The sequence below is a fragment of the Phyllostomus hastatus genome, unplaced genomic scaffold (assembly GCF_019186645.2).
Source record: "Phyllostomus hastatus isolate PE091 unplaced genomic scaffold, TTU_PhHast_1.1 phas_contig_118, whole genome shotgun sequence".
NCBI lineage: Eukaryota > Metazoa > Chordata > Mammalia > Chiroptera > Phyllostomidae > Phyllostomus > Phyllostomus hastatus.
Window position 1 is genome coordinate 6,206,797 of NW_025333543.1, and position 110,879 is coordinate 6,317,675.

General features: G+C 36.1%; 1 protein-coding gene across 1 annotated transcript; it reads left to right on the forward strand.

Moving 5' to 3' along the window:
• Nucleotides 1-12,031: 12,031 nt before the first annotated feature.
• ASZ1 (ankyrin repeat, SAM and basic leucine zipper domain containing 1) lies at nucleotides 12,032-86,158 on the forward strand. The gene is made up of 13 exons (XM_045847819.1): nucleotides 12,032-12,154; nucleotides 12,573-12,672; nucleotides 17,477-17,599; nucleotides 19,940-20,051; nucleotides 57,673-57,784; nucleotides 58,314-58,448; nucleotides 61,665-61,789; nucleotides 62,504-62,579; nucleotides 63,612-63,668; nucleotides 64,620-64,729; nucleotides 76,334-76,439; nucleotides 79,967-80,080; nucleotides 85,626-86,158. The coding sequence occupies exons 1-13, from the start codon at nucleotides 12,050-12,052 to the stop codon at nucleotides 85,776-85,778; spliced, it is 1,428 nt and encodes a 475-aa protein (XP_045703775.1). The 5' UTR covers nucleotides 12,032-12,049; the 3' UTR covers nucleotides 85,779-86,158.
• The last annotated feature ends 24,721 nt before the right edge of the window (nucleotides 86,159-110,879 follow it).

Below are 110,879 nucleotides of genomic sequence, written 5' to 3' on the forward strand. Positions count from 1 at the left end.
TGTCCCATTTCAGAGTTTATTAACACTCTCTACATGAAGTGTAAGCCAATACTCTTGCTTTCAATACACCCACACAGCTACACCTCTGCTCTTCTACCTATTTTCCCCCACTATAGTAAATCAGCCACCATTCACTTAATATGTGAACCCTAAACTTTGGATGTTATCCCTGAGCTCCTCTTTCATTTCATCCCACTTCCCATCTATCTGTGCTGTCTCGACAAAACATTATGTATATATATTCTCCTGAATCTGGTACCCAGCCAGCTCCAAAGATAACTGCTCTAGACGTGGTTTCCCATATCCTTCTTTTACAATGATTTTGAAATCTGGGCTACATATTAGAATACCTGAAGAAATAAACATAACACAAACAAATGTTTGATTAACCATTACTTCCTGGCATTTTATTGGTTAAAGCTTTTTAACTGATAACCATTTGCATCATTTCCTGATGATTATTTTTTCTCAAGATTTTTCTTCTCTGATCCAACCACATTCCTTAAAGAAGATTACAAGTCCAGATAAGAATATATGTTTGTTTAGTAGCTTAATCTCAACATTCAGGTTCTTTATTCACCTACCAGATATACTGGGTTAGCCAAAAAGTTTGTGTGTTGTTTTTTCTAGAAAATAAAAGACACATTTTTCACTTTCACCCATAACTTTATTGATTTGGATATATTTAGCAGGTCAGCTATCTCCTGCATGGTATAACACTGATTGTTCTCAATTAATGTCTTGATTTGATTGCTATCAACTTTAACTTGTCTACCTGACTGTGGAGCGTCATCCAGTGAGAAATCTCTAGCATGAAACTTCACAAACCAATTTTGACATTTTCAATCAGTCATAGCACCTTCTCCATACAATGCACAAATCTTTTTTTGTGTTTCAGTTGTGTTTTTAACTTTCCTTGAAATAATAAAGCATCATAGCCAAAAATGTTGCTTATTTTCTTCCATCTTCAATATTAAAATAGTTACAAAAAATTCACCAATTTTATAAGTTTTTCTTTAAACGCACACTGATATGACAGCTGTCACAATACAACCTAACAAAATTATTTTGAATGAAGTTGAAGACAACTACGTTCTACTAGAGCCATGTATGGAAAACAAACAAACAAACGAAATTTTTGGCCAACTCAACAGATAACTGCCTAGACATGACCCCAACATCTTTCTTCCACAACCTTTTCCAACCCTGGATACATATTAAAATCATCAGAGAAGTCTTGAAAACTATCAGCTCCTAGACTCTAGTCCCTGAAGTTTTGATATAATTGATTTAATTTGGGGCTAGCTAGAATCATCTCCAGAGGATTCTAATATACAGGCAGCGTTGAGAATCCAGATTATTATAGTATTAGATGCTTAGCTTGTCTTCCTGACTCTACTCCTGCTCTTGTAAAGCATTTTATTTTTGTAGCCAGAATGATCTTTTAAAATAGAGAATCAAATCTTTTTAATTTCTATCACACTAAGAATAACACTTCAGAAAAGCTTTCTCTGAAATTCCTATTTCAAATTCCCATTTTCCTCCCATTACCCTCTATCCCCTTCACCTGGTTAATTTCTCCTTACAGAACTTATCCTTATCTGATATTAATTATATATTTATTTGTTTGTTTCTCCAGCTAGACAATAAATGTTCTGATATCAAGAATCTTACATGTCTTCTTTACAACTTCATCCTTCATGCCTAGAAAACATAGTTGGAGAACAGTACAGTATTTGTGTAATCAATTAATGCTAGATAATAAAAAAATTGCTTGACTCCCCCATTGACTGTTTTGTGCACATGAGTTTTAAGTATTGAAAAAAATTTGTTTACTAATTTTATGCCTACAAAATTATCTTTTAAAGAGTCAGTTAACCCAACTGAATCCCAGACAGAATTAAGAATCTCAACAGAATTTGTTCAAACTACTAAAAGTACTACCACACTTATGATAGAAAATAAGAATTATAAAAATGTGATTAATGTTAAATTTAAAACAAGTTCCCCACAAAATACAGCATTATCATGTGTAATGGCAAAATGAACTGTGTTAGGTAGTCATAACGAATGTCTGAGACAAAGTTTAAAAATTAAAAAGAAATCCAGGAAATAGGGGCTGCCTAAATTCAAGTAATGTTTATTTCTCATGTCCATCTGGTTTCTTGCCCTGTTTGTTTTACCAGTCTCCTGTCATCAGTGAACCAAGCAGAACACTGTAGTCATTAAAAAAGTGTGTGGGTGACTTTCTGATCTATTACTCCAGGAAATCACACTGGGGGAATTCCCAAATCTCTTCAGACAAACCCAAATTACCGATTTCTTATCTGGTCAGGAATGAAGCTTGTGATTAACCTATAAATGAGTCAAGGTTTATTTTAAGTCTGGTTTACTGGTTAGAAGATGATATCTGCTTTGTAAAAGAGTGCTTCAGAGACAATGCTATAGTGAGAGTGAAATACATAGGAGAAACAAGTATTCTTCGAACAGGGAGCATGCTTTCATGAGCATCACACTTTCTGAGTTAAACCCGAGACCCACTCCAGAATCAGAAATCCTGTAGTGAGTTGTGACCATCCCATTTAGCAACTATATTATCTTGGGTGTTTATACTTCAGTTTCCTCATTTGTAAAATGGAGATAATAATTTTAACAATTACCTCAAAAAGTTACAGTGAAGATTTTGTGAATTAATGGATGTAAGGTGATTATGGAAATGCTACATAAGTGTTAGATATTAATGACTAAGAGCATGGACTACAGGGCTGTTTCCTGCCTTTGAACTTTAGCCCTGCCAGGTAGGTGACCTTGGGCAGGTCAGGTGACTTTACTTTTCTGTGTCACCATTTTCCCTTCTGTAAAATTGAGATAGTATTTACCTCAATGGGGTTGTGTGAGTATTAAATGACTTAATAAAGGATAAGTCCTTAGAACAGTGGCTGTAATGGAGGAAATACTATAAAATGAGTTTACTATCTTTATTATTGCTAGTATTATTACCTTAGGTTACAATTCAGTGCAAGATTTTTGAGATATTGATCTGTTCCAGGTCTCCTGCTTCTTTAATCTCTACTTCTTCAGTCCCTTTGTTGCTTCCTTTCCTTTGCTGGCTTTGTAAAACAATAGTCATTCCCTAAGGATACATTCCTGACCCTCTGATCTCCTCATCCTATCCTTTCTCCCTTGGCAATATCATTGTTTTAATATATTCTTTATTAACTCTTAGAAAGACGATTTCCCAAGATGAATCCACAGCCCAGGGCTCTCTAGGAGCTCCATACCTTATCTGAACATGGATGTTCCTCAGGCATTTCAGACTGTCTCTGTGCAGAACAAAGCTTATCTCTGTTTCCTCAAAATGTTTTCCTTTTCTGGTGTTCTTGTCACATTACTTTTGACACCTCTTCCCTTTATCCTTCATACACTGTAACCAAATACTATTGATTCTAATTCGTGAGAAATTTTGAATGCATGCTCTCCTCTTCATTTTTCCTCCTATGTCTCCAATTCACAATTACATTAGCCCTTCAATGGGTACTGCCACCTCCTGAAACCCCCTTCTAAAATCAATACAACACATCATTTAGCATAAAAAGAAATTAAATATTCTACAATGTGGATTTTGAAAACATTATGCTAAGATACATGTATGATATACTGGGTTGAACAATATCCCCACAAAATTTTTGTCCACCCAGAACCTGTGATTATAACCTAGTTTGGAAACAGGGTTTTGGCAGACAAGTTTAGATGAGCTCATACTGAATTAGGGTGAGCCCTAAATAGAAAGACAAAGATTAAAGTGATACCTTTATGACCACAGAATGCCAAGGATTTTTGGCAATCAACAGAAGCTATGAAAAGGCAAGGAAGTATACTCCCCTAGAGTTTTCAGAGGGTACATGGTGCTGTTGACATCCTCATTTCAGACTTCAAGCCTCCAGAATGATGAGAAAATAAATTTGTATGGTTAAAAGCCACATACTTTGTAGTAATTCTTATAGAAGTCATAGGAAACTAATATAAATGATATGGATATACCACATTTTGTTTATCTGTTCATCAGTTGATGAACGTTTGGGTTACTTCCACTTTTTGGCTAATAACTCTGCTGTGAGCATTTGTTTACATCTGTGATCCATTTTCAGTTAATTTTTGAAAAGACATGAAGGTTTGATAGGTTCTTTTTTTTAATCTATGGACATTCAGTTGATGCAGCATCATTAGTTTTTTTTTAAGATTTCATTTATTTTTAGAGAGAGGAGAAGGGAGAAAGAGGGAGAGAAACATCAATGTGAGTGAGAAACATCTATTGGTTGCCTCTTGCACATTTCCGACTGAGGACTTGGACTACAACCCAAGCATGTCCCCTGACTGGGAATGGAACCAGTGACCTTTCAGTTTGCATGATGATGCCCAATCCACTGAACCACTCCAGTAAGGGCTGATTCAGCATCATTTGTTGCCGATTACCCAACCTCCATTGAATTGCTCTGGAATTTTTGTCAAAATCATTTGGATTTACTTGTATGTGTCTATTTCTAGGCTCTCTCTCCTGTTCCCTTCACATATCTATTCCTTCTCCAATACAACTCAGTCCTGATTACTATAGATAAACAATAAGTCTCTAAATCAAGTAGAGGAATTTCTCCTACTTGATTCTTCTTTCTCAAAATTGTTTTAGCTATCTAGGTTTTATTTTTTTGGTTTTCCACATAAATCTTAGAATAATCTATTGTCATAATCTGTTGGGGCTGCTTATAAGATAATATAATAGATTGGATGGTTTATAAATAACAAAAATTTCTCTTAGTTCTGGAGTATGGGAAGTCCAAGATCAAGGTGCTGGCAGACTTGGTGTCTGGTGAGAGCTCACTTCCTGGTTCACAGGGTATCTTCTTGTTATGTCCTAACATAGTGGAAGGGACAAGGGAGCTCTCTGGAGTCTCTTTCATGAGAACACTAATTCCATTCAGGAGGAAGCCCTGGAACCTAACAAAGGTTCCACCTCCAAATACCATCATTTTGGGGATTAGGTTTCAAGATAGGAAATATTTTTTTTGGTGGGAACATAGACATTCAGTCTATAGCATCTGTATTTACAAAAATATCTTTCTGGGTAAATTCCAAAGTCTTAAAAATCAATTATGTATGTGTAACTCCCATATTTATATCTCCAAGATCAGCCTTTCTCCTAAGATTCATTCTTGAACACCTAACTAACCACTTGACAGCTATACTTGAGTATTTTGTTTTGAATATGCTAATTCTGAGATGCTCATTTTACCTTCAAGTTTATCATCTAGTCTTCCTCCATTTTAGTAAATGGCACAACTATTTTACCCAGATGTTCAAAAGAAAACCTCATCTGCTCTTAAAGAAAGTGTGAGTGTCTTTAAATACACACACACACAGCTGAACATATCTTTCATGGGTTTAAAAACATTGCAAAGTTTCAGTCAAGTTGGCAGAGCAGGTAAATGCAGTACTTGTAACCTCCCACAAGCACATAAAAATAATAACTAAACTCTGGAACAATTATCATTCAGAAGTGCCTAAAATATAGATGAACAGAAGTCTTATACTAAGGAGATACAGAATAAGGCACATCAACACTGCTAGGAGGGGGCACAGAAGCAAAGCATGCTGGTCCCACACCCATGTGTGGTGGTAAAAACTGGGAGGGATATTTCAGTGTTGGAGGTCCCCCATGGGTAGTTGAGGAGTGAAGGGTCCCAAACCTACACCAGCTCCCCCAGCCCAGGGTTCCACTGCCAGGAAAAAAAAGTGCCCATAACATCGGGCTGTGAAAACCAGCAGGAATTGTGGATGAGTAAGATGGAAGGCTTCTAGAGTCCCAGGTATTCCTCTTAAATGCCCATGACTAGATTTACTCAGACTTACTTGTTCTGAGCTCCAGTGTGTGGGGCAGTAGCAGCTCAAGAGGTTTTGGGGCAATGGTTGGAGGGGCAGTTTTCTCCCAGAAAAAAAGTGCTGGCAGAGGCCATTGTTCCTTTGCTAACCCCTCACCTCACAGAATAGGTGCCAAATCTGAGTCTTCATCAATTTGGCTAACACTGTTTGCCCCACCCTAGTGCTACCCTGAGACCCTGCTCCAACCAATATTTCAGCCCACCCAAGCCATTTCCAGTGGATATTACATACAAACTTTTCTAAAATTTTCTGAAGGTTCACAAACCCCAAACAAATGGCATCTGGCCTTGGCATGCCATATCTCCTGCTAAGTGGTCCCAGTCCCATTACCTGGGACAGCTGGTCTTGTTTTACAGCTTGGAATCTCCCCAGTACCTCCAATCCCAGAACAAGTAGCATCCATCTGCAGATTGCTCTGCATCTCATGCTGAATGGGGCACAAGTGGTAGCCGATCTTGGTCTATACTTACTGGAAGGTCACAGGGCCAGCACAATTGTAGACAGCTTCAGATCACACCAGAGCACCAGCCAACCACCTCTGTGAATGACACACTCAAGGGGTAAACTCACTGGGCACTAGAGCACCTCTGTAGTGAGACCGATTCCATGGAGTTGGTCCTTAAACACCAGTTCTTCTGTTGCAGTCTTGGCTACTTCCCAAATCCAATTGATCTGAGGGTAGATACCTTCCACTGACTTTCCAACAGCAATCAAGGCTCAACTACAACAAGAAGGTGCACACAGCCTACACAGGGTGTACACCTGAACACCTAGTTTAGGTGACTAGGGAAGCTGCATGTGCTACAGGACACCTACTACATATGGCCATTATACCAAGACTAGAAGATATAGCAGCTCTACCTAATACATAGAAACATGCACAGGGAGGTAACCAAAGTGAGACAAAGAAACATACCCCAAATAATAGAATAGAACAAAAAATCTAAATGAAATAGAAACAAGCACTCTACCAGATGAAGAATTCAAAACAATAGTCAGGAATGCTCAGTAAATTAGAAGAATATATGAACTTAATAATAACTTCAACAAAGAGATAGGAAATATAAAAATGGAGATAAAAACATAAAAAAGAAATAGCAAGAGATAAAGAATACATTAAAATAAATGAAGACTACATTACAGGGAATCAACAGTAGAATAGATGAAGCAGATGATCAAATCAGTGATTTATAAGATAAGGAAGCAAAAACACCTAATCAGAAGAAAAAGAGAGACTTCCAGCCAAGATGGATGCATAGGAAGATATGCTTCGCCTCCTCGCACAACCATAAAAGGAATTACAACCAGATCTTAAAACAAAAAACACCCAGAACTGTCAGAAAATTGAGCTGTATGGAAATCCAGCAACCAAGAATTTAGAGAAGCCACATTCATCCCGATGGGTAAAAGGGGTCAGAGTCACAGAGACGGGTGGAGATGTAGTGTGGCATGGAGAGGCAGCAGTGGTGGCACTGGTGGAATTGACAGTCTCAAATTCATGTGTGATGCATAAAGATCAGGAGGGATACTTTGGGAGCAAGCAATCCCAGTCCCAGACCAGACCACACAACCTAGGATACCAGCACCAGGAAAATAAATATCTATTACCTCTGGATATAAAAACCATGGGGGCAGGAGTTGGGGTGGTAGAAGAAACTGCCAGATATTCATTGCTTAGAGGGCCTGCATGGACTTAGAATGTACACAAACCCACCCACTCTGGGTTTTACCTACAGCGTAACAGCTGGAAGGGTACCAGTTGCCTACGTTAAGTGGATGAAGTGACTGCAAATAGGGTGAGTGCCGATCAAACCTCCAGGAACCAGGAAGCAGCACTGTGTCCTATCCAAGCCCTCCCCATACACAGAACCACAAAGTGGTGAAGTGGGTCACCCCACCCTGGTGAATGCTAAGGCTCTGCCTCATAAAACTTAACAGGTGCACTAAGTAGAGAGTCAAAGAAGCTCTACCTAATACACAGAAACAAACAAAGGGAGGCTCCCAAATACAGAAGACAAAGAAGTATGGCCCAAATGGAAGAAAAGAACAGAACCCCAGAAAAAGAACTAAATGAAACAGAGATAGTCAACCTATTAGATGCAGAGTTCAAAACATTGCTGATCAGGAAATTCAGAGAACTCATTGAGTATGGAAAAAACAAAAACAAAAAAAAGAAATGAAGATTATACTATGTGAAATAAAGAAAAATCTACATGGAACCAACAGTGAAGGGAAGGAAGCCAGGGTTCAAATCAATGATTTGGAACACAAGGAAGAAATAAATATTTAACCAGAACAGAAAGAATAAACAAGAATTCAAAAAGCTGAGGAGAGACTTAAGAACCTCTAGGATAACTTTATCATACCAACATCTGAATCATAGGGGTGCCAGAAGAAGAGGAAGCGCAAGAAATTGAAAACTTATTGGAAAAAATAATGAAAGAAAACTTCCCTAATCTGACAAAGGAAACAGACATACAAGTCCAGGAGGCACACAGAGTCCCAAACAAGATGGACACAAAGAGGACCACACTAAAACACATCATAACTAAAATGCCGAAGGTTAAAGATAAAGTGAGAGTCTTAAAAACAGCAAGAAAAAAAAACAGTTACCTACAAAGGAGTTCCCATAAGACTGTCAGCTGATTTCTCAAAAGAAATTTTGCAGACTAGAAGGGACTGGCAAGAAGTATTCAGATTGATGAAAAGCAAGGACCTACAACCAAGATTACTCTACCCAGCAAAGCTATCATTTAGAATGGAAGAGCAGATAAAGTGTGTCCCAGATAAGATAAAGCTAAAGGAGTTCATCATCACGAAGGCTTTATTGCATGAAATGTTAATGGGATTTATTTAAGAAAAAGAAGATAAAAACCATGAACATAAAAAAGGCAACAAATTCACAACTATCAACTGAATAAATAAACAAACAAACAAACAACTAAGCAAACAACCAGAACAGTAACAGAATCACAGGTATGGAGATCATCTGGAGGATTATCAGCTGGGAGGGGGAAAACGGAGAATGGCTGCAGGGATTAAGAAGCATAATTGGCAGGAACAAAATAGGGAGATGTTAAAAACAGTATAGGAAATGGAGAACCCAAAGAACTTACACGTACAACCCATGGACATGAACTAAGTAGGTGGATTGCTGGAAGGAAGGTGGGCACTGGAAGAGAGGGGTAAAGGAGGAAAATTGGGATAACTGCAATAGCATGACCAATAAAATATACTTTCAAAAAAGAGAAGAAGAAAGCAGATTCTGTCCCCAGGCCCTCAAGAAGGAATCGGCTCCGCTGACACCTCGACTTCAGGATATCAGGTCTCCTGAGCTGTAAAATATTAAATTTGTATTTATTAAGACCAAAAAAAAGAAAAGAAAAAAGAATTTTAAAAATGAGGATGGTTTAAGGAACCTCTGGTGTTGGGAACCGCCCTGACTGGTATCAGAAACTGAAACCCCCGCCTAGGCTAGGCTAAGGGAACGCCCTTGGAACCGTGAGCCGGCAAGGAGACAAAAGCTTATCTCCCTGGCAGTAATGCTGCTTCTGCTGCTGAACCCCAAAAAGCTTGGTCGGTTAGCCAAAGACGGATAAGATTCCCCACGGGGGAACAACCCAAGCCAGGCACGATCACTTTGGGAGGCCCCCCCCAAAAGAAGGACTTGGGGGGCTGCAGCAAAAGGGGGGGTGATGGACCCTCACTCCTCGGCTTTGACAAAGTCTGAGTTCTCAGCGTCCGGAAGAAAATCTCCTTATCTCTCGGTGGCCTTAGTTCCCGCGCTCCACCTAAGCCTGAAACAATGCCGGGAAGTACAGCTCGGTACTGGGAAGTGCGGATTTCCCGGGGTGATCAGGCCTAAGAAAGAACATGTAAATTACTGTGAAACCTTCTTTGTTCGAGAATGCTCTCAGTTGAATGAGGAGGGTCTTAGGAGGAAGCTAGTTTGTTCCTCAGCCTTACAGCTCTTTGACCCCCAACTCAATAGACCGGCAGAGTTCTTTGTTTTCTATATTCCTTACTTCCCCTAATGAGTATTGTACGTTACCTGAGTTATTATGCAAAATGAGCCTAATAAAAGCAGGTATGGACGGTAAATCAGCGCGCTCCCCACTAGGGGGGGTGGCCATTCTGTCCCTACTTCCCCACAGAAACTAGTTTGTCTCTGTGCATGTGTGTTTTTTCTCGCGTGTTTATTGTCGAGCCATCCACAGTGTTCCGTGGTCACTGCTGGCCGGTGACCCACGCGCAACACTCTGGGAAAACTTGAATCATATCAATATTTGCATTATGGGGGTACTAGAAGGAGAAGAGAGAGAGCAAAGAATTGAAAACCTATTTGAAAAAAAATAATGACTGAAAACTTCACTAACCTGTTGAAGGAAACAGACCTATAAGTCCAGGAAGTGCAGACAGTCTTATACAAGATGAGCCCAAAGAGGCCCACACCAAGACACATCATAATTAAAATGCAAAAAAAAAATTAGCCCTGGCCAGTGTGGCTCAGTTGGTTGGAACACTGTTCCATAAACCAAGAAGCTGAGGGTTGGATTCTAGGTCAGGGCACATGCTTAGGTTGCTGGTTCAGTTCCCAGTTGGAGGGTATGCTAAAGGCAACTGATCAGTGTTCTCTCACATGAATGTTTCTCTCTCTCTCAAAAATCAATGAACATTTCCTCAGGAGAGGATATTTTAAAAAAAGGACAATGAACACTTGCTTATTTCCTTTCAGTTATCTATGATCTGCAATAGTCTTATTTGTTTACTTGTTTATTGTCTTTCTTCATTAAAATGTTGAACTCTATAAGGCAGCTTGGTTTGTCTTTGAGGTTGTCTCCCCAAACCTAGTTGTGCTTGGCTGTGTTCAATGATCCATAACATTTTAAAAATAATTTCATTTATTTATTTTTACAGAGGAGGGGAGGGAAAGAGAGAAAAACATCAATGTGTCAGAGAAACATCCATGGGTTGCCCCTCACATACCCTCAACCTGGGGACCTGGCCCATAACCCAGGCATGTGCCCTGACTGGGAATCAGACCAGTGACTTTTCAGTTTGTGGGATAACACCCAACGCACTGAGCCACACCAATGGGGGAGATGATCGATAACATTTATTGAATAAATGCATTTAGAAAGACATGCATGGCCCCAACATAACCAAACTACCTAAAAATAGTTATCTCTGAAAATCTCTGAATAACTCCAAACTCTTATATGAGTCATTCCTTAAGAAAAAAAAAGTATTGAAAAACTTTCAAAGAACAGAGCATGGCTACATTCTTTTTAAATCAGCTTGTGATACATAATGTTCACCATTCCTTGATGGATCTACATTTCTTTGGTGGCAAAGATAATCACTGAATCACCAACATTTCACATAGACATCAGATGTAGAAAAGTGAATTTGGACTGCTTTCACCTGGAGTTGTTTGTATTACTTGCTCTCTGAAAATTTAATTTCTTCTTCCCAGCTCTTTTGCTCCACTCTCTCCCCTTCCTTTTCTTGACTGATTTTTCTTCTAGTGCGTCTACCCAATACAGCTGGGAAAGTGTTTAGATGCTCTTAAGTTTCTGAATCTACAACATCTGAGATGACGTGAAATTTTAAGGAAGAATTGTTTGGGCTCCTTTGTGAACTCCCTCCCATTTGTCTGATGCCTTCTTGAACATATGGGTGGTGCTCCTTAGGGATTCAGTAGTCCCTTTCACACCACAGGGTACCCGTTTGACAGTGGATTTTGTGGGGGTTGGAGGGCAGTTAAAGGAAATGGGGGAAAAGCTTAGTCTTAGTAGGCAGAAAATCCCCATTTTACTCCTGGTTCAAGTGGGGCAATCCTTAAAGAGCAAGAACTCCATGAAACACACAGGCTGTCAGTTCCACCAGCTTTGCCAAACGCGCAGGTCTCCATTTCCCACACGCTTGGGGCTGTGGGGAGGTATAAGTAAGGGCCTCGGCGCCACCCCACGCGCCTGCGCCTGGCGACCCAACACTCAGGCCTGCACAAAGCGCCTTCCCGCGCCACCCTCGATGCAGCCACAATGCGCAGGCGCAGGCGCGGGGGAGAGGGGCGGGCGCACTGAGCCCTGTAGATTTGGAGAAGCCGGCAGTCATGGCGGCGGGCAGGCTACGTGGCCTGGCAGTGGCTGGTGGAGGCGAGAGTAGCGAGAGTGACGACGATGGCTGGGAGATTGGGTATCTCGATCGGGCATCGCAGGTAGCAGAGGAGGTTTTTTTCTTCACGCGCCCAAATCTACCTCCTGGCTCTCAAAGGCCCGGCTACGTGAAACTTCTTCCTCACTCCTTCCCCTAACTCGTTTTTCCAGTGAAAATACAGGCTTTTGGATTTCAAACAAACCCGCAAAGTTTTCGTCTTTCCTTACTGTGCTTTACATCGACAGAACTTCTTTAAGTTGTTAGTGTAGTAGTTCTTCACTTGGTTTGGACCCTTCCTTACCTGTTCCCTTTTAAAGATCATTTTAGACATGAATTCTTTACGAACTTTGTATGTTGCCCAACCCATCTCCGTCAAAAAAAAAAAAAAAAAGATTTTACCTAAGACCAAACGTTATTTACTGCTGAAGTGGAAATGCAAATATGTAAAACTACTTTTTAAAAACTTTTTGCTTTTTTAGAAGTTAAAAGGACTGTTACCCACTGAAGAAAAGAATGACACATTTAAGAAAGCGTTGACCACAGGAGATATTTCATTGGTCCAAGAGCTCCTAAATTCTGGTGAGAAATAAGGGATAGTTTCAAGCCAACCCAACTGTCTAAGTTAACAACTGTTTCTAATTTTAAAAGTTTTGAATTGCCTTCCTAATGGAATCACAGTGCGTGTTAGTATAGGTAGTGCCTTACATGTCTTTTTTGACTGAGTTCTCTTTGCCTTTTCTTCCTTTAATTTGGAATGCCACCCTGTTACCTTCCATAGTTCTTCCACATTTTCAAAAACCTTATTCTGACTAATCCTACTCCACCATGATAATTCTTACTCATTTTTCTCAGCATTTTCTTGGTCTATTATATGTTCCTCAAATGTTCTAGTTTTGTACATTTCAGTTACGTTCTTTTCCCGTGCTGGGTGTGTGTATGTGTGTGTGTGTGTGTGTAAAATAAGGCCTGAGTTTAGAATCAGAATACCTGGGTATGTGTTCCCTTGGCTAGTCAGTATGGTTCCCTGGAAAAGTCATTTAAACTTGCAGAACCTCAGTTTCTTCACGTAAAGCATCTTAATTCTGGCCTGGGTCCCACAACATTTTTTTCTGTGGATCAAATTAAATATATGACTTTTAAAAATTATCTTGACATAGAAATGTCAAGGTAACATTGTTGATAATAATGTTGAAATTATCCAAATGAGTAACAGTCATTTGCCATCTACTTGTAGATACAAAACATACACATATAAAATAGTTAAATGATATTGTATATAGAAAAATGTTTGTCTTTTATGCTAGAGATGCTTCATGGTTTAGCAGACAGTAAATCATTTTAGAAACAGCATAGTTCTGGGTTTGCGTACTAGTCCTGCCATAGATGGCTCTGTAATCCTGACCAATTGCTAAAGCTTCAATTTCCCCCATTTTTTAAATGGGATGCATTATATCAAAGGTATTTGGGCAGGGACTAAAATGAGATATACATTAATAAAGTTCTTAGACCATATAGGCATTATGTAAATATTAGCTGTTCAACAAAAGAAGAATCTGTATGACTGTGGACAGTAGAACTTGAGTTTGTAATTAAAGATGAAATTGGATAAAATTTGAATAATAGAGGCTTAAAACCTAATATAAACACCTGCAGGAGTGTGCATAGTGTTGAATGTAGTAGAATAGGCAGAAATTTGTTTAGGAAAGAAACTTTGTCTTAGGAGTAGTGGGACTAGGTGCAATGAGGTGAAGGAGGTTCCCGAAGGGTGAAGACTTGGAAAGAGCCTACCGATAAAGTAAGAATTTAGTCAACCTTTTATAATTGTTTAATTACAAAATTTTCAAAAGTTCATTTTAAAAGGTCAATAATAATAATATATAATTATGAATAGAAAGATACCTTTCACCCCCATTCCTCTGAAGTCTCTCACAAGTCATTCCAGTTTTAGTATTTCCTGGTTTCCTTCCAGATGTCGTTACTTAACACTTCTTAAAATATTTTCAAATATTGCCCTTCATAATCATTCCTGTTGATACATATTTCTGCACCAATTGAGAAGTTTAATTAAAAAAATGAAAGCTTCCTTTGAGTCAGCCACTCCATTTTTAACAGTTCAATCAACCATGTCTTAGTTTTTGTTATTCTGCTATATACTATTTTCAGTTCTTTTTAAATTATTAAGTATTTCAGACATTCAGAAAGGTATGGAGATATCTCTTCTTCCCCCTGGAGATAACCATTTGCCTATAGTTGGTATTTATGTTTCCTTTGCATATCTTTAGATTTTTACTTTACATGTATATATCCCAAAACAATATAGTGTTATTTTGAATGTTTTTGACACATAAATTTGTTGTGTTGCCCTGGCTGGTGTGGCTTAGTTGGTTGAAGCATTGTCCTGTGCACTGAAAGGCTGGGGGTTTGATTGCTGGTCAGGGCACATATCTAGGTTGACGTTGGATTCATGGGAGGCAACCAACTGATGGTTCTGCCTCACATCAGTGTTCCATTCTTTCTTTATCACCCCCTCCTCCCCTTCTTCTCCTCTCTCAAATCAATGCACACATGTTTAAAACTATTTAAAAATATATTAGGCTGGTCAAAAAATTTTTTTTTCTGTAAGACTGTTCTAGTAGCGCTTAGTTGTCTCTAACTTCATTTAAAACAATTTTGTTAGATTGTATTGTGACAGCTGTTATATCAGCATTCATTTAAAAAACTTAAAATTGGTAAACCATTGTGTAGCCATTTTAATACTGAAGATGGAAGAAAATATGCAACATTTTCAGCATATTATGCTTTAGTATATCAAAAAGGTAAAAACACAACTAAAATGCAAAAAAAAAAAGATTTGTGTAGTGTATGGAGAAGGTGCTGTGACCTATTGAGCATGTCAAAAGTGGTTTGCAGTTTCATGCTGGAGATTTCTCACTGGATGATGCTCCATGGTCAGGTAGACCCGTTGAAGTTGATAGTGATCAAATCAAGACATTAATTGAGAACAATCAACATTATACCATGGGGGAGATAGCCAACATACTTAAAATATCCAAATCAATAAAGTTACTGATGAAAATGAAAAGTGTGTCTTTCACAGAAAAAATATGAACAGATTTTTTTGGCCAAGTCAGTATATCTATTGTGTCAATCTTCTTAAACTTCAAGTTTTAATACTATGCCTTCTGGCCCAGTGGCTCAGTTGTTTGGAGTGCTGTGCTGTACGCCAAAAGGCTACAGTTGATCTCTGGTGAAGGCACATATCTAGGTTGCAGGTTCAGTCCCTGGTTGGGGGTGTACAGAAACCAACTAATTGGTATTTCTCACGTGAGTGTCTTTCTCCTCCCTCTTTCATCTCTCTAAATTCAGTAAATATCTCCTCAGCTGATGATTAAAAAGTAAATAAAGTAAACTATGTCTAGAGCATAATAGATGCCTTTTTAAATATTAGAGATGATGATTAAGAATTTTTATACTAACATGCTGATTTGCTTATCTTTTTCTTTACATTGATTCCTTTTTATGGTTTGAGCAGTAATGTCATTAAAGAAACAATAATGAGAAAAAGTTGTTTGTCTGATCTTATTCATATGCTTTCAGTTGTAGCCGTTTAAAGAGAAAAATTTGTTAGAGAAGACAAGTTGCACCAACAGTGTATGCATGTACTAAGAAGGTTTTATGTTGTTTTCTCTCAGTAATTAACATCCTTTTATGTCAATTAAAGTTAGACAGTCAGGAGTAATATTTCAGCAACTTAGTATAGATATTCTCTTCCTCTGTGTGGATGGAACCCTTGATAACCAGAGACTATAAAACTGTAAATTAAAAGGTGTTAAGGTCAGGCTTATATTCAGTGGTTTTCACATACAGGTGTTCCTTCTTTGAAACAGAAAAACATTCTATTTTTATTCTTACTATTAGCAAATATTTATTAGCTTGGGGAGAGAGATTGCTACTTAAATCCTGATCTCTTTATAGAAAAGACTTTACTTAATTTTAATAGATTGCATTCACTGCCTCTTTGTATCTTTGTTCTTGTATCACATCTCCTATACTCTTCCCCAGTCCTACATCCAAACCTAGCTCAGAGATCAACCATTTTTTTCTTTTTTAATATGATCAAATCAGTCAGTGATCTGGGATAAAATCAGGTGATTCCAAGGGTTTTTACCACTGATGGCTTGAGGATGTTAAGGTTAGCTGCCTCTGCTGGCTCTTGTTCTTTCTAGTTTTTATCTATTCCTTTCTGTCCCATTCTGGATAGTGGCTTTAAAACTTCACCCTGCTCCTCAGGCCTGATTATCTCATCTAGGCCTTCTCTTGTTCTAGTACACTGCTTGTCATTCATTTGTTTAGGGCTGAACATGATGGTCATTTTGACTTGTTCTTTTCTATCACTTCTCCTCTTCAAGGATATTTTAAATTCTGATGATCCCACCTTTGAAATGTTCTTTTGTATTACATCCTCTTTCTCCCCACTGCCTTGCTGTGACTTAATTACATAGGATTCTAGTCTCATAACTACTCTTCCTGTCTCCTGTCCACTCTTAATAGTGGTACCTTTGTTGTCTTTATAATACAAATATAATGGTGTCAATTCCTGGATCCCATATACAGTTAACATTTCTTAATAGAGCTTTTATAATCTAACCCTAACCTACCTTTTTAGCCTCATATTTGGCAAGGTCCCCATGGATAAATCTTGTGTTAGAAAGGAAGTTAAGGAAATTTTAAGAATATACATGGAGCTTACCATCTTAAGAATGTATAATATTCTTTCCTTCTTTATTTATTTTATTTTTTTTTTTAGAAAGAGGGGAAGAGAGGGAGAAATAGAGGGAGAGAAACACCAATGTGAAAGAGAAACATTGACTGGTTGCCTCCAGTATGTGCCCCTACTGGGGACTGAACGTGCAACTTAGGCATGTGCCCTGACCAGGGTCGAACTGGCCACCTTTTGCTTTGTGATATGATGCCCAACCAACTGAGCCACACTGGTCAGTGCAGAAATGTATAATATTCTAATTAAAAAGACAATTTACCTCTATGAAACCTTTACCAACTCTCCTAGAGAGATAATGATTGCATGTAAACTTGTTATACTATGTGTATAACAGTTTTATATATGATAAAACATGTCAGATAAGGTCTCTTGGAACATAGCATCTACAAGTGAAAATGAAGTTAGCTAAATTATTGAAGTCTAGATTTAATCATTTTGCATTTTTTAAAGACATTATTACCATAAAATTCCTTCCTATTATAAAGTATACATGGTCATGTCACATGCCCAGTACTTTAAGCATATTAAGGTGATAGTGTGTGTGTGTGTGTGTGTGTGTGTGTTGTGGTGGAGGCTTTAAAAAGTTTGTTTTTATTTTGACAGGCATTAGTGTAGATTCAAGCTTTCGGTATGGATGGACTCCCCTTATGTATGCTGCTAGCGTTTCCAATGTAGAGCTGGTTCGGGTCCTTTTGGACAGAGGTGCTAATGCAAACTTTGATAAGGGTAAGATGTTTTGAGTATTTAACATATGTGAAAATTTATTTTGTATACTTCCTTGTTTAGAAGCCTAATCATATTGTGTTAAGGGATGGTAAAATATACTTTTCATGCTCTGTTTTCATATATTTACTTTAAAATAAAACTTTGTCCATGAAAAAAAAAGTAAGAGTAAGATGTTTGAGATAATGTAACTGATTATGTTTACTGTGATTTTCTTGATTCCCAAGCAGCTTTACGCAAAGTGAAAAAAAGTTAAACCAGTTTTAAAAACCTCTTTTTATAGTTACGTTAGGTGAATAACATACAATATCATATTAGAACCCATTGAAATTTTGAAAAACCTCCTTCCCAAAGAGATTCCACTTATATTATTTTTATAACTGGTTGTGTTATTATATATCTTTAGCTTCTTTGCTAAAGGATTTGGGTTATTTTTACAAAGGAAAAATTCATTGAAAGAAAACATTGAAAAGCTGATAATTTTGTGGAAAATTACTTGAAAATCAGTGCTTGAAATTTAAAACTTAACTCTAACTTATTCTAAAGTTGTTTCAAAGATAGTTTATTAAATCCATATATTTCTTCCTTGGTTACTAAATGATTTCTACAGAGAAATCAGTACTACTCAGTACTTCTTTGAGAGCTTTTGAAAAATAAGAGTATATGTGCAAGTCCAGTTTAATTATTATATTGAAAAACTGATTTTTGTTTTTAATGTGTTTCAAATGAGCAGTTAAATTCATTTCATAATTCAGGTATAGGTTTTATTTTCAAATTAATTTTCAATTAAGTTTGTACCAATATTAGATATTTATAAAACCATTTATATTTAGTTTTCTTTTATATAGTTTGTATAAATTCCCATCTTAACAGTTTTATGTTTAACCAGCTGTGATGAGTTTTTCTTTTTATTGCATTATTTTAAAATATCACCCATGAAAGCTAAATTTAGGAATGAGATTTTTGAAACTATATAAAATATTCTGCTCAAAATAGAATCATTTTCTTCCTCCTCTTCTTGTAATCAGAGGAATACCTTACAGTTAGAAAGAGTTTTATATTTTTCATAAAATGTTCACATAAATTCTCTTATGTATTCAACAACAGCTTCATCATGCAGAGGGCAAATATTAGCTCCTATCTACAGGTTAGATCTACTGAGATATTAAGGTATTACTGTAGTCACAGTTTATTGGTGGCAGAACTGAGACTAGAGTCTGTATCTTTATCTTGGTCAATATTGAACCACTAATGTAAACCATGGCTGCCATGACCTATTTGAATTTCCCAATTTTTACTTAAGAAGTGTTTTGGTTTTTACATCTACCCTGATCTCTGCTGATGTCGTAGGAGCCAAGGAAAGAAGTATTTTAGTAAATTGGGTGAGCTCAGAGAGATCAGATAGAAGAGGACTGAAAAGATCATTTTCAGTAGGACAGTTGGGGCATAAGCCAGATTTCAGTGAGTTGTCTAATGAGTGGGAAGTAGGAGTGAAATCCAAGAATATCAATCATTGTTTTTCAACATGAGTGCAGCAAGGCAAATTTTAATCAACCAAAAAGTGTTCAACTCTGGGCAATATCTCTACACATAATCCATGCTCTTACTTACTTTCATAGTCTCTTTTTTTGTATATGTGAAAATTAAGATTTTATTGAAAAATGTATTTGCATACTTCTCTCTGCTGTTTAAAATGTCGTTTTTTTAATTCCACACTTTACTGTCATATGTAAGATTTTCAAAGATGGCTGAGGTATCCTTTTTTTTAATTGTTCAAGTACAGTTGTCTCTATTTTCATCCCACCATGCCCCCCCACCCCACCCATCCCTTCCTCCCACCCTCAAACCTACCCCCTTTGGCTTTAAGAAATAGGAATAGGGCCTTGGCTGGTGTAGCTCAGTGAATTAAGTGCAGACCTGTGAACCAAAGGGTTGCCAGTTCAGTTCCAAGCCAGGGCATATGCCAGGGTTGCAGGCCAGGTCCCAAGATAGGGGCGTGTGAGAGGCAATCACACATTGATGTTTCTCTCCTTCTCTTTCTCCTTCCCTCCCCGTCTCTCTAAAAATAAATAAATAAAATCTTTTAAAAAAAGAAATAGGAATAGGGAAAGGAAGTTAAGAAGTGGATTATAGATATAATTTAGAGATTAAAGCAGTTCATCCTTTATCTCATTTTTTGATGAAGGAAGACATAAAGTTGTCTACTAAAGAGATAAAGAGAACTAGGAATAGGTTGTAGACCTATTTAAGAGTGCAGTAATTTTTATTATCTTTTGCATGGTAAAAGAAGTCAGTTAGATACTTACTGATGGAGGGGGTTTCTCATTTTTTTATTGATTATAGATAAGCAGACTATTTTGATAACCACATGTTCAGCTCGTGGCTCAGAGGAACAGATCGTGAAGTGTGTAGAACTACTACTTTCAAGAAATGCTGATCCAAATGTTGCTTGTAGGTAAGAGCCTTACTATCTGTTCCGAAATTATGGATACTTTAATTTGATTATCAGACTTAATAATTTGATAACATGATTTTTTAAAAATTATAAATAATGTGTATTTACTTGGCCATATAGGTGACGAATGAAAATAGGTCTTAAGGTCATGGTTCCTATTGTATAAGTTTATCAAAGGAAGAAGGGTGTATTATGGAGGTCATCTTTTAATTTTTAATTTTTAGAACAATGTCCTAAGAATTTGCAATGAAAGGGAAAGGAAGACAGTATACTGTATCATTTTCTAAGAATCACATACTCAAAAGAATATGTTTGAGCTGTAGTAGTAAGCCTCTTAACTTAGTGTTCTAATGCTTAAACCCACTAAACAATTTTATATAAATGCTAAAGCATATATCCAAAATAATAAATCAAAATATTTTCATTTTCCTACAACTTTTCCAATTATTATTTTATCATGTATTTAATAGTGCCTAGATGCAAAGAAAACAAATAGTAAATATACCTTGCATCTTTTGAAATGTCAGTGATTTTTAAAAAATAAACCAGATTACTTAAAATTTCTATCATTAACTTTCTTCATCTCTGGCTCCATTTCCTGGTTAAATCTCTGTTTTATTTAATAATCAAAGTGAAGAGAGGGAAGTAGCCCATCTAACAGAAGTATGTCTAGCATGAATAGAATAATTATTCATAATTCATTAATTCAAATATAATGATATATTAATATTACTATTAATAATACAAATAAATATTTCTGAATATAGAAATAACTATGCTTCACTAGAAGTATTTTTTCTTTTTTTCTTTTTAAAAATTTAATCTTTATTTTTTCCATTAGCATTTAGTTCCCTTATACCTCCCTCCCCCCAGCAATCATCACACTGTTGTCCATGAGTCCTTTTTCTTTTTTCTTCAATCCCTCATCCCCCTACTACCTCCCTAGCTGTTATCCTACTCTCCATCTATGAGTCTGTGCCCATTTTCCTTGTTAGTTCAGTTTGTTCATTAGATTCCACATATGAGTGAAATCATATAGCCTTGTCTTTCTCTGACTGGCTTACTTCACTTAGCATAATGTTCCCCAGCTCCATCCATACTGTTGCAAAGGGTAAAATTTTCTTCTTTTTTATTGCTGAGTAGTATTCCATTGTGTAAATGTTTCATATTTGTTTTATCTATTCATTTGTTGATGGACATTTGGGCTGTTTCCATATCTTGGTAATTATAAATAATGCTGCAGTGAACATAGGGGTGCTTATGTTCTTCCAAATTAGTATTTTGGGTTCCTTCAGATATATCCAGAAGTGGGTTTACTGGGTCAGGAAGCAGATCCATTTTTAACTTTTTGAGGTACCTCCATACCATTTTCCACAGTGGCTGCACCAATTTGCATTCCAGCCAACAGTGCACGATAATTCCCTTTTCTCCGCATCCTCACCAGCACTTGTGGTTTGTTGATTTATTGATAATAGCCATTCTGACCAGTGTGGCATGACTGTGGCTTTAATTTGCATTTCTCGGATAATTAGTGATATCAAGCATCTTTTCATGTCTATTTGCCATCTGTATGTCCTTTTTGGAGAATTGTCTATTCAGGCGTTTTTCCCATTTTTTAATTGGGTTGTTTGTTTTTTTGGTGTTGAGTTTTTTAAGTTCTTTATAAATTTTGGATATTAACTTCTTATCAGATATATTGGCAAATATGTTCTCCCATTCTGTGGGTTGTGTTTTTATTCTGTTGATGGTTTGCTTTGCTGTGCAAAACTTTTTAGTCTGATGTAGTCCCATTTGTTTATTTTTTTTCTTTTGTTTCCCTTGCCTGGGGAGTTATATCTAAAAAATATTTGTATGAGCTATGTCCAAGATTTTGCTGCCTATGTTTTCTTCTATCATTTTTTATGTTTTAGACTCTAACATTTATGTCTTTGATAGATTTTTAATTTATTCTTGTGTGTGGTGTAAAAAACTGGTCTAGTTACATTTTTCTGCATATATCTGTCCAATTTTCCCAACACCATTTATTAAATAAACTATCTTTAGCCCATTGAATGTGTTTGCTTCCTTTGTCAAATATTAATTGACTGTAAAAGTGTGGATTTGTTTCTGGGCTCTCTCTTCTGTTCCATTGAACTAATGTGTTTGTTTTTATGCCAGTACCATGCTGTTTTTATTACTATGGCTTTATAGTATAGCTTGATATTAGGCAGCATGATTCTTCCAGCTTTGTTCTTCTTTTAGCAAGCTGTTGCTATGCAGGGTCTTCTATGGTTCATATATTTTTGAAATATTTGTTCTACTTCTGTGAAATACCTCATTAGAATCTTGATAGGAATTGCATTGAACCATATGATGATATCAATAGATGCAGAAAAAGCATTTGATAAAATCCAGCACCCATTTATGATAAAAAAAAAACTCTCAGCAAAGTGGGATTAGAGGGAACATACCTAAACATAATAAAGGCCATATGTGACAAACCTACTACCAGCATCATACTCAATTGGTAAAAACTATAAGTGTTCCCCTTAAGACTGGGAACAGGACCGGGATATCCACTTTTACCTCTCTTATTCAACATAGTACTGAAAGTTCTAGCCACAGCAATCAGAGAACAAATAAAAGACATCCAGATTGGAAAGGAAGAAGTAAAAACTGCCTTTATTTGCAGATCACATGATAATGTACATAGAGAACTCCAAAAATTCCACCAGGAAACTACTAGAACTGATAAATTAATTCAGCAAAGTAGCAGGATACAAAATTAGTATCCATAAATCACTTGCATTTTTATATGCCAATAAGAAACTAACAGCAAGGGAAATTAAGAAAACAATCCCATTCACAATTGCTACAAAAAGAATTAAAACCAGGAATAAACCTAACCAAGGATGTAAAAGACCTGTGCTCAAGAGAATTTTAGGGCACTGAAGAAAGAAATGGAGCAAGATACAAATAAGTGGAAGCATATACTGTTTTCATGGATAGGAAGAATTAACATCATTAAAATGTTCACACTGCCTAGAAGTATTTTTTTCTAATTAAGTTCTGGTTCTACAGCACTTGGACAGCAGCTTTGGAAGGTACCATACAGCTTTAGTTAATCCCCAGATCTTACCTGAGATACATGGATTTTTATTTAGTGAAGTTGTTTTAAGCCAGGTCTACTTTATCTCCCAGTGGACATGGGCAATGTCTGGAGAAATTTTTGATTGTCACACCTGGGAGAAGCTACTGGCATCTAATGGCTAGAGGCTGGGGTTGCTGCTAAACATCCTACAAATACATAGAATAACCCCTCAAAACAAAGAATTACTCATCCCAAACAGTAGTGCCAAGATTGAGAGACTGAGTGTGAGGAAGGTCAAGGCTTGTAGAGTGGATAATCAGTGTTTAACAAAAATAAAGACTTATTATAGGAAAGGAACTTCCTTCAAATTTTTAGCAAATTAATTCACAGGAACTGTTTCCATGCCATATATTGTATAATCTGTAGTTAGGATTTGATTGTACCTTGGAATTTTGAACTCTGGGACCCCTAGCTGAAGTAAACTTTAATGGGTGCTATAAATTTTGTACCTTTAGAAGTGGTTTATGGTAAGATTTACCTCTCTGGATTTAATGGAATTTTTTTTTCTAGTGCTCTTCAAAAAAATGTTTCTTTTCATTACTTCTACAAGGTATCATAGATAGCAAAGTCTTTACCCTCCCAATCACTTACTTTCTTGTGAACACACTGAAGAAGTCAAACAAGCCAGTGTCATAGGTTCTAGATTATTCTGCTTTAATAACTAGAAGGGGTCTTTTAGATGCATAGGGTATATCTGAAACAGACATATTTCATTTAAATTAAAATAATACAAGGTTACCATCTTAAGCTAAACTATTAAGGCAACCACACAATTTCAAAACTGAAACCCAGAAAACTGTTGAATTTGAAAGAGCATAAGATTTAGATTAGTATGTACTCAACTCAAAGAAGTAGAGAATTCTATAGCATGGTTCCAGAGCAATCTACATCTAATTAACACATGTGAGAAATACCTGAAAAACTATTCACCTGCTTTTATGTCTATGGTCAAAGCATAAAGCAATAAAATGATTGAATTTCCTTTTCTTTTAGAAAGTAAGGATCTTGGTAGAGCTGAAAAGAGAATAAGTTATGACAAATAGTGCTTTTAGGTTGCATATTTTATAAATTGGATGGCATTAGTGGGCATAAGAGGATACCATGCTGCCAATGTAAAAGAAAAAAATCTCAGGACACAAGGAGAGTGCAATGAAATTGGGGGAATTTTATAGGTAATTCATTAGCAGTGACCAAATTCGAAACCTATTAGAAGATTTTAAGTTTTAATTTCTTTTGCAAAGCACCAGAACAGAAGAAACCAAGGATTCAGAGATAGATGAGGAAACTACTATTCAGATGTAAAGGAGAGAAACATATTTAGAGGAATTTATTTTCAACTTGTCATGGCCTCTTTTGTTGAATAGTTCTTCTGCTTAGAAAAATTACCTCTCAAGAATAAGAGCGCAAGGGAAGAGTTGGCCATAAAACTCATAAGTGGCTAGGTTTTGTGAAAGCTAAATGGTCATATATTTGCCAGTTGCAAAGGAAGTTAACCTATGACTTTTTTTTATAACTAAAATGGTATCAGTAGTCTTGTTTCATGAAGCAAAAGTTACAGAAAAGTCTTGGAGATCAACCTCTAAACTAGAGACTGAAGTCTCAGTTTTAGTATACTCTTCTAGTTTTTATAGACTTAATTCAAGAGAGAGGTTCTTAGTTTATATATAAAATGGAAAAGGAAAAGGAGGGTTTTACCTGTATCAGAAGCAGGCAGATTATTCTAGATCTTATAATAGAAGTGAATCAGTTAATCAAATGTATGATTTGGTTCTGTTTGCAGAAAAACTAAAGAGAGGAAAAATTCTGAGATCCCTGTACCTACTTCTGAATTCCCTGTACCTAGAGATCTTGCTGAATGATACTGAGGGAATTCTGTAATAGTTTAGTTTTTTTTCTGAACAACCCAATAATCCTTTATTTTTCAATTACAGTTGACGTTCAGTATTATTTTATGTTTGCTTCAGGTGTACAGCAGTGTTTAGACAATCATATGAAGTGATCCCTCTGATATTTCAAGTGACCATCTGACACTGTACATAGTTAATACAATATTATTAGCTGTACACCCTATGCTGTATTTTACATCCTGTGACTATTTTGTAACTGACAATTTCTACTTCTTATTTTATTTTTAAATATATTTTATTGATTATGCTGTTACAGTTTCCCCATTTTCCTCCTTTTATTCCCTCCACCCTGAACACCCTTCCACCTACATCCCACCCCCCCCAGTTCATGTCCATGGGTTGTACATATAAGTTCTTTGGATTCTCCATTTCCTGTGCTATTCTTAACCTGTCTGTTTTGTACATACCAGTTATGCTTCTTACTCCCTGTACCTTTTTTCCCATTCTCCTCCCTTCCCCTCCCAGCTGATAACCCTCCAGTGATCTCCATTTCTGTGATTCTGTTCCTGTCCTGGTTGTTTGCTTAGTTTATTTTAGTTTTGGTGTTTTATTTTTAACTTCAGTTGTTGATAGTTGTGAGTTTGTTGTCATTATACTGTTCACATTTTGATAATCTTCTTTTTCTTAAATAAGTCCCATTAACCTTTCATATAATAAGGGATTAGTGATGATGAACTCCTTTAACTTGACCTTATCTGGGAAGTACTTTATCTGCCCTCTCATTCTAAATGATAGCTTTGCTGGGTAGAGTAATCTTGGATGTAAGTCCTTGCTTTCCATGACTTTGAATATTTCTTTCCAGCCCCTTCTTACCTGTAAGGTTTCTTTTGAGAAATCAGCTGATGGTCTTATAGGAACTCCTTTGTAAGTAACTGTTTCCTTTTCTCTTGCTGCTTTTAAGATTCTGTTCTTATCTTTAATCTTGGGTAATGTAATTATGATGTGCTTTGGTGTGTTCTTCCTTGGGTCCAACCTCTTTGGGACTCTGAGCTTCCTGGACTTCCTGGAAGTCTATTTCCTTTGCCAGATTGAGGAAGTTCTTCATTATTTTTTTTGTAATAAGTTTTCAATTTCTTGCTCTTCCTCTTTTCCTTAAGGTATCCTTATGATTTGGATGTTGGAATGTTTAAAGTTGTCCTAAGCCTCTCCTCATTTTTTTTTTTTGAATTCTTATTCCTTCTTTCTGTTCTGGTTGAATGTTTATTTCTTCCTTCTTCTCCAAACCATTGATTTCAGTCCCGGTTTCCTTCCTGTCACTGTTGGTTCCTGTATATTTTCCTTTATTCCACTTTTCATAGCCTTCACTCTTTCCTCTATTTTACAACCATACTCAATCATTTCTGTGAGCATCCTAATTACCAGTGTTTTGAACTCTGCATCTGATAGGATGGCTATCTCTTCATCACTTAGTTGTACTTTTTCTGGAGTTTTGATCTGTCCTTTCATTTGGGCCACTTTTTGTGTGTATCTGGGCATGCCTGTTAGTAGTAAGGGGTGGAGCCTTAGGTACTCACCAGGGTGGGGCAACCCACCCTTGCTGCATTGTGGTGCTATGTGTGGGGGATAGGTCCGAGAGGGAACAATGCCACTTGCTCAGTTCTCTTCAGCTTTCAGTCATTTCCCCCACTTCCCACAAGCAAATTGGGCCTTTCTGGTGCTGATTCCCAGATGGGTGGGTTTGTGTGCATTCTAGGACCCTGTGGGTCTCTCCAGCGAACTCTCCTGTGAAGCCGGGAGTTTCTTCCACTGCCTCAACCCCCACAGGTTTTTTTCAGTCAGAGGTTTTGAGACTTTATTTCCCATGGCTTTCACCCTGGGTTGCTGGTCTGTCTTGCTCCCAGTTGTTCCTTCTGGTTTATCCACATAAAAATGTGAGACCTCCCAGTCCACCAGCTTTGGCCACCCACCCCTGTCCTCCAGACGCTTCCTTGCCACAAGTCCTCTCCACCCTGGCTGCCTATCTCTGTCCCTCCTACTGGTCTAGATGAATGTTTCTTCTTTAACTCCTTGGTTGTCGGACTTCCATGCAGTTTGGTTTTCTGACATTTCTAGTCATTTTTGTTTTTAAATTTCTTGTCCTTCTTTTGGTTTGTGGGAGCAGGCACAGTGCATCTGCCTACACCTCTATCTTGGCTGGAAATCTAATTTAAAATTTTTTATTGGGTATAATTGACATACAGTAGAATATTCCATTATTCAGTTTACAGTGAGATTGTTTTTCACAAATGCATACATTTGTGTAACTCATAACCAAATTAGAATATTTCTGTCATCCCAGAAAGTTCCTTCATTCCCCTTTCCAGTGCTCTGGACCTTATTTCTACCACTATAAATTAGTTTTTGATATTATAAACTGTCTAAATAGACTTATACAGTATTTTTGTGTTATGTAATTTCTTGCACTCAGGGTAATATTTTAAAGATTCATCCATGTTTGTATCGGTAGTTCGTTACTTTTAGTGCTGAGTTCTATTCTACTGTATGTTTATTACATAATAAATTTAAGAGATGTGAAGAAGTCTTTATGACCTCAGTAAAAGAGCTGACTGGCTTGGTAATTGATTGGCTTGGGACTTGAAAGCCAATTCAATAACACAGAAAAACAAAATAATATATAAAAGGCTATAAAATTGTTGAAATACTTCAATAGGAATAATTGAAAGCATGTTAAGGTTCTGTGCTAAGGCAGTGTGAGTACCAGCAACATCGTACATGTTTCTCTCTCCCTAGCAGTTCTGATTATTAGGTCCAAGTGCCTGTAGCCAGCCAGTCCTTTGGTTTGGCTTCCCCAGAAACATCACTCCTTTCTCACACCCTCCCCAGATTCCTTGTGTCATTTCCCCCAAAGTTTCCATAAAACTATTAAGTTCTGCCTGTCCTTTCCTCTCCCTCCCCTAACTCTCTTTCCTTCCTCTCTTTTTTGAATTTGTTTATTGTGGTAATATACACATAACATAAAATTTGCCATTTTATCCATTATTAAGTGTATGATTTAGTGTATTTTTTATTGTAAATTTCTACCAGGCATCTGAGGCTTGCAGTTTTTTTTGAGCAATGTCTACTTTTCCAGCTTGAGTTCCCGGTTAAGCTAAATAGAGACAAGAGCCTTGTGTCAGTTTTACATATAGGTATAACTATCTGCTTCTTTGTTTCACATACTGACTTGTTTTGGGGAATGACATTTGGTATTGTTTGTTTTGCTTCAGCAAGACATATGTGTTGAACATCAGAATCACTAAGTGCTCTTACATTATTTTCAGCTTTCATTTACTTCTTTAGCCATTATAGCTCATTATTATAGTAAACATTTATAGAGCAACTGTCATTTGCTTGAAGATTTATTTTGCCCTCAAATTTTGTATGTAAGTAGACTTTTCAGTCTGCTAATACCATTAGATTCTTAGGTGTCATGGTTTTTTGCAAACCTGTTTTTTTCCTACATTACTTCTGTTTCATCTTGAAAACAGCTAGTGTAAAAACATCAGTTTAATGTGGTATCATTACAGCATCTCTGTGCCATGTCAAACATCATTATGACAAGTGTCTTCTGAATTTTGGATTGGGGCCTCAGTTCTGGAGAAGTCTCATTCATTATCTCTTCAAATATTAACTCTGTTCTATTCTTTCCTCCATTTCCTGGGTCTCTGATTGTATATCTGTTAGACCATCTCATTGTGTCCTCATTCTCTTTGTTCTTTTATATCTCTTGGTTTTACTATGTAACATTCTGGATAATAGTTTCTAATCTCCCTTCTAGGTCATTGAATCTCACTTCACCTACTTCTGATTTATCATTAAAGTAATCAATTGAGCTTATAATTTCAGTTACTATTTTTATTTCTAGAATTTCTGTTAGATTCTTTTAAAAGTTGGTGGGTTCACTTTTTATATAGGTTTTGTTCCCTGAAAATATTTACAAGCTCTAAATTAAAACTTCTTTAATATTCTAACCATATAGTCTAGAAGTAACATTTACAATCTGAAATCTTTGTAGGTTTGTTTTTGTTACCAGTAGGTTCTCATACTTCTCACTTATGACTGGGTGCTAGTCATTAGATTTTAAAACTTTCTTGTAGGAATAATATGAGGCCTAGGTTGCTCCATCAGGAAGGATTTTGTGTATTTCTAAAAGGTGCTTGGGGCACCTTAATACTGCATTAATGGTATTAGTCCAGTACTCAATGTAATCTGTGCTCAGGGTTGAAGTTCCCTGGACCATTCTGGTGATATAAACCTAAAGAGCTGGTTTATCTCTGATTTATCCTACCTCTGATGGGGTAGCCTTAGAGTCTGACTTAATGTGTCTTGCATCTGATTTAGTTAACTCTCCACTTTGTATAGGCCCAGAGCTTTGAATTTTGTTCCTCTTGAGGTTCAGCACCACCAAAGCCGTGGCTTATTTTTCTGCTGGGATCCTCAGGACTGAAAAATACCCTCAAGGCAAAAGCAACTGAGAATGCTGAGGGGTTTTTTTTACCACTTTAGGATTTTGCCATCTAGATTTTGGTTAAGTAGCTCCTCAGTATACTAATGTTATTAGTTTTTCAGTTTTTAAGAAATGAACAATTTTTTTTATTTAGCTGATTTAGATGCCTTCACAGATTTAGTACAAATTATCCAGTTTGTGATTACTGGAAGTAAAAATCAGCATCATCTAAATTTTTAAAATAATTTTGTATTGTTCAATTATAGTTAACATAACATTATGTTAGTTTCAGGTGTATAACATAGTGATTAGACATTTATATAACTTAGAAAAGTGACCAATAAGTCTAGTACCCATCTGAGACCATACATAATTATTACAATATTACTGTTACGTAACTATCATTTGTACATCTTAATCCCTTCCCCTTTTTCATCCATCCCTCCAGCCTTCATCCTATATGGCAACCATCAAAATGTTCTCTGTCTATGAATTTGTTTCTGTTTTGTTTGTTCATTTATTTTGTTTTTTATTTGTATTGTTCTCCAACCATAATATTTCCTTTTATTAACATTTTAAATTAAAATTTTATTTACACTCAGTATTATTCTGTATTAGTTTTAGGTGTGCAATGTAGGGATTAGATAATCATATACTTTACAAAGTGTTCCACCTGATATTTACAGTACCCACCTGTGACCATATGTAGTTATTACAATATTATTGACCATATTTCCTATGCATTACATTACAACCCTATAACTATTTTATAACTACAAGCTTGTACTTCTTTATCCCTTCACCTTTTCACTCAGTCCCCCAGTCCCCCTCTCATCTGGCAACCATCAGTCTGTTCTCTGTATCTATGAGTTTGTTTCTATTTTGTTTGTTTGTTTATTTTGTTTTTTAGAGTCCATTTATATATAAGTGAAATCATATGGCAGTTTTCTTTCTCTGACTGACTTATTTCATTTAGCATAATACCCTTTAGGGCCATCCATGTTGTCTCAAATTGTAATATTTCATTCTTTTTTATGGCCAACTAATATTTTGTTGTATATATGTACCACTGCCTTTTTATCTACTCGTCCATTGATGAGCACTTGCATTGCTCCGGTATCTTGGCTGTTGTAAATAATGCTGCAATGAACATAGTGTTACTAAACCCAACCAGTAGCAGGGGATCTTACTACTTGCCACTTACCACACAAATCTCCAAAGATGGAGTTTGGTGGAAAAGAAATGAACCTTTTAATTAATGGCTAGTTTCTGACTGAAATATCTGGGCAACAAAGGAAAAGGGAAAGGAAAAGTTAGAGTATGACATCAAAAATAGCCATATAAATATTTGTCATTACAACTCCTATATCAGTTCAAAAACTGAAAATAACACAAGAACAAAAATCTGTTCACAGTGCTGACTGTTATCACCAAGGTCTTTGGAAATTGCGGTAAGTTTCTGCCTTGAAGCCTGTTCCCTCTAAGACAGCCAAAGAAAAAATCACCCTGTCACCCTCTGCCAGCTCAGTTCAAGGTGGAGCCAGGAATCTCCTTTCCCACACAAAAGTATCATGAATGTAGGTGGCTTTGCTGGTCTGCAGTTGCTGTCTAGCTCCAGGCATCTTTTGGATCCTGTGCCCCTAGGTCTCTGCTCACAGGCCCACACTGCCACCACTGGCAGGCCAGCTGGCAAGTATTGCCATGCCCCCACTCCAGGGAAGGGGAAAGAATCAACTAACTTCTTGCTTCCTGGTGCTCTCTGTTTCAAAAGTCTTCTCCTAGAATCCCATGTGCACCAAAAGCCAGCGAGAGTGTCCAGCATTTTAACCAATGAAAGCCAGTGTTGTCCACGGTTGCCATTCCCCTCTTCCAGCTACTATGTTTAACAAGGTGGCATGGTCTCCACTCACTCATGCAAATCTCAAACCCTCCAAGCCCTTGGAGAAGGCTAGGCTGTGAAGTGAAGCTGGCTGTTTGTAGTTCTGAACTTAGGGATGTTTATTAAGAGGTATAGGGCACTCCAAGACCAGATGCTGCTGTTTGGGGATTGTAAACCATTGAGAGATTTTAGGAAAAACCAGTGCATGAGCCAAGACAGGTCGTTTGTATAGAGAGGCACTGCATTTTGCTTGGGTGGGTCTGAAAGTTGTGTGGGTCAGGTTCTCAGTGAATATGATGGGGCCAATGGTATTAGCCAGGTTGATGGAGACTAAAACAGATATGGTGCCCAACTGTGTGTGCAGACTGGTTTGGGGGAGAATTCAACAGAGGAACAATGGCCTTTGCCAGCACCTCTGACTGGGAGCAAGCTGCCCATACAGCCTCTGCCCTGAAGGCAGACAGTTCAGTTCCTCCCTGTATGTCTCTGGAGCCTTGAGCTGCTGCCCCAGTGCTGGAGTGCAGTACAAGTGGGTCTGTCAGTAAGTGCATGGACCCTCTAAGAGAAACACCTGGGACTCCAGAAGGCCACTGTGTCACTCAGTGCCAATCCCTGCTGGTTTTCACAACTAGAAGTTACGGTGACTTCTCTGGGCTGGGGGTGCCTAATATGGGGCTGGAAACCTTTGCTCCTTAACGGGGGGATGTCTGCAGGTGAGATATCTTTCCAGATTTTTAACCACCACACCTGTGTGGGACTAGCCCTTTAAGCATCTCTGCTCCTTCTACCAGTCTGATCATGACTTCTTCTGTGTATCCTTACCATCATCTAAATTTTTAAACTGCTTTTTACTTAATGTATCCTCTATTAGTTCTTTAATTTTTTTGTACTCCGTATAGACTTTTCTAATCCTGTGGAAAATAGCATTGATTTAATTTTTAACAATTAGCATTCTATATTAGCATATAAAAGATCTATCTTGTTCTTTTATTTTTTTCTTACACTTAAAAATTCATTTTATTTTTCTTCCTGCGGGACTGATGGTCAAAATATGACAACTTGAAAGTCATTTGAAAATTAAACACATCATACCTTATGTTTCTCTTGGATCAGGCTATGTACAAACTCAGCACATGGTAGTATGTCTAACAAATATGGGAATTTAATACTTGTTTATTTATTTGGGCCTTAGAATTTGTTTCTAGGCTGAGGTTTTTAATTTTGTTTTTAAAGGAAACATTTGTTAAATGTTTCCTGTATGCTAGTTACTGTGCTAATTGCACTTAAATGTGTTATCTGATATAGTCTTTACAACTAGAAGTAGACACTGTGTTATTTGTATAGGACAGAAAATTAACACTAAAGTATTTAAGCCTTTGACTGCAGGAGAGGTTTATTCTGAACAGGATATACCATTGGAATGCATTTGTATTTTCCATTTTGTCTAGATTTAGGATTAAGTTATGTCTTTTCCAATTGTTGCAAAACACGTTTGTGTTATATTGCCTTATATCTTTGTGTTTTTTCCATCTCTTTCCCAAAATTATTGTAGGTAGTTGAATATTTTGATTTAAAAACTCCACAAACTGCAAAGGGAAGTGTGTTAACAGAAAAATATTAAGCACTTTGATTCAGCTTAATAATATTTAGCCCTGAGAACAACATGGCCTACAATCAACTTAATTGGAACTTGGCAGTTGTGCCAAACTATGGACTTATCATTCCTTTTTTTTTCTTTTTGTATTGATAATTCAGTGATATGTTATTCAGTAAGATATTATAAATTATGAAAGTCTAAAAGGTTTATGCTAGATGATTGGATACATGATAAAATTTGAAACCTTCTTCAGTCTTGCCTTAAATTTGGAGTTGACATTTTTATTATTAGATTAATAAGTCTTTAAAAAGTATATATATTCAGTAGTAAACACTTCTCTTTTTAGGAATTACGTGGGATTTTTCCACTTTGCAAAAACATTTTCTTAAAAATAATTTTTTATTTCATTTAGAAGGCAATTTTTCTGGCAGAAGAGTTTGTTCTATTTAGATTGCTCAGTCATGAAATAAATGTTTTATAAAATGATACGGCACTTTAATTTCAATAGTTGTTTTATTACTGTTGATAAGACAGCACACATTAACTAATGTCCAAGGTTTTGACGTAATCATTGTGTAATTGTTAACTTATTGAATGTTACTGCCTGTTTTAATAAATAGTATTCTGGGGAAAATGTTGCTTTCTCAGAATATAAATTTAGTTGGAAATGTTAGTAAAGCAATTTGGTATATTGAAATTAATTTTGAATTACAATATTAACTTGCTTTTAGTTATGAGGAAATATGTGACATATCTCTGCTGAGGTTGCAGAAATATTTTCAGACTTGGTTTTCTTTTAATCTTCACCTGAAGACATTTTTTCATAGCCTTTGCAGAGAGGAAGGAAGAGAAACATTGATGAGAGAGAACCATCAATTAGTTGCCTCCATTACACATCCAGACCAGGGATCATATGCCCCTGAACCTAGATCGGGGATTAAACTGCAATCTAGATATGTGCCCAACCAGGAATTGAACCTGCAACTTTTCAGTTATGGGTTGACGCTCCAACTAACTGAGCCACACTGGCCAGGGCCAGGACGAGGTTTTTAATAGCTTATTTAGAAAACATTATGAGAAGTCGTTATTTTGTGATTATTTTTCTTCCTGTATTTCTTGTTTTAATCCTCACCTAAGAACTTGCTTACTGATTTTACAGAGAGAGGAAGGGAGGGAGAGAGAGAGGGATGGAAACATCCATGTAAGAGAAAAACATCAGGTGGTTGCCTCTCATTTACTCCCCATCTGGGGACTGAACTTGCAACCTAGGCATATAGTCTGACCAGGAGTGGAACCTGTGACTACTCATTTTATAGGAGGACACTCCAACCAACTGAGCCACACTGGCCAGTGCCTTGTTTTTATTTATTTATTTATTTTTTGATAATTGCCTGTGCATATCCTATGCTCATTACTTACCTATGCTTTTACTTACCTGTCTTTTCTTTATGTTCCTATAGGAACTGATCATATCTTTTTTAGCAGTTTTACCTGTATGCAGACAATTACTAATATCTTAGTGTTACCTTGCGTGAATAGGGCATAACATTAATATTGCTATTCATATACTTGGAAAACTGCTTGGTCCTTTGGAAAGCACAGTGTGGAGATGAAGGAAGCCCTTGACACAGGCACTGAAGCAAAGACTTAAAATGTAAAAAAAGAAACAAAACTACCTTTCACATTCTGACCTGACTTTGTCTTATTTGTGTCTGGCACCAGTGGTAAGTTGTGTGCAGGCAACTAAAATTTCTACCTTGAAGAGACCCATGCACTTTTTTCTGATTAATTGTGGTCACCTGTGTATATCTAACTTCAAGGGAATGAGGAAGTCTAATCTTACTGTTTTCGCAGAAGGGGAATCAGCACTAATGGAGGATAGCCCTGATTTTTTACCACCTAAATATATTTTCTCCATGGCCACAATATTTTCTCTTTAGTGTATACTTAAACCAATGACTATTTTTGAATTTTGAGCATAAATTTGTACCAAGAAAAATTGTTACTTTTCACAAACTTTTTAGTTCACTTTTTTTATTGTTGTTCAATTACAGTTGTCCTCATTTCCCCCATTACTCTCCCCTGCCATACCCCCACCCTCCACATTCAATCCTCCTCTCCCATTGTGTTTGACCATGGGTCCTTTATACATGTTCCTTATGACCCTTTTCCTTCTTTGTCACATTATCCCTTTGCCCCCTCCCCTCTGGTTACTGTCAGTTCTTTATTTCTGTGTTTCTGTTTATATTTTGCTTGCTTGTTTATTTTGTTGTTTACATTCCACTGATAGGTGAGATCATATGGTATTTGCCTTTCACCACCTAGCTTATTTCACTTAGCATAATGCTCTCCAGTTCCATCCATGCTACTGCGAAAGGAAGGAGTTCCTTCTTTCTTTCTGCTGCCTAATATGCTATTGTGTAAATATGCCACAGTTTTTTGATCTGCTTATTTACCGACGGGCACTTAAGCTGTCTCCAACAGCTGGCTATTGTAAATTGTGCTGCTATGAACATTGGAGTGCACAGGTTCTTTTGAATTGGTGTTTTGGGATTCTTAAGGTGTATTCCCAGGAGTGGAATTGCCGGGTCAAAAGGCAGTTCCATTTTTAGTTTTTCATGGAAATTCCATACTGATTTCCACAGTGGCTGTACCCATCTGCATTCCCACCAACAGTGCATTAGGGTTCCCTTTTCTCCACAGCCTCACCAGCATTTACTGTTTAATATTTGTTTATGATAGTCCCTCTATCTGATGGGAACTGATATGTCATTGTGGTTTTTTAAGATTTTCTTTATTTATTTTTTGAGAGGGGAATGGAGGGAGAAAGAGGAGAGAAAGATCAATGTGTGCTTGCCTCTCAAGTGCCCCCTGCTGGGGACCAGGCATGTGCCCTGTCTGGGAATTGAATCAGCAACCCTTTGGTTCACAGGCTGGCACTCAATCCACTAAGCCACACCAGCCAGGGCTCCTTGTGGTTTTAATTTGCATCTCTCTGACGGATAGTGATGCTGAACATCCTTTCATATGTCTCCATATGTCCTCCTTGGAAAAGTGTCTGTTCATTTGCCCATTTTTTAATTGGATTGTTTGACTGCCTGGTATGGCGTCATGTGAGTTCTTTATATGTTTTGGAGATCAAACCCTTGTCCAAGGTATCATTGGCAAATACATTTTCCTATACAGTTGGTTCCCCTTTTATTTTATTGATGTTTTCTTTAGCCATGCTGAAGCTTTTTAATTTGTTGAAGTACCATTTGTTTATTCTTTCCTGTATGTCCCTAGCTCTAGGGGACATATCAGTGAAAATATTGCTGTGTGGAATATCTGAGATTTTCCTTCCTACATTCTCCTCTAGGATTTTTATGGTGTCATGACTTACAGTTAAGCCTTTTATCTATCTTGAGTTTATTTTTGTTTATGGTGTAAGTTGGTGATTGAGTTTCCTTTTTTTACATGTAGCTTTTTCATTTACTTTCATATATAACTAATACCTAATTGTTTCTTCTTTTGTTATGTCTCTTAGATTCATTGAAGTTTTAATATTTACAATCCCACTTTAGGGGCTACTTTCATAGCCTCCAAATTTATATTTTTGACTACACTACTGTAATTTAGCCAGCCCTATATGCTACTACTGGTAGAACTCACTTCTTTTTGTCTATTAGCTGAATAATATGATTCTCCATAATTTGATTCTACCTTATTCTTATACACCCCAGTTTCTAACATTCATTTCATTTATACAGTTTCAACAGCATTCCTTAGAATCACGGTCATTTCTGCTTCTATGTGTTTGTTTTTCTTCAATTTGGAATATCCTCCCCTCCCATCACTGTGCATTTAAATTACTCCTTCCAGGGCCAACTTGATAGTCTATTAAGCTTTCCCTTACGAGTGCTATTTGTTTGTAAGTATTTGGAGTGGGTAATTAGCTTGCTTAGCACATTGTTATGTATGTCATGAATGAAAGTCGATTTCACTGTGAGCTACTTAACTACCATGGTACCATATATATTTTTGATTCCTTCACAGTTCTTTCATGGGAAATTTATCAAGTTCTTACTGAATTTAATAGATTTGAAGTATAATGATCATTCATGTATTTTAGTTGCATTACTTACCTGAAACATGGAATTTGTAAAGTAATTAATATGTTAATCTATTTATACCACAGAAGTATAAAGTGTGACTTAGAGTCTGAAGATCTCATTCCAAGTACTATTTCTACAACTTCTCCAAACTAATACAACTGTTAAGGCTTTTTGCAATTTTTGAGGCTTAGTCTTTTCAGGAATTGATGGATGTGATACCTAGCTAGCCAACAGGGTCTATATAAGAAATAAAACATGAAAGTGAATGTGAAGGTAATGTGCTGCCATTTCATAGATGTTTACCAAATATTACATTTACTTAAATTGATAATATTTTTGTGTTGTGTTGTGACAGTCACAGTTTCTAAAAATGCACATTTCTGATTGATCTATGAAACTAAACTAATATATTATGTTTTTTTTAAACATTTATTATCATTTTAATGGTAGCCATTTATATATCTATGTGTATATAAAATCACCCACATATTCATACAGATAATCATCCATCCATCTATAAACATTATATGGTATCATTTGGCATGTTTTTATTCTACATTTTTATTGAGATCTGACTTACAAAGTGAAATGTACATATCTTAAGTGTACAGTTTGAAGTATGACAAACAAATACACCCATGTAGCTCACATGCCTTTCTCCATTACCCTAGGAAGTTTCTGTAGGTCCCTTCCAGGGCAATCCTCTGGACCCTGGAGACAGCAACTCCTATTTTTATTTTCTACCCTGGATTACTGTTTTGCTTAGTACATTATACATTATGTACTCTTAGTGTGTAAATTCTTTCACCCAGCCTAATATTTTGAGGTCATCCATGTTATTGTATCAATAGTTCATTTTTTATTGCTGAGAAATATTCCAGTGTTTGAATATATCAGTTTTTTATTACTCTAGTTTTCTTTTTGTTACTGATTTCTAGCTTAATTCTACTGTAGTGTGATAACATGTTCTATATATTTCATATATTTGAAATGTGTTGAGACTTTCTTTATGGCCCAGCCTATGGTCAGTTTTTGCAAATGTTCCATGTACATGAGAAGAGAATATAATTCGGCATAGTTGTGTGTATTGGTCTATGTGTATTAAGTCACATTTGCTAGTTCTGTTGTTGAGATCTTCTAAATGACTACTAATATTTTTGCTTGCTTTTTCTATAGTTTACTATGATTTGTATTTTGGTCAACCTTTGATTATATGTTTTAGGCTACCATATTACTGATGCAATGACCTTTTATTCATATGAAGTGTGATTCTCTGTAAGTTTAGTATTACCTCTTTATTGTAATACAGTTTCTCTAATATTAAAATGACTATATCAACTTTTTTTTAGTTTAGTTTTTTGTATATCATTTTCATCCCTTTACTCCTTTTTGCTTTTTTAAAAAGATTTTATTTATTTATTTTTAGAGAGAGGCGAAGGGAAGGAGAAAGAAGAGGAGAGAAACGTCAGTGTTTGGGTGCTCCTCATGTGCCCCTTACTGGGGATCTGGCCCACAACCCAGGCATGTGCCCGCATGTGCCCTGACTAGGGATCGAGCCGGTGACCCTTTGGTTTGTAGGCCAGTGCTCAATCTACTGAGCCACACCAGCCAGGGCCATCTTTTTGCTTTTGTTTAAAGTAAGCAACCTCTTAAAAATCAAGGTTAACAATAGTTTCTTTTAATTGGACTATGTAGTCCATTTGTACTTAGGGTATATACTAATAATATCTCTTGCATTTAGTTAGTGCTCTTTTTTCTAAGATTGTGAATTAATGTTTTTATTCAGTTTCCTGCCTTAATAATTATTCATTCTTCTATTGTTCTTTTAGTGGCTGCTCTAGAGATTATTACATGTATTCTTTACTTATTAGAGTCTATTATAAATTAGTACTTTTATCAATTCAAGGGCAATACCAGGAAATTTAGAATATTTTAACTCCATTTGCCAATTCCACCCCTGTCTTTGTGCTATTGTCAAATTTTTTAAATTTGTATTTCTTTTAAACTTCACAACATATTATCATAACTTTATTATTGTTATCAATTATGTTGTTACCATTTTTTTTAGATCTACTGACATATTCATCCTTTTTTTGTGCTCTTCAGTCTATCCTGTATTTTCATGTTTCAGTTAAGGATTGTCTTCTGAAAACTTTTTGCTGATGATAAAGTCTGGTTTTGTCTGAAAACATTTTTATTTCACAATTGTAGACTTCTAGCTTAGATTTGCTTTCTTTTGGTGTTTTTAAACTACCATTTCGTTGTCTCCTATCCTACATTGTTTCTATTGAAAAGTCAATTGTTAAGTGTTATCATCAATCCTTTGAAGGTATTGTATTTTATCCTGTTGTTGGTATTTTTTAAATGTTTGTTTATTTATTTATTTTTAGAGAGAGGAGGGGAAGGGAGGGAGAGAAACATCAACGTGTGGTTGCCTCTTGCGCACCCAACACCAGGGACCTGGCCTGCAGCCTAGGCATAGGCCTTGACTGGGAATCAAACCAGCGACCCTAGAGTTTGCAGGCCAGCACTCAATCCACTGAGCCATACCAGCCAGGGCTGTGGTTGTTTTTAAGATTTTATATTTGTCTTGTTTGAGTAACTTTGCTATGATTTCTCTAGATACAATTTTCTTTGAATTTGCTTAGCTTTGTGTTCATAGAACTTCTTTATTTCATCAGTCTGGGAAATGTTTCAGCTAGTATATCTTTAGATACTGCTTTTGCTTCATTCTCCCTCTTTCCAACTAGGATTTAGACCATTACACCCCTACTACATATGTTTTTTCACAGTCTTCTTTATTTTCCATCCTTTTCCCCTCCATATTTCACCTGGGTATTTTCTCCTGACCTGTCTTCCAGGTTATTAATCCTCTTCTGCTATAGTTAATCTGCTATTAAACCCAGCTATTAACATCTTAATTTCAATAATTTTTCAGTTGTAGACATTCTGATTACCTCTTTGTTCCCCCAAATTTTGGTCTCTAATTAAATTTTTTCACACTTGTTTTAAAGTATGTTTCTGATAACATATATTGACCCATTTATTGTCTTTCTCTTTTTGGGGGGAGGCATTTGGTTTTGTCTTCTGGAATGCCTAGTAAATTTTTATGGAATGTTGGATATTAAGTATAAACATTTATACAGATCTATTTGATTCCAGAAAAATATTAAATTTTCTTCTGAGTGGCAGTTAGGATCTTGCATTAGTTAAAGATTATAATGGTTCAAGTCTGTGTTTTTATATTAGTCTACTTTCTCAATAGCTTTTCAGTGGTCTCAACTGAAACTTGGGGCATTTACCTGAGCCACCTGGGTAAATAAGTGGACTAGATATTGAGTGTGAGGTACATGCCAGGGGGCAATTAGAAGGTTACCTATATAGGTCCAGCTGTATATCCAGGCATTGATGCAGGGCTCGAAAGTTCAAAAAACTTTAAGTTCTCAGGCCAGTTAGAATAAGAATGGAGTCTTTCCTCATGCCTCGATCTTCATGATGTTAATTTTTTTAAATCACAAATAGGCCTCTTTATTTATCACCATTAAATGTCTGAAATTTAAAAATTTTTGGACTAGGGGCTCATATCTATCAGCTTGTTCAACTTAAGCATCTGTCTCATCCCCAGTAGCTTGTCCAGAACTGCTACCTTTGTCATAAAGCTCCATGAGTTTTCCCAAATCCAGGCTTCTTCAGCATTTTGACTTTTCTAACAAAGACATTATGAAGCAGATAAGTATATTGGCAAGCCTGTTCTGTGTCTTTTCAAATGCTTTCTGGAATCAATCTATTGACCACTTCTTTAAGCCATTTTCATCTCTCAGGTCATGATTTCCAGCATCTTCTTCTGAATTTGACCTGTTTGTGCTGAGTATAAGAGGTCTTCCAAATTTAATCATTGCGTTTTATAGTAAAACCAACACAGAATAGACAAAGCAAATACTCATCATTAGTCTTGATGTCAATGTGGGCTTCATTCATGATCTGCCATTTTTTGACCATGGAGCACATAGTGTCATGAGTAAGATCCATGCCATGGAAATAAGTCAGGCAGTTTTTGCCCTGAACATCCTCAGTTGATCTGTTGCCTCTTGCACATACCCCAACTGGGGACCGAACCCACAACCCAGGAATGTGCCTTGACCAGGAATCAAACCCACAAACCTTTCTGTTGGAACAACACTCAACCAACTGAGTCATACCAGCTAGGGCAACCACTTTCTTTTTACATTTTAAATGTGACTATTAGAAATTAAAAAACACCTTCTAGATAGCATTGCTCTATTCCTATTCCTTTTTGCTACCTGACATTGCAAATTTTAATAAATTCTACATTACACAATATAAATATTTGGTATTTATTATTTGTTTCCTTCTCTAGAAAGCCTATTAGGGTCTTATATTTTCTTTTTTTAACTTAATTTAATTGTTAATTTTAGCAGCTTGATTAAAGTGACTCCATTTTGTATATTCCCTGTCTTCACTCTTTGCTCAGGGTCATGAATGCCAAAAATTTGTCTCCTCAGCTTTATGGAAATGATGAAAGCCCTTCTTAGCTTTTCAGCTTCTTAGCAACTAGTTTGTAGTCTTCCTTCCTCCCTCCCCACACATATTTTGTGTGTTTTAGGAAATCTGCAAATGCCTGGAAGTTAAAAAAAAAAAGCCCAATAGACAATCACTTCTCTGCAGGATTACTTTTCTGCTACACTTTATTGTATGTATTTATTTATTGCATATGAAATATATATTTCTTTTTTCTACACTTAATTCTTTGAGTCCTTGGTTGGTAGCCCTAACCTCCAATTTTGTGTCTCCAGCCCCAAAAGAAGGCCTAGGGTACAGGCCATAGCTTTCTGTTTATGCTACCCAGGAACTGGCAAATATCTTAAGGGAAGAAGTGGAAGAAAATGTAGGGCTCAATTCAACAAATGCTTCTTTTCTACCCTGGATCTTGGTTTCTCATATGCTGGCTGCCTTGGATTTTCTATGGTGCCCTCAAACATAGTTTGTATTTTATCAGCTTTTACAACTTTTGTTAGTGGAAGTGTTGATCTAACAAAACTACTTTGATAGCTGGAAATAGATGTCCTATTTACAGCATTTTATCATCCTCAAAATCTTCTTGATCATAATTTTCTTTAACCTCCCAGCTAAAAGCTGATTAAGTAGACTAAAAGCAGGTAGTACTAAATTGTACAGTGAAAATATGACATGAATACAAACCAACCATTTTTTTTCCTAGCATATTGAAACTTTTTTTTCTGCTTTTTCATTTGTGCCATCTAGTGGAGATTTTATTGAAATGAAATAAGAAAGTGAGATGAATGAAAGGCAGCTCTGTATCATTCAAAAATAATTTTTTAAATTATGGTAACTGACATAAACCGTATTATTTTCAACCAATTATTGGTCATTAACAACTTTGAGGAAATTTGATAGTTGAAGAAAAAAACAACTTACTATCACTAGTAAATTCAACTGGTTAAACATTATATGCTAAATGCTAGAAGATACAAGATTAAAGACCCTGCCTGAAGAATTTGACAGTATAGTAGGAGAAATTAACAAAACTTTAAGGCATTTACAACATAAGATTAGAGGTAGTACAGAGTGTCTCTAGGAATAGACATTATGATAATTTAACTGAGATGGAGATGACAAATGGAGGAAGCTTCCTAGAGGTTTATCCTTTGAACTGAGGTTTAAAGAGTGAATAGAAATTAACTAACTAAAAGTAGTATTTAGAAAGTAGTAGTATGTAGAAAGTAGTATTTAGTGTTGGTACATGTTTAAGCAGAGAAAGACCACATTTCATTCAGGCAATTACAAGGGATGTAACCAGATGATATGGTATTGCAGTAGAAAATGAGTAGAATTCAGCATTGGCTACATAATAATGTGTAATCTATGCTAAAAAATATTAATTCTGTCCTGAAAGCTATTGAAAAATTTTAAGAATGAACATATTATTTTACAAAGGTTATTCTGACACCAAGTTGAGAATAAACTGGAGCCAAAAGGTCCAGTTACAAAGCTACTGTTATAACCAAAACCATGGACTACATATTCAAAATTGAAAATAGCAAGTAATTTAGCCTGAATATGAAGAAAATTAGTTACATGATATCTCAAGATAATTTTCAAAATTGATTTTTAATTAAATATTTTATTGTTGTTCTATCACAGTTGTTCCATTTATTTCCCTTTTCTCTCATCCACCCATCTCACCCCTTGCTTCTACAGTAAATCCCTACCCTGTTATTCATGTCCATGAGTAATTCATACATGTTCCTTAACTAGTCCCTTCCCCTTCTTTCCACCCTTATTGTCCTCCCTCAGTCCCTCTGGTCACTGTCAGTCTGTTCCTTGTTTCCATGCGTCTGGCTCATTTGTTTTATTCATGAGTTTATTCTTACAGGTGAGATCATATGGTATTTGTCTTTCATCACCTGGCTTGTTTCACTTAGCATAATACTCTACAGATCCATCCACACTGTCATAAAGATAGGAGCTCCTTCTTTCTTTCTGCTGCATAGCATTCTGTTGTGTATCTGTACCACAGTTTTTTGATCTACTCATTAACTGATGAGCACTTAAGCTGTTTCTAGCACTTGGCTATTGTAAATAACACTGCTATGAACATATGGGTGCATAAGTACTTTTGAATTGGTGTTTCAGGATGCTTAGAGTATAATCCCAGCAGTGGAATTGCTGGGTCAAAAGACAGTTCCATTTTTAGTTTTATGAGGAAATTCCATACTCTTCCACAGTGGCTGCACCATTCTGCAATCCCACCAGCAGTGTACTAGGATTTCCTTTTCTCTACGTCCTTGCAGCACTTGTTGTTTGTTGATTTATTAATGATGGCCATTCTACCAGTGTGAGGTGGTATCACATTGTGGTTTTAATTTGCATCTCTGTGATGGCTAGTAATGTTGAGCATACTTTCATATGTCTGTGGACCATCTGTATGTCCTCCTTGGAGAAGTGTCTATTCAGGTCCTTTGCCCATTTTTTAATTGGATTGTTTGTCTTCCTGGTGATAAGTCATATGAGTTCTTTATATATTTTGGAGATCAAACCCTTGTCCAAGGTATCATTGGCAAATATGTTTTCCCATGTGGTTGGTTCCCTTTACATTGTGAGGATGGTTTCTTTAGCCATGCAGAAGCTTTTTAATTTGATGTAGTCCCATTTATTTATTTCTTCCTAAATTTCTTGCCCTAGGAGATAAGTCAGTGAAAATATTGCCATGTGCAATATCTGAAATTTTCTTGCCTATGCTTTCCTCTAGGACTTTTATGGTGTCATGATTTTATATTTAAGTGTTTTATCCAACTGGAGTTTATTCTGGCGTATGGTGTAAGTTGGTGGTCGAGTTTCTTTTTTTTGCATGTACTTGCTGAGGTCTCCAACACCATTTATTGAAGAGGCTATTTTTGCTCAATTTTATGCTTCTGCCCCTTTGTCAAATATTAATTGACCATAGAGACATGGGTTTATTTCTGGGCTGTCCATTCTTTTCCATTGATCTGTGTGCCTGTTCTTATGCCAGTACCAGACTGTTTTGATTACAGTGGTCTTGTAATACAGTTTGATATCAGATACAATTTTGTTCTTATTTCTCAAGATTGCTGAGGCTATTTGGGGTCATTTATGATTCCATACAAATTTGTGAAATGATTGTTCTACATCTGTGAACTATGCCATTGGTATTTTAATAGGGATTGCATTGAATCTATGAACTCATGAACATGCTATATGCTTCCATTTATTTCTGTCTTCCTTAATTTCTTTCTTCAGTGTTGTATAGTTTTCTGAGTACAGGTCTTTTACCTCCTTGGTTAGATTTATTCCAAGGTACTTTATTTTTTTTGTTGCTATAGCAAATGGGATATTTTTTCCTAGTTTCTCTTTTTGATATTTCATTGTTGGTGTAAACAAATGCCTTTGATTTCTGAATATTGACTTTGTATCCCACTGTTTTGCCAAATTCACCCATTAGGTCAAGTAGTTTTTGGTGGAATCTATAGGGTTTGTATGTACACTATCATATCTTCTGCAAACAATGACAGTTTTGCTCCCTCCTTTCCAGTTTGGATGCTCTTTAGTTTTTTTCTTGTCTGATCACTGGGGCTTGGACTTCCAATACTATGTTGAATAAAAGTGGTGAAAGAGGAAACTCTTATCTTGTTCCTGAGGCTAAGGGGAAAGCTTTAATTTTTTGCCAGCTAAGCATGATGCTGTTGTAGGTTACTCATATATGGCCTTTATTATATATATTTTTTTAAATCTTTTTTTTTTTTAATTTTATTTGTTTGTTTTTAGAGGGCAAGGGAGGGAGATAGACAGAGAGAGAGAAACATCAATGTGCGGTTGCTGGGGGTTATGGCCTGCAACCCAGGCATGTGCCCTGGCTGGGAATCGAACCTGGGACACTTTGGTTCCCAGTCCGTGCTCAATCCACTGAGCTACGCCAGCCAGGGCGGCCTTTATTATATTGATGTATGCTTCCTGTACTCCCACTTTGCTGAGTGTTTTTATCATAAATGGGTGCTTTACCTTATCAAATGCTCTTTCTGCATCTCTTGATATGATCATGTGATTATTTTGTCTTTTCTTTATGTGATGTATTACATTTATTGATTTGTGAATATTGTACCATCCTTACATCCCTGGGATGAATCCCACTTGATCATGGTGTATGATCTTTTTAATGTATTGCTGGATGTGGTTTGCCATATTTTGTCAAGGATTTTAGCATCTTTCTTCATCGACAATATTGGCCTGTGGTTTTCTTTCTTTGTTGTGTATCTGGTTTTTTGGAATTAGGATAATTTGGACCATGTAAAAAGAGTTTGGGAGACTCCCTTCTTCTTGAATTTTTGGAACAGTTTGAGAAGGATAAGAGTTAGTTCTTTAAATTTTTGGTAAAATTCTCTTGTGAAGCCATACTGTCCAGGGCTTTTGTGTGCCAGGAGTTTTTTATTACTGCTTCAATTTCAAGTGCTTATCAGTGTGTTCAGGTTTTCTCTTCTTTTTTTTTAATATATTTTATTTATTATGCTATTACAGTTGTCCCATTTTCCCCCCTTTATTCCCCTCCACCCTGTACACCCTCTCCCACCCATATCCCCCCCTTAGTCATGTCCATGTGTCATACTTGTAAGTTCTTTAGTTTCTATATTTCCCATACTATTCTTACCCTCCCCCTATCTATTTTCAACCTACAATCCATGCTACCTATTCTTTGTACCTTTTCCCCCTCTCTCCTCCTCCCACGCCCCTGTTGCTAACCCTCCATGTGATCTCCATTTCTGTGGTTTTGTTCCTGTTCTAGTTGTTTGCGTAGTTTCTTTTGGTTTTGCTTTAGGTGTGGTTGTTAATAATTGTGAGTTTGCTGTCCTTTTACTATACATGTTTTTTCTTTATCTTCTTTTCTTAGATAAAAGTCCCTTTAACATTTCATAAAATAAGGGCTTGGTGATGATGAACTCCTTTAACTTGACCTTATCTGAGAAGCACTTTATCTACCCTTCCATTCTAAATGAAAGCTTTGCTGGATAGAGCAATCTGGGATATAGGTCCTTGTCTTTCATGACTTGGAATATTTCTTTCCAGCCCCTTCTTGCCTGTAAGGTCTCTTTTGAGAAATCAGCTGACAGTCTGATGGGAACTCTTTTGTAGGTTACTGTCCCCTTATCTCTTGCTGCTTCTAGGATTCTCTCCTTCATTTTTACCTTGGCTAATGTAATTATGATGTGCCTTGGTGTGTTCTTCCTTGGGTCCAACTTCTTTGCAGCTCTCTGAGCTTCCTGTATTTCCTGGAAGTCTATTTCCTTTGCCAGAATGGGGAAGTTCTCCTTTATTATTTGTTCAAATACGTGTTCAATCTGTTGCTTTTCCTCTTCCCCTTCTGGTACCCCTGTAATTTGGATATTGGAATGTTTAAAGATGTCCTGGAGGTTCCTAAGCTTCTCCTTGTTTTTTTGAATTCTTATTTCTTCATTCTTTCCTGTTTGGTTGTTTCTTTCTTCCTTTTGGTCCAGTCTGTTGTTTTGAGTCCCAGTTTCCTTTCCATCACTATTGGTTGTCCATGCATCTTCCTTCATCTCTTTTATGGTAACCTGCATTTTTTCATGTAATTTGCGCCCCAAATCAACCAATTCTGTGAGCTTCCTGATCACCAGTGTTTTGAACTGTGCATCTGATAGATTGGCTATCTCTTGTTCGCTCAAAAGGATGAGCCCTGGGGCATTGATCTGTTTTTCTATTTGAGACATGTCTCTCTCTCTTTTTTTTTTTTTCCTTTTTTGGTCTGGTTACTCTTGTTACGGTGAGGGGTGGAGCCTTAGGTGTTCACAGGGCTGGGCACCCCAGTTGCTAGATTGTGACACTGTCTGTGGGGGCGGGGGTGGGGGCGGGAGGGAACAATGGTGGTAGCTCTGCTTTCCTGGGAGCACAGTCCCTTCCCTAAGATCCCAGGCTGCGCTCTGTCCCGGTCCATAATCGCTGCCTCACTGGGTCCGCCAGTTGCTGCTTCGAGTACTCAGGGTCGATCTGCTGTGATCCTGCACGCCCCAGATGCCTTAGGTGCTCCCAGTTGCCTTATGCGCCCACTGCCCTATGCCCCGCGATCCGTGCTGCAACCCACACCCGACTACTTGTCTCTGCCCCTCCTACCAGTCTGGATGAACGGGTCTACTTCAACTTCTTGGCTGTCCGAGTTCCATTCAGATAAATTCTCTATCAGTTCTGGGTGTCATTCTGCCTCTAAATTGTTGTTGTTCTAATCTTGGTTGTCCGTGGAGGTATGGTGCGTCCACCTATGCCTCCATCTTGCTGGAAGTCTGTTTCTTCTTGATTAATTTGGAAGAGTGTATGTTTCTAGAAATTTGTCCTTTTCACCCAGACTGTCCAATTTCTTGGCATATAGTTATTGATAGTAATATCTTACAATCTTTTGTATTTCTGTGGTCTCTGTTGTAATTTCTCTTCTTTCTGTTCTGATTTTATTTATTTGGGTCCTCTCTCTTTTTTGCTTGATGAGTCTGGTTAAAGGTTGTCGATTTTGTTTATCTTTTCAAACAACCCGTTCCTGCATTTATTCTTTTAGTCTCTGTCATTTAATTATGTTATGACCTTGATTATTTGCTTCCTTCTACTCACTCTGGTCTTTGTTTTTTCCTCCAGTTCCTGTAGAGGTAGGGTTAGGTTGTTTATTTGAAATATTTCTATGTTCTTAGATGGGCCTGTATAGCTATGAACCTCACTCTCCATAGTGCTGTTGCTATATCCCATAGTTTTTTGACTGTTGTGTTTTCATTTTCATTTGTTACCAGAAACTTTTATTTCCTCCTTGATCTCATATTATCCCATGCATTGTTTAATATTATGTTACTCAGTCTCCATGATTTTGAATGTTTTTGAATTTTTTCCTTGAGGTTGATTTCTAGTTTCGAGCCCTTGTGGTCTGAGAAAATGCTTGATATGATCTCAATTTCTTGTGTTTGTCAAACCTTGTTTTGTGTCCTATATGTGGTCTAACTTTGAAAATGTTATATGTGAAAAGCATGTGTTGTGTCTTTGGGATGAAAGGTTCTGTATGTATCAGTTAAGTTCATTTGAGATAGTTCATCATTCAGTGCTGCAATAGCTTTGTTTATATTTTGTTTGTAAGTTCTATTCATTATTTTTGTTAAATATTTTATTTATTTATTTCTACAGAAAGGAGAAAGGGGAGAAAAAGAGAGGGAGAGAAACATCAATGTGTGGTTGCCACTGGTACGCCCCCAACTGGGGACCTGGCCTGCAACCCAAGCATGTGACCCTGACTGGGAATCAAACCAGTGACCCTTGCCTCAAAGGCCAGCACTCAATCCACTGAGCCACACCAGCCAGGGAAGATCTATTCATTATTGATAGTGGGGTCTTAAAATCCCATCGTATAAGTATGTTGCTGTCTGTATATTTTGTGAAGTCCTCTAAGATTTTCCTGATGTATTTGGATGCTCCTATTTTGAATGCATATATGTTTATGATGTTTATGTCTTCTTGGATTATTCCCTTGAATATTCCCTCAGATGGATTATTCCCTTGAGTGTTATGAAGTGTCCTTCTGTGTCTCTTTTTACTGTCCTTTGTTTTGAGGTCTATTTTGTCTAGCATAAATATTGTTACTATAGCCCTTTTTTTTCTTGTCCATTTGCATGGAATACTTTTTTTTTCTAATCCTTCACTTTTACTCTGTGTAGGCCTTTTGTTCTGAAGTATGTTTTTATAGGCAGCATATGTCCACATCATATTTTCTTATTGATTCAGCTATCTTATGTCTTTTGATTGGAACATTTAATCCATTTATATTTAAGGTTATTATTGATAGGTACTTATGCATTGTCATGTTTCCCTTTTGCACGTATGTTCCTCTCTCTTTCCCTCTTTTTCTTCATCATCTTATAGTAGCCCCTTTAGCATATCTTGCAATGCTGGCTTGGTGGAAGTGTATTCTTTTAGCCTTCTTATGTCTGGGGAACTCCTTATTTTGCCTTCCATTTTAAATGACAGGCTTGCTGGGTAGAGTAGTCTTGGTTGCAGGCCTTTTCTTCTCATTACTTTGAATATTTTTTGCCATTCCCTTCTGGTTTGTAGGGTTTCTGTTGAGAAATCAGCTGCTAGCCTTACCAGATGTCCCTTCTATTTTACTTCCTATTTCTCTTTTGCTGCCTTTAAGATTCTCTTTGTCTTTGAAGTTTGCTTTTTTTAAATTATGGTTTGTCTTGAAGTGAGCCTCTTTTTTTAGTTCATCTTAATTGGGACCCTCTGTGCATCCTGGATTTGTGACTTTTTCTCTCATGAAATTTAGGAAGTTTTCCATTATTTTTCAAACAGATTTTCAGTCCCTTGGTCTTCTTCTCCTTCTGGTATCACTGTTATACAAATATTATTATGTTTAATTTTATCCTGCAGTTCTGTTACCTCCCCTTTGTTCTTTTTGAGTCTTTTTTCCTTTTCCTGCTCTTTCTGGGAGTTTTTTTCTACCTTGTTCTCCAGCTCACTGATTCGATACTCTGCTTCATCTAACCTGATTTTGATTTCTTCTACTGTGTTCTTCAATTCAGAAATTGTATTCTTCATTTCCTTGCTCTTGTTGATAGTTTTTATGTCCCTTTTAATGCTGATATAGTTTGCAGTAAGTTCTTCATAGTTTCCCTGTAGTTTTTGGTAATTCTCTATGAGGTCATTGAGTTTCCTAATAACCATTGTTTTGAATGCAATATCTGATAGTAGTATTTGCCAGTTTCATTTAACCCTCTTTCTAGGGATTCCTACTTTCTTTTCAATTGGGTAGAAAGGAAAGGAGGAATCCTTCCTCCTTCCTTTGTCTCCCCATTTTAGGTGATTCTTGTTTGTTTCTGCATGTTCGATTGATCTGTGTTAACTTCCTATCTTTGATGTTGTGAGATCTGTGGTAGAAGACTTTTGGGACTCAGTGGTGCAGTCCCCTTGATCTCCTGAGGTGAATGCTTTTGGCCTGCCTTTTATGCCATTTATGTTCACTCTAGGTGTAACAGTTTCAACTGTTGTTGGATCATTCTTTGGTGTAGTTCCCTCCAGATGGTTGACTAAGTGTCAGTCCACCCATGTCTTCTGTGCTATTGTGCAGGTGTTGCCAGAATAAAACCACAAAGCCCAGGAAACAAATCTGCACCCACAAAAATGACTACCACCTGCAATCCCGCTATCAACAGCAAATTAACCAGTATTAATATGGATTTTAAAAGATTAAGATAATTATGAGAGGAGATTGAATATGAGATGACCTACTGAAAGAAAAATGATGAGTGGATAGAGGGTGGAGCACTAATAAGAGTAGTGATTTGGAGCAATATGAATAAAGAAACTAAAATTTGCATCAAATAAAGAAAGGAATGAAGAAAGTGGAATGAAGTAAGAGAAGGAAAGCATATAGTATTAGGTTTAAACAGAAATTTAAAACATAAGATAAAGTGAGAGAGAAAGAAAAAGAAAAAATAAGTAAATAAATAATAAAAAAATAAGAACCAAATTGGAGAAGATCTACCACAGCACTATCTACAACACATGCACTAAAATTAACTAGATATGGGATGGTAATAAGAGGGAAACATTAAAGAAAGAAAAGCTTAAGTGATGTCTAGAGGAAAAGGAAGTGATTTTGACATGATAGAGGGAGAGGGAATACTAAGAGTAAGGAACAAAAACCAGGCTGAGGCAGGGAAAAAGTAAAATTTGAATTGAAAAGGAAAAGAAGGAAGGAAGGAAAGAGAAACAGGGGGAGGGGCAGGATGAAAGAGAAAAAAGAGAAAAACAGGCTAACACAGGGAAAAAATAAAATTTGAGACCAAAAAAAGAGTAGGAGAGGGGAATGGTAAAATTTGAATTTTGAAATATAAAAATAGTGAAGTCTGGAGATGAAATGAAAAAAATGGAACAACTACCCTATTCATAAACAATGGGCAAAGATTGCTAAAGATGGAGAGAGAACACAGCTAATTTAAGTCAGGAGAAGAAATGTGAGATGACTCTTGACAAGCAAATTGTTTTTGAGATGCTGGACTGCAGTGAAATACAAGAGTGCAGAATGAAAACAAGTTGTAGCAAGAGAGAAAACTAATTTTTTTTAAAGATTTCATTTATTTATTGGTAGGGAGAGGGGGAAAGAGGGAAAGAAACATCAATATGTGGTTGCCTGTCACGCTCCCTAATGGGGACCTGTCCCAAAACCCAGGCATGTGCCCTGACTGACTGGGAATTGAACCAGTGACCCTTTGCTTTGCAGGCCAGCACTCAATCCACTGAGCCACACTATCCAGGGCAATAAAACTAAATTTAAAACGAAAATAATGAGAGTAAAGAAGAAGGTAAAATGGGATAAGAGAAGGGAGGCCAAAATATGTGAATTGAAATAAACTATAGTATAAAATGTAGCGACTTAATATGTACAAACTTGCTGAACAAGACATGAATGTTAAAAAGCTATGCAGAAAAGAAAATATCACAAATCATGGAGAAGACCATGGTGGATTTTGTGTCAGTAGCATCTATTTTTTTCTTTCTGAATCTGCCTCTGGTGATATCAGATGGTGAGCCCACCTGGCCTTAGGCAGCCTGTTTGAGACTACCAGGGATCTACGGTCTGTGGCTGAGTCCTTCAGTTGTTAATGTAGTCACTCTGCACTCAGCAGTGAGGCTTAAGCACCACAGGGTGGGGCAAAATCCCTCTTGGGGTCTGAACCATTGTTTCTTCTCAGGCTGCTGCCTCTTGAAGGGGGTGGTCTGCCTGAGCAAGATGGCTGCTGCAGTGTTGGGGGATGACTCAGCACCAGGATCCTGGCATCTGCTCTCAGTTCTCTCCCCAAAGTCTCCAACTACAGTCTCTAGTCCACTCTACCCCTCCCCCATCTTTGGTGGAGCCCAAGGTAAGTGGCTGCAAATGACCATTTATACATTGGCCCTTTAAACAGCTGTTTGCGTCATCAGATATGCATCTCTGGCAGAGAGAAACCCTGCCGCTTTTTGCAGCTGGATGTTATCTGTGTACTTTTCAGGCTCTGGTGCTCTAGGCTGGGGATCCCAGCTTAGGGTTTAGTCCCCACACTTCTCAGAGGGATCCTACAGGCTGCTTAAATATCCCTCCAGCGCTTCTGCTGCCACCTGTGGGTACTCAGCCAGCCCTCTTATTCCTGTACTGTACTCCCTCCCACTCACATGTGCTCAAGCTGTTTCTTCGGTCTGTCTGTGGTTATGAGGCTTCTCTTTCGCTATTGTTCAGTTGTTGGTTCTGGATGATTTCTCCACAATTTTGTTGTGATTCCAGATTGGTCCTGGGAGGAGGTTAGTGTAACTTTAGTTCATTTTTAGTTATGGTATTTTCATTGTTTTAAAATTTTTATGTTATTTCTATCTCTCAATTGAGAAAAATTGTCAGAACGCTAATTTAAAAAAAAAAAGTCCCGGGTTCAGAGAGTTTAACAGGTTACTACTTTTTAACTTTCAAGGAATAGACTGCACTAATACAATCTAAATAGTTCCAGAGTATAATGAATGATCACAACATAATGAATAAATCAGCAAAATGAATGTCATCAGCAAATTATATGAATAATATCCAGTGATTCAAATGGGATTCAAGTTAACTGTGGAAAAATGGTTCAGTATTTGAGAAATAAGTTTTATAAATAGTTCAAGATTTTTTAAAGTGGATTACTACTTTAATAGGTGCTGGAAGAGTGACTTTATTAAAGTCAAAGTTCAGTTTTTATAACCTGAGTTAATTTAATAAACATATATCTGAAAGCAAAACAAGTTATAGGCTTAACAGAGAAATGCCGGCAGCATATGCATTAATTCAAGAGCAAGACAGGTTACTTGTTCAATGTTCTTTTTTTGTATTTACATTATTCTGGAATCTATAAGTCAATTCAGTCATGTAAGAGAAGAAAACAAGAGATATAAATAATACAAGTAGCTAATAATGTCAGAGCATTTACTTTGTATCTAGTATTGTTCTAATTATTGAACATTCTTATATCATTACCACAGATTATGATACTATCACAAGTAGATGTCACTAATGTAGAAGCTATTGTTATGACCATATAAAGTTATAGAAATTGAGGCAATAATAGTTTAAGAAACTTGCATAAGGTTTTACAGCCAATGAGTGCTGAAGACTAGGTTTGATTTAGGCAGACTGACTTCATGTATACTTACATGTATATCACTCACACTGTATAAACTAGGAGCTTACAGACTCTAAAGTCTGATTAGAGTAGAGTCATGTTCGTTCATTTGTTTATGCATTGTTATGGCTGTTTGCATGCTAAGATAGCAAAGTTGAGTGGTTATGCCACAGTACTGTGTGCCCCATAAAGCCTATATATTTACAGAAAAAAAAAACTTTAGAAAAAGTTTGCTGACCCCTGTTCTAAATCTTTGGATTCTGTTATCTTTGATTAAACTGTTAGGCCTTTTTCATTAGGAAAGAGGGGGCAAAATTATGAATACATGTTTGGTAAACCCAAGATAATCAACTAAGAAACTGTTAGAAATAGTAATCATAAAGTGAGGTAGTTTTGTTTTTAATACCACTATGCCAAATTCAGATTGTTTCCAATTTAGAAGTAATAACCAGCTTGATAATACAATGAAATAATAGGCCCAGTCTCAAAAGCAATAAAAATTAATCAATTAATTAATTAATATCTGAAAGTAAGTGTACAAGAAATCTACCACCAAAGCTGTGGGTTCAATCCCCAGTCAGGGCACATACAAGAATCAACCAATGAATGTATAAATATATGGAACAACAAATTGGTGTGTTTTAGCCCTGACCGGGTAGCTCCATTGGTTAGAGCATCATACTGATACAGCAAAGAAATGTGTAGTACCCAAATCAAGAGAAGTTTAAAACTATACTGAATTAAAAGAAGAGATTGAATAAATAGACACATTAAGTTCTCAGCTAGTATGTCTCAGCATTAAAAAAAGATATATTTTTTAAAAATCTAAATTAGTTTGTGAAATTAGACTTCTTATTCAGATACCAAGGGGATTGTTTCAACTTCATGTAATGATTCTTAAAATTTTAAGAGAAAAATGTGACCAAAAAAGACTAGGAATTTTATGAAAAATAGGTTTATGATTTCAAGATCTTAAACTGAAATATATGCTAAAGTCTTGCCCTTTCACTGCAAATTTTAGGCATCCATAAAGTTTTAATAAATTTTGTTGAAACAGAAAGGGAATTATTTATCTCTGGAATAGAAAAGAAGTAACTTCCTATAGATACATAGGAACTCTGGCAATCTGTAAAACTGTATTACTATAGGCTCAGCCTAGGTGGCTGGCTAGATAGAGTCTTCCATGCCTGGAGGGACTTAACAGGACAGAAGATGAGTGCACAACCACAAATCACCAAAACATGGAGAATGTAAACATCATAAAAGAAGAACAGCAAGTTCAACAAAAGAGTAATTTAGTCTAGAGAAATAGAGGAAAAAAAGAAGAATCTAAACACAACTTTCTTACTCTGAGCAATAAGAGAGGGATTTACTTCCACAAAGTGACAAACAAGAGTTATGAAACAAGTGCTGATGAATTATGAAAAACATAAACTAACATTGAATATTAAAACTAAGTATATATGAAAAATAGCAGAGGGGGACTCCACTGAAGAGCTGATTAGTACACTGGAAGATAGATGTGAGGAAATCTGCAAATACAATACAAAGAGTTACAAAGGAAAAAGTAAGACATAGAAACACTTACCAGAACTTCTAACATTTGTTTTAATAAGAGTTGGATTTTGTAAAATACTTGTTCTGCATTTATTGAGATAATCATTTGGTTTTTCTTTTTAGTTTAAATGTCAAACTAACCTTGTATTCCTAGGATAACTGCTAGGTTATGATACATTCCCTTTTTATGTATTTTTTGATTCTGTGTGCCAAAATTTGTTTAGAATTTTTTAATCTATGTAAAATCTAAGTAAAGATTATTGATGTATAGTTTTCTTTCCTTGTAATGTTTGTTTATTAGAGTACTTCTTGCCTCAAAGAATGAATTAGGAAGCATTCTCTCCTTTTCAATTTACTGAAAGAGTTTGTATAGAATTAGTATGATTTTTTTCATTAACTGTTTGGTGAATTTACTAGTAAAGCAATCTGGGCCTGTTTTTTTCTTTGTGGGAGGTTTTTAATTACTAATTATTTTTAGTGTCCTTTGGTAGTTTGAGTCTTCTGAAATTTGTCCATTTCATTGTATATATTTAATTTGTTGGCATAAATTTGTACATAATATTCCCTTATACTTTTAAAATCTGGAGAATCTGTACTAATGTCACCTGTCTCATTCCTGATATTGATAATTTGTGTCTTTTTTTGTCATGATCAATTTGGCTATAGGTTTGTCAATTTTACTGATCTTTTCCTCTTAATATGATGGAGAAATGTGTAATATGAAAATTTAGGGAAAAGTAGAGGGAACAGCAAGTGCTGTTCCTAAAAGGAAAATAACTTGCTGTTTTCACAGAGGATAAACTGGAAGTGACCAAAAAGGAAGCATTGAGATCAGTTATGAGACTTTTACAATAGTATATCAGAGAAAGATAATGATAGCACTGACTGCCTATGACTAACAAAGTAGTGAGAAGTGGTTAGATTCATAATATATTATGAAGGTAAAGCCAGTAGAATCTGCTAATGACTTTTATGTGTAGTGATGAAGAGTAGACATGGATAATGTTTATTAGTCTTAGGCCTGAGTAATGTGGTTATGGTAGCTTTGTGAAATAGGGAATATTGGAAAGAGAAGATTTGGGCTATTGTGGGGAAAATGGGGTGGAGGAGAGGCATTAAGAGATCTGATTTAAAGTCTTGAAAATTTTGAAGCATTAGTTGACTCAGATGATTTTTTTCTACTGCATGTATTTTCTATATATTTGTTGAAGTTATTCAGGAAATTGACTCTTCATCTTGTAAAGATTGTCTCCTATTGAATAATAGGAGATATTCAAGGTAAAGGAGGTGTATAATTTCCAATAAAACATTGAAATTGTAATATACTAGGAAATAGAAGAAACAGGTAAATATGTGAATCTTTTTTGTACTAAAAGACATTGGTGTGGAATGATCAGTCAGAATAGCAAATATTCTGTTTATAGGTAGTATAGGTAATGTGAGTAACCAAGTTGAACTTCTTAATGAGATCAAAATAGAGAATTCTGAAATTTGTTATTGTTTTGTGAAGTTCTTTGAATTTAAATCAGATATTTGAGGTGACTCAAGAAGATTGGGTCCAGGATCCCAGACCTCCTTTAAAATAGACCACGATACCAAGGTCAGCCTAAGTAGAACTGATACAATCTTTTTTGTGCCCTTCATGATAGATTCAGAAGATGACTAACTTCCAGGGGTAGAGGGATGAATCTGTAAGTTTGGAAAATGATACACTAGAGAAAAACCATGATGCTTTTTCAGAAAATAGTCTCAAAGAATCTAGCTAAACTATTAGATTGATGTTGTTCTTGATTAGAGTAAAATCCTTTCCATCGTGAACTAAAGTAGAATTGTAATAGAATACATTAAGAATTAGAGGAAGTCTTAAACTTACACTTTTTATTTCAGCAAACTACTAAATAAAATACAGTAAGCATTTAGTACGAGTAACCCTCAGAGGACAGGGACCTTTTTTGCATTATTAATCACTATATATCAAGAATAAGCATAGGGTGAGAACTTTGATATTTTTTACCTGAATATGTAAATTAATGAAACCACAAAGTGTAAGTGTGGTTTATTTGGTGATTTTATTTCTTAAGCACGTTTCTTCACTAGAGGGTGCTATGTAAGCATGCTGTACTTTAAAGTGTTTATTTTATTTACTGTGAGATTGGATTTTTAAATCACCTGATTTATTAAAAGCTTTCATTTCTTTCTTTTTTTATTAATTTCAAAACAATACTGATTGTATGTGTATGGAAAAGTTAATGAACTTCAGTAACTGTTAATGGCAACATTAACATAAATGTTTCTTTTCTTCCTCCTCTTTAGGAGACTTATGACTCCAATCATGTATGCTGCACGAGATGGTCACCCACAGGTTGTTGCTCTCCTTGTTGCTCATGGAGCAGAAGTTAATACCCAGGATGAGAATGGTTACACTGTGAGAATCCATTGTACAATGTTCCTTTTTATTTCTAAGACATTGATATTTTGTTATTAGTAGTAGGCCACACAAATCTTTTTAAAAAATAAAATTTAAGAAGGGTTGGGATATAATTGCTGTTTGATAAAGAAAATTAACAGCTGAAATGTGAAAAAAGTAATCATGTAACTCTCTTTATCCTCACCATTGTTGTAGAACCTATAACACAAAACAAAGCCTGGGCTCTAGAACACACTTAGAATCCTGTTTTAGAGAAAACAATTCAGTGATTAGCAGATAAATCATTTTATTATATAATACAACTTGAGTGTGTAAACCACTTGATTTTATAAAATCAATGAGCACTGGAAGTCTGCTTTGCAATTACAACTTTGGAAATACGTTTACATTAAATTGTGCAATGAAGAGATTGAATCATTGTATTAATTAACCATGTTAACTTTTTTAGTGTGCCATAAATACGGTTCTCTCTCTCTCATATACAGTCCCTCTTTTTAAACAATACTCTTTTCCCCTATTTTTATAGGCTTTAACATGGGCAGCACGTCAGGGTCATAAAAATGTAGTTTTGAAGTTGCTTGAACTTGGAGCTGATAAAATGCTACAGACAAAAGATGGAAATATACCAAGTGAGATTGCAAAAAGAAATAAACATCTAGAGGTATTCTTCCATATATTAAACTAATTTTTCTATGACATGTTTTCTTGTCATTTGTAGAGCTTTTATATGCATTTTTAATTTTTTTTAAATATATTGATTATGCTATTACAGTTGTCCCATTTTTTTCTCCTGTTTATTCCCCTCTACCCTGCACCCCCCTCCCACCACTGTCTCCCCCTTAGTTCATGTCCATGGGTAATACATACGTGTTCTTTGGCTTCTCCATTTCCTATATTATTCTTAACCTCCCCCTGTCTATTTTGTACCCTCCATTTATGCTTCTTTTTTTAAATCTTTTTTTATTGTTGTTCAAGTACAGTTCTCTCCATTTTTCCTCTACCAGTCCCCACCCCGACAGGCATCTCCACCTCCCACACTCGATCCTACCCCACTTTGGCCTTCTCCATGTGTCCTTTATACATGTTCCTTGACAGCCCTGTTTATTTTGTAGACCATTTATGCTTCTTATTCCCTGTACCTTTTCCGCTGTTCGCTCCCTGCCCCTCCCCACTAATAACCCTCCATGTGATCTCCATTTCTGTGATTCTATTCCTTTTCTAGTTGTTAGCTTAGTTTGTTTTATTTCTGGTTTTTTAGGTTCATTTATTGATAGTTGTAAATTTATTGCCATTTTAATATTCATAGTTTTGGTCTTGTTCTTTTTCTTATATAATTTCTTTTAACATTTCATATAATAATGGTGTGGTGATGGTGAACTCCTTTAATTTGACCTTATCTGGGAAGCACTTTATCTGCACTTCCATTCTAAATCATACCTTTGCTGGATAGAATAATCTTGGATGTAGGTCCTTGCCTTTCATGACTTGGAATACTTCTTTCCAGTCCCTTCTTGTCTGTAAAGTTTTTTTTGAGAAATGAACTGATAGTCTTGGGGGAACTCCTTTTTAGGTAACTGTTTCCTTTTCTCTTGCTGCTTTTAAGATTCTCTCCTTATCTTTAATCTTGGGTAATATAATTATGATGTGCCTTGGTGTGTGCTTCCTTGGGACCAACTTCTGTAGGACACTCTGAGCTTCCTGGACTTCCTGGAAGTCTGTTTCCTTTGCCAAATTGGGAAAGTTCACCTCCTTATTTTTTCAGATAAGTTTTCAGTGTCTTGCTCTTCTTTTCCTTCTAGCACCGCTATAATTCAGATGTTGGAATGTTTCAAGTTGTCCCTGAGGTTCCTATACCTCTTCTTGTTTTTTTGAATTCTTGTTTCTTCATTCTGTTCTGGTTGAATGTTTATTTCTCCCTTCTGCTCCAGATCATTGATTTGAGTCCCAGTTTCCTTCCCTTCACTGTTGGTTCCCTGTATATTTTCTTTATTTCACGTTGTATAGCCTTCACTTTTTTCTCTATTTCATGACCATACTCAACCATTGCTGTGAGCATCCTGATTACCAGTGTTTTGCTCTGTGTCTGATAGGTTGGCTGTCTCTTCATTGCTTTGTTCTATTTTTGAAGCTTCGATCTGTTCTTTCATTGGGGCCATATTTTTTGTCTCATTGTGCCTATTAAGTTGTAAGGGGCAGAGCCTTAGGTATTCACCAGAGTGGGGCAACCCATATCACTGCATTGTGGCACTATATGTGGGGGAGGGGTCTGAGAGGGAACAATGTCCCTTTCTGGGCTCTCTTCGGCTTTCAGTTACTTCCCTCATTACCCACAAGGGAATTGGGCCTTTCCAGAGCTGATTCCTAGGTGGGTGGGTTGGTGTACATTCTAGGATGCTGTGGGTCTCTCCAGTGAACTCTCCTGTGAGAATGGGAGTTTTTCCCACCCCTGCAACCCCCACAGATTTTTACAGCCAGAGGTTTTGAGGCTTTCTTTCCCCATACTGGAACCCTGGGTTGCGGGGTCTGTCTTACTCCCCACTTGTTCCTCCTTGTTTATCTGCATATGTTGGACCACCCAGTCTGCCAGCCACTGCCTCACCTGCTGGGTCCTCCAGCTGCCACCTTGCCAGGTGTCCTCTGTGCCCCAGCTGCCCATTGCCACACCTCCTACCAATCTGAATGTATGTTTCTTCTTTAACTCCTTGGTTGTCGGACTTCCATACAGTTTGATTTTTTGGAAGTTCTGATTATTTTTTGTTTTTAAATTTGTTGTTGTCCTTTTGGTTTGAGGAGGAGGCAAAGTATATCTACCTATATATACCTCCATCTTGGCCAGAAGTCCTTATATATGTGTTTTTTAGAATTCACAACTATAATAATAGTGTGTCTGACTATTATTAAATATTTAAATGTGCAATTTTTCGCTTAAAAGGATGGGTTCTGGGGTTTTGATTTGTTCTTCTGTTTGAGCCATCTCTCTCTCTTTTTTTTTTTGGTCTGGTCACACCTATTACAGTAAGGGGCGGAGCCTTAGATGTTCACCAGGGCTGGGCACCCCAGTCGCTGGGTTGTGACGTATGTGGGGGTGGGGTTGAGAGGGAACAATGGCGGTTCCTCCGTTCTCCATGGGACCTCAGTCCCCTCTGCTGCTTCCCTCCCAAGCAAACTGGGCCCCTCTGGTTCCAATTCCTGTGTGGGTGGGCTTGTGCATGCCATAGGGCCCTCCAAGGACCTCCCCTGTGAGGCTGGGTGTCTCTCCGTGCACCTCAACTCTCACAGGTGTCCTCAATCAGTGTCCTGAGGCTCTATTTCCCAGTGCTGTGATCCTGGGTTGCGTGCACTGCCTTGCTTTACAATCGCCACCTCACTGGGTCTGCTGGTTGCTGGTTGTCACCCTGGGCCAGGGTCTGCCAGCTGCCGCCTGCTCACTCAGGGTCCACCTGCTGCGATCTTGTGTGCCCCAGATGCCTTATGTGCCCAGTCCCACCACTCTCTGCTTTCCTTGCCTCCACTGGTGCCTGGCTGCTCGTCTCCGCCCCCCTACCAGTCTGGATGCATGGGTCTAATTCAACTTCTTGGTTATCCGACTTCCATTCAGATCAATTTTCTGTCATTTCTGGATATTATTCTGTTTCTAAATTGTTGTTGTCCCTATCTTGGTTGTGTGTGGAGGTACAGTACTTTCACCTATTCCTCCATCTTCTAATTTTTTAAAACTTATTCTCAGGATAGTAAGTTGTGAAAGTTCTGTCCCACTCAGCTTGGAAAATGTTTCCTTCTAGGTATAAAATAATCACTTGTTTACTTTCTTTTAAGTGTAAATGATAGTATATAATATTGTTTACTATATTTATTTCAATGGCTCAACTTTTTTCAGATCTTCAGCTTGCTTTCTTTGAGTTTAAATCCATTGAAAGGAAAGCTTCAACAGCAAACTAAAGAAGAGACTATTTGCAAACTACTGGCAACAGATTCTGATAAAGAAAAAGATCACATATTTAGGTAACAACATTTTTTTGTTCAACAAAACACCTATAAATTAGTAGGAATCGTTGATATTTTTAGTACTTCTAGTAAATGTCATGACACTTAAAATATATGATATTTTAAACTTACAGCACTTTTAAATATCATTTAGAAATGTCTGGATATTAAGTGCTGTATCCTCTACAATTTTAGAAAAATGTTATATATGTGTACTAACAATAATGAAAATAATTAGTGACTTCAAATAAATTATCCACAATAAAATTTATTTCTAAAAGGTTCTAAGATTGTATTCTATTAGTGTTCATGTTTTTAACACATTTTTAGCAGATTTCTGATTTTATAAGCTAAAATTAAAAATACATATTTTTCTCTGAACACTGTTCAGTACAGACCACGTAATTATTCTCTTTTCACATTTAAAATTGTTATTAAATTCTTACTTCCTGCAATTAAGATTTTCATGTATGAGATCTCACAAGGAATATACACATTGGCAGATATTTTCATTCTTAGGAAAAATGAGCTACATTTTGGTATTACCTTTTACTATCACACATTTATTTACATTGTCGCTCCAGAAACCTTTCTTATTCTTGATGTAACATAGATCTGGTATGTAAATATTTTACATGTATTTATTTTTACTCATTCTTATTCTCTACATAGTTGTTGTTTGTGCATTTATAATTTTTTCTGAAATTGACATTACTATAAATATATATATAGTTCATATACAGCATTTGGAGATCTGGAAGTATTTTTACATGGTCTTGGACTTGAACATATGACAGACTTATTAAAGGTAAGATATTGTATAAGCTACATTGAGTTATGTATGTATATTTGTTGGCTAACATAACATTAAATATCCATAAACATGCTTATGAGAGAATCCCAAATGCACTTTTCTCTGTAATTTATAATTATAAGCATTTTGTAAATTTGTACTTATACGTGTTTCAAAAATGTAGACATAAGCATTTTGAAAATTTATTATTCTAGAAATTTACATGAATTAGAATTTGGCTGGATTAAGCAGCTTTTACCCACTGCCTACCTTCACAGAACTCCTGCTTGTACATCTAAGCCATTAGTTTGTTTTTGTAGTTGTGCATCTTACTGCATAAAGTATTCAAAGGAGCATGATTTTAAAGCAAACAAAACTGGTATCAGCTTCTTGCTTTAATGGTTGTTAACTGAAATATGTTACGTAAATCTCTGACTTTTTTTCATAAGGATGATGATACTTAGTGTAGGGTTGTCATAAAGATTAAACTCATATGCCAGGGACTTATTGGCACTTGAGGCATGCATTATCAGATTTGGGTAGATGACAGTTACCAGCCAATTAGCTGATACTGAAGCATTAAAGCACTGTTGAAAATAGGTTGTCCTTAGGAATATGTACATTCTGTTTTAGTAGTTTAGAACTGGACTTCATTTTACAATCTTGAAACTTCTTATTTGACATGTATTGAGTAAAACTAAATGTTAAGGCTGGTTTAATGTGATACAAATAGAAATTTTAAATATTTGTAAAACAATTTCTATCCAATTTTATAGAGCTGCTTTTCTTTTTATGTGAGCAAATAAATATAAATTGTAATCATTTTCTTTGAATCTGGATAACTAGCTGTGTTTATCCTTTTAAGGTAATTATACATATCATGATATTTGTTACTTTGTACCCAGTAGTATAATTCAATATCTGTATATCCTATCCCCTCTAGAACATTGAGGGCAGCATGTAACTGATTAACTTATGTACACATGGCTACTTCCTCTAATACTATTTTATTTATATTGAAAGTTATTTTTTTTTCCTTTTCTACAGGAAAGGGATATAACTTTAAGACATCTTTTGACCATGAGAAAAGATGAGTTTACAAAGGTAGTATTAATTTTAAAATTGTGGAGCTCTTTACTTTCTTTTTTGAAAATCCTAGGGCTATAGACTGAGTGATCTTTTGCTAAGTTCTTGATTAGATATGATTGTAGATAACTATATCTGAAATCTTCTCTTACAGTACTAAGTTTCTTTAAGAACATTTAAGGTCTCAAGAGTTGTTTTCTTCTTTAGATTTGGCCATGACATTTCAACTAAAACTTTTGCTTCATTTCTAAATATAAATTAAATTTGCAAAACAGGTTACTTAGAAATAAGAGGTGTTTTTTATATATGTGGGTATAAACATGTTTTACCCAAATGCTGCCTTTTGTTTGGTTCTCATGATGATCAAGACCTGTTATTTTATCATCTGGTGTTATTAAGCAACAATTTGAAAATACTGTGGGAAATATGAAACATAACTTTAATGAATTGGACACCTAGAAAGTGATGATTTTTCTCAACACATGGGAACACATTGGCATGTACACACTGGAAACTTAAAATCATTAGTATCACTAAAAATCAAAATAAGCATACTAATTCACTAAATCTTGGGTAGAAAATTTAGTTAATACTAAGGGTGGAATACATACAAAAAGGAGATCTCCCTTAATTACTGATAATTTAAATGATATTTTAAACGAAAACTTGTATTACTGTGGTTTTTCAGAAAGTCTATATATGAAAATCTAGTCATTTATTTTTATAATCTGTCACAACTGTTATTTATGTATTATAAAAAATTACTTAAAGTTACTACATATCTAAATATTTTAATGATGTAAGCTTCTTAGTCACAGTTACAAACAAATCATATATTTTTCAGTGTTATTTCTTCAATATGTACCTTTTTTCAAGATGTGAAGTAATCAAGTATAAAATTTCTTTAGTAATTTTGAATATTATTCAAATATGACTATCTTATTGTACCTTGAAATTATTTCTATTTAGAATGGAATTACCGATAGAGACCAGCAGAAAATTCTGGCTGCTCTTAAAGAACTAGATGTAGAAGAGATAAAATTTGGAGAATTACCTGAAGTGGCAAAGTTGGAAATCAGGTAAAATTAACTTAGTGGTTTACATTAATATTGTTTAAAGCACACAGTTCTTTTTTTGTTTAATTTTGATAATGTCTCAGTTATTTTACTTGATGCCATCATCTCCTCAGGGAACCAGTTCATATTATAATACCATATTCTAAAATGAGAGCTACTTTCTAAAGTCAACTTTGAAAAAGTTAATTTACCAAGAAGCAAAACAATGCCTCTTCATGTTAACTCACATAAAAACATGTTTTATTTTTAATTGCATTTTATTAAATGAACTATATAAGAGATTCCACATTTTTCATAGTATAACTCTTACCCTCTTTAAATCATTTTAAGTGTCAAATTGAAAATTCGAAGTAGTGATATTTTTACTGAGGGCAATAAGAAAGTGTTTCTCATGTAACTCAAGTCTCTCTTCAGCTTTATTCTGTAAGAAATTCTGTTACAAATATACAAAGTTCATTTTCAATATTGTAAACTTGTCAAGTATGACTTAGTAATATTATATCATTTAAAATCTATTTTGAAAAGAATTTTTTATTTTCTGATATCATATGGAGCAGTAAAGACTTCTAAGTTTTTATTTGAAGTGACTATAGGGTCACAGGAAATTTTACAGGAGTATATACCAGGAGATCCCATGCACCCTTCACCCAGTCTCACCCAATGTTAATATCTTGCTTAACAAAATATTACAATATCAAAATATCAGAACCAGAAAACTGATATTGGTACAGTCCACATAGCTCATTCATATTTCATCATTTATACATGTACTCATTTGTTTGTATGTGTATATTTCTATGCAGTTTTATTACATATTATAGCTTCATGTAAACAGTGTCACAGTTACTGCAAGGTTTCTTCATACTACCCCTTTATAGCTATGCAGCTCCTTCCCCTCATCCCTAACTGCTAGCAATGAATACTTTGTTGTGTTTTTCTTAATTTTATTTATTTATTTATTTATTTATTTATTTATTTATTTATTTATTTATTTATTTTCAGAGAGAGCGGAAGGGAGGGAGAAAGAGAAGGAGAGAAGCATCAATGTGTGGTTGCCTCTCGTGCACCCCCAGCTGGGGTCCTGGCCCACAACCCGGGCATGTGCCCTGACTGGGAATTGAACCAGTGACCCTTTGTTTTACAGGCTGGTGCTCAATCCACTGAGCCACACCAGCTAGGGCTGTTATCTATTTTGTTGTTATTTAATGAATGTCATATAAATGGAATCATACAGGATGTATTTGTTACTGGCTTTTTTCAGTCAGTCTAATTTCCTTGAGGTTCATCAAAGTTATATCCTACAAAGTATAATACTTACAAATGCAGCAGTACCATCACTAGTTAGCCTGCCTAAAGCTAACATTGCATCTATGGTAAACATTAAACACATAAAAAATAGATTTTCACAATATTTTAAAATTTAGAGAAGTCTTCCAGGGTATAATTTAGATGATCCAGATTTTTTAGAAAACTTTATTGCAAAGTTCAGTTATTTCCCTTTCTCTTAATATATCTGCTTATAGCAAGATGATCTATTTTCAAAATAATGCCTCATAATTGTTTTGAAATAACATTAGCTCTTAAATATTTGAATACATTCTAAAGATTTCTGTTGCGAGGGCTTAAAATCAGCAAACCTTGATAACTTTGTTCATTTTCTTGTTTTATTGCTTCTATGCAGTAATATTCTAAGTTTTACATGCTGACTTAGAAATTAAATGTTTTAATATAACTTAATTGTATGATGGCAGAATTGCCTGTATGAATTTTTTTGTGTGTGGATTTAATACATTTAAAGAATGGGTAGAATCCTGAATGCTTCACTTATTAAAACTGCTGAATTTTTTAAAAAAGTAAAACTGGCAGACATATATTTCAGGAATTTGACCTTGTTATTAAATCATAGACTTTGTTTACATGCTGTTATGGAAAAGGTTTTACTTCCCATTTGCTCAAAGTCATTCTTTAAAGAAGAAATTAGTCATTAAGTCATAAGAAAACTAACAGCAAGAAAAGTTGAACTGATTAATTATAATCTTCTGGTAATGTGATTTTGACAATTTAGCTACTGATTTATTCTTAAGATACTTTTCTTCTATGTGTTAAATTTTCTAAAATAGTCTCTACAGAACCACATGCACTGTACATTTACTTTTTTACTACATTTGGCCTTAGTATGTTTATAGGTTTATAGAATGCAATTTACAAGAATTAATAACCATTCTATTACTACTTTGAGATATTTTATACATCAATAGTAGTTTTCATTTGTGGCTTGACATTTTCAACAGTTTCTGCCCAGACTTTTTCTCTGAACCTATCTGACATCTACTGGAATGTTTCAAAGGCATCTCAGAATTATGTCCATTAAGGAAACTCTCCTCCAAAAGAAAAAGTCTGTATAGATACAAAACTTTATGTAAAAATATTGTTCACATCTATTGTTTATAAACATTCTAAAACTAGAAACTAAATATTTAACATTAGAGAAATTATTGAATTCTGTTGCATCAATATAATTATTTTATTGTCATTAAAATTATTTTGAGACTTAATATCATGAGAAAATACTCACAATGAGTATAAAAGGCACAATATAAAATAGAGTATGAGATATAATGCCAGTTATGTATGTGCATAAGAAAAATACTGGAAGAAAATATGTAGTATAAGAAAACATTCTGAAAGAATGTATATCAGTCATCTTTGGATGATAAGAGTATTGGTAATTTTAACTTTTTAAGATATTCTATAATGAAAACACAGTACATTTATTTGGAATCCCTTTATTTAAAATAAAGTTTTATCCTAATACTTGACTTCACATTTTTAAAATATGGTCTGTTGTTTCAGTCAGTTTATACTATGTTATGCTGTAGTATCAAATAGCTTCTAAATTTAAATGAGTAGTACTAACAAAGTTTATTTTTTAATCACCTGTATGGTGTGTCAGTTGCCAGTGGCTCTCCCCCTTGTTATTATTCTGAGAACAAGCTAAAGAAACAGCTCCAACCAAGACATGCTGCTCTTGTATCAAAAGGAAAAGAGAGGGATACTCTTAAGGTCCCTCTCCTTAAGAGGGACTTCTGGCAGAAGCAATCAGTCACTCTTAAAGCTTTTGTACAAGACAGATACTTTCAGTCATATTTTATTTGCCAAAGCAAGTCACATGGCCAACCATATGTCACTGGGGCATGAAGTATTATTTTCTAGCAGAGAGAACCCTTATAGTGTTTAACTAAGTAGAACCTACATGATAATTTCATCAAGTAGTACAGGTTGTCATACCTATGCCATACCTGCATATTTTTTATTGTTTCAATAGGTACTGAATTATAATTGTTGCCAGGTAAGTGCATATAGGGGGAATCCTCTACAGCTCTGGGGTGGGGGTGGGCAGTCATTAACATAAGGTACCATGAATCACTATAAAGTTGTGTTTTTTTAAAACTTAATTATCCCTATTGTCCGTATTCAGTAGCTCTGAACATCATACATCACAAGAATGATACGTTTTCCTTTTATTTATTAAGAGTATAGTTTTGTTCATAATATTACTTGCTTGTTTGAACTGAGTTCTTACCATTCTTTCTTCTGAATAAGAACTGATAAGTTTCTGTTCCATATATATGTGTAAAGGGCCTATCTAGAATTATATAACTGCTCTCAGTTTATTTTTTTTAAATCTTCACATGAGGATATGTTTATTAATTTTAGAGAGAGAGGAAGGGAGAGAGAAAGAAACATCGCTGTGAGAAACATTGATCAGTTGCCTCCCATATGCATCCTGAGAGGGATCTAACACACAACCTAGGTATTTGCCTTGACCAGGGATCAAACCCACAACCTTTTTGGTGTATGGGACAGCACTCCAACCAACTGTGCCACCTGGTCAGGGCTCACTTGATATTTTGAATGACAGTTCTCAATGGATCTTAATTTCCTTGAGCTCATTAAATAAAAAATACACAGGATATTAATGAATTACTCTTTGAGTAATTATTCATTCTTTTCATTGATAATAAATAAAATTTGAGTATTTAAAGAGCATTAATATACCTTATCTAAATATTACATGGAAACAGAATTGATGTAAGTAATGACTACTGTTGTTTTGAGTAAAGATCAGAAAGAAAATGAAATGAGGAATTATATTTGTTTTGAAAATGCCTTTATAAATACTACTTTTGCTAAATAGGATAAGATCTTATTTAAATTTAAACTTTAATTGGCTTTTATTATTTTAATTTGCTTTTATAAAGCAGCCATCAGACACTTTTGATTGTTGGTGACTTGATTACATATAGTATGTTCATGAATTTTAAAAATATTTTATTAATTTTTATGTTTCAATTACAGTTTATATTTAATATTATTTTATATTAGTTTAAGGTATAGAGCATAACAGATAGACAATCATGTACTTTACATATGTTCCCCCGATATTTCCAATACACACCTGGCAGCATACATTCTTACTATAATATTATTGACTATATTTTCTATACTGTACTGTATATCACCATGACTCTTTTGAAACTACCAATCTGTACTTCTTAATTCCTTCAACTTTTCACTCAGTTCCCGAACCTCCCTCCACTCTGGCAACCATCAGTCTGTTCTCTGAACCTATGAGTCTATTTCTGTTGTTTTTGTTGATGTATATTGTTCTTAAAATTTCACACATAAGTAAAATCATGTGGTATTTGTATTTCTCTGACTGACTTAAAATAATGCCCTCTAGGTCCATCCATGCTGTCAGAAATTTTAAGATTTCCTTCTTTTTTATGGCAGATTAATATTCTGTTGTATATACATACCACATCTTTTTTATTCATTGATGGGCACTAGTGTTGCCCTATAGCTTGGCTATTGTAAATATTGCTGCAGTGAATATAGAAGTGTATGTACTGTATTCTTTTAAATTCATGTTTTGGGCTTCTTCCAATAACATATGCAGAAGTGAAATTGCTGGGTCATAAAGCAGTTCCATTTTTAATTTTGCGGGGGAACCTCCATACTGCTTTCCCCAGTGGCTGCACCAGTCTTCATTGCCACCAACAGTGCACTAGGGTTCCCTTTTCTCCACATCCTCACCAGCATTTGTTGTTTGTTGATTTATTGATAATAGCCATTCTGACTGGTGTGAGGTACTATCTCATTGTGGTTTTAATTTGCGTTTCTCTGGTGATTAGTGACATTGAGCATCTTTGAATATGTCTATTGGCCATTTGTATGACCTCTTTGGGGAAGTATCTATTCCAGCCCTTTGCTCATTTTTTAATTGGATTTTTTGTTCTTTTAGTGTTGAGTTTTTTAAGTTCTTTATAAATTTTGGATATTAAACCCTTACTAGATGTATCAGAAAATATGTTGTCCCATTAGTGGGTTGTCTGTTTCTTTTGTTGATGATTTCCTTTGCCAAAGCATTCTATAGATTCCACAATTCCTATCAAGATATCAATAACATATTTCACAGAACTATTTCAAAAATTTATATGGAACCACAAAAGGCTCCACATAGCAACAATGTTCCTGAGAAAGTAGACAAAGTTGGAGGAATCACCCTACCTAATACCAAACAACAATATAAGGCCATAGTAATCAAAACAGCAGGTAATGGCATAGAAACAGACACACAGATCAATGGAATAGAACAGAGATCCCAAAATAAACCCATACTTTATAGTCAATTAATATTCAACAAAGGAAGCAAACACATTCAGTGGGCTAAAGACAGTTTATTCAATAAATGGTGTTGGGAAAATTGGACAGATATGTGCAGAAAAATGAAACTAGACCACCTTCTTATGACACACACAAGAATAAATTCAAAATGGATTAAAGACTTACATTTTAGACTGAAACCATTAAAATCCTAGAAGAAAACATAGGCAGTAAAATTTAGGACATTGCTCATAGCAATATTTTTTCTGATACATCTCCTCGAGCAAAGGGAGCAAAAGAAGAAGTAAACAAATGGAACTATACAAACTAGTTTTATTTTTTTGTATGTTATCTGTCTAATTTTCCCAACACTATTTATTGAATAGACTGTCTTTATCCCATTGTATTTTTCTGCCCTTTTTGTCAAATATTAATTGACCATATGGGTATAGGTTCTCTATTCTATTCCATTGGTCTCTGTATCTCTTTTTATGCCAGTAACATGATGGTTTGATTATTATGGCTTTGTAGTGTAGTTTGATGTTAGGTAGTGTGATTCCCACAACTTTATTCTTCTTTCTCAATACTTCTATGGCTATTCAGGGTCTTTGTGGTGCCATATAAATTTTAGGGTTATTTATTATAGTTCTGTGAAATATTCCATTGGTATTTTGATAAGAATTGTGTTGAATCTATAGATTGTTTTGGGTAGCATGAACATTTTAACAATTCTAATTCTTCCTATCCATAAGCATAGTATATGCTTTCATTTATTTGTAGCTCCTCCAGTTTCTTTCTTCAGTATTTTATAATCTTCAAAGTACAGGTCTTTTACTTTCTTGGTTAAATTTATTCTTAGGTATTTTATTTAATTTTTTGATACAGTTGTAAATGGGATTGTTTTCTCAGTTTCCCTTTCTGATAGTTCATTATTAGTGTATAAAAACACAACTGATTCCTGAATATTTGTTGTGTATCCTGCTACTTTACTTAATTGTATTTATCAGTTGTATAGTTATTTGGTGAAATCTTTAGGGCTCTTTACAGTATACAGTATATAGTATACTATATATACTATACAGTATATACATTATCTGCAAATAAGGACAGTTTTACTTCTTCCTTTCCCATTTGGATGCCTTTTATTTCTTCTTCTTGTCTGATTGCTGTGGCTAGGACTTCCAGTACTATAGGAGTAATGAAAGTGGACGTCCCTTTCTTTTTTCTGATCTTAGGGAAATGCCTTTAGTTTCCCTCCATTGAGTGTGCTGTTAGCTGTGGGTTTGTCGTATATGATCTTTATTATGTTGATGTTTGTGTTCCATCTATTCCCATCTTGCTGAGACTTTTTATTGTGAATAGTGGTCGATTTTGTCAAATGGTTTTTCCTTATCTATTGATATGATCACATGATTTTTATCCTTCATTTTCTTTATGTGGTGCATCACAGAAATTGATTTGGATATTGTACCAGCCTAAGTCTCACTGTATCATAGTATATGATTTTTTTAATGTATTGCTAGATCCATTTTGCATCTTTTTTCATCAGGGATATTGGTCTATAATTTTTTTCCATTGTACTATTTACTGGCTTTGGAATTAGTATAATACTGACCTTGTAAAATGAGTTTGGCAGTCTTTGCTGTTCTTGAATTTTTTGGCATAGTTTGAGAAGGATAGGTGTTGGTTCTTCTTTTTTTATGCTGCAATACTTTATCCTTATTAAATATTTATATCTCAGATATTTTAAAAATAATTTTATTGTTGTTCAAGTACAGTTGTCTGCATTTACCCCCCCACCATTCCCCACCACCACCCCAACCATCCTCACCTTCCCACCCTGATTCCACGCCCCCTTGGTTTTGTCCATGTGTCCTTTATAGTTGTTCCTGAAAACCCTTTCCCCCTTTCCCCCCATTATCCCCTCCCACCTCCCCTCTGGTTACTCTCATATTGTTATTAATTTAAATGTCTGTGGTTACATTTTGCTTGCTTGTTTGTTTTGTTTATCAGGTTCCACTTAAAGGTGAGATCATATAGTATTTGTCTTTCACTTCCTGACTTATTTCACTTAACATAATGCTCTCCAGTTCCATCCATGTTGTCTCAAAGGGTAGGAGCTCCTTATTTCTCTCTGCTGCATAGTATTCCATTGTGTAAATGTATCATAGTTTTTTGATCCATTCATTTACTGCTGGGAACTTAGGTTGCTTTCAGCTCTAGGCTATTGGTTCTGCTGGAAAGTTTGGTAAAATTCACCTGTGAAGCCATCTGGCCCAGGGCTTTTGTTTTGTGGAAGTTTATGTTTACTGCTTTAATTTCATTATTTGCAGTTAGCCTGTTCAGATTTTCTGTTTCTTCTTGATTGAGTTTGGGGAAATTATATGTTACTAGAAATTTATCCATTTCTTGGAGACTGTCCAATTTGTTGTCTTATACTTGTTTGTAACATTTTCTTATAATCCTTTATATTTCTGAGGTGTCAGCTGTTACTTCTTTCTTTTCTTATGTTATTTATTTTAGTCCTCTCTTTTTCTTGATAAGTCTAGTTGAAAGCTTACCTATCTTGTTTATCTTTTCAAAAAAATACAGCTCTTGGTTTCATTGATCTTCTGTATTGTTTTTCTTACTCTATTTTGTATATTTCTGCTCTAATTGTTATTATTTCCTTTTTCTACTCACTTTGAGCTTTGTTGTTTTTTTCCTAGTTCCTTTGATTGTAAGATTAGATTGTTTATTTAATATTTTTCTTGTTTCTTGAGGTAGGTCTGTAATGATGAGTTTCGCTCTTGGGAATGCTCTTGCTGTGTGCCATAGATTTTTGGGTTGTTGTATTTTCATTTTCAGACTCAGTTTGTGTCAAGGTAACTTATGATTTCTTCCTTGATATTATTGTTAACCCATTCATTGTTTAGTACATGTTATTTAGATTCCATGTCTTTGTGTGTTATTCAGTTTTTTCTTGTTAGTGATTTCTAGTTTCATACCATTGAAGTTAGATATGCTTGATATGATTTCAGTCTTCTTAAATTTATTGAGACTAATTTTGTGCCCTAACATGTGGTCTATCTTAGAAAATATTCTTCCACATGACCTTGAAAAGTAGGTATATCCTGCTGGTTTGGGATGAAATGCTCTGAAGATATCAATTAAATCCATCTAATCAAGTGTGTTATTTTGCTCATAAAGTTTAAAGTACTCTATATAAACTATTTTTCAATCTAACAGTTAAGAATAAAAGACTTATTTTAAATTAAAATACTATGTAAATTTTAGCAATGTGTCTTGGAGAAAAGTTTGCTGTTAAGTTTCATTGGTAGCAGACCATGCTTTCTTTTTATAACCTTTTTTTTTCCCTAGAAACAGCATGAATGAAACTTTGTATAGTATATAGTTAAAACTTCTGCCTTATAGGAATTTTTTTGGACTCATAAGTACCTTTTGGTCCCATAGTGGTAGTTTTTGTGTGCATTTTTATTATAGTAGATACTGCTAAATAACTACAGAAAAGTACTTGTCACCTCTTGATATTAATAATAATTTTTCTCATTCCACTAGAAGGTAACATCTTACTTTATTGTAATCCCATATTTATCATACATTTAAATTTTATTTTCTCACTTTCTTTGAATTATCTATTCATAGCCATGGTACAATTTTGTATTAGGTTGTGTAGGTTTCTGTGTAGTTTTTGTAAATTGGTTTCTGTCACTGAAACAAATCTAATCACACTGTCTCTTCATTGCCAGAATCAGTGGATTAATCTTAATTATTTAACATGCTTGACCTTTTCCTCATTCTTGAATTCATACCCTTCATTGCTATTAAGGTCTATTATGAATAGACCTTAATTCCTGATTTTCCTCTTTTCAGGCTACTTCTCTTTTGATAGCTTTTTTCTTCTACTCCTGTCAGTTTGCCCCTCTTCACAATATGTATTATTTTTCTTTTATATCTTCTCCATGATCATAGTTTTGATTCCTATTGGTGACAAAATTACAGATGCCTCTAATACTACTGTGCTTTCATTCAAAATTGAAGGAAAGACTGAATTTCTATTATATTAGTGAAAATAAAGATGTAATTTTTCTAAGTGTACCAGCTCCCTGAGTTCTATCTAGCCTTATGAATTTGTGGATTTTAGGGTAAGTCTGACATTTGTAAGTCTACAAGACTGACATTTTCTATTGCTTACTGGTCATTTCCACCTACATATATCATATCATTGACATTATCATCATAATTAAGTTTATTTGAATGCCACCTATATACTAGACAAAATGCTAGGTGCTTTTCATACATTATGCATATATCCTCCAGTCTTCCTTACTGTCTTATTATCTCAATTTCAGAGATATGGAAACATTTAGCTAAAAATCAGGCTTGCCCAAGAACATGAATGTGGAAGCTGAATTCAGATTCAGGTCTTCCTGACTCTAGAGTCTTTGTTCTTAATTATTATGTCATAATGGTTTATATTTACCCTACTTTCTTCCCTACCACCCACTCCAGGATTCTACTTGGTGGTACCAATGCCCATTAAAATGAAACAACAAAATCATCCTAGGCTCTTCCTTTTCATTTATGTGTAACACATCACCAAGTTTTTCAGCTTATTTTTCAAAATGTTTCTTAAAACAACATTCTACCCCTTCCCCCAAACTAGCACTGCCAGATACTTAGTTCAAGCTTTTCTTTATCATATCTTAAATCAGTGATTTTCAACCATTTCCATCTCATAGTACACATAAACTAATTACTAAAATTCTGCAGCATACCAAAAATATATGTTTTTCCAATCTTACAAAAAGTAGGTATAATTTTGATTTATTTGCACTAGATGACTGTTGTGTTGATGTCATTTTTTTAATTTGACAATCTAAGAGAAAAGAGATGAGTGTCCCTGACTAAATAGTCAGGTATTACATGTTTTAAAAATTCTTGCTACATACTGGTTGAAAATTGCTTATCTCTGTCTTAGATGGATGTTTCCATTAGTCTCCTAATTATTTTTTCTACTTTCACTTTTGTGTTCCTTTAATCCATACCACTCCTCAAATAAGCGTTCTTATACAAAAATCTGATATTCTACTTTTCTGTTTAAACCTCTATAATAACTTTACATTATCAAAAAGATAAAATTTAGTTCCATAGCATGTCACAAAAGCTCCTTAAATAAATGGTATGTCAATCCTCCTTTCTTACTACTTTGCTATAATTTTGCTTTAGTTATATCTTGGTGACCTCTTGCTTCCATACTTTTGAACCTATTATTCTCTCCATCCAGAATTCTTTCTCTTCCTTAACTATCTAGCAAAATTATTCTAAAACTCCAGACTCAGATCCTAAGTTATCATCTCCATGAAGCACTATGAATCCCTAGTCCCATTATATTAAATAAACTAATTATTTCTGAGTTTTTGATGCCTCAACTATAAACTTAGGTTATCAACATCAATCTTAAAGGAATTGTCAGGAGGAATTAAATGTAAAATAACTAGTGCAGTGTCTTTTGAGGAATTGAACAAAAAATGAAAAAGAGAAGAACTCATGAACACAGACAACAGTGTGATGATTGCAGGGGGGAAAGGGGATGGATGGAGGTGGAAGAGGGTATAGGGGGATAAATGGTGATGAAAACATAAATTAAAAAGTACTCAAAATCAGTACTTTTATATTCTTTCCTCATATGACTCTGTGAATAACGGCATTACAGTACAATTGTGTGTTTGCACCACATTCCCAACTTGGAGATGCTCAAGATCAGAAATTTTGTTTACTTTGTATACTCAATGTCTATTTCAGATGCTGATGCCCATTAGCTATTCTATAAATACATTTTAGAGAATCTAATAAATGTTATGAGTACACATTGAGTAGCCCAGTAGAATGAAGTAAATGGTTCCTATGAGTGATTTCTGTTTGTTTCCTCTCTTTAAGTGGTGATGAGTTCCTCAACTTTCTTCTGAAACTGAACAAACAATGTGGCCATTTAATAACAGCAGTACAGAATATCATTACTGAGCTGCCTGTAAATTCTCACAAGGTATTGTACAAAAGTTCCTAAGTGAAGAAAAATATGAATGCTAAAGAATATTCTGGATAGTCAGTGATAATTCAGTAAACAATAGTGATCTGGTAAAATTATATTTTTCTTTACAAAGTTGTATAATCTTTAAATAAGTAAATATGTTTAATATCATTCCTTTATATACTAATTAATTTTAAAAAATGTCTTCTCACCCTCAATAAAAGGAAAGTCAGACTAAAAATTAAATTGATCAGTGTATTGAACTTACCATTTGTTCTTAAGGGAAATTGTTTAAAATAAAAAGTGACAGGAAACCCAAGTGAAAGTTGAAACAAACCAGAGGGTTGAATGTTATTAAAAGCCCTATCAATAGAAGGTTTTTTAATAAAGAAAATTTTATTTTGGTTTTTAAATCATTTTTTATATTTCAATTACATTTGACATACATTATTTTATTAGTTTCAGGTGTACACCCCAGTGATTAGACATTGCATAACCTACTAAGTCATCATCTATATAAATCTCACACCCATCTGACACCATACATAGTTATCACCATATTATTGACTATAATTCCTATTCTGTACTTTACATCCCCATGACTATTCTGTAGCAACCACTTTATACTTCTTAATCTCCTCACCATGTTACCATAGCCCCAACACCCATTCCATCTGGCAACTGACAAAATATTCTCTATCTATGAGTCTGTTTCTGTTCTGCATATTCATTTTTTTTAGATTCACTTGTTGATAGGTATATATTTATCACCATTTCATTGTTCATATTTTTATTTTTTTCTTCTTAAAGAAGATTCTTTAACATTTCATTGATGATGGTTTGGGGGTGATGAACTCTAGGTTTTTCTTGTCTGGGAAGATCTTTATCTGTCCTTCAATTTTAAACAGTAGCTTTGCTGTGTTGAGTAATCTTGATTTTAGGTCCTTGCTTTTTATCACTTTGGATATTTTTTGCCAGTCCCTTCTAACCTGCAAAGTTTTTGTTGAGAAATTAGCTGACAGTTTTATGGGATCTCCCTTGTAGGTAACTAACTGCTTTTGTCTTGCTAGTTTTCAGCTTCTCTCTTTATCTTCATCTTTAACCTTTGAAATTTTAATTATGATGTGTCTTGATGTGGGCCTTTTGGGGTTCATCTTGTTTGGGATTCTCTGCAGTTCCTAGACTTGTATGTCTGTTTTCTTCACCAAGTTAGGGAAGTTTTTTGTCATTATTTTTCAAATAAGTTTTCAATTTCTTGCTATCTCTCCTCCTTCCTAGACCCCTATGATGTGAATGTTGGTATGCTTGTAGTGTCCCAAAGTCTTACACTGTCCCCCATTTTTTGGATTACTTTTTCTTTTGTTGTTCTGATTGGGTGTTTCTTGCTTTCTTGTATTCCAAATTACTGATTTGATTCTTGGCTTCATCTACTACTCTACTGTTGGATCCCTTCAAATTATTCTTCATTTCAATTAGTGTATCCTTTGTATCTGACTGGTCTTTTTTTATGTTGTTGAAGCCTTCACTGAGTTCATTGAGCATTCTTATAAACCAATGTTTTGATCTCTTCATCTATTAGATTGCTTGTCTCCATTTTGTTTAGTTCTTTCTCTGGAGTTTTGTTCTGTTCTTTTGTTTGGGATATGGTTCTTTGTCTCCTTGTCTTTGTAGCCTCCCTGTGTTTGTTTCTATGTATTAAGTAGAGCTGCTATGTTTCCAAGGCTTGGTAGCATGGCTCAACATATTAGGTGTTCCCTTGGATCCAATGGCACAGCCTTCCCCATCACCCAAGCTGGGTACTCAAGTTGTACCCCCTGTGTGGGCTGTGTACACTTTACTCTTATAGCTGAGCCTTTATTGCTGTTAGCATGTCAATGGGAGGAATTTACCCCCAGGTCAATCAGTTGCAAGAACAGGTTGCAACCACTGACCTCTAACCACCATAGAGAATCAGCTGTACAGGGGCTCACCCCACAGAGCAGGATTGACTTCAGCAAGGCTCTGGTGCCTGCTGAGTCCACCCCTGGAGCATGTCGTCTGTGGAGGTGGTAGGGTGGTGGTGCTTTGATGTGGTCCGAAGCTGTCCCTAAGTGTGCTGGTTCTGAGGATTCCTGGGAAGTGCAGGCCAAGGTCAGTCACTGCTTGTGTCTGGTCTGGGCCACCCACAATGAGCTGCAAAGCAATCTGCAGATGGCTGCTACTTGTGCTGGATTTGGAGGTGAGGCCAGGCAGTCAATCAAGACCAGCTAATGCTAGTACTAGGCCCAGGGCCTCTTAGGGAGAGGTACAGGTGTGCTGAGGCCAGATGCTAATTGTTTGAGAGATTTTAGGACAGTCTGAAGCATGAGCCAAGACAGGATATTCATATGGAAAAGCCACTGTATACAGTGTGGATTCCCACTTGGGTGGGCCCCAAATTTAGGCGGGGCAGAGCCTCAGGGAATCACTGGGGCAGGGCAAACAGTGTTAGCCAAGTTGATGGAGTCTCAGATATGGCACCTGCTTGCCTCTGTGTGAAGGAAGGATTATTAAAGGAACAGTGGCCTCTACCAGCACTTCCTCTGGGAGAAAGCTGACCCTACAGTTCTCGTCCTGATGCCAGACAGTTCAGTTTGTCATACATCTCTGGTACCTTTCAAGCTGCTGCCCCAGCACTGGGACTCAAAGGTAGTATGTCTGAGTAAGTCTGTAAATGGACTGTTTAGAAGGACTACCTGGGGCTCCAGAATCCTTCTGTTTCTCTAAGCCTCAATCTCTACTGGTTTTTACAGCCAGAACCCTGGGCTGGGGGCCTGGTTTGAGGTAGGATGCTTTGCTCTCAGGAGGGACCTCTGTAGCTTTTTGTCCACCTGAAGTGGGTATGGAACCAGCAACCCTTCCTGATTTTTGTCCACCTGAAGTGGGTATGGAACCAGCTGGTTCTGCATCTCCATTTCTCCTGCCAGTTTCAATGTGACTTCTTTAATTCCCTAGTTGTAGGACTTCCATTCTGCCAGATTTCAGGTGGCCATGAATGATGGTTATTTTGTAGGTTAGTTGTAATTTTGATGTGGGAGGAGGGCAGAAGTTGTAATTAGAGAAAATGTAAGTAATTCATAAATGCAAACTTATTTTGGAGAGTTTTTCATGTGATTTGGCTTTAGCTATTTGTTTATAGTGAACAAAAATTTAATGTACTTGTTTTCCTGTGATTTTTATGTAACACTGACATGGGAATCATGTCATTCTTAAACTTTTATGAATTTATTTTTTGCTATAATTATTACTAATATTGGTTTCCAATATTAGTTATAAAGTTATATAACATAAAGTTATATAACATAAAGTTATATATATATATATACACTATATATATTTAGTAAGTGCATTTAGGAAACTGATTTGACTATTTATATAAATTTACTAACTTCGTTTTGGTGTCAGGATTTATCCTGAACAAAAAATACTTTTTAGTTAAATAATTTAATGTCTAATTTTTGTGGACTTAAAGTTTGAAAGTTGTTTTCCATTCTTTAAATTGTAACTTTTGAAAATTTTAACAGATAGTACTTGAATGGGCTTCTCCCCAGAGTTTTACTTCAGTTTGTGAGGAACTGGTTAGTAGTGTTGAAGATTTGAGTGAAGAGGTCTGCAAACTAAAAGACTTAATTCAGAAGGTATGTATTTAACATCAAAAGGGGGGAAATGATTTGCAGCCTAGTGTATTAGACAATGAAGTAATTCTGACAAGAGCAACTTAAGCTCCCACTAAACTATTGGAAAGAGGACAGTTTCCAATGGAAGAAATATACATAGCAAATAAACTGTCAGTTGTCAAAGAAATGCATGTGAGAAGAGCAATGATATATCATTTTCATCTTTTATGTTAGCAGGGATAAATGTATCTCTACCCATCTCTGATTATGGTTCACCAAATTGATATTCTCCCATGAGACAACTGTCACAACCCCTTTCAGAAACCGTTTGACAAGGTCTGCCAAGAACCATAAAAATATTTGTATCTTTCAATAGTAGTTAAATGATTTCAAAATTGTATGTACCATAAATATCCTATACTAGCAGAATGACTAAATAAATTATGGTACCCTTTTTTTACTATAATGATATGCAGCCAGATGAGAAAATAATGAAAATCAACTATCAACTTGTTTAAAGATACTAAGTTATATTTGTAGGTTTTACCTTGTAATTGTGCTGGTAAAATACTACCAAAATGAAAGTTTATTAATGTGCTGTGTTAATGAGGTAGGATTATGGATAAAATATTCTATTTTTTAAATTTTCTATAATATCTTTTGTAATATAACTTTTTAAAAAAAACATGGGCTTTTTAAATTCTTGTTTCCATATGCACATACAAGTATACATCTGGCTTCAAAGACAGGTGACTTTTTTCCCCTTTAAGAAAAGAAGGAGCTCCTACCCTTTGTGACAGCATGGATGGAACTAGAAAGCATTATGCTAAGCAAAATAAGCCAGGCAGTGAAAGACAAATACCATATGATCTCTCCTTTAACAGGAACCTAATCGACAAAAAAAACAAATAAGCAAAATATAACCAAAGACACTGAAGTTGAGAACAGGCTGACAGTGACCAGAGGGGAGCGGAGAGAGAATTTCAGGGGAAAAGGGGGTTTGCAGGAACAAATACGAAGGACACATGGACAATAACGAGTGCAGTAGAAACAGGAGGGAGGTGAGGAGGGCTAGGGCGTAGACTGGGATGGGGATAAAAGGCAGAAAACTATACTTGAACAATTAAAATATAAATAAATAAATAAATAAATAAATAAATAAATAAATAAATAAATAAATAAAAATAGGCTGTAACAAAATCTAAGGTCCTGAAATAAGGAACTCTTTTGAAGATAAGTAATAAAATGAAACCATGTTCACCTGACTGAAGAACTTACTTCTGAGTTTTCTAAGAATATTTATAAATAAACTTAGTATACATAAAGTTTTTAAAATATATGATGTGAACATTAGATTATGCATTAAATTTTTATAGCATCAACCCATAAATTATTTAATATTTCATTCTTTTCAACAAAAAATTTTCCTCAAAATAAATTTTATACATGTTCTAGGTAATTTTTCATTCTAGCTATTAACAGATATTCCAGTCAAAAGTAGTCTTTTTAAAAAGTGAGTAGAAGACTTCCGGCCAAGATGGAGGCATAGGAAGACATGCTGTGCTTCCTTGCACAACCAAAATAAGGACAAGAACAAAAAAAACAACCAGTACTGACAGAAAATTGAACTGTATGGAAGTCTGACAACCAAGGAGTTAAAGTAGACACATTCATCCAGACCGGTAGGCGGGGCGGCTGGTAGACCCAGCGAGGCTGCATATTGTGGAGGGGTGCAAGGCAGCTGGTAGACTGGGCAGTCCCACATTCTCGAGCAGATAAACCAGGCAAGACTGGGGAGCCAGATGGACCACTCAACCCAGGGTGCCAGCGCAGGGAAATAAAGCCTCAAAACACTGATTGAAAACACCTGTGGGAGTTGAGGTTCTGGGAGAAACTCCCAGCCTCACAGGAGAGTTCATTGGACAGATCCACAGGATCCCAGGACATACACAAATCCACCTACAAGGGAATCAGCACCAGAAGGGCCCAATTTGCTTGTGGGAAGCGGAGGAGGTGACTGAAGCCGACAGAGAGTGGAGCATTGTTTCCTCTTGGCCAACACCCCTACATACAGCATCACAATCCAGCGACTGGGTTGCCCTGCCCTGGTAAAGACCTAAGGCTCCTCCCCTCATAAGTAACAGGTGGGCCAAGACAAAAAATATGGGCCAAATAAAAGAACAGATAAAAGCTCCAGAAAGAATACAACTAAATGATGAAGAAATAGCCAACCTATCAGATGCACAGTTCAAAACACTGGTAATCAGATGCTCACAGAATTGCTTGAATTTGGTTGCAAATTAGATGAAAAAAAATGAAAGCTACACTAAGTGAAATAAAGGAAAATGTACAGGGAACCAATAATGATGGGAAGGAAACTGGGACTCATATCAATGGAGTAGACCAGAAGAAAGACGGAAATATCCAATCACAAAAGAATGAAGAAACAATTCAAAAAAATGAGAAGAGGCATAGGAACCTCCAGGACATCTTCAGACATTCCAACATCCGAATCATAGGGGTACCAGGAGGAGAAGAGGAAGAGCAACAAGTGGAAAAGTTACTTGAACAAATAATAAAGGAGAACTTCCCCAATCTGGCAAAGGAGATAGACTTCCAGGAAGTCCAAGAAGCCCAGAGAGTCCCAAAGAAGTTGGACCCAAGAAGGAACACACCAAGGCACATCATAATTACATTACCCAAGGTCAAAGATAAGGAGATAATCTTAAGAGCAGCAAGACTAAATGAGAAAGTAACCTACAAAGAAGCTCCCATCAGACTGTCAGCTGATTTTTCAAAAGAGATCTTACAGGCAAGAAGGGACTGGAAAGAAGTATTCTGAGTCATGAAAGGCAAGGACCTACATCCAAAGTTGCTCTATCCAGCAAGGTTTTCATTTAGAATGGAAGGGCAGATAAAGCGCTTCCCAGATAAGGTCAAGTTAAAAGAGTTCATCATCACCAAACTTTTATTATATGAAATGTTAAAGGGACTTATCTAGGAAAAGAAGATAAAAAATATGTACAGTAAAATGACAGCAAACTCAAAATTATTAACAAACACACCTAAAACAAAAATAAAAACAAACTAAGCAAACAACTAGAACAGGAAAAGAACCATAGAAATGGAGATCACATGGAGGGTTATCAACAGGGGAGTTGGGAGGAGCAGAGAGGGGGAAAGGTACAGAGAATAAGTAGCATAGATGGTAAGTAGAAAATAGACAGGGGGAGGGTGAAGATAGTATGGGAAATGTAGAAGCCAAAAACTTGTAAGTATGACACATGGACATGAACTAAAGGGAGGGAATGTGGGTGGGAGAGGGTATGCAGGGTGGAGGAGAGTGAAGTGGGGGGAATAGGACAACTGTAATAGCATGATCAATAAAATATATTAAAAAATTAAAAAATAAAAAGTGAGTAGAAAATTGTGAAGCAAATTTTACAAAAAAAAATAGGGAAGTAAAGTTATTTCAAATGGAGCAAATTAGCAATATATTTCAAAATTGTTGTAGATGATAACTCCATTCCAGAGAAAGGTATCTTAGAAATTGTATTATTTCTCACATTTGTTCATTCAACAAACATGAGAATGCTTCTGTATGTCAGGCAAATTAGGTTGCACAGGCTAGGGAGAGCCTGATTTGCTGAGAACATGAAAATTACAGCACTATTCATCTTCACTCCCAGCATCATGTAATAGCATTTAAGGAAAATGGTATTGATTTTACTTTGTATGGTTTTTATATGGGATCAATGGTAAATTGGGAAGGATTTTTATAAAAATACTTTCTGCAAAGCATCAAGCTTTAAAGTTTAGTGTGGGGAATTCCCCAACATCTTTTCCTCAGATTGATAATTACTTAGTTTCTTCAAGATGAACTAAAAACACATTGGGGGCGGGGTTGGAGGATAGAGATGAAACTAGAGAGATCAGATTTTTCTTAAAGGAATGAAATTAAGAAACATTGCTTTAAGGGGTGATTTTCACTCTAAAACATAAATAACTGAATTAGATACCATATTTATTTTAATAATGTGTACTATAAACAAAAACTTTAGCTTTCTTTAGCTAAATGGAAGGCCTTTTTCTGTGACCTTCTTTACCTGGAATCTGTACATTTCTCTATGAGGACTAGCCTTGAAAACACATTTATTGGCTTATAACAATAGCAGATACAGTTCTTTGGGATGGAAAGTATTAATTTTGGAGCAAGCTACTGCATTGTTTTTCTGGATTAGTCTTGCATAAATAGTAATCACCATAGGAGATTTGATTTTAAAAACTATGAAGGCTTCCAGATTTGGAAATATGGTATTGTGCCTGTTTACTATATGATATTTCCAAGTTTACCAATAATAACTGAAGGGAATTTTTAAAAAGAACCATATGAGTTATCATAAGTATATGGAGGAGGTAACAGAGAGGATGGAAGAGGTCAAGGCTGGACTTTAGCACCACATCACTCTCTTTCAAACCAACACACTGACAGGTCCCTGTCAGAAAGGGTCATTCTAAGTAATTGGTTATTAAAAGGAATGACTGTTTCAGGATTCAGTAAATGGAGCATCAGTGTCAAAAAGGAATCTGTTGCTGAATGAAGCCATTTGGAAGTTAGACCAAGAATACAGTATTAATGAGACTGAAGTCCATTTCTACTATACATTTAAAATTAATTTTACAGGCTTTTTAAATTAAATATTTACACTGCAGATTTTAGAAGTAGTTGTTCTTGCTAATGATGAAAGTATTTGTCACCACTCCAGCACAGGATGCTTCTAGTAAATATCACTCTATAAATGTGCCTAATTGTTTTTATCTTTCAAGGATCTTTTGGTTTCTGTTCATTCTCCCTCTTCTACTCTTGCTCAACAACTGTCTCCTCTCCCTCCCCTGCTCTCTCTCCCTCCACCCTTCCCCCTCTTCCTCTCTTACACTGTCTCATGGGCATGCACACACACGAGTTGGGGGACCTTCTTTAGCAAGAAAGGCCTGTGTGTAGAAGTTAAGGAACTGACTGGGTCATGTACTTTCATTGCAGAAAAGTACTAGAAGAACGAATTAGGATTTTATTGATGTTTATTCCTGCAACTATATTTAAATAAAGGATTAAATTTCTAGTATTAGCATCAAATCTTACAGATTTTCTTAAATTTTATATAGTGTAGGTATAAGAATGGTTAACTTTTTTGTAAGAAATCTATTGATATTTAATACAGAAGGAAAAAATTACATGTGTCATTTCTTAGGTAGTAATAGAGACTTTAACATTATTTCATGATATCAATATATAATATTAATAATGATAATAAAATATAGTAAAATATAGTAACTATGGAGCAGTTAGTTTTAATGTGAAGCTAGTGATTTACTATAGTGGAATCCTGGTGAAAGAAAGACTAGTTAAAGCATGTGTGGTCACTTTAAGTCTTCCATAAGAACCTTGCATTGGCTATGTCTAAATCATGCATTAACATGGATATATTATATTTATTTTTTAAATCAAATATATTTCTATTTTTAGTATACTGTTCATTAACTCTTTTTTTCTCATATAAAATATTAGTTGCAAAATGAAAGAGAAAATGATCCAACTCATATGCCATTAATAGAAGAAGTATCTACATGGAATAGTAGAATTTTGAAGAGGACAGCTATTACAGTATGCGGATTTGGATTTCTTCTTTTCATTTGCAAGCTAACTTTCCAGAGAAAATAATCCTAATATTTGTTTTGAGTAATGTGTGTGTATTTTATTCAAATTACCTTAAAAATGTTACTTTTAACCATTTGTGGCCCAGTATAACTACATTCTTTGCCAATACTCCACGGGAAAAACTATGATAGCACAGAGAAGGAAGTTTTTCTTTAGAAAGTGGTTTGTCAGTTTGAGTTAAAATGTAATTTGTTATATTTTATGTTAATTTTGTAATTAAATTTATTGGGGTGACATTGGTTTCCAGGGTCATGTAGGTTCCAAGTGTACATTTCATGATGCATGATATGTATATTGTGTTGTTATTTTATGTTAATTTTGATCAAGCAGTAAGTTATAAGTGATTCTTAAGTTTGATCCTATGACTCTAAACACATTCAAAATAAAAGCTACCTGATATTCTTTGATATTTAAAAAAGTGTGTTCATTTGTCACAATGGATCTTTCAAAATCTCCAGTGTTCCTTAATCAATAGCTTCCTTTTAGTCTTTATTTTTCCCTCTCATTATCATGTAATAAGGAATTTCTTACTTAGTTTAGTTACGTAATATGAATTACTAACTTTGAAAGTATTCTATAGAATTTAAAAGATAAAGATAAAATGTAAAATTTTTGCATCATAGATTAAAAATCTAGAGAAAGCAGTTCCATTTTTAGTTTTCTGAGGAAATCCCATACTGTTTTCCATAATGGCTGCACCAGATGCTGGGGTTCAAGGGAGTGGCAGGGGGGTGGGAAATGGAGACAACTGTACTTATACTTGAGCAACAATAAAAAATATATATATATATAAATCTAGAGAAAACATTTTAAATGTAAATTTGGAAAAAAGAAAATATATGTAATGTACTTAATGGGAACGTATGACATGTGCTGCATGTGACATTCTTGAGGATGTTATGAAAATGAATGGCATTTGGCATATCATTTCTCATATCAATCTAAATAATTAATAGCCAATTTTTCTTTTTTCTCACAATCAGAATATTCAGATTTTAATGTATTTCATAGGATAGGCCTAATTTAGTCCTAATTTAGGACTATAATAGTTAAATCTTGCTTGACTTAATACCATACTTAGAAAGATGCAGTTGATTTACAATCACAGAAAGGTAAACATCAAGCAAAGGGAAAAAATTGTGCAAAGAAATAGCAAACAGTATAAGGAACTATGATTAGTAGCCATTGCTGCTCTTGGTTATATCAAAGCAGGAAGACGTGAATCATCATTCTGTTTCTGAGAATATATTCAACCATATTTCATTGTAAAGAATTGGTACTTGACATTTTAATCTAAGTGCCATAGCAAGACATATTTTTTTCTGATATTCCTCATGTAAATAGATTCAAGTCTTAGTACTAAACTGGAGTATGAATAGAATAGTTACTTCTTTTAACACATATTTCACTACTAACATAGTACTTAGGTAAATAGAAGGTACTTAATAAATGTTAATTTTAGTTTTCTTAATAAAACTGTAGGAAAGTGACAGATACACTACCTGGTTGTCTACTTACAATAGTCTTTCACTTCAGTTCATCTTAAAGATGATCATATTTCTTCTGTTGGCAACATGGGTCACTATTTTTTTTCCTCTAGTCAAACCAAACTCTGCATCTCTCAAATACAAGGGTAAACTGTTAAAATGAAAATTAACAGGGTATTTGCTTTCAGAAAGGATTTATCACAGAATTCCTTAAAATAGTGATCTGCCCTAATGTACTTCAAATATAATTACCTACTCAGGGGAAAGAAATACTATAAAGTCCATTGCGTCTGCATATCTGAGTATATTTTTATTCTCTTGATACACACTATAATTTTCAGGTTACAGACTGAGAAAAAGTAGGGCAGCATTTATTGTGATTAAATTTTTCTTCCTGGGTAAAGTATCAGTAGAGTAAATAAGATTATCCAAATGGTTTGATAGTGGTTATTTTATCTAGTATATAAGTCTCTTTCCACTCTGATTATTTGGCTTTATTACAATAGTTTACTATGAGGAAGGTATCTCTCCTAAACATTCAATTTTTTACAAGATTGCTCAGTACAAATTATTTTTCTTCTTGTCTCAAAACAAGTTCCAAAGAAACCTCCCTAAAACCACAGAAATATTGTAAACTATTTTTAATTGTATGCACTTGTAAGTAGTAGAATTTTTTATTAATTGGTATTTAATTTTTAATTGTTGAGATCAGAAATGTCCTTAGAACTTTGCAACCAGCTTGGGAACTCAAATAATCCATGAAAAGCACCTGTTGGGATGCACATATCTTTGAAAGAGAAGCATGCTCACTTGCCACTATTTTTTTGTGTTTTTTTTTACTATATAGAAAATGTTGCAAGAATTTTTTTATGATTTGACAGTATTCTCATTAGAAGGAGATACCAGGAGAATTTCTGAGTTTAGTCAAAAAATAATTGCTAACAGAAATTATATTTATAAGGAAAAGACAACCCAAAGTAGTAATTATGATATATAGCCAGGAGAGTGGACTGAATCTATGAACACCCAAGGAAGAGAGAACTAGAGGAAAATTCTTAACAGCCACTATGAAGTAAGAGAGGGAGGCATTAGATTTTGATAGGTTCTCACACATGAGGGGCTTTCTAATTGCTATTTAGGCAGGGACCAACCATGTATGGGAATTCCAAAAATTGTAGGATAGCAGGTATTTAAATGCTATTGGCCATAAGGGGACAATTGAAGAAGCAAGTCTTATAGTTACAGTGGCTGGGTTTCTATTTACTTTCTCAAGGGTTCTTAATATATTTGCATGTCAAAAGCAATCCAGGTCTGCTTGGCACTATTCTTATGTGGTATGTTTAGTGCTGTCTGGCATCTATTACATTTCCCCTGCATATTCACTAACTTTTTCAAGGGATAGCTATGTATGCTTCTCTGTCCTCAAACTTCTAAGACCTTCTCCTCATCTTTTTTTTTAAAATGTATGTTATTTTTTTAGAGAGGGAAGGGAGGGAGAAAGAGAGAGAGAGAGAAACATCAATGTGAGGTTACTCGGGGCCGTGGCCTGCAACCCAGGCATGTGCCCTGACTGGGAATCGAACCTGCGATGCTTTGGTTTGCAGCCCGTGCTCAATCCACTGAGCTACACCAGCCAGGGCACCCACCTAGACACTTTTTAGAAAGGGTGGAAAAAAGATAAGACTCTTGTTACAGGGGGGAAGGATTGTGAGTTGGATCTAGAAAGCAATAAGCTTGTGAGAGGTCAGATTATGAGGTAGAGTGAGGGTAATGGATAGAAAATAGGTGTTGTGTATGAGAGAATAGAGTTAACCACAACAGTAATAAAGTTCTGCAAACAGTGAAGTGGGCTAAGACCTAGGAGGAGTGCTGTGTAGTATTTACAATTGTATAGAACAGCAATTATGTATAATAGTAATGGAGCAACAATCATATGACAGAATCTGTGTGATCTGAAACAAGAATAGGAAGTACAGGACTTAGAGTGGTGTGTTGTTGGAACACAAGTGAAGTGAAAGACAGAAAATTAAAAATACTAAAGAGAAAGCAAGGGAAACCAGCCAAGCAATGCAATTTTACAAACCAAGGGAAGAAGACTAAACAGAAGAGAAAAAAAATATCCATAAAAGATGTAAACATAATGAAAAAATAATAATACAAATATACAATAACTTGCAAGTTCTCTGGAGTAGCAAAGTGAAATTTGTTTCACTGCTTCGGTTGTTGGGATGACCCCTCTTTGGGTTTAACTCTGGTCCTTTCACAGGTCCAGGTTTTATTGTCTCACCTGTGGGCATTTAAAAAGAAAGGAAAGAAAGAAGAAGGAGTGAATGAAAGGAAGGAAAGAAGGAAAGGAAGGAAGAAGGGATTTCAAAAAGAAGCTTCTTGCTGGCTTTAAACAAGCCAAGCCAGTTCTGCTGGTCTTCCTAGCCACAGCAAGCTAAGGGGGAATTGGTTTTGCTTTTCTCCCTTCTTGCAGTTTTGAGGAGATGGGGCCCAGGTCTGAGTCATACTCTTCACAGTTGTCCAGCCCCCAGCCCAGTTCCAAATTTCACTGCTGGGCCCCAGAGCCCTTCAGCCCAGCCTATGCCTTCTGTCCACCAGTTGTGCGGTCCTTGAGGTGCACCAATTTGGGGCACCACCTTCTAGCTCTTTGCTGTCCTAAATGCTAGGGACTCTCAGAGTCTCTTCAAGGTAGTTTGGCTCCTCCACGGAGTTAAGTCTTTCTGGGGATTGCTGACTCCCTGAGCCCTACTGCTCTCTGCGCCAACGTCTCCACCTTCCTCTTAGAGAACCAGTTGGCCCTGCAGGGTAGGGGCACCACCATGGCTGCCCCAGGGGATACAGGTGTGCACCTCCTCTGATGCTGCACCCCAGCAGTGGGGTTGGGTACAAGGTGCCTCTGGCAGGTGGGGGTCTGGCACACTATGTCCCCAGGGTTGCTGGCATGAGCACTCGGCCTCCGCTGTGTGGCAGGATGGGCTGCCGCTGGGCGGTGAGTTTGGTTGTGAGCTGTTCCCAGGACTGTGGGTGTGAGAGCCCGGCCTCTGCTGCTGCAGTGGGAGTGCAGTCCCAGAGCGGTGGTGCCAATGTGTGCTGGCCTCCGCTCTACAGTGGCAGTGGGGTGGGGGTCAGTTGGGTCGGTGACTGGGGTCACAAGCGCATTTGGGTGCCCTCCACCACTGCGGCCAGGGTAGGGTAGGTGCAGAGCAATTCTGTGTTTTTGTTTAGCTGAAAATTTCTTTTCTTTTTGCCTTCATTTTTCAAAGGTTTCCTAATTATAAAATTATAAGTTAACAAGTTTTTATTTTCTTTCAGTACTTTATGCCATCCTACTGCTTTCTAGTGTTCTTTTTTTTTTTTAATGAGAATTCACCTGTTAACCTCATTGGGGTTCCCTTGTGCATGGCAAGTCATTTTGCTGCCTTCAAGGTCTCCTCTTTGTCTTTGCCTTTCAGCATTCTTGTTATCCTCTGTCTGGGTAGGGATCTCTGTATTTATCCTACTTGGACTTTATTGAGCTTCTTGGATGTGTAGATTAAGGTTTTTCATCAAATGTGGAAAGTTTTCAGCCATTTGAATGTATCTTTGAGTGTATTTTTCTATTCCTTTTTAGCTTCAGTGATTCTTCTACCACTTCAAATCTACTATCGAGCTACTATAGTGGATTTTTTATTTCAGTTATTGTACTTTTCACCTCTGGTATTTCCATTTGGTTCTTGTTTTATGATTTCTATCTATAGATATTCTCTATGATGAGACATTTTCAGTTTACAGATGATGCTCACCCAACTGAGCCACACTGGGCCAGTGTTATAAGATATTTTCTTCATACCTTCCTTCTTTCATCATGGTTTACTTTAGGTCTTTGAATATATTTATAACACCTTTGAAGTCTTCATAAAATATGACACCTTGTACTTCTCACAGTTGGTTGCGTGCTCTTTTTCTTGTGCATCAATCACACTTTCCTGCTTCTTTTCATGTCTCATAACTTTTTGTTAAAAGCTGGATATTTTAGATAATATAGCAATTCTGGAAAGCAATTCCTCTTTCCCTCCCCCCAAGGAATGTTTGTTGTTGTTGTTTGCTCATTTATTTCTTGAGTGACTTGGCAGGACTATTTTAGTAAAGTCTGTTTCCCCTAAAGTAAGAAGCCCCTGATGCCATTCCTCAGAGGGTGTACTCTTTGGCACACAGTCACCCGGGATGATAGTGACTTCAGGGTCCTTTTTAACTCTTTCCCTAATCCCTCTGGAAAGTTGTTGGCCTCGTTTGGTATTACACCCCACCCTCTGGTTCCACCAATGGTATTATTGGTTGGTTGTTTTATTGTTTTGGGCATTGTTTTGGTGTGAATTGCTCAGCAGTCTGATAGAGTTAAATTTGGGCAAGGTTGTTTTTGAGACTACCTTTTGAGGTTTATTCTGACTGGAGGAGGGCCTTTCTTAGCTGTCTCATTCCCTGATTTTCTCTGGTAAACTGGCTGACCTACAGTTTTGCTTGTGCTTCTAATTAAGAGATTTGTCTCCAAGTGTAACCTTAGGCTTAATTTTCTCCACATTCTTTTTCAAATAAAGTCAGTTCCTTTGGGGAGAACTTCTATGCTCTCCTTCCTTATGAACTGCTTCTCCCTGTGGGCAAAAATCTCTGAACCACTACTCTGGGTGCTGGGTAAGGCAGTAGCCTCTGATCCTCTGGGTTTGCTTCCCACTGCTGTGCTCTATGAGTGAGCTGGGAAGAGGGAGATCACAGTCCCAGCATTCTGGCCTGCCATTCCTGAGTAGTCCTCATCCTACTGGGTTCAGTGGAAGGAGCCCTCTGCCTCTCAGACACAATTACCAGAATTTAGCCATGTAAGCTTAGAGTTAGAGGGGTTATGAAATACTCTCAGTCTACCCTTCAGGTGAGATATGATAGCCCTTGTTTGGAAGCTGAGAGGAGGAGTTCCATATTCTTGGCCACATTATGTCCAGAATGGAGTTACTCTGCCAAGCTGAGCTGATTTGGGATTGGGGTGGAAGGCTGGCAGTAAGGGAGGGAATGGGTCATGGCTTAGTATTACTAGTAGGTTTCTTTGAATAACTGTGTCTTCATATTTTTCTGAACCCTTAGGACTCTTTCCAGAAACTTCAAATAAAGGTTATATTTTTATAGCTTTGTCAAGTTTTGCTTGTTTCTCTAGAGAGTACATCCATGGAGCTCCTCACATTTTCATACTGTCAGTGAAACTCCTTAACCAATATGTCTAGGGTATCTGCTATGTACTTAGTGTAGTGGTTCACTCAAAACAGTGTGCAAGACTTTTTTCAAAGCCAGAAACATTGGGTAAATACTTTTCACATGACTTTACCTGGCTCTGGTTAATATCATAGGATGCTGAAAATCTAAGATTACCTCAAGTCTATTGGAAACAAAAGGCAAAGATCACCTAGGTTTGACCAGGATATACTAGGACTAAAGAAATGATGAATAAGGCAAGGCTACACTCTTAATTTTGAAAACTTTTCTGTGGAAGGTGTTTCAGCTGACACCTCATTTTAATTAATTATATTTATTAAATATAAGAAATGGTATATTTAGAGGTCTAAAAGGATATCTTTCAAAAATGAAGCCAGCTATGATTTTAAGTACCAGATCAAAATTGAGGGGTTTTTTTATGGGATGATTTTATAGTGCCAAACATTTTTTATCTTAATGCTGCAAAAGTTAATATTTGAGAACACAGATAACCACGATGACTTCTGTTTTGCACTCCAAGCTACTCTGTCACTACTTAATAAGTAATCATTTGTGGCTTAGTGGGGGTGGAAGTAGGGTGGGGATTTTCCTTTTGGCACATCCACTAGTGAGTAATACATTTATTTCAAGTGCCAATAAAAATGTTATACTGGACTTATGTGACACATTTGTTGGTTATAAGAAACACTAATTCTGAAGCATTTGAGCAATGCTCTATTATATTTCTCTGCCTGTAAATTTATATTATCAATATTTTAAACAAAATGAACAAGGTTTTAATACTGCATAACATTTCTGGAGGGAGACTAAATACAATAAGGACATTTTTAAGAGTGACACCATCTCTGGACTTATCTCAATAAGACAGTATTATTCACCTTTTTCCTCTCAACTAATCTTTCATAATTGTTTCCATGAACTTTTTTCCTTCCTGGAATCTTTCTAACACTTTAATCATCTTTATTTTTTTTTCCTTTTGAAGTACGTGTCTACTGTTAACATGCTGCCTCTTCCCTTTCAACCCCTAACCTGCCCTTCACCTCTCTGCTGACAGTGAGATGGAGCAGAAGGTAGCTGGGTTCTGGCCTTGTTGTCAATAACTTGTACATTCTCTGGGTCTTGGTTTCCTCATCTGCAAAAAAGATTATCTCTAAGACTAAATGAATCAGAATAATGCCATCTTAAGAAATGGGTCCAGTTTGGAATTCTAAAATTGGAATAAAACCTTAAGGGCTTAGTGTGAGTGCATCAGTGCTCACTAGGATTGAATCCCTCATTAAGCAGTTTTGCTTTTGACCTCACATTCAGAGATCTGATAGGAGAATTGTTCTTAATGTTCAGTTATTGCCAATATTTTATAACATTTTGGGAAACTAGTAATGACATTTCAACTCTCTACACAATTACTAAGTGTTTAGTATACAGGGGTGGGCAAAAGTTGGTTTACATTTAGAATACAAATAAATTAATCCAATAAACTCTGTCTTGAATAATCATAACTGTAAACCTACTTTTGCCCAGTGCTGTATTTAAGAAACGATATCCATACATTATATATTTTATATGATCAGAAAACCTAAATATTTTGGCTACTATTAGGAGAGAAAATGGGATCCCTGGTGTTTTAAGGATATAAGTTTTGTTTTTTGTTTTTTGTTTTTAAAAACCACTTGGTAAGACTGTTTCATAGGATAGGGTGTGGTTGAGTACTTTTTAAAAATTTCCACAGTTGAGAATGTGGAGATAGATTCACTTATCTTTCCTTGTGGGAGTAAGGCTCAACTTCAACCAATGTCCTCCTACAAAAAACAGCTACCAAAGGGAAAATAAGTGAAGTTCTTAATGTGTGAAATCTTCTAGAAGAGATTTAGACCAGAGTTAAACTGCTCATCATAGATTCAACATTTATTAGCGGTAATCCAATTTTGGGAGTTGCATATATACAGTATCTCCCATCCCCAATGTAACCTTTAGTAGTCATACTGTAACTATCCACTTAGTGGTAATATTACAATTAACCATTATGTTAGTGGTAATATTACAATCAATTGTCATGCTAATGGCATTATTACATTAGCACTCATGGTTAGCTGTGGTTTACCAAGATTGGATATAAAATGTGGAAATGAAAGATTAAAGTTGTTATGCAAAGTCTTTAAATCAGTTTCTAGATAAAATAGGAATAGCATCATAGACTGAAAGAAAAATTGTGGATTTTTTTAGTAAGGTTTTGTATACTTAAGTGGATGCTGTGAAGTGGATCCAGATCTCTGTTCAGGAATAAAGGACTTACTCCCACTGCTGCTGGAAGGGCAGCTAGCAGATATCCCTCTTGGTGCATTTTCTCTACTAAAGGAAGATGCCTTCCCCAAAGCAGGTCCTATTCCCAGGAATGGCTATTTAATACAGAAACTTAAAGGTCCCAGTTTCAGGAGCCCTCTTCCCAACTCAAGATAACTCTGAAGGACCGTCCTGCTTCAGAGCTCCTGGTGGGGTTGGCTGAGGCCTTCATTGAGATTGTATCACAGCCCATCTTCTCTCCCCACCCAAACCTGGTTCCTTCCCTTCCTTTGCAAAGGTGTTGCTTCCAGAGGGCTCCCTAGCCAATATCCTGCATGCTAATCTTCACCTCCATATTTGGTTTTCAAGGAAGCTGTCACTGACCAGCAATGGCTTGCAAGAGTCATGAAATATTATTATTAATAATTATTTTCTCTGAAACAGTATTCTAAGCTGAAAGATAAAAAATCATCCTGAGATCAGGTTATGGTTAAAGTGTCAAGTGCAATGACAGAAATGGTTATAGTTAGTTACAGTTTTGTAATTAATGCAGACTTGTGGCCAGACTGACCTGAGTTCCAATTTTAGCTCTGCCACTTACTAGCCATGCAGTTTTTAGACCTAAGTACTCTTAAGTCCCAGCCTTTTTATCTATAATATTAGAATGATGATAATAAACATACTACAAATAATTACCTTTAATTGGGCATTTACTATATGGCAGTCATTTAGCTAGTTCAACAAAACCTGTTTTTCTTCTCTCTTTTTTCTTTTTTTTATTGTTGTTCAAGTACAGTTGTCTCCATTTTCATCCCACCCCACCCATCCCCACCTCCCACCCTGAACCTACCCCCTGTGGCTTTGTCCATGTGTTCTTTATACATGATCCTTGATGGCCCTTCCCTTATTTTTTCCCATTATCCCTCTCCCCCTATAGGGGACAACAAAACCGGTTTTTAAAAATCAATTTAATTAAACCTATAAAGTAGTTATATGGATTAAGTGAACTAAGGCAAATAAAGGGTTTTCCACAATGACTTGTATGTGGCATACACTGAATAAATGGTAGCCAGTATGACTTCTATTGTTGTTATTCACCATAAAGCATTTATTACAATGCCTTGCACCAAAAATGATATTCTACATAAGAAAGAAGTCAGATGTTTCTAATTGCCAATACTATGGTTGATTTTATTAAAATAAAATGTTTTATTTTAAGGGAAATATTTTCTGTCATGTAGTGACACAATTTTACAATAGCCAAGTGCTGGAGGCAACCTAAGTACCCATCAGTAAATGAATGAATCAAAAATTATGGTACATTTACATGATGGAACACTACGCAACAGAAAGAAAGAAGGAGTTCCTACCCTTTGCAACAACATGGATGGAACTGGAGAGCATATGCCAAGTGAAATAATACCATATGATCTCACCTGTAAATGGAAGCTAATCAACAAAACAAACAAACAAGCAAAATATAATCAGGGACATTGAAATTAAGAACAAACTGACAGTAACCAGAGGGGAGGTGGAAGGGAATAATGGGGGCGAAAGTAGGAAGGGTTTTCAGGAACATGTATAAAGACACATGGACAAAACCAAGAGGGGTAGAATCAAGGGAGGAAGGTGGGGATGGCTGGGGTGGAAGGGGAGTGATGGGGGTAAAATGGAGACAACTGTACTTAAACAACAATAAAAAGTGTGAAAAATTAAATATCTCACTCATGAGAAAAAAAATGCTTAAATTCTTCCTGGCTGGTGTGGCTCAATGGATTGAGCACCAGACTGTGAAGCAAAGGTTCGCAGTTTGGATTCCGAGTCTAGGGCACGTGCCTGGGGTGTGGGCCAGGTTCCCAGTAGGGGGCACACAAGAGGCAATCACACATTGATGTTTCTCTACCTCACTCCCCCTTTCTCTAAAAATAAATAAATAAAATATTTTTAAAAATGTGCTTAAATTCTCCAAACTGAAACAAATGTATTCACAATCCACAAGGTAAAAAAGAGGTAGCAGGTCAAGCAGACAATAAATATCTGATAAGACTTCCTCTATTTTCTCTCTCCTTATTTAACAGATAGTACCATATTCAAATGCAGAGATGTGCAATCAGCTGCAGATTAGAAGTAGAAACCACTTGTTTACAAAGACTTTTTAAACCCACATGTGATAGTGGAGAAAGCTGGAGTTTACAATCCTGTTGTTCCATTGATTAAGATTGGTGGAGGTATGAGGTGTGTGACTCATTCTCAGTCAGTCTGTCTGCTTCATACCCTAATACACTTTCACCTTCTCCAGCCACAGAGAGAACCTCATCTCCCTGAAACGTTTACACAACACATGGGCTCCAGAGCTCACCCATCTGGGAGGTATATGTTTCCTCAGCTTTTTATTCATTAAATTCACCTGATTTTTAAAATATTTTACTACTTCATGTATACTTCAACTAGTACTAAAGGCATGGATGGAAAGTTAGGTTAACTTGGAATTGCTAAATAACCTGAAGTAATTCAATTTTAAGCACACAAAGAGGGCTGCTACCAAATACCTGCAAGCCATAAGGTGGAGCCGTATACCAAGAACAGTGAAAGAATGCTGTTTGTATATATCTCAGAGCAGCTGCACCAGCTCTGGATGGTCTAACTGTGCTGTGTGAGAAAATAAAACCCTATTTCCTGTAAACCACTGTGGTTGGGTTTTCTGTTTATGGTGCCAAAGGCATTCCCAGGTAATAGAGTTAATACTTATGTTGCCTCATTTGCAGTTTGTCTTCCTTTAACCCTGTTTTGAAATGCATTCATGTTAAAAAGTGAAGATGTAATTAGTTCTTTTTAACTAATCCATAATATTCCATCATATGTCCATTGCACGTTTTTCCTGTTGTCCCATTGATAAAATTTTGAGGTATTTCTGACTTACTCTTCTCGATAATTTTGCACTGTTCATACTTGTAAGGCACAAATATTTTCAGTTTCATTAACTATTTATGTTGTGAGTTATTTCTATTTGCCATCCCCCACCCAGATACTTCCTCTACCCAAACCGCTCCCTGGGAAGCTGAAAATGGGTGTGACAGCAGTGGACCCTTCAGCTCCTGATAATGTGTGTCCAGCGGGGAACCCCAGCAGAACACCTGAGGGAGAGCAAGGTCCACGTATTCACCTGGCTGTACTCTGTATAAGATTGATATCGTTGTCCCTCAACTGAAGGACACAGCTCCTCGAGACAGCCTCTACAAGATTCACTCATTCTGGGTCCCAGGAACCTTCACTCCCTCTCCCTGTCCCTTCTGGTTTGTTGGGGGTGGGTAACACCTCCTTTGCCCATACCTCCAAAAATAGTCTCCTTGTAAATCAAAACTCATTGAATTATCCTGCCATCTTTTTCCAGGTGACAGCCTGACTGCATCACTGCTTCCCGCTCTCCCAGGAGCCTCCATGAATCTACAAATCTGTCAGCAGTGCATGAATGTTCATTACCCCACAGCCAAAACCAACACTTAGTAGTAACTGATGTACATTTTCTCTTATCTAATAGATTCAATGGAGTTGGTTGTTTTGATTTTATATTGTACTCTGATAACTAGTGAAATTGAGCACCTGTTTATGTTTATGGACCATTTTTTCTCCCCTGAGAAAACCCCCCCTGATAGTTTTTTACTATCATCTCCCTATTTCTTTTTCTTCTTTTTTTTAATTATATTTTATTGATTATGCTATTACAGTTGTCCCAATTTTTCCCCTTTTGTCTCCCTCTACCAAGCAGCTACCACTCCCTCAGGCAATTCCACACCTTTGTTCATGTCCATAGGTCATTAATATAAGTTCCTTAGCTCCTTCATTTCCTGTACTGTACTTTACATCCCCATGGCTGTTCTGTAACTACCTATTTATACTTCTTAATCCCCTCACCTCTTCATGCATTTGCCCAAACTCCCCTGCCATTTGGCAAACATCAAAATGCTCTCCATATTCATGATTCTGTCTCTGTTCTTGTTTGCTTAGTTTTTTAGATTCAATTGTTGATATGTATTTATTTCCATTTTATTCAGAGACTTCATCTTTTTCTTAAATAAGTCCTTTTAACATTCCATATAATAATGGTTTAGTGATGATGAACTCCTTTAGTGTTTTCTTGCCTGGGAAGATTTTTATCTCCCCTTCGATTCTAAATGACAGCTTTGCTGGGTAGAGCAATCTTGGCTGTAGGTCCCTGCTTTTCATCACTTTGAATATTTCTTGCCAATCCCTTCTAGCCTGCAAAGTTTCCTTTGAGAATTCAGCAGACAGTCTTATAGGTACTTCCCTGTAGATAACTAACTGTTTTTCTCCTGCTCCTTTTAAGAATCTCTTCATCTCTAACCTTTGGCATTTTAATTATGATGTGTTTTGGGGTGGGCCTCTTTGTGTCCAACTTGCTTGGGACTCTCTCTGCTTCTTGGACTTGCATGTCTATTTCCTTTACCAAATTAGGAAAACTTTCTTTCATCATTTTTGCAAATAGATTTCCAATTTCTTGTTCTTTCTCTTCTCCTCTTGGCACCTCATGATGAGAATGATGGTATGCTCAAAGTTGTCCCAGAGGCACCTTTCACTATCCTCATTTATTTGGATTCTTTTTCCTTCTTGTTCTTCTGATTGGCTGTTATTTTGCATCCTCATGTTCCAAATCATTGATGTGATTCTCAGCTTCATTTACTACTCTACTGTTGATTCACTGTAAATCAGGGGTGTCCAACCTTTTGGTGTCCCCGGGCAATACCGGAAGAAGGAGAATTGTCTTGGGCCACACATTAAATACACTGTGATGCATAATCACCAAAAAAATTCATAATGTTTTAAGTAAATTTATGATTTTGTGTTGGGCCGCATTCATAGCCATCCTGAGCTTCATGTGGCCCATGGGCTGCAGGTTGGACATCCTTGCATTTGTTCTTTATTTCAATAAGTATATCCTTCATTTCTGCTTGGATCTTTTTTATGCTCTTGAGATACTAAGTTCCTTGAACATCTTTATAACCAGTGTTTTGAACTCTGTATCTGATAGATTGCTTATCTACACTTTGTTTAGTTCTTTTCCAGGAATTTTGATCTGTTCTTTCATTTGAGCCATGTTTCTTTGTCTCCTCATTTTTGCAGCCTCCCTGTGTTTGTTTCTGTGTATTAGGTAGAGCTGTTATTACTCCTTGTCTTGGTAGAATGGCCTAATGTACTATCCTGTAGGGTCCAGTTGCATAGCTTCCCCTATCACCCAAGCTGGGTCCTCGAGTGTGCCCTCTATGTGGGCTGAATACACCGCCTCTTGTAGTTGAGCCTCGATCACTTTTGGCAGGTATATGGGAGAGATTTACCCAGGCCAGTCAGCTGCAAAGACCACTGACCACTAACCTCTTCCTTCCATAGAGGATCAGCTATACAGGGGCCCACTCCATGGAGCAGTACACAACTTCAGCAGAGCTCTGGAGCCTGCTGAGTCTGCCCCTTGAATGTGTCACTTATGGAGGTGGCTGGGTGGTGGTGCTCTGATGGTTTGTAGCTGTCCACTGGGTGTGCAGTCTCTAAGGTTTCCAGGTGATGACAAGGTTAGCTTCATTATCTGGGGCTATTGGCATAAGCTATAAAGTGATCTGCAGATGGCTGCTACTTGTGATGGGCTTTGAAGTACCCAAGCAAGACCAGGCTATGAACCAAGGCCAGTTGACACTAGTGTTGGGCCTTTGGCCACTTAGCAAGAGGTGTAGGGATAGGGACTCATTGAGGCTGGCTGTTGCTAGTTTGAGAGGATTTAGGAAGATCTGAAACATGAGCCAAGACAAGCCATTTATATGGAAAAGCCACTGTTAACAGCTTGGGTAGGCCTGTAAGTTGACTGGCACAGGGCATCAGGAAATCACCAAGGCAGCGCATAAAGTGTGAGCCAGGTTGATGGAGTCTTAGATATGGTACCCACCTACCAGCTCTATGGCTCTGTAGGGGTAGGACTCTAAAAAGGAACAGTGGCTTCTGCTTGCAGTTCTGTCTGGAAGAAAGCTATCCCCCAGCTTTCTCCTTGATGTCAGACACTCCAGTTCCTCCCCTTGTGCTGTGGTGCCTTTCAAGCTGCTACGTTGGTGCTGGAGCTCAGAGGGAGTGAATCAGGAAGTCCATGTGCAGGCCCTTTTAAGAGGAACTGCTTGGAAATCTAGCAGTTTCTTCCACTGACTCAATCTCTGCTGGTTTTAACAGCCAGAATATGGACTTATCTATCTGGCACTGGAACCCTGGACTGGGGCTTCTGGTGTGGGCTGAGACCCCTCCATCCCAAGATATCTTGTCTGATTTTTATCCACCACACGTGGCTGTGGAAACAACCCATTCATTCCATTTTTCTGCATCTGTTTCTCCACCCCTCCTACCAGTCTGGATGGATGTGGTTTCTTTAATTCCATAGCTGTTGGGCTTTTATTCAACTTGATTTCTGACAGTTATGAGTAATGGTTGTTCTATATTTTAGTTGTAATTTTGATGTGGTTGTACAAGGAAGCAAGCCATGCTTACCTACACCTCCATCTTGACCGGAGTCCCCTTATTCTTCTACTGGATCATCTTTTTCTTAGCTTATAGTCCTTTAAATATTTGAAATACTAATCATTTACCTGTAACATGATTGACTCCTACCTACTGCATTTGTCAATGGTGTTCTTTGTTGCCCAAACATTAAAAAAATCTGCCTATGTATTCTTCTGTTTTAAAGTTTTACTTTTCATATTTTTGTCTTTAATATACCTGAAAATTGTTTTTGTACAGTGTGAAATAGGAGTCTAATAGCATTTCTTTCCTTATAGTGAACAAATTTTTACAGCACCATTATTGAACAATCTATTTTTTCTTTATTTTAAATGTTGCATATTTTCATGCCTATTTTTTTATGAAATTATGGATCTGCATTTTATGTTCTATTCCATTCATCACTGCTACAAATACTTGGACTTCACAGTATGTCCAGTAACATAATAATAATTTACTATTATGCTTTAATATGTTTTTTGCTGACTTAGAAATGTAAGTTAATTCTGTATTTGGTCTTGAATCCATGTAAGATTCCGCATTGATCTGAAAATAATAAAAAATTTACCTGTTTTCATTTCCACTTCCTAGACTCCTTATTTCCTTATCTTATCAGAACATTTAGGACCTCAGGTTAATAATAGTAGTGATAATGGGTGTTCTTGTTTTGTTACTTTGGGAATTACTACTATTTCATTATTGATTATCATATATTTGCTGTAGGCCTATTAGATTCCTTTCAATTAGTTAAGAAAATTTTAATGCTCTTGTGTAAAACAGTTTTTTCAATATAATTCATGTCAGTGGTTGAATCTTAGAATATATTTTTCTACCTATTTTGGGATAACCCTATATTTTCCATTGCATGTATTTGTTTATATGGTTAATTACATTGACAGTTTTTTAAATATCAAAGTATTCTTGCATTTCTTGGTATTTACAGACACATTTTAATATTTTACTTTTGATGTTTACATCTATGTTCATAAGTGATGTTAACATTAATTCCTTTCTTGTATTGCTCCTGTCTAGTTTTGTTATCAAGGTTACAGTTGCTTCATAAAAATGAGTCATAGTTCTCCATTTTTAAAGTCTTACTGAATCTGTAATTATTTCAATTTTTTCCTAAATAGTGTATGCTTTTGTCTTTTAGGGAGGGAGTCCATCTTGAAAGAGACTTGTCTACTTTAAAATCTTTTTATGGAACTAATATTTGTTTCTGTTGAACCTTTCTAATGAACCTGTATTTTCTATTTCATTAATTTCTGTTCTTTTTTCCTCCTTCTCCTTTCTGTGTTTAATTTTGTCCTTCTTTTACTTACTTGAGGGCATTGATACAGATCATTACTTAACATCATTCTTCTTTTTTAAATATATGCATTTAAATCTAAAGTTTTCATCTAAATATCACTTTAGCTACATTGCATGAGTTATATCATAGTATTTGGTATTCCATTCAAAACACTTTCTAATTTCTATGAATTATTCTTTAACCAATGAATTATTTAGAAACATTTTAAAACCTACAAAAATTTCCTTAGAAAATATTGCTTTTTGCATTTTTACCTGAAAACAAGGTTTATAAAAGAGCAGTTCTTTTTTTTTTTTTGCTGAGACTAGATTTGTAACTCACATGTGATCAATTTTTATATCACATTTTCTTTAAACGATTTGATATTTTTAAATTCAGTACAAGTTTTCCAAATATTAATCATGCAACACCTCTGTATTATTCAAATCTTATAGCCTCAATAATTTTTGTCTTCCTGCTCTATCAATGTATGGATTGTAAAAAAAAAAAAAAAGCTGTAGAATATTTTCTGCCCTGCCTTCATGCTCTTATAATGGGACAGCATGTCTATCAGAAAGGTGGAATCTCTTTCCTAACCCCTGTATCCAGATTGACCAAGTGACTTTTCTTTTGTTTTGTTTTATTTTGTTTTTGTTTTTTGCCAATAGAATATTAGCAAATGTGATGCAAGCAAAGGCTTGAATAATAATTATGCATTATAGTTTGCTACTTTTCTGATCTTCTGTCACATGAACAAGTGTAGGATAATTTAATACATGATAAGATAAGCAGGGATAACTATCCCTCATTCTGGTACATAGACATATGAGTGAAGCCATCAAATGTGAGTGACCCCTGCCCTGGCCAGTGTGGCTAGGTGGTTGGAACATTGTCCCCTGGCCAAAAGTTTGTGGGTTCAATTCCCAGTCAGGGCACACACCTAGGTTGCAGATTTGATCCCTGGTCCAGTGCATTTGGGAGGCAACCAATCAATGTTACTCCCTTACATGGATGTTTCTCTCTCTCCCTTCTTACTCTCTCTCCTTTCTTCTCACTCTCTCTAAAAGCAATAAAGAAAAGGTCCTCAGGTGAGAATAGATAGATAGATAGATAGATAGATAGATAGATAGACAGATGATAGATAGATAAAATGTGCATGATCCCAACTGAGACTAGCAGAAAAAATGCCCAGCTGAATTCTGTTTAAATTGCTGATCCACAGAATAGTGAGCTAATACATGACCATTATAATAAGTGTCTAAATTTTGATGGTTGTTTTAACCTATGTGTTATACAACAAAAGCAAATTGAACACTTGCTGAGATAGATGGCTTAAGATTAAATTTTGTCCATTCAGGTATCTATTTGTTCTCTTGCCAAATATTGAAAGAACCTTTCTCCCCCATTCAATTGCTTTGCATCTTTGCTGAAAAATCAAGTTGGACCTATAAATAGGGTTCTGTGTTTGGACCCTGTATTATGTGTAATTAGTCTACTTGACTATTCACAAATAGTCTTAACTATTATAGATGTACATTAAGAAAGTTGATATCTTATAAATATTTCAACTTGGCAAAATTCTCATGACTATTCTAAGCCTGTTGGATTTTCATATATATTTTTGATTCAGCACTGAGGAGCTTTATCTGCACTTGGAATTGATTTATATGGCAAGGTCCTAGACTTTAAGCCAATATCATATTGGGACAGGACTTTAGAGAACTTGTGGGCAACAGTGACATGTTTTTTGTTTTTGTTTGTTTGTTTGTTTGTTTTTAGCATGCAGAAGGAATATGAATTGTGACCATAGGGAAGACTATGAAAGATTGTATTTTCCAGAGGTGGCCACAATATTATCTCCTGTCACATATTCTGTGTTATTACATAAGTGGAGTCTATTTCTAATGCTCTTGAATCTGTAGATCCTGTGACTGCTTTGATACAACCTGGAGTAGTCCTTAACTGGCTTTGCAACTTTTACTTCTTCAGACTTGAAACCTTAAGTCAGCATGTAAGTAGTCCAGCCATGGTCATAGAGGATCACAGAGCTGTCAAACATGTGAGTTAAAAAGCCATATGTGACCTCACTTCCAGCCAGTCTTTCAGATGGATCCAATCCCAGCTAATGTTTAACTACAAGCACTGCAACGATATGAAAGATCACATATGAACCACCAGCCCAAGTCCAGTCAACTCACAGAACTATGAAAGCTAATAACAAATGGATGTTAAAAGCACTAAGTTTTAGATGGATTCTGGTTCAGGATGGCATGTAGGAGGGTCCTGAACTCACCTCCTTCCAAGAGCACATCAAGTCTAAAGGTATATATGAAAGAGTTCCCTCTAAAAGAAATCTAGAAACTAGCTCCTACACATCTTTGCCTTCTGTGGAGGATCAGCTGTGTAGGGGCAGGGTTGCAGTGCTCCCAAGTGGTCTATAGCTGTCCACTGGGTGAGCCTGCCCTGGGGTTTCCTGGATGAGGCAGGCCAAGGTCAGCCCCTACCTGTGTTTTGCCTGGGGCTGCCCTTCCTAACCTATAAAGCAACGTGAGAAGGCTGCTACTTTTGCTGGGCTCGGAGGTTCCCAGGCAAAACCAAACTGTGAAACTAACCTGGCTGCTGCTAGTGCCCTCCCTGGAGCTCACTGAGGCCAGCTGTGCTTTTTTGATAGGATTTAGGAAGTGTGCAGAATAAGCCAAGACCAGCTATTCATATGGAAAAGCAGCTTAAGCGGGACAGTAAATTGGGTAGGGCAGAGTCTCTGGGGATCTCCAAGGTGGGTCAAACAGTATTAGTCAGATATGCACCACTGTGCTGGCCCCATGGCTCTGAAGGAGGAGGACTCAGAAAAGGGACGATGGCCTCTGCTTGCCCCAATATCAGATATTTCAGCCTCTTTCAGAATGCCACTGGTGCCCTTCAAGCTGCCACCCCAGTGCTAGAGCTCAGAGGATGTGAATCTGAGTAGGTGTATCCATGTGTGAGATCTTTATGAGGAACTGCTTGGAGCACCAGAAGTTTCTTCCACTGATGCAATCCCCACTAGTTTCTACAGCCAGAAGTTTTGGGGACTTATCTTCCTGGCATTGGAATCCTGAGCTGAGGGGCCTGGTGTGGGACTGGGCCTGTTCACTCCTGAGATATCCTGACTAAATTTTTACCCACCACATGTGGGTAGGAGTTCAGCCTGTTCTGCATCTGTGCCCCACCTACCAATCTTAATGGATATAGTTTCTTTAACTCCATAGTTGGCAGATTTCCATTCAACTCAATTTCTGATTATTCTGAGTGACTGTTGTTCTATATTTTAGATGTAATTTTGATGTAGTTGTGTGAAGAGGTGAGCCATGTCTGCATATGCCACCATCTTGACCAGAAGTCTTACAATATATATTCTTAGAATATTTCTTAAATATAATTTTATTATAATGCATTTTATTCAGTTCAAAATATTTTCTCTTAGCCCTTGAGATTTATTCTTTAACCCCTGTGTTATTTAGAGGCATGTTTCTTAATTTCCAAAAGTTGGGAGATTTCCTGGATTTCTCTTATTGATTTTCATTTAATTCCATTATGATCAGGGAACATACTTTGTATGATTTCAGTTCTTTTAATCTATTAAATTCATTTTATTACCCAGCATATTATCTATCCTAGTGAATGTTTTATGTTCACTTGAAAAAAATGGATATGTAATGTTGTAGAGTGACTTATTCTCTCAATGTCAACTACATGAGTTGGTGGACACTCAATCAACTCCTGAGAGTGGCATGTTGACATCTCCAACTACAATTGTGTATTTGTCTGTTTTGTTCTTTCAGTTCTGTCAATTTTTGTTCTATATATTTGGAAAGTGTATCATTTGGTACACACACATTTAGGACTGTATTTTTTCTCGGTGAATTCACCTTTTTATCATTATCTCATGCCCCTCATTTCAGGTAAATGTTTTTGTTCATGTACCTATATTGATATGATATATCTACTTCAGCTTTTTAAAAAATGTTTGCATGATTTATCTTTTTTCTATTGTCCTTTTATCTACTTGTATTAGTATATTTGTGTGAATTTCTTGCAGACATCATATATTTTGATCTTATGTTTTTATTCATTCAATCTTTGTTGTTAATTTGTTGTGTTTATATCATATATTTTTATATAATTATTGGTATGTTTTGATTGATGCCTACCAATTAATTGTTTCCTGTTTATTCTGTGTGCATTCTTCTGGTTCCCCTTTCTTGCCTTCTTTTGAAGTAGTTGAACATTTTTATTTTAATGTATTATGTTATTTGCTCTATTTCTTTGTATAGCTTTTTAGTGGTTCCTATATGCATTATGTTATTTACACATTTTTTGTTTAATCTTTTTTATCTTTATTTATTTTTTCCATTGGCATTTAGACCCTTTATGCCACCCTCCCCCCGGCAATCCCCACACTGTTGTCCACACCCATGAGTCCTTTTTCCTTCTTGCACCCTCTACACCCTCACCTCTCCCCATCCCACCCCCAACTAGTGTACTTAGAATCAACAAATATACAAGTGGTATGTAGAAAGCTATCACCATGTAAGTCCCTTTGCCCATCTGGCTTGATGTAGTTTGTTATGTTTTACCTCTACATGCAATGACCACACTATCTGACAATGTTACTATTTTTGCCTTCAACCATCAAACATTTTAAATAACTGAAGAGAAGTATAAATGTATAATATTTATGATTTCTCCTGTGTTTCAGATTTTCCAAGTTTCCTTCTTGTATAATTTCTCTTTTGTTTTAAGAACTTCCTTTAGCATTTCTTTTAGGAAAAATCTGGCAACAATGAATACTCTTTATTTCCCATCATTTGAACATGTCTCTATTCACTTTATTTCACTTCCATTCATGAAGAGAATTTTCACTGGATATGGAATTCTGGGCTGAAGGTTCTTTTTTTCAGAGTTAAAAAATAGATTCTTTTCCTTATGCTTTCATAATTTCTGATGAGAAATGTAGTCATTCGAATCATCATTTTCTTCTGTTCCTCATTAGTAACCCATTACCCATCTGTCAGCTTATGAGATTTTTGTCTTTGCCTTTAACTTTCAGCAGTGTTATCATGATGTATCTTGCATGGATTTCTTTGGGCCTATCCTGTTTGGTGTTTGCTGGACTTTTAGACTCTATAAGGTTATGCTTTGATGAAATTTAGGAAGTTTTTAGGCATTATTTCTGCAAATATTTTTTTGTTGCTGTGGACTGTTTTTCAAATCTTTCTAAGGTTCCATGAGACAATCTTATACTTTGTAGAATTGTTCTAGAGATCTCTAAAGCTTTGTTCATTTCCTTTCAATCTTTTGTTTTTTTTCTCTTGTTAGGACTTGATAATTTATATTGATCTGGTTTCATGTTCACTACACTTTCTTCCACCATCTCCATTTTGATGTTGGCCTTATCCAGTAAGATAGACATTTCACTATCTTACTGTGAAAGATAGTGCATATATTTTCCAGTTCTAAAATGTTCTATGTGGTTCCTTTTTCCATTTTATGTTTCTTTGCTGATATTTTCTATTGATCATTTGTTTTCAAAGTAGTTGCCCTGACTTCTTGGAGCATTTGCAAAATAGCTGCTTTAAAAGTCTTTGTCTGATCATTTCAATATCTGTATCATCTAGAAATTAGTGTCTGTACATTGTATTATCTATTTGAGTTGGAACTTACTTGCTTCTTCGTATGCCAGGTAAGTTTGATTCTATCCTGGACATTTTGAACAGAATATTAAGAGACTCTGGGTTTTGTTTAAATCCAATGGAGAATGTTGGTATTCTTATTTTAGCATACAATCAACCTAGTCAGGCCAAAAATTCTGACCATCTTTCTGTGGGTTCTTGTTGTGATGTTATTTCCATTTCATAGCCTTTACAATGCTATTTATGCCTGCCTCACCTGTGTAAATCCAGTGGTTTGTCTGGGACTTGAGAGGTGGTCTATCCCATACTTCTGTTCTCAAAGTTCTTGGTGTATTCTTTAGAGTCATGTCTACATGTACACAGCACGAGGTGTGGGGGGTGGGGAATAAAAACAGCAGTTCACATGTAATTTTATGGAATTACTTTCGCAAGATGTTGATTTTTCATTACTTTCCAGATACATTCTGGTTGTCAAGGATTCCCCTTTTTGGTCCTCTGGACAGAATCAGTTATCTCACTCTGCCATACACTTACTGTCACTTACTGTCACTTACTGTGTCACTTACTGTGACTGTATCCATGACTGGAGCACATAGCAGGAGAGAAAAAGAGAGAAAGTAACAGAATTTTGTCCCACCTTTTGGGGACCCCAGTTTCCATCTCTTGAAATTTTAGGTACATGTGGGCTCTCACTGCTGACACTGTCACTACCGCCAACATTCATTAAGGAATTCCCAGGGGACAGAGGTGTAAGAGACATGGAGGGAGGCAGAGCCAAGGGGATTTCTTCCACTATGAGGATGTTAGGAGTCCCTTTCATGCTCTTTCAATAAAAACTAAATGCCTTCTCTGGAGATTTCTCCTGTAGGTCTCTGTTTGCATGCAAGGTTCCCACTTCAAAGATTTGGCTTTAATGGGTCTAGGCTTCAGGATATCAGAGGAGATGAAAAGAATAAGAAACACACAATCATTTAGTGGCACTTAAAATTTTGATCTTCCTCAATCCATCTATTACCATTTAGTTTTCAGAGTGCTCAAATATCTTTTCCATGCATTCATTCCAAGTTGCATGACCATATTCAGAAGGAGATACAGGGTATTGTGTACTTACTCCATCTTACCTGGAGTCACAGTCCCCTCCTGCTTTTTGTGCTAGTGAGGTCACATAGTTTCTGACTATAGATAGGTTTTAAACCTCCCAAGATATAACAACCATTGTTTTAACAGTAAATATTACTTTATATTTTCCTACAAATTTAACCTCCCCAGTGTTCATTCCTTCCTGTGATTCCATAATGCCATTTGGAATAATTTTCCTTTAGCCTAAAGAACTGTCTTAATATTTATTTTCTTAGCCTTTGTTTAAAGGCACCTTTATTTTTTCATTCTGAAGGAGTTTTACAATGATTATAGAATTCAAGTTTAGCAGCCAGTGCCCACCACCACCCCCCACCTTTAAAGACACTATTCTACTGTCTTCTGATAATAGTTTCTCTTTAAAACGTAGCCATATTTTATGGTTTCCACCATGAAGCTATTGTGTCTTTTTGTGCACTTTTAATATTTTCTCCTTGTCTTTGTTTCTTATGGCTTCTATTTTTCTACTGTGACTCTGTTTGTTCACTGTGATGTATTTTCCTTTAAATACTTGAACAAAGTTTTGTTTAACATAAGAGAGCTACTTTAAAATTTCTTTCCTGACAGCTCCTACATCTGGGTCATCTCAGAATCAGTTTCTTTTTGACTGCTTTGTCTCGAATATGGATCACATTTTTCAGTTTTTTCACTTGCCTATTAATTTTTTATTGTATGCTGACATTGTAAATGATACAAAGTTGTCTTCCTTTAATGAATGTTGTTTTTAGTCTTGTAAATTCCCCTTACCTGTCTGTTTTTATTATTTGTAGAGTGGTGATATAAGAAAACAAAATTTTGAATTTTTTTCCTATAACATGCTTTTTGCACAAAGCCATGACTCTTACTTTAGAGGGATAGCCTGTCTAGCATCTCAGCTAAATGCCTGAAGTGCATAATGAGGTATCTCCATCCCACTAAGCTGTAACTCCAATGTCTCTCAACACTTCATGACATGCAGCAGGCATTCTCTGCTAGGCCTTGCAGAGTCTTCTCATGTCCATATTCAGTCCAGCTCTTGGCCAAGAATCTGTGGTGAATCTCCATGTAGACTTGTGAGGCTTCCCTTTTCACAGCTACCTATTTTCAAATATGCTACCCTGGTAATTTCAGCTGCTTCAAGAGTATAAAACTAAAGTCTTTTCCTCCTTAATGAGTCTATTGATCTGCTTGGATTCCATTTTGTTGCAATGCAGAACAAGTGCCCTTAGGCATAAAAACTAGGACAATTATGGGAAAGTTGTGGAACACACCTCATGTGTTTTCTTTGTCTCAAAGTTCATAGCTGTGTTACCCATCAATCCCTGAAAAAAAAATTGCCTCATCTAGTCATGTTCAGTCTTAGAGATTTTTTTAGTAGGAGAATATATCAGGTACTTATTACTCTCTCATGACCAGAAGTAAGTTTGGGGGGCACATTTATTGAAATGCACACTGAGATTTAAACCACAGT

Bases quoted from the DNA above. Each gene is read 5' to 3' on its own strand.
- ASZ1 (XM_045847819.1), top strand. From the start codon at position 12,050: ATGGCGGCGGGCAGGCTACGTGGCCTGGCAGTGGCTGGTGGAGGCGAG. The intron at 12,155-12,572 runs GTAGCAGAGGAG...TTGCTTTTTTAG, and splicing joins ATCTCGATCGGGCATCGCAG to AAGTTAAAAGGACTGTTACC. The intron at 57,785-58,313 runs GTGAGAATCCAT...CTATTTTTATAG, and splicing joins AGGATGAGAATGGTTACACT to GCTTTAACATGGGCAGCACG.